A 119,144-nucleotide genomic window follows, 5' to 3' on the forward strand; every position below is an offset into this window, starting at 1 on the left:
CTCTCTGTTTCCTGTTTGTCAACCAATTCTCAATCCATGTGCTTTAATTTTGCACACTAACCTCTTGTGTGGAACCTTATCAAAAGCCTTCTGAAAATCCAAATACATCACATCCACTGGTTCTCCCCCATCTATTCTATTAGTTACATCGTCCAAAAACTCCAGTAGATTTGTTAAGCATGATTTCCCTTTCATAAACGCATGTTGACTTTGTCCAATCCCGTTAATGCCCTCCAAGTGTTCTGTTATCACATCTTTTATAATAGACTCTAGCATTTCCCCCACTACTGATGTTAGGCTAACTGGTCTGTAATTCCCTGTTTTTTCTCTCCCTCCTTTTTTAAATAGTGGGGTTACATTTGCCACCCTCTAATCTGTAGGAACTGTTACAGAGTCTGTAGAATTTTGGAAGATGATCACCAATGCATCCACTATTTCCAGGGCCACTTCCTTTAGTACTCTGGGATGTAGATTATCAGACCCTGGGGATTTGTCAGCCTTTAGCCCCATTAATTTCCCTAGCACTATTTTTTTTACTAACACTGGTTTCCTTCAGTTCCTCCCTCTCACTAGACCCTTGGTTCCCTAACATTTCTGGGAGGTTATTTGTGTCCTCCTTTGTGAAGACAGAACCAAAGTATGTGTTTAATTGTTCTGCCATTTCTTTGTTCCCCATTATAATTTCCCCCATTTCTGACTGTAAGGGACCCACATTTGTCTTCACTAATCATTTTCTCTTGACATATTTATAGAAGTTTTTATGTTCCCTGCTAGTTTACTCTCATACTCTAATTTTCCCCTCTTAATCAGTCTCTTTGTCCTCCTTTGCTGAATTCTGAACTGTTCCCAATCCTCAGGCTTGCCGCTTTTTCTGGCAATTTTATTTGCCTCCTCTTTGGATCTAATACTATCCCTAATTTCTTTTGTAAGCCACGGTTGAGCCACCTTTCCTGTTTTATGTTTGCGTCAGACAGGAATGAATAATTGTTGTTATTCCTGCAAACGTTCTTTAAATATTAGCCATTGCCTATCCACCGTCATCCCTTTTAGTAAAGTTCCCCAATCTATCATAGCCAACTCGCACCTCATACTTTCATAATTTCCTTTATTTAGATTCAGAACCCAACTTTCGGATTCAACGACTTCAGTGTCCATCTTAATGAGGAATTATATCATGTTATGGTCGCTCTTCCCTGAGGGACCCCGCACAACAAGATTGTTAATTAATCCTTTCTCATTGCCAAGACCCAGTTTAGGATCACCTGTTCTCTAGTTGGTTCCTCAACGTATTGATCTAGAAAACCATCACATACACACTCCAGGAATTCCTCCCCCACATTATTATTGCTAATTTGGTTTGACCAATCTATATGTAGATTAAAGTCACCCATGATTATAGTTGTACCCTTCTTGCATGCATCTCTAATTTCCTGTTTAATGCCCTCCCCTACATCTCCACTACTGTTTGGGGGCATTTTGACAACCCCCACCAATGTTTTCTGCCCCTTGGTGTTTCTTAGCTCCACCCATACAGATTCCACATCGTGATTTTCCGAGCCAATGTCCTTCCCCACTATTGTATTGATTTCTTCCTTTACTAACAACACTACCCCACCTCCTTTCCCTTTTTGCCTGTCCTTCCTAAATATTGAATACCCCTGGATGTTCAGTTCCCATCCTTGGTCACCCTGTAGCCATGTCTCCGTAATCACAACTATATCATAACTGTTAATGTCTATCTGCGCTGTTAATTCATCTAGCTTATTGCGAATGCTCCACACATTAAGACACACTGCCTTTATACTTGTCTTTTTAAGATTGCTAGTCATCTTAGTTTTATTTTGCACTATGGCCCTATTTGTTTTTCGCCCTTGTTTTCTCTGTCTTCCACTATTGCTTCTTCCCTTTCTGACTTTTGTTTCTCTCCTTGTTTCCCTCTCCTCTGTCTTCCTGCTCAGGTTCCCCCTGCCATTCTAGTTTAAACCCTCCCCAACAGCACTAGCAAACACCCCCGCGAGGTCCCGGTCCTGCTCGGGTGTAACCCCTCCCGCTTGTACAGGTCCCACCTTCCCCAGAACCGGTCCACCCCTGCAGCCACGCATTCATCTGGTCTATTCTCCTTTTCCTATACTCACTAGCACGTGCCACTGGTAGTAATCCTGAGATCACTACTTTTGAGGTCCTTTTTAATTTATCTCCTAACACCTTAAATTCACCTTGCAGGACCTCATCCCTCGTTTTACCTATGTCGTTGGTACCGATATGGACCACGACTACTGGCTGTTCACCCTCCCCCTCCAGAATGCCCTGCAGCTGCTCTGTGACATCCTTGACCCTAGCACCTGGAGTCACGTTTGCGGCCGCAGAAATGCCTATCTGTTCCCCTTACAATTGAATCCCCTATCAATATAGCCCTAACATTCTTATTCTTATTCCTCACCTCCTGTGCACCAGAGCCACCCATGGTGCCACGAACTTGGTTCTTGCTGCTTTCTCCTGATAAGCCATCTCCCCCAACAGTATCCAAAGCGATATATCTGTTTGAGAGGGAGATGGTCCCATGGGACTCCTGGTCTACCTGCCTAGTCCTTTTACTCTGCCTGGCGGTCACCCATTTCCTTTCTGCCTGCGTAATCTTAACCTGCGGTGTGACCACCTCACTGAACGTGCTATCCACGATAATCTCAGCATCACGGATGCTCCACAGTGAATCCACCCGCAGCTCCAGCTCCGAAAGACGGTTAGCCAGTAGCTGCAGCTGGACACAGTTCCTGCACACATGGTCGCCAGGGACACCGGTGGTGTCCATGACTTCCCACATAGTGCAGGAGGAGCATATCACAGGTGCGAGCTCTGCTGCCATGACTTGCCTTAGATATACACTGCGTTCACCTCTCAGACTCTCTTCCCACTCTCTAGACTCTCCTTTTACACGGCACTCACCTCTCGGAACTCTGCTTTTACACTGCGCTCACCTCTCGGATTCTCCTCCCGCTCTCGGACTCTCCTTTTACACTGCACTCACCTTTTGGACTCTCCTCCCGCTCTCGGACTCTCCTTTTATACTGCGCTCACCTCTCGGAATCCGTGCATTGCTTTTGTGTAACGTCTAATAAATAATCAATTTTCTGCGCATCAAATGGATTTAATGGTTAAACTAATCTGAATTTGGCCAATAGATTGTATATCCTCAAGTTTAGAGGCTGGATTTTATAAAAGAAATTGCTTGATCAGTGTTGTAGGGTTGAAATTGCACTGATATTAGTAAGCAACATATTAAAGCCTTATTACATTTCTTTATCCAGTACTGTAAGAATGTCATTAACTAGTTTTTAAAAAATGGATTAATGCCCTTGTTAAAATGGCAGAGGATTGAATTAATTAGTTAATACACTAGGAGTATAGTTTAGTATCATATGAAATGTATTATTAAGTGCACAATGTGTAGTTACATTGGAATCCATTCAGTGTTATTATAATGAAACAATAAGACCAATTCTTCTATAGTGCTACATTGTCATGATGTCTAGTAATATAAATATATTCATCAATACAACTCAGGTGCTATTTTCATGCGATATTAAAAATTTTGTATCTGGCTTCCTTCTTATCCCCTGCAGACCATGAGGTGCCAACCTCTGACGCTCCTAATGTGTTCAGTTTAATCTCAGACTATGAGTTGCCGGTCTCTGACACTCCATATGTGTTTAGTCCAATCCTAGAATCTGAACTTGCTAACATGGGAGATAAAGAAGTTACAGGTACTTCCGACAATAAGTGTGCTTTGTGTCAGAACTCAGGAATGATGTAAATAATTCTAAATTCATGCTGAGGTTAGTGCTAAAGTGACAGAAGTTAGGACACATGCTGTAGATGCTATGCTGCACATATACAGTTAAATGGTTGTTTGGTTTACTGGTATGTAAAGTGTATTTGATAGTCAATACACTGTCTTGCATGGAACCCATTCATTGTTGTTGCACAAAGTGTATGAAGTGAGCAATCCACTACATCATTGCATATCTCATGGGATTTAAGCATTTTGCCTATCTCTGTTGGATTATTTGGTAAACGCACTTATTTCATGAAGTTTGGGCACCCCAATTAGGAAGGATGTCACGGCCTTGAAGAGGGTGCGGAGGAGATTTACTAGAATGGTACCAGGGATGAGGGACTTCAGTTATGTGGTGAGACTTAAGAAGCTGGGATTGTTCTCCTTAGAGCAGAGAAGGTTAAGTGGAGATTTAATAAAGGTGTTCAAAATTATGAGGGGTTTTGATGGAGTAAACCGGGAGAAACTGTTTCCGCTGGCAGGAGGTTCGGTAACCAGAGGACACAGATTTAAGGTAATTGGCAAAAGAACCAAAGGGGAGTTGAGGAGAATTTTATTTTGCGCTATGAGTTGTTATGATCTGGAATGCACTGCTTGAAAAGGTGGTGGAAACAGATTCAATAGTAACTTTCAAATAGGAATTGGATAAATAATTGAAAGGAAAAAATTGTAGGGCTATGCGGAAAGAGCAGGGAAGTCGGACAAATTGGATAGCTTTTCAAAGAGCCGGGACAGGCATGATGGGCCGAATGGTCTCTTTCTATGCTATATGATTCTATGATATATCGACTGTGCTTGGCTGTAATGTATTTGTCCACCTACCATGGCTACATTATTGTGAAGTTGATTGGACGATAAATGCCTTTTACGTAGTTAAAACAATGTTTCTGCATGGGGTGTCTGTTGTCATATCACTCTTGTTTGATTCTTTTTAAATAATATTGAATTAATCAGTCAATACACTATCTTATGTATAGTATAGTATAGTATTGTATGAGATGTATTATTAGGTGCACAATTTGTGGTTGCATTGGAATCCATTAAAAATTATTACTATGAAAGAATATGGTCAATTGTGCAATGGTGCCACATCGTCATGATGTCCAGATGTATCAGTATATTCATCAATACAATTCAGGTGTTATTTTCATGAAATATTAAGAAATTTGTATCTGGCTTCCTTCTTATCCCCTGCAGACAATAAGGTGCCAACTTCTGACGCTCCTAATGTGTTCAGTTTAATCTCAGACTATGTGTTGCCGGTCTCTGACACTCCATATATGTTCAGTCCAATCCCAGAATCTGAACTTGCTATCCCAGGAGAGAAAGAAGTTACAGGTACTTCCGACAATATTTGTGACCTGGGTGTGAACTCAGGAATGAAGTAAATAATTGTAAGTGCATGTTGAGGTTTGCGTAGTGACAGAAAGTTAGGACACATGCTATAGATGCTATGCCACACTTTTACAGTTAAATGAGTGTTCGGTTTACTTGTGTATGAAGTGTATTTGATAGTCAATACACTGCCTTGCATGCAACCCATTCATTGTTGTTGCACAAAGTATATGGAATGAGCAAACCATTGCATTTCTCATGGAATTTATGCATTCTGCTTATGTTTGTTAGATTATTTGGTCAACGTGCTTATTTCACAAAGGTTAGAGTCTGTACTTGGCTATAAAGTGTATGTCAACCTGTCATGGCTGTATTGGTTGATAAATATCTTTTACGTAGTTAAAGCAATGTTGCTGCATGGAGTGTCTGTCGTCATATCACTCTTGTACAATTCTTTTTGAATAATACTGAAATAATAATTCAATGCACTATATTATGTATAGTATAGTATACTATAGTGTTGTATGAAATGTATTATTAGGTGCAAAATCCGTGGTTACATTGGAATCCATTTAATGTTATTATAATGAAAGAATAAGGGCTGTTGTGCATCGGTGCTACATTGTCATGACATCCAGTAATTTAAATATGTTCATCAGTACAACTCAAGTGTTACTTTCATGAAATATTAAGAAATTTGTATCTGGCTTCCTTCTTATCCCCTGCAGGCCATAAGGTGCCAACGTCTGACACTCCTAATGTGTTCAGTTTAACCTCAGACTATGAGTTGCCGGTTTCTGACATTCCATATGTGTTCAGAACAATCCCAGAATCTGAACTTGCTAACTCAGGAGAGAAAGAAGTTACAGGTACTTCCGATAATATTTCTGCCTTGGATGTGAAGTCAGGAATGGTGTAAATAATTCTAAGTGCATGTTGAGGTTTGTGCTAAAGTAACAGATAGAAAGGACACATGCTGTAAATGCTATGCAACACTTTTACAGTTAAATGAGTATTCAGTTTACTTGTTTGTAAAGTGTATTTGATAGTCAATATACTGCCTGGCACGCAACCCATTCATTGTTGTTGCACAAGGTATATGAAATGAGCAATCCACTGCATATCTCATGGAATTAAACATTTTGCCTATCTCTGTTGGATTATTTAGTCAGCGTGATTATTTCATAATGTTTGGGCACCAGACTTTAGGAAGGATGTCAAGACCTTAAAGAGGCTTCAGAGGAGATTTACTAGAATGGTACCAGGGATGAGGGACTTCAGTTATGTGGAGAGACTGTAAAAGCTGGGATTTCTCTCCTTAGAGCAGAGAAGTTTAAGTGGAGATTTAATTGTGGTGTTCGAAATTATGAGGAGTTTGACGGAGTAAATAATGAGAAATTGTTCCCACTGGCAGCAGGGTTGGTAACCGGAGGACTCAGATTTTAGCTAATTGACAAAAGAACCAGAGGGGAGTTGAGGAGAATTTTATTTTGCGATATGAGTTGTGATGATCTGGAAGGCACTGCCTGAAAGGGTGGTGGAAGCAGATTCAATAGTAACTTTGAATTAGGAATTGGATAAACAATTGAAAGGAAAAAATTGTAGGGTTATAGTGAAAGACCAGGGAAGTGGGACTAATTGGATAACTCTTATAAAGAGCCAGCACAGTCACGATAGGCTGAGTGGTCTCTTTCTATGCTGTATGATTCTATGATTTACCGACTGTGCTTGGCTGTAATGTATTTGTCCAACTACCATGGCTATATTGTTGTGAAGTTGATTGGATGATAAATGCCATAGTAGTTAAAACAATGGGCTCGATATTAGGAGGGCGGTGGGTTCGCAGCGGGGGGTCGACTGGGCGCGTGGGTAACGCGCCCAGTGAAATTGGGGTGCTCCACATGAGATTGCAGCTTGATTAGAGCCACTTACCTGTGCTTCCGGGTTTCCCGCTGGTAAGCTGCGCAGCGGGCGGACTGCGCATGCGCAGCATAGGCTGTCAGCTGGAGGAGCCCTATTTAAAGGGGCAGTCCTCCACTGACTGATGCTGCAGAAAATAGGCAAAATTACAGCATTGAGCAGCCCAGGGGGAAGGCTGCTCCCAGGTTTAACGATGCCTCACTCCAGGTCTTATTGGATGGGGTGAGGAGGAGGGCGAGGACAGAGATCTTCCCCCCGGCGGGCGGGAGGAAGCGGCCTGCCTCTGCCACCAAGAAGGCCTGGCTTGAGGTGGTAGAGGAGGTCACCTGCACCACCAACATATCGCGCACCTGCATACAGTGCAGGAGGCGCTTCAATCACCTAAGTAGGTCAGCCAAAGTGAGTACACTTATCCTTTCCCCTACACTCCGTCTGCCACATCACCGCCCCCACCCCACACCTCCTTCTGCACTGCCAACACTACTCTATCACATCACTCCTCACACCCACTCAAAGCTCACCCTCATCTTACCTGCACTTACTCACCTCGCCAGTACTCATCCCGCCACTACCACTCAACCCAATCCTCATACAATCTCATGGCTCTCTCTCACACTCACCCTCTCATGCATCTCTTTCACGGTCAGCCTCACTCAACCTGCCACTACCTGTGCTGCAGCCACAGGGCATGCATCACATATGTGCAGTAGGAAGCGTAAGGCAAACGTGTCGAGAGCATGAAGGGGATGCACAAGGGTGTTTGAGGGTTTGTCATGGTGTTTACCTATATTTAATTTCTGATCAACTCACATTACATATTATATTGTCACCACTACTGCCACGTCTTTGTGAATCTTGTCTGGTTTGTGCAATAATGCCCTTTCCTGAGGATCACTATGAAGACCCACAACTGATGCCACCCATTGTGTCACTGCAGAGTGGGTGTAGGTGTATTTGCAGGGCTCTTTTGTGCAGACGACTGAGAGACGTCAGCAATGTCCCCGGTGGCACCCTGGAAGGATGCAGAGGAGAAGTTGTTGAGGGCATTGGTGACTTTGACAGCGAAAGGTAAGAAGATGGTGCTCGGGCCAGCCGGGAGCAGCTCGGCATGAAGGAGGCTGCAGATGTCCACGACTATATATTGAGTGACTCTGAGCCTCCATGTGCATTGCTGCTCAGAGAGGTTCAGGAAGCTGACCCTCGGTCTGTAGGCCCTGTGCCGAGGGTAGTGCGTTCTGCGAGGCATCTCTCTCTGCCGTTGCCCTCCCTCCTGCTGTGCAGGTGAATGTGTCACAGCACCGTGTTGTGGAGCTCCACGTGTCAGAGGTGGACGGCATGGCTGGCGAGGCTGGTGATGCTGTTCGCCCTCCGAGGAGGTCATGACTGCAGCTACAGCGGCCCCCATCCGGAAAATGTACATCTGAGGGGATCCGCAAGGTAGGTAAATGTGTCTGGACACCGGGTTAACTGTGCAAGTTTGTGAATTTTCTTGTCAGGAGGATGGTGGTGGAGGCCAAACTTTGTCCAAAGTGACAGAGTGGCCTCCTGCAATGAGTGAGGGTCTCCCCCCACCTGTCAATTGGACCTTTGCAGCTGCCAAAGGCTGATGGCTGCAACATGTCCATTTGAACTGGGAGTGTTCCCCCAGTACAGGAAACAGCCCTCCTAAAATCAGGTCAGTAAACAACCTGAAGTACCTGTTTAATTACTTGAAGTGGCACCCCGCCAGCTTTAATTGCCGGCGGGAGTCCCACATGCAGGGCCTGCGCGCGCATGTCAGCGCGTCACTGGAGAACCCGGAAGTGGGCGGGTTGGAGCCGGGCTCCGGACCCGCCCCGGGAATTCCCGATTTTCGCAGCCCCTCCCCGCCACGAACGCACATGATCGGGGGTGCGAAAATCGAGCCCAATGTTTCTGCATGGAGTGTCTGTTGTCATATCACTCTTGTATGATTCTTTTTGAATAATATTGAATTAATCAGTCACTACACTATTTAATGTATAGTATAATATTGTATGAAATGTATTATTAGGTGCCAATTCGTGGTTACATCGGAATCCATTTAAAGTTATTATAATGAAAGAATACGGCCAATTGTGCAATGGTGCCACATTGTAATGATGTCCAGTAATATAAATATATTCATCAATACAACTCAGGTGTTATTTTAATGAAATATTAAGAAATTTGTATCTGGTTTCCTTCTTATCCCCTGCAGACAATAAGGTGCCAACCTCTGACGCTCCTAATGTGTTCACTTTAACCTCAGACTATGAGTTGCCGGTCTCTGACACTTCATATGTGTTCACTCTAATCCCAGAATCTAAACTTGCTAACATAGGAGATAAAGAAGTTACAGGTACCTCCAAAATATTAATGTCTGTGGTGTGAACTCAGGAATGGAGTAAATGATTTTAAGTGCATGTCGAGTTTTGCTTAGTGACAGAAAGTTAGAACACATGCTATAAATGCTATGCCACACTTTTACAGTTAAATGAGTGTTCGGTTTACTTGTGTATGAAGTGTATTTGATAGTCAATACACTGCCTTGCATGCAACCCATTCATTGTTGTTGCACAAAGTATATGGAATGAGCAAACCATTGCATTTCTCATGGAATTTATGCATTCTGCTTATCTTTGTTAGATTATTTGGTCAACGTGCTTATTTCATGAAGGTTAGAGTCTGTACTTGGCTATAAAGTGTCTGTCAACCTATCATGGCTATATTGTTGTAAAGCTTATTGGATGATAAATATCTTTAATGTAGTTAAAGCAATGTTGCTGCATGGAGTGTCTGTTGTCATATCACTCTTATATGATCCTTTTTGAATAATATTGAATTAATCAGTCAATATACTATATTATGTACAGTATAACATTGTATGAAATATATTATTAGGTGCACAATTCGTAACTACATTGGAATCCATTTAATGTTATTATAATGAAAGAATAAGGGCAGTTGTGCAATGGTATTACATTGACATGATGTCCAGTAATTTAAATATATTCATCAATACAACTCAGGTGTTCTTTTCATGAAATATTAAGAAATTTGTATCTGGCTTCCTTCTTATCCCCTGCAGACAATAAGGTGCCAACTTCTGACGCTCCTAATGTGTTCAGTTTAATCTCAGACTATGTGTTGCCGGTCTCTGACACTCCATATATGTTCAGTCCAATCCCAGAATCTGAACTTGCTATCCCAGGAGAGAAAGAAGTTACAGGTACTTCCGACAATATTTGTGACCTGGGTGTGAACTCAGGAATGGTATAAATATAAGTGCATGTTGAGGTTTTTGCTAAATTGACAGGTAGAAAGGACACATGCTGCAAATGATATGCCACACTTTTACAGTTAAATGAGTGTTTGGTTTACTTGTTTGTAAAGTGTATTTGATAGTCAATACACTGTCTTGCACGGAACCCATTCATTGTTGCTGCACAAAGTATATGAAATGAGCAATCCACTGCATAATCTCATGTAAATTAAGCATTTTACCAATTTCTGTTGGATTATTTGGTCAGCATGCTTGTTTCATGCAGTTTGGACACTACACTTTAGGAAGGATGCCAAGGCCTTGAAGAGGGTGCAGAGGAGATTTACTAGAATGGTACTGGGGTGAGACACTTCAATTATGTGGAGAGACTGTAGAAGCTGGGATTGCTTTCCTTAAAGCAGAGAATGTTAAGTCGAGATTTAATAGAGGTTTTCAAAATTATGAGGGGTTTTGATGCAGTAAATAATGAGAAACTGTTTCCACTGGCAGGAGGTTCGGTAAGCAGAGGACACAGATTTAAGGTAATTGGCAAAAGAACCAGAAGGGAGATTAGGTGAATTTGTTTTATGCTGTGAGTTGTTATGATCTGGAATGCACTGCCTGAAAGGATGGTGGAAGCAGATTCAATAGTAACTTTCAAATAGGAATTTGATAAATAATTGAAAGGAAAAAATTGTAGGGATATCGGAATAGAGCAGGAGAGTGGAACTAATTGGACATCTCTTTCAAAGAGCCAGCACAGGTGCGATGGGCTGAAAGTTCTCTTTCTATGCTGTATGATTCTATGATTTATCAACTGTGCTTGGCTGTAATGTATTTGTCCACCTACCATGGCTATATTGTTGTGAAGTTGATTGGATGATAAAGGCCATTTACGTAGTTAAAACAATGTTGCTGCATGGAGTGTCTGTTGTCATATCACTCTTGTATGATTCTTTTTGAATAATATTGAATTAATCAGTCAATAAACTATATCATGTACAGTATAGTATTGTATGAAATGTATTGGAATCCATTTAAAATTATTACTATGAAAGAATATGGTCAATTGTGCAATGGTGCCACATTGTCATGATGTCCAGATGTATCAGTATATTCATCAATACAATTCAGGTGTTATTTTCATGAAATATTAAGAAATTTGTATCTGGCTTCCTTCTTATCCCCTGCAGACCATGAGGTGCCAACCTCTGACGCTCCTAATGTGTTCACTTTAATCTCAGACTATGAGCTACCGGTCTCTGACACTCCATATGTGTTCACTCTAATCCCAGAATCTGAATTTGCTAACATAGGAGATAAAGATGTTACAGGTACCTCCAACAATATTGACATCTTGGGTATGAACTCAGGAATGGACTATAAATTTCTAAGTGCATGTTGAGGTTTGAGTAGTGACAGAAAGTTAGGAAACATGCTGTAAATGCCAAGCCACATTTTTACAGTTAAATGTGTGTTTAGTTTACTTGTGTGTGAAGTGTATTTGATAGTCAATACACTGTCTTGCATGCAACCCATTCATTGTTGTTGCACAAAGTATATGGAATGAGCAAACCATTGCCTTCTGCTTGTCTTTGTTAGATTATTTGGTCAACGTGCTTATTTCATGAAGGTTAAAGACTGTACTTGGCTATAAAGTGTCTGTCAACCTATCATTGCTGTATTGCTGTGAAGTTGGTTGGATGATAAATGCCTTTCCTGTAGTTAAGACAATGTTGCAGCATGGAGTATCTGTTGTCATATCAATCTTGTATGATTCTTTTTGAATAATATTGAATAAATCAGTCAATACACAATATTATTTATAGTATAGTATAGTATGAAATGTGTTATTAGGTGCACAATTTGTGGTTACATTGGAATCCATTTAATGTTATTATAATGAAAAAATAAGGCCAATTGTGCAACGGTGTTACATTGTCACCATATCCAGTAATATAAATATATTCATCAATACAGCTCAGGTGTCATTTTCATGAAATATTAAGAAATTTGTGTCTGGCTTCCTTCTTATCCCCTGCAGACCATGAGGTGCCAACCTCTGACGCTCCTGATGTGTTCAGTTTAACCTCAGACTATGAGTTGCCTGTCCCTGACACTTCATATGTGTTCAGTCCAATGCCAGGATCTGAGTTTGCTAACATTGGAGATAAAGATGTTACAGGTACTTCCGACAATATGTGTGCCTTGAGTGTAAACTCAGGAATAGTGTAAATAATTATAAGGGCATGTTGAGGTTTGTGCTAAAGTAACAGATAGAAAGGTCACGTGCTGTAGATGCTATGCCACACTTTTACAGTTAAATCAGTACTTGTTTGTAAAGTGTATTTGATAGTCAATACACTGTCTTACATGGAAGCCATTCATTGTTGTTGCACAAGGTATATGTAATGAGCAATCCACTGCATATCTCATGGAATTTTACCATTTTGCCTATCTGTGTTGGATTATTTAGTCATTGTGTTTATTTCATGAAGTTTGGGCACCAGACTTGAGGAAGGATGTCAAGGCCTTAAAGAGTTCAGAGGAAATTTATTAGAATGGTACCAGGGATGAGGGACTTCAGTTATGTGGAGAGACTGGAGCAACTGGGATTGTTCTCCTTAGAGCAGAGAAGGTTAATGGGAGATTTAATAGAGTTGTTCAAAATTATGAGGATTTTGATGGAGTAAGTAATGAGAAACTATTTCCACTGACAGAGGGTCGGTAACCAGAACACACAGCTTTAATATATTTGGCAAAAGAGCCAGAGGCGAGATGAGGAGAATTTTTTTTATGCTATGAGTTGTTATGATTTGGAATGCACTGCCTGAAAGGGTGTGGAAGCAGATAAATAGTAACTTTCAAATAGGAATTGAATAAATAATTGAAAGTGAAAAATTGTAGGGGTATCAGAATAGAGCAGGGGAATGGGACTAATTGGACAGATCTTTCAAAGAGCCAGCACAGGCGCGATGGGCCGAATAGTCTCTTTCTATGCTGTATGATTCTATGATTTCTCGACTGCGCATGGCTGTAATGTATTTGTCCAACTACACATGGCTGTATTGTTGTGGAGTTGATTAGATGATAAATGCCTTTTTCGTAGTTAGAACAATGTTGCTGCATGGATTATCTGTTGTCATTTCACTCTTGTATGATTCTTTTTGAATAATATTGAATTAATCAGTCAATAAACTGTATCATGTACAGTATAGTATTGTATGAAATGTATTATTCGGTGCACAATTTGTGGTTATATTGGAATCCATTTAATGTTATTTTAATGAAAAAATTAGGGCAATTGTACAACAGTGCTACATTGTCATGATGTCCAGTAGTATAAATATATTCACCAATACAACTCAGGTGTTATTTTCATGAAATATTAAGAAATTTGCATCTGGCTTCCTTCTTATCCCCTGCAGACCATGAGGTGCCAACCTCTGAAGCTCCTAATATGTTCAATTTAATCTCAGACTATGAGTTGCCGGCCTCTGACACACCATATGTGTTCAGTCCAATCCCAGAATCTGAACTTGCTAACAGAGGAGAGAAAGAAGTTACAGGTACTTCCGATAATATTTCTGCCTTGGATGTGAACTCAGGAATGGTGTAAATAATTCTAAGTGCATGTTGAGGTTTGTGCTAAAGTAACAGATAGAAAGGACACATGCTGTAAATGCTATGCAACACTTTTACAGTTAAATGAGTATTTAGTTTACTTGTTTGTAAAGTGTATTTGATAGTCAATATACTGCCTGGCACGCAACCCATTCATTGTTGTTGCACAAGGTATATGAAATGAGCAATCCACTGCATATCTCATGGAATTTAAGCATTTTGCCTATCTCTGTTGGATTATTTGCTTATTTCATGAAGTTTGGGCACCCCACTTTAGGAAGGATGTCAAGGCCTTGAAGAGGGTGCAGAGGAGATTTACTAGAATGGTACCAGGGATGAGGGACTTCAGTTATGTGGAGAGACTGTAAAAGCTGGGATTGCTCCCTTTAGTGCAGAGAAGGTTAAGGGGAGATTTAATAGAGGTGTTCAAAATTATGAGGGGTTTTGATGGAGTAAATAGGGAGAAACTTTTTCCACTGGCAGGAGGTTCAGTAAACTGAGGACACAGATTTAAGGTAATTGGCAAAAGAACCAGAGGGGAGTTGAGGAGAATTTTTTTGCGCTATAAGTTGTTATGATCTGGAATGCTCTGCCTGAAAGGGGGGGTGGAAGCAGATTTAACAGTAACTTTCAATTAGGAATTGGATAAATAATTGAAAGGAAAAGATTGTAGGGCTATGCGGAAAGAGCAGGGGAGTGGGACAAATTGGATAGCTCTTTCAAAGAGCCGGCACAGGCACAATGGGCCGAATGGTCTCTTTCTATGCTGCTTAATTCCGTGATTTACCGACTGTGCTTGGCTGTAATGTATTTGTCCGCCTACCATGCCTATATTATTGTGAAGTTGATTGGATGATAAATGGCATTTACGTAGTTAAAACAATGTTGCTGCATGGAGTGTCTGTTGTCATATCAACCTTGTATGATTCTTTTTGAATTATATTGAATTAATCAGTCACTGCACTGTATGATGTATAGTATAATAACGTATGAAAAGTATTATTTGGTACACAATTCGTGGTTACGTTGGAAAGCATTTGATGTTAATGAAGAATGAGGGCAATGGTGCTAAATTGTCATGACATCCCTTATTATAAATATATTCATCAGTACAACTCAGGTGTTATTTTCATGAAATATTAAGAAATTTGTGTCTGGCTTCCTTCTTACCCCTGCAGACCATGAGGTTCCAAACACTGACGCACCTAAAGTGTTCACTTTAATCTCAGACTATGAGCTGCCAGTCTCTGACACTCCATATGTGTTCAGTCCAATCCCAGAATCTGAACTTGCTAACATAGGAGATAAAGAAGTTACAGGTACCTCCAACAATATTGATGTCTTGGGTGTGAAATCAGGAATGGAGTAAATAATTGTAAGTGCATGTTGAGGTTTGTGCTAAAGTGACAGACCGTTGGCACCCATGCTGTACATGCTATGCCACACTTTTACAGTTAAATGCGTGTTTAGTTTACTTTTGTGTGAAGTGTAATTGATAGTCAATACACTGCCTTGCATGGAATCCATTCATTGTTGTTGCACAAAGTATATGGAATGAGCAAACCATTGCATTTCTCATGGAATTGATGCATTCTGCTTATCTTTGTTAGATTATTTGGTCAACGTGCTTATTTCATGAAGGTTAGAGTCTGTACTTGGCTATAAAGTGTCTGTCAACCTATCATTGCTGTATTGCTGTGAAGTTGGTTGGATAATAAATGTCTTTTACATAGTTAAAACAATGTTGCTGCATGGAGTGTCTCATGTCACTCTTGTATGATTCTTTTTGAATAATATTGAAATAATCAGTCAATACACTATCTTATGTGTATTATAGTATTGTATGAAATATAGTATTAGGTGCACAATTCATGGTTACATTGGAATCCATTTAATGCTATTATAATGAAAAAATAAGGGCAATTGTACAACAGTGCTACATTGTCATGATGTCCAGTAATATAAATATATTCATCAATACAACTCAGGTGTTATTTTCATGAAATATTAAGAAATTTGTATCTGGCTTCCTTCTTATCCCCTGCAGACCATGAGGTGCCAACCTCTGACGCTCCTAATGTGTTCAGTTTAATCTCAGACTATGAGCTACCGGTCTCTGACACTCCATATGTGTTCAGTCCAATCCCAGAATCTGAACTTGCTAACATAAGAGATAAAGAAGTTACAGGTACCTCCAACAATATTGATGTCTTGGGTGTGAACTTAGGAATGGAGTAAATAATTCTAAGTGCATGTTGAGGTTTGCGTAGTGACAGTAAGTTAGGACACGTGCTATAGATGCTATGCCACACTTTTACAGTTAAATGAGTGTTCGGTTTATTTGTGTTTGAAGTGTATTTGATAGTCAATACAGTGTCTTGCATGCAACCCATTCATTGTTGTTGCACAAAGTATATGGAATGAGCAAACCATTGCATTTCTCATGGAATTGATGCATTCTGCTTATCTTTGTTAGATTATTTGGTCAACGTGCTTATTTCATGAAGGTTAGAGTCTGTCAACCTATCATGGCTATATTGATGTGAAGATTGTTGGCTGATAAATATCTTTTACATAGTTAAAACAATATTGCTGCATGGAATGTCTGTTGTCATATAACTCTTGTACGATCCTTTATGAATAATATTGAATTAATCAGTTAATACACTATTCTCTGTATGGTATAGTGTTGCATGAAGTGTATTATTAGGTGAACAATTCATGGATACATTGGAATCCATTTAATTTTATTATAATCATAGAATCATAGAAAGGTTTTATCACAGATGGGGGCCTTTCGGCCCATCGAGCCCTGCCAGCTTTTGTAAGAGCAATCCAGGTATTCCCATTCCCCTGCTCTTTCCCTGTAGCCCTGCAAAGTTTTCCTTTCAAGTATTTATCCAATTCCTTTTTATCTGCTTCCACCAACCGTTCAGGCAGCGCATTCCAGATCGTAACTACTCGCTGCGTAAAAAGTTTCTCCTCATGTCGCCTTTGGTTCTTTTGCCAATCACCTTAAACCTGTGGCCTCTGGTTCTCGACCCTTCTGCCAAAGAGAACAGTTTACCTTTATTTACTTTAGCTAAGCCCTTCATGATGTTGAACATTTCTATCAAATCTCCTCTCAACCTTCTCTGCTCCAAGGAGAACAACCCAGCTTCTCCAGTCTATCCATGTAACTGAAGCCCCTCATCCCTGGAACGATTCTAGTAAATCTTTTCTGTACCCTCTCTAAGGCCTTCACATCCTTCCTAAAGTGCAGTGCCCTGAATTGCACACAATACACCAGCAGTGGCCGAACCAGTGTTTTATAAAGTGTTTCAACATAACTTCCTTGCTTTTGTACTCTGTGCCTCTATTTATAAATCCCAGGATCCTGTATGCTTTTTTAAACGCTTTCTCAACCTGTCCTGTCACCTTCAAACATTTGTGCACATTTACCCCCAGGTGTCTCTGTTCCTGCACCCCCTTTAGAATTGTACCATTTAGTTTATATTGTTTCTCCTTGTTCTTCCTGCCAAAATGTATCACTTCGCATTTCTCTGCATTAAATTTCATCTGCCATGTGTCCGCCCATTCCACCAATCTATCTATATCCTCTTGAAGTTTATCACTATCCTCCTCACTGTTTACTACACTTCCAAGTTTTGTTTCATCTGCAAATTTTGAAATTGTGCCCTGTACACCCAAGTCCAAGTCATTAATACGTATCAAAAAAAGCAGTGGTCTTAGTACCGACCCCTGGGGAACACCACTGCATACCTCCCTCCAGTCCAAAAAACAACTGTTCACCACTACGCTTTGTTTCCTGTAACTTCGCCAATTTTGTATCCATGCTGCCACTGCCCCATTTGTTCCATGGGCTTCAATTTTGTTGACAAGCCTATTATGTGGCACTTTATCAAACGCCTTTTGAAAGTCCATATACATAACATGAATGGTATTGCCCTCTTCAACCTGTTCTGTTACTGCATGAAAAAACTCAATCAAGTTAGTTAAACACGATTTGCTTTTAACAAATTTATGCTGGCTTTCCTTTATTAATCCACATTTGTCCAAGTAACTAATAATTTTGTCCCGGAATATCATTTCTAAAAGCTTTCCCACCACCGAGGTTAAACTGACTGGCCTGTAGTTACTATGTTTATCCTTACACCCTTTCTGTTCAATGGTGTAACATTTGCAATTCTCCAGTACTCTGGTACCACCCCCATATCTAAGGAGGATTGGAAGATTATGACCAGCACCTCGGCATTTTGCACCCTTATTCCCTCAGCAACCTAGGATGCATCCCATCCGGACCGGATGACTTATCTACTTTAAGTACAGCCAACCTTTATCAATTTTTAGCCCATCCAGTATCTCAGCTACCTCTTTTACTGTGACTTTGGCAGCATCTTCTTCCTTGGTAAAGACAGATGCAAAGTACTCATTTAGTACCTCAGCCATGCCCTCTGCCTCCATGTGTAGACCTCCTTTTGGTCCCTAATCAGCCCCAACCCTCCTCTTACTACCCATTTACTATTTATATACCTATAGAAGACTTTTGGATTCCCCTTTATGTTAGCCACCTGCCTATTCTCATACTCTCTCTTTGACTCTCTTATTTCCCTTTTCACTTCTACTCTGTACTTTCTATATTCAGCCTGGTTCTCACTTGTATTATCAACCTGATATCTGTCATACACACCCTTTTTATGCTTCATCTTACTCTCTATCTCTTTCATCATACAGCGAGCTCTGGCTTTGGTTGCCCTACAATACTAGACTATACATAATGAAAGAATAAAGGCAATTGTGCAATGGTGCTCCATTGTCGTAACGTCCAGTAATATAAATATATTCATCAATACAATTCAGGTGTTATTTTCATGAAATATTAAGAAATTTGCATCTGGCTTGCTTCTTATCCCCTGCAGACCATGAGATGCCAACCTCTGAAGCTCCTAATATGTTCAATTTAATCTCAGACTATGAGTTGCCGGCCTCTGACACACCATATGTGTTCAGTCCAATCCCAGAATCTGAACTTGCTAACAGAGGAGATAAAGAAGTTACAGGTACTTCCGATAATATTTCTGCCTTGGATGTGAACTCAGGAATGCTGTAAATAATTCTAAGTGCATGTTGAGGTTTGTGCTAAAGTAACAGATAGAAAGGACACATGCTGTAAATGCTATGCAACACTTTTACAGTTAAATGAGTATTCAGTTTACTTGTTTGTAAAGTGTATTTGATAGTCAATATACTGCCTGGCACGCAACCCATTCATTGTTGTTGCACAAGGTATATAAAATGAGCAATCCACTGCATATCTCATGGAATTTAAGCATTTTGCCTATCTCTGTTGGATTATTTGCTTATTTCATGAAGTTTGGGCACCCCACTTTAGGAAGGATGTCAAGGCCATGAAGAGGGTGCAGAGGAGATTTACTAGAATGGTACCAGGGATGAGGGACTTCAGTTATGTGGAGAGACTGTAAAAGCTGGGATTGCTCCCTTTAGTGCAGAGAAGGTTAAGGGGAGATTTAATAGAGGTGTTCAAAATTATGAGGGGTTTTGATGGAGTAAATAGGGAGAAACTTTTTCCACTGGCAGGAGGTTCAGTAAACTGAGGACACAGATTTAAGGTAATTGGCAAAAGAACCAGAGGGGAGTTGAGGAGAATTTTTTTGCGCTATGAGTTGTTATGATCTGGAATGCTCTGCCTGAAAGGGGGGGTGGAAGCAGATTTAACAGTAACTTTCAATTAGGAATTGGATAAATAATTGAAAGGAAAAGATTGTAGGGCTATGCGGAAAGAGCAGGGGAGTGGGACAAATTGGATAGCTCTTTCAAAGAGCCGGCACAGGCACGATGGGCCGAATGGTCTCTTTCTATGCTGCTTGATTCCATGATTTACCGACTGTGCTTGGCTGTAATGTATTTGTCCGCCTACCATGCCTATATTGTTGTGAAGTTGATTGGATGATAAATGGCATTTACGTAGTTAAAACAATGTTGCTGCATGGAGTGTCTGTTGTCATATCAACCTTGTATGATTCTTTTTGAATTATATTGAATTAATCAGTCACTGCACTATACAATGTATAGTATAATAACGTATGAAAAGTATTATTTGGTACACAATTTGTGGTGACATTGGAATCCATTTAATGTTACGTTAATGAAGAATGAGGGCAATGGTGCTAAATTGTCATGACATCCCTCATTATAAATATATTCATCAGTACAACTCAGGTGTTATTTTCATGAAATATTAAGAAATTTGTGTCTGGCTTCCTTCTTACCCCTGCAGACCATGAGGTTCCAAACTCTGACGCTCCTAAAGTGTTCACTTTAATCTCAGACTATGAGCTGCCAGTCTCTGACACTCCATATGTGTTCAGTCCAATCCCAGAATCTGAACTTGCTAACATAGGAGATAAAGAAGTTACAGGTACCTCCAACAATATTGATGTCTTGGGTGTGAAATCAGGAATGGAGTAAATAATTGTAAGTGCATGTTGAGGTTTGTGCTAAAGTGACAGACCGTTGGCACCCATGCTGTACATGCTATGCCACACTTTTACAGTTAAATGCGTGTTTAGTTTACTTTTGTGTGAAGTGTAATTGATAGTCAATACACTGCCTTGCATGGAATCCATTCATTGTTGTTGCACAAAGTATATGGAATGAGCAAACCATTGCATTTCTCATGGAATTGATGCATTCTGCTTATCTTTGTTAGATTATTTGGTCAACGTGCTTATTTCATGAAGGTTAGAGTCTGTACTTGGCTATAAAGTGTCTGTCAACCTATCATTGCTGTATTGCTGTGAAGTTGGTTGGATAATAAATGTCTTTTACATAGTTAAAACAATGTTGCTGCATGGAGTGTCTCATGTCACTCTTGTATGATTCTTTTTGAATAATATTGAATTAATCAATCAATACACTATCTTATGTGTAGTATAGTATTGTATGAAATATAGTACTAGGTGCACAATTCATGGTTACATTGGAATCCATTTAATGCTATTATAATGAAAAAATAAGGGCAATTGTACAACAGTGCTACATTGTCATGATGTCCAGTAATATAAATATATTCATCAATACAACTCAGGTGTTATTTTCATGAAATATTAAGAAATTTGTATCTGGCTTCCTTCTTATCCCCTGCAGACCATGAGGTGCCAACCTCTGACGCTCCTAATGGGTTCAGTTTAATCTCAGACTATGAGCTACCGGTCTCTGACACTCCATATGTGTTCAGTCCAATCCCAGAATCTGAACTTGCTAACATAAGAGATAAAGAAGTTACAGGTACCTCCAACAATATTGATGTCTTGGGTGTGAACTTAGGAATGGAGTAAATAATTCTAAGTGCATGTTGAGGTTTGCGTAGTGACAGTAAGTTAGGACACGTGCTATAGATGCTATGCCACACTTTTACAGTTAAATGAGTGTTCGGTTTATTTGTGTTTGAAGTGTATTTGATAGTCAATACAGTGTCTTGCATGCAACCCATTCATTGTTGTTGCACAAAGTATATGGAATGAGCAAACCATTGCATTTCTCATGGAATTGATGCATTCTGCTTATCTTTGTTAGATTATTTGGTCAACGTGCTTATTTCATGAAGGTTAGAGTCTGTACTTGGCTATAAATGTCTGTCAACCTATCATGGCTATATTGATGTGAAGATTGTTGGCTGATAAATATCTTTTACATAGTTAAAACAATATTGCTGCATGGAATGTCTGTTGTCATATAACTCTTGTACGATCCTTTATGAATAATATTGAATTAATCAGTTAATACACTATTCTCTGTATGGTATAGTGTTGCATGAAGTGTATTATTAGGTGAACAATTCATGGATACATTGGAATCCATTTAATTTTATTATAATCATAGAATCATAGAAAGGTTTTATCACAGATGGGGGCCTTTCAGCCCATCGAGCCCTGCCAGCTTTTGTAAGAGCAATCCAGGTATTCCCATTCCCCTGCTCTTTCCCTGTAGCCCTGCAAAGTTTTCCTTTCAAGTATTTATCCAATTCCTTTTTATCTGCTTCCACCAACCGTTCAGGCAGCGCATTCCAGATCGTAACTACTCGCTGCGTAAAAAGTTTCTCCTCATGTCGCCTTTGGTTCTTTTGCCAATCACCTTAAACCTGTGGCCTCTGGTTCTCGACCCTTCTGCCAAAGAGAACAGTTTACCTTTATTTACTTTAGCTAAGCCCTTCATGATGTTGAACATTTCTATCAAATCTCCTCTCAACCTTCTCTGCTCTAAGGAGGACAACCCAACTTCTCCAGTCTATCCACGTAACTGAAGCCCCTCATCCCTGGAATGATTCTAGTAAATCTTTTCTGTACCCTCTCTAAGGCCTTCACATCCTTCCTAAAGTGCAGTGCCCTGAATTGCACACAATACACCAGCAGTGGCCGAACCAGTGTTTTATAAAGCATTTCAACATAACTTCATTGCTTTTGTACTCTGTGCCTCTATTTATAAAGCCCAGGATCCTGTGTCCATTTTTAAACGCTTTCTCAACCTGTCCTGTCACCTTCAAACATTTGTGCACATATACCCCCAGGTGTCTCTGTTCCTGCACCCCCTTTACAATTGCACCTTTTGTTTTATATTGTGTCTCCTTGTTCTTCCTGCCAAAATGTATCACTTCGCACTTCTCTACGTTAAATTTCATCTGCCATGTGTCCGCCCATTCCACCAATCTGTCTATACCCTCTTGAAGTCTATCACTATCCTCCTCACTGTTTACTACACTTCCAAGTTTTGTTTCATCTGCAAATTTTGAAATTGTGCCCTTTACATCCAAGTCATTAATACATATCAAAAAAAGCAGTGGTCTTAGTACCGACCCCTGGGGAACACTACTGCATACCTTCCTCCAGTCCAAAAAACAACTGTTCACCACTACGCTCTGTTTCCTGTCACTTAGCCAATTTTGTATCCATGCAGCCACTGCCCCATTTTTTTCCATGGGCTTCAATTTTGCTGACAAGCCTATTATGTGGCACTTTATCAAACGCCTTTTGAAAGTCCATATACACAACATGAATGGTATTGCCCTCTTCAACCTGTTCTGTTACCGCATGAAAAAACTCAATCAAGTTAGTTAAACACGATTTGCTTTTAACAAATTTATGCTGGCTTTCCTTTATTAATCCACACTTGTCCAAGTGACTATTAATTTTGTCCCGGATTATCATTTCTAAAAGCTTCCCCACCACCGAGGTTAAACTGACTGGCCTGTAGTTACTATGTTTATCCTTACACCCTTTCTGTTCAATGGTGTAACATTTGCAGTTCTCCAGTCCTCTGGTACCACCCCCATATCTAAGGAGGATTGGAAGATTATGACCAGCACCTCGGCATTTTGCACCCTTATTCCCTCAGCAACCTAGGATGCATCCCATCCGGACCGGATGACTTATCTACTTTAAGTACAGCCAACCTTTATCAATTTTTAGCCCATCCAGTATCTCAGCTACCTCTTTTACTGTGACTTTGGCAGCATCTTCTTCCTTGGTAAAGACAGATGCAAAGTACTCATTTAGTACCTCAGCCATGCCCTCTGCCTCCATGTGTAGACCTCCTTTTTGGTCCCTAATCAGCCCCAACCCTCCTCTTACTACCCGTTTACTATTTATATGCCTATAGAAGACTTTTGGATTCCCCTTTATGTTAGCCACCTGCCTATACTCCCTCTTTGAATCTCTTATTTCCTTTTTCACTTCTCCTCTGTACTTTCTATATTCAGCCAGGTTCTCACTTGTATTATCAACCTGATATCTGTCATACACACCCTTTTTATGCTTCATCTTACTCTCTATCTCTTTCATCATACAGCGAGCTCTGGCTTTGGTTGCCCTACAATACTAGACTATACATAATGAAAGAATAAGGGCAATTGTGAAATGGTGCTACATTGTCGTAATGTCCAGTAATATAAATATATTCATCAATACAATTCAGGTGTTATTTTCATGAAATATTAAGAAATTTGCATCTGGCTTGCTTCTTATCCCCTGCAGACCATGAGATGCCAACCTCTGAATCTCTTAATATGTTCAATTTCATCTCAGACTATGAGTTGCTGGTCTCTGACACATGAGGTTCCAAACTCTGATGCTCCTAAAGTGTTCACTATAATCTCAGACTATGAGCTGCCAGTCTCTGACACTCCATATGTGTTCAGCCCAATCCCAGAATCTGAACTTGCTAACATAGGAGATAAAGAAGTTACAGGTACCTCCAACAATATTGATGTCTTGGGTGTGAAATCAGGAATGGAGTAAATAATTGTAAGTGCATGTTGAGGTTTGTGCTAAAGTGACAGACCGTTGGCACCCATGCTGTAGATGCTATGCCACATTTTTACAGTTAAATGCGTGTTTAGTTTACTTTTGTATGAAGTGTATTTGATTGTCAAGACACTGCCTTGTATGGAATCCATTCATTGTTGTTGCACAAAGTATATGGAATGAGCAAACCACTGCATTTCTCATGGAATTGATGCATTCTGCTTATCTTTGTTAGATTATTTGGTCAACGTGCTTATTTTATGAAGGCTAGAGTCTGTACTTGGCTATAAAGTGTCTGTCAACCTATCATTGCTGTATTGCTGTGAAGTTGGTTGGATAATAAATGTCTTTTACATAGTTAAAACAATGTTGCTGCATGGAGTGTCTCATGTCACTCTTGTATGATTCTTTTTGAATAATATTGAATTAATCAATCAATACACTATCTTATGTGTAGTATAGTATTGTATGAAATATAGTATTAGGTGCACAATTCATGGTTACATTGGAATCCATTTAATGCTATTATAATGAAAAAATAAGGGCAATTGTACAACAGTGCTACATTGTCATGATGTCCAGTAATATAAATATATTCATCAATACAACTCAGGTGTTATTTTCATGAAATATTAAGAAATTTGTATCTGGTTTCCTTCTTGTCCCCTGCAGACCATGAGGTGCCAACCTCTGACGCTCCTAATGTGTTTAGTTTAATCTCAGACTATGAGCTACCGGTCTCTGACACTCCATATGTGTTCAGTCCAATCCCAGAATCTGAACTTGCTAACATAAGAGATAAAGAAGTTACAGGTACCTCCAACAATATTGATGTCTTGGGTGTGAACTTAGGAATGGAGTAAATAATTCTAAGTGCATGTTGAGGTTTGCGTAGTGACAGAAAGTTAGGACACATGCTATAGATGCTATGCCACACTTTTACAGTTAAATGAGTGTTCGGTTTACTTGTGTATGAAGTGTATTTGATAGTCAATACACTGCCTTGCATGCAACCCATTCATTGTTGTTGCACAAAGTATATGGAATGAGCAAACCATTGCATTTCTCATGGAATTTATGCATTCTGCTTATCTTTGTTAGATTATTTGGTTAACGTGCTAATTTCCTGAAGGTTAAAGACTGTACTTGGCTATGAAGTGCCTGTCAACCTATCATGGCTATATTGTTGTGAAGATTGTTGGCTGATAAATATCTTTTACGTAGTTAAAACAATGTTGCTGCATGGAGTATCTGTTGTCATATAACTCTTCTACGATTCTTTTTGAATAATATTGCATTAATCAGTCAATACACTATATTATGCACAGTATAGTATAGTATGAAATGTATTATTGAGTGCACAATTCGTGGTTACATTGGAATCCATTTAATGTTTCTATAATGGAAGAATAAGGGCAATGGTGCCACATTGTCATGACGTCGAATAATATAAATATATTCATCAATACAACTTAGGTGTTATTTTCATGAAATATTAAGAAATTTGTATCTGGCTTCCTTCTTACCCCTGCAGACCATGAGGTTCCAAACTCTGACGCTCCTAATGTGTTCACTTTAATCTCAAACTATGAGCTGCCGGCCTCTGACACTCCATATTTGTTCAGTCCAACCCCAGAATCTGAACTTGCTAACATAGGAGATAAAGAAGGTACAGGTACCTCCAACAATATTGATGTCTTGGGTGTGAATTCAGGAATGGAGTAATTAATTCTAAGTGCATGTTGCGGTTTGTGCTAAAGTGACAGACCATTGGCACCCATGCAGTAGATGCTATGCCACACTTTCACAGTTAATTGCGTGTTTGGTTTACTTTTGTGTGAAGTGTATTTGATAGTCAATACACTGTCTTGCATGGAATCCATTCATTGTTATTGCACATGGTATATGAAACGAACAATCCACTTCATATCTCGTGGAATTTAAGCATTTTGCCTATCTCTGTTGGATTATTTGGTGAATGCGCTTATTTCATGAAGGTTCGAGACTGTGCTTGGCTGTAAAGTGTCTGTCAACCTATCATGGCTATACTGTTGTGAAGTTTATTGAATGTCAAAAATCTTTTATTTAGTTAAAACAATGTTGCTGCATGAAGTGTTTATTGTCATATCACTCTTGTATTATTCGATTTGAATAGTATTGAATTAATCAGTCAATGCACTATGTTATGTGTTACTTAGTATTGTATGAAATGTATTAATAGGTGCACAATTTGTGGTTACATTGGAATCCATTTAATGTTATTATAATGAAAGAATAAGACCAATTCTTCAACAGTGCTACAATGATGTCTGGTAATATAAAGATATTTCTGTTTCTGTTACATGTCCCACTGCTATCAGCTGCTGATGGCCCTCATTTTAAAATCTAAATCAAAAGACATTGATGTTATCCAGTAACTAACTTGGACAGCACTTGCTTACACAACCTTCCTCTTATTGCAAAAACGGTATTACTTGGTTAATACATTATCTCTTTCATTGCCTAGAATAGAATTAAATCAGTGGCCTTACATAATGAAAGAGTGAGAGGCTAGTTATACCAGGTGCATTATTCTCTTGGGATAGCCACTAACATTTAGAAGTAATGTATACATCACCACTAGTATTGATTTTGAAAAAGATCACAGAGATTTCACTTGGTTTATTTGTTATCTGTTACAGATTATGAGCTCTCACCATCTGACACTCCAATAATATCTAATCCAACCCCTATATATGACTCAGGAGAGAAAGAATTAACAGGTATTCCCTAAACTACCTGTGGCACGGCTGTAAATAATATCACATGTCTGTGCAGAAAATTTTATAAGCTTCCATGGCTTACATTATTCATCATTCTGCATGAATTTTCTTCTCTCCATAGTCTGTCTGACATTTTAAGAAATACATTTATTCCATATCTGTAGTATTTATGGAATTACCTCTACTGTTTGTTCAGTGTTTGTTTTTGTACTATCTATCCATATTAAACTAAACTGATGACTGCCACAACAGAATGTTTCACACATATATCTGGAAAAAAGCTGACGTGCATGAGATAATGCGGAATCATTAACATTTACCCGCAAGAACAAAAAATGTATGGAACATGAAAGGCCCGTTTGACGTAATGAGCTTCTTTGAAAACTAGTGTAAGAAATCAGTTGCAATAACCATCCAAATTAGTAAGTACTGAAAAGTGCAAAGTACTAAGAATATCACCTAGACTTTCTCAATTTTAAGGCATAAGCCAAAATGATATCAACTGGTGACATAAATTAAAAGTACATTCTATGATTGATATGCCGCATTCTTTCAGTTTCATTTAGTGAACTGTGTTTTGCACTGGTATGAAGTGTATTGGTTAGTCACTACACTATTGGGGCGATTTCACCCCTACCCACCTGAAGGAAACTGGGCAGGGAGTAGTTAGCCATGAATGTTCCGTTCATGCTGTCTTCTATTTTAACCTGCTGTTCTGAGCAGGAAGTAAGGATGCCCGTCTAAAGCTGCCGGGTCCTTCTTTAAATATGCTGATCAGACTTTAACTGGTGACCTGAGCAGGGAACCCATTGTGGATTTTCTGCCAGATGAAACTAGCAGAAAGAGATGCCAGGACCAGAAGGGCCCAAACAGATACAGCGTTTAACTTTTTAAAAACTTATTTTCTGGGGCCAGGAGTAGCAGGAGTGCTCCTCCGAACACCACAAGGAAAGTTGAGGTCTCCTCTGCCCCGGGCTCCCTCCCAAAACCCCTTCCCCGTGATTTACCCAAATGCCGACTAACTTGCCATCTACTACTTCCTGCCAGTTTCAGGCAGGCAACTGGCCGGGGGGAGTGCTGCTGATGCTTGAGAGTTACATTTGCCTAGCCTCACTCTGCCAAAGTCAGCGGGGGTTTGGCACTCACCTCGGCCATCTCCCACCTAATTCCCACTCTGGGTTAAAATTGGGCCTTATGTCTTGCTTAGAATCTTGTTGTTGCTCTTCTGTGAAATTTATTTGATGCGCAATCCATAGTGTATCTCAGAAATATTAAGGGCAGTGCTTGTCTGAATTACGTTGGATGCCCAATAATTTATCTATTTGTGGAGTTATATAAAATGTATTGCCTGGTGAATATCCTTGTTTTTTGTGGAGCTTAAGTATTGTCTATCATCTTATCATGGCTATGCTTGTGTGTAGTTTGTTGGATGGTCAATAAGCCTTGCATGATTCATTGGACTTTCTTTGCATAAAATGCTTTGCCTGGTCAATCCATTGTATGTTGGAGTTAAAGTATTGTTGTTTCTTATCAAGTCATTTGTTATATTTATATAAAGCACATTGAACTAACTAATAAAGATATAAACATAGATGTCCCCTAAGATAAAAAGAAGGCAGGTTATTGACACTAGTGTTGTTCTGATGAAAAACACAAAGGTTTGTATTTGGTTTCTTTGTTGCTCCTTACAGACCAAAAGCTGCCAACCTCTGACACTTCACATGTGTTCAGTCCAACCTCTGAACTTGACCACATAGAGGACAAGGGATTCACAGGTACTTGTGGTAACCTATAGTGTGGACAGTAATGCTATCGTGTAACATTATGCAGAAGCTATTTATATGATAGCAGCTTATTTTTATTCTGCACTTAAGTTATTTCAAGGAATTACAGTTTAATGTTACTGCTTTATCTTTAATGCTGTATGTTCATTTTGAGGAGTGCCAGAATGCAGCATTTCACTTAGAAATGAGTAAAAGCTGATGCAGTGATGTTATTTGGCTTTGTGAATATTTAGCATAGAGGATGTTGCTAGATCGGTGATCATCTATGCTAATCAACCATTTTGAGACGGTGTGAAATTACTTATATGTGCATTTTTAATGCATGGTTGAAGTGATACCAATCTGTAACATAAACATTGGACTCCTGTGTCATAAATGTTACACAATGCTAAAAGAACCTCTGGTTTAATTTTGTGAAAAAGTGTATTGGGTAGTCTTTTGATTGCTGTTCTGTGAAATATATTTGTTGAGCAACATCGTACATCTTATAATTTGTAAGGGCTGTGCTTGCCTGAATTACTTAAGATAACCAATCAACTATGTACAACATGGTGTTTAGACACTGTGCTTATATAAATGTATTGGCTGGCAAATATTGTGTATTTCACAATGCTTAAACATTGTTGTTACATCCAGTGTCTGTATCATCGCTATGCTTATGTGAGGTATGTTGGATGGTTAATGTGCTGTGCCTTTCAGGAAGTTTTGTGAATTTTGTTTTGATAAAACATATCAGCTGGTCAATATATTATAGAGCTGATGTAGCAGTTCCAGTGCTAAAGTGGCAGTTTTCAATGACCTTTGCACTTGTTGACATCATGTGGGCCACATTTGTAGGATTTCCTGCAGTTCAAATCATTAAATATGCACTGTGACCTCCCAGCCCAGATTGGACCTGCCTGCAGGAGCTCCTGTCGTTAGGGATAGGTTGGAAATAGATATAGCTGAGGCTCTTAAAGGCTGCATCTACTATTTAAAGAGACTGCTTTATTGTTGCTGAGCAGAAAACTAGCTGGCCAATGAGGCTGAATGCCTCTTGCCTGTTTGGGACCTCTGGGGACCCACTGCACAGCGGAAGCATAAAATCTGCTTAGCAGGAGGCAGCAGAAAAAGGATTTTCCTTGAACTTTCCACATTTTTTTTGGCAATAATGGGGCAGGTAGAAAATGGGCCATGGGTCAGTTATATCAGAAGTGACGGCGCGCTCCCACTTAGGGTAAATGTATTAATGATGGGGTGATACCATGGGCTCGATTTTACCGGCGGGTTTCCTGTGCGTTTCCAGCAGGGGGGGGGCCCGAAAATCCCGATATCCAGGCACGTGACCGGATCGCGCCACGATCCCGCCCACTTCCGGGTTCCCCGATGACGTGCGGGGGTGCGTGCGTAGCCCCCGCTGGTGGGAATCCCGCAGGCAATTAAAGCCAGCGGGATGCCACTTGAGTGTATTTATTTCGCTTGTTCAGGTCATTAACTGACCTGATTAAGGGACTGTGTGTGATTTTGGAGAAACATGGGACTGTTTCACACACTGGGGGAAACAGTCCTAGTTGAACTGGACGTGTTGCAGCCGTCAGCCTGTGGCAGCTGCAAAGTTCCATTTGACAGGTTGGGGAGTGGGGGGGAGATCCTCACCCATTGCAGGAGGCCGCTCTGTCACTTGGGACAAAGTGTGGCCTCCACCACCCCCCTCCTGACGGTCAAAGTCACCAACCTGCACACTCACCCTGGGGTCCGGAGACATGTGCCTACCTTGCGGACCCCCTCAGATGTACATATTGCGGATGGGGGCCGTCGTAGCTGCAGTCATGACCCCCTCGGAGGGCGAAGAGCATCACCAGCCTCGCCATCCACGCCGTCCACCTCTGACACGTGGAGCTCCACAACAGAGTGCTGTGACACATCCACCTGTACAGCAGGAGGGAGGGCTACCGCAGAGAGAGACGCGTCGCAGAGGGCACTACCCTCGTCACAGGGTCCACAGACCGAGGCGCAGCTCCCCGGACCTCTCTGAGCAGCAGTGCACACGGAGGCGCAGATTCACTCGACATGTAGTCGTGGAATTCTGCAGCCTCTTTCATGCCGAGCTGCTCCTGGCTGGCCCCAGCACCATCTGCTTACCTGTCGCTGCCAAAGTCACCACTGCCCTCCACAGCTTCTCCTCCGCATCCTTCCAGGGTGCAGCCGGGTACACCGCCGATGTCTCTCAGTCGTCTGCGCGGAAGAGCCCTGCAAATACACCTGCACCTACTCTGCAGTAACACAATGGGTGGCATCAGTGGTGGGTCCTCATAGTGATACCCAGGAGCGGGCATTATTGCACAAAACAGACAGGATTCGCGGAGACATGGAAGTGGTGGTGCCAATATAATGTGTGATGTGAGTTGTTCTGAAATTCAATATAGGTAACACCCATGACAAACCCTCAAACACCCTTGTGCATCCCCTTCGTGCTCACGACACGTTTGCCTTACGCTGCCTACTGCACATATGTGATACATGCCCTGTGGCTGCAGCACAGGTGGTGGCAGGTTGAGTGAGGCTGGCCATGAGGGAGATGCACGAGAGGGTGCGTATGGGATAGAGCCATGAGATTATATGAGGATTGGGTTGTGTGTTAGTGGCGGGGTGAGTACTCGCGAGGTGAGTAGGTGCAGGTAAGATGAGGATGGGGTTTGAGTGGGTATGAGGGGTGATGTGACAGAGTGGTGTTGGCGGTGCCGAAGGAGATGTGGGGTTGTGGCAGACGGAGTGTAGGGGAAAGACTACGTGTTCTCACTGTGGCTGACCTACTGCGGTCATTGGAGCGCCTCCTGCACTGTATGCAGGTGGGCGATATGTTGGTGGTGCAGGTGACCTCCTCTGCCACCTCGAGCCAGGCCTTCTTGGTGGCAGAGGCAGGCCGCTTCCTCCCGCCCGCTGGGTGGAAGATCTCTGTCCTCCCCCTCCTCCTCACCCCATCTGGTGATACCTGGGGTGAGGCATCATTAAACTGGGAGCAGCCTTCCCTCTGGGCTGCTCCATGCTGTAATGTGTTCTATTGGTTGCAGCATCTGTCAGTGGAGGACTGCCCCTTTAACTAGAGAGCCTCCAGCTGACAGATCGTAATGCGCATGCGCAGCCCGCCCGACGCGCAGACCAGCAGCGCGGAGCCCGGAGGAGCAGGTAATTGGATCCCATTAGTGTGTTGCCTGCTACGATCGCGCGGGCAACCCACTAATTTCACCGAGCGTGTTGACCACGCTCCCGAAACCCAACCCGCCGGAAACCCGCAGGCCTGGTAAAATCGGGCCCCGTATGTCAAATTTTCGATCATTTTTGGCCTAGCAATGCTGAATGCTAGGAATAGCATTACTTCACAGGTGTCTAGCATTGCTAGGCTAAGTGAAACATGTAGAAAAATTTGCTATCATATTCGTCAAGTGGCAAGCTCCCAAGCACAGGAATCTCACCAGGAGCCAAACAAAGAAAATCCACATAAACTGACCCCTGTACCTTCGTCAGGGTCAGCAGCTAGTCAGTTGGGTGAATGCAAAGCCTGCCTGCCCACCACACTTATGCAGTTGAGGAAAATCCCGGCCACTAAATACTGACTCCCCCACCTCTGCCATGTGTAAGTCAGGTGGTGCGCAGCTAAAATGAAACCAAGTGGGATAAACCTGAATGCAACTGTATTTGCAGGTTTGGGTAATTTTCGTGTTGTGGGCGTGCACTGGGTACACCTTGTATTGGCCGCTTACCCAATAGTAAAAAAGAACTTGTGTAGAAATTGCTGGCTGGGACATTGACTGCATTATTCAGCTGAAGAGATGTCTGGCAGCAGTCTGGGGAGAAGAAGGGCTTCCAGCTTTGATGACGAGGTGATAGAAATCTTGCTCTGGCAAGTACAACTCAGGAGAAACTTCCTCTTTCTGTACAATGGACATCTGGTCATCAATGTAGTAGCAGCAGTGTTGCAAAAAATTCATCGATCTCACCAGAAGGGGAAAGTTAGAAGCCCGCAACATCAACTAATACTTATGCATGGATGAAACTAATACCATTGTGAACTGTCCATTTGCACCCATGCATTCCTTCACTTTGCCTCCATGGATGCTCATGAAGCTGCACTGTGTACTTTCCAACTACTCCCCTGCCCACCACCACCACTTTTGATAGAAGGCTGCATAGGACAATCATTTTCCAACGCCTGCATGTTGCACGTTTCTGTCTTCACAATACCAAGGACAGTACTGAGACACATGGGCAAAGGGAGATTTCATGCCACCCATGGTATCTAAGCGTGCTTTGTTTGGAGACGAAGGCAACAAGTAACAAGAGGGATAGGGTGGCCACCAGATGAGGGCAGCCACCTTGCATCCTTTGACCCCTTTTTGAGTAGCAGGTTCTCCAAATCCAGGGATGGGGATTGGATGAGGTAGCCGGAGATGAAAAAACAATAGGCATGGCCCATTTCAGGATTTGTACAACACTTATCCTTCTTTCACACACTTTTCTGTTCCATAACTGACACAGAAGCTCCCTGCCAGCTCTTCAACGAAAGCTGCTTGACTACAAGCTTTTATGAGGACATCTTGTTTTCCTCTTTCTCTGTCTGCACATATGGCAAAAGATGCTATCCCAGGCAGTCAGAAATGAACTCACCTAGCACCTCACTTTGCAAAGCAGCATCACTGATCCATTTCACCCAGGATATTTAGATTTCAATTTTGAGATCAGCACATTGGATAATGCACATAAGCACAAATGAACAGAAGCAGGTGGAAGAGCAGAAAATGCTTGGCTTGACAGTGAGACCACCTTCATCCACAACGGCCTCAACCGGGATCTTGGGTTCATGTCACACTACACGTAACCCCACCAGCGAACAAATGTTACCTGTTTTTAATATAACGGGTCATTGACTGTCTTCCTTCTCTTTCTCTCTTTTTTTTGGGGGGTTTGTATATTCGGTGGCCTTTTAGGTGACACCTTTCTGTCTGCTCACTGTGATTGCCTTGGCAACGGGCAGTAATCACCAGGCATTGTTCTGTGATTTTCAAATGCGAAGGATTCGAAAATTTCATTTCCACACCACCTGAGGAAGGAGGAAGCCTCCGAAAGCTTGTGGAATTTAAAATAAATTTGTTGGACTATAACTTGGTGTTGTAAAATTGTTTACAATTCATCCACAACTGAAGAGAGCAAGTATCTTGATCTCTGGGGCTCATCATTTGAAAGAATTATGCTTTTGGAGCATGAGAGATTATTAGGGTCACTGGTGGACATGCCAAGGAGCATTCAACACATGATGGCTCGTATGGAGAATTTTATACTTCACATGTGTGAGGTTTTCATCCTTGAAAAATATGCAGCCAGTCTCCAGGATTATCTTCAGCACAGCCCCTCACAGCAGAAGCCATTATATCTCTGGCCCCCTCCTATTTCTCATCTACACGATGCCCCTTGGTGACATCATCCAAAAACACAACATGACGACACCCAGCTCTACCTCACCACCACCTCCCTCAACCCCTCCACTGTCTCTGATTTGTCACGCTGCTTGACCGACATCCAGTACTGGATGAGCAAATATTTCCTCCAACTAAATATTGGGAAGACCGAAGCCATTGTCTTCGGTCCCCGCCACAAACTCCGTTCCCTAGCCACCAAATCCATCCCTCTCCCTGGCCACTGCCTGAGGCTGAACCAAACCGTTCACAACCTCTTCATCCTATTTGATCCTGAGATGAGCTTCCGACCACATATCTGCTCCATCACCAAGGCCGCCTACTTCCATTTCTGTAACATCGCCCGTCTCTGCCCCTGCCTCAGCTCATCTGCTGCTGAAACCCTCATTAATTTCTTTGTTAGCTCCAGACTGCACTATTTCAATGCTGTCCTGGCCGGCCTCCCATCTTCCATCCTCCTTCAACTTATCCTAACTCGAACCAAGTCGCGTTCACCCATCACCCCTGCGCTCACTGACCTACGTTGGCTCCCGGTCCAGCCACATGTCGATTTTCAAATCCCTTCATGGCCTCTCCCCTCCCTATCTCTGTAACCTCCTCCAGCCCTACAACCCTCCAAGATCTCTGCGCTCCTCTAATTCTTGCCTCTTGCACATCCCCGATTTTAATCACTCCGCCGTTGGCGGCCGTGCCTTCAGCTGCCTAAGCCCTAAGCTCTAGAATTCCTTCCCTAAACCTCTCCGCCTCGCTACCTCTCTCTCCTCCTTTAAGACGCTCTTTAATAGCTACCTCTTTGACCAAGCTTTTGGTCACCTGTCCTAATATCTCTTTATGTGGCTCGGTGTCAAATTTTGTTTGATAATCGATCCTATGAAGCGCCTTGGCACATTTTACTACATTAAAGGCGCTATATGAATGCAAGTTGTTGTTGTTGTTATATCAGTCTTTTCCTCTGTCTTGAATACTCAGACTACTAATGTACAGGACTTCAGTTGCAATTAATTCATAGGTGCTTCAGCGATTTCATTGTTGAAATGAGGACCCCTCACACATAAAGATCAGTTGACACAGTGAATGGAAACCATAAACAGGAGCTGGCTGGACCTGGCAATGGATGATGTTGTTGACTCTTCCAATAACAATCCACAGCAGTCGGTCACCACCCCCCACCAACAACTTCAGAATTGCCAGAAAGCAAATAGTCAGGCTGCCATGCAGCTGAAGAAGTGCAGGAGCCTGCAGCAGGACCATTTTTATATTTTGCCCAAATAAGCTGCTGCCCTTTAGACAGTGAGTTTCTCAGCTCAGAACATGTCTGACTCTGGTCACCCGTTTTCACAGACAATCTGAGCGCACAGTACATTCCTTGCAAGAAAATCAGGGAATCATCTGCTCATTTCAATATTAATAGCATTCATTTTCATATTTAAATGAAACTCTTGCCCATTTTGGACAAGAGCATTTTCAACTGGCAAAGGAGGTCAGCCAGAAGCTGGCTCCTCCTAGCTCCACAGCATTACTGTGGGCCTTCGGCGGCCCGTGTTTGACCCCGCTCCCATTCTCCTCCCCCCTTCCTCCCAGGACTTACCTGAGGACTACTCAGTCGAGGCAAGCGGCCCAAATTGGATCGGGCCACAGGGCGAGCTGCCTCTGGTGGAATGAGAGATGCCGGCAGCTTCCTCGGTGAGGCCCAAGGACCAATTTAGGGCGGTTTGTGGGCCTCCCGGATCGAGCGTGCGCTGGAAGCATGTCCAAAAGTGGGCCAAAATGAATTCAGCCCCCATTTATTCCACATACCAGTTAATGTACTGATAGCTTTAGTGTTGCATGTCCAATTTGAAGTAACTTGATGAGTGCTAGAGCACAGCATTCCACTTAGATATAAGTAGACGGTGATGCAAAAGCTGTTGCTTGGCCTTGTGAATATTTGCCATAAAGCTGTTGCTACCAGAGATCACCTGCAATCATCAACCAAACTAAGACTAAAGAAATTATTTAAATATTCAATTTTAAGGCGTAGCTAAAGTGATAGCAACCTGTGTTATAGTTGTACACTTCTTTCTTGTGTCAGAAATATTGCTTAGCACTTAGTAACTCTGCTGCATATTTGTGTAAAGTATATTTGGTAATCAGTACACTGTGTTTTGCATGGAATATTCATCTCTGTGAAATTTTAATGATAGGCAACACATCATGCATCTTCATAGCTTTTAAGGGCTTTGCTTGTTTGAATCATGTTGGATGGCCAATAAACTGTGTACCTCTCAGATTTTAGAGATTTAAGTGTGTCATGTGGCGAATATACAGAGAAGGCAAATTATTGGTACTAGTATAATTTTGGTGAAAAACACAACATGTTTGTATTTGGTTTCTTTGTTGTCCCTTACAGACCATAAGCTGACAAATTCTGACACTTCCTATGTATTCAGTCCAACCCCCATATCTGAACATGGTAACATAGAAGACAAAGAATTCACAGGTATTTGCACTAAACTATGAAGTAGGTGCCGATGCTGTCACTTGACATTATACAGAAAATATCAAAACATGTAGTGCCTTATATTTATTCCATATTTAAGTAAGACTGTTTTATCTTTAGTGCTGCCTGCCTATTTTGAAGTAAGCTGAATAGAAGGTCATACACAAAGATGTTATTTGCTTTTATGAACATTTGCTTTGGATAATATTGCTATCAGAGATTATCTGTAAATGTCAACCGAACTCAGACCGGAGAAAATATTTACATATGCAACTTTAAGGCACAGCTTAAGCAATATTGTCCTATGACATACATGTGTACCTTCTGTGTGGTAAGTATTATGCCACATTTAGTAAACTCTGGTTTACTTTTGTGCAAATTGTATTGAATGGTCAGTAAACTGGCTTGGAAATTCTTGGGTCCCTGATGTGGCGACATAAGTGCGATGGAGTAGGACCTTTGCCCGCCGAAATTGGAGGAGGCTACGCCCGTCAGAAATCCCAGGATCAGCTAATTTGAATAATCCTAGTCAGACAAAGGCAATAGTCCCACCAGCAGAGCACCGGTAATGCTCGGGGTGGGGGTGGAGTGGAGCAAGAGCGCAACTTGTTTATTTAGAGGGCTGCATGCAGTTAAAGGACTGCTCAGGCTCTTGGAAGAGGAACTTAAATGGCGGGTGCAACAGAAGAGAAAAGGCAAAGCAACTTCTCGGAGCAACTTCTCTCTGTGCCAAGTTAGAGAAAGAAGGGACGCAGTAGTTGGGATACCAAGGAAGAACCCATCACATGCAGTAGCATGAGGCCATGTAGGAGCAGGTAGCTGTGGCTGCAAATGGGACCTCCAATACTAGAAGTACCCCTTGCAGTGTCGAAAGAAGTTTAATGACCTCACCATGTCAAAAAATGTAAGACTGTTTTCAGATGAATAACTGGGCAGATAACTAAATCAGAAAGAAGCAAACGGGCATTTCTTGGCACAATAGTCAAGCAATGTGCTTAGAGGTACGGGCACCATTTTCCTTGTCACTTGGCACCACTTGTTACGTTGCACATTCCGTAATAACGTGCTAGCACATTGAAGTCTCACATCCTAGGTCCTTGGTCCCTTACACCTATTATTAATACCATCCATTCCACAAATCCTGCTGATTGTGATTGCAGGATCTGGAGTCTGCAGCAACCAATTAATACTATGCCTTCTGAAGGAGAAGACCGCACACAATGCCAGAGAAGGCCACTGGAGAGGACGTGCCAACATCCAGCATTTAACAGCAGTAGAGAAAGAAAATGAGGAAGCAGTGGCAATAATTAGCTTCAAGTGTGGCCTGGCAGTTAGGAGTGGAGATGTGGGTGTGTCTACGCCAGCTGAGAAGATTGCTGGAGCAAGACCTTGCCATCCTCTCGACATCTGGCAACATTGGCAACCACACACCCACCCCGTCATTCACTCTTGTACTCAGCAGTCTACTTGACTGGCTAAAGATAGTGTAGATGAGGAATTGACACATGATGAGACACATAGCACAAGGAAGCCTGACAATGCAGATGTGGAATTGGAGTCTGATATAATTGTGCAAAGGCATGACATATTAGCCGCTGGCTGAAGAGTAAGTGCATAATAATCACAGGTCCTGTCATGAAGAGAAGGATGCTAGCAGAGCATGAGGCACAAATGGAGTTTCTGCATGGCCTCTTCCAAGATGTGCATCAAGTTGATGGGATGGTGGTGGAGTCCACCACTGTACTGTGCACCAACATCTGAGAGGATTTCAAACCAATGCAGGGTGGCCTGGATCAAGTGACAGCTGCAAGAGTATCTGCAAACCTTCCTCTGTTTCATGAGAGATTCAGGCTAATCAGTCAACTCGATGTGGGGCCTTGAATGAAGGAATGCGGATCTTGGGGGACTGTCTGCAGAAGTCAATGTTAACTGGTTTGCAAAGTACCAGGAAAACATCTTCGATGGACTGAAGGATATTCATTTGACTCTGAGATTTAAGGAACTCTCTGATTTTGTGATGTCCATTCTCCCATTGATCATGTTAATCAGATTTCTTTTCCCAATACCAATGGAGTAACTGGTTTGCATATCTCAGAGGCTGCTTCCCCTTATGACAATGGCACAGAGGAGCACTCCATCAGTGTCCTGCAGAAGCCTTCATCTTGCAGGATCAGGCTGCCAAGGAGCCTATGAGAAAGGGTCAGTCTGTCCCATGTCAATCCTGGGACAATACCCTGAGAGAACAGCCATCTTCATCCTAAGAGCCTCTTAATATTTTGCAGCAACCTTCTACATCTCAGACCCCAGTCCTTCAAGTGGCACATAGAAGAAGTATTAGAATAGAGCACAGACAAACTCACATGATCACAAGGGTGTGCATGGTAACAGAACCAAATGATGGTTTGGTAAATAATTGTACTAAGTCAGTGGACTATTTGGTGTAAGGACTGTTTGGTGTTTGGTTCTCTTGTTTGACAATAAGGAATAGGTAAATTGCTGATGTTGATGCTTGGGATTAGGATGTGATGGCTAGCTGTGAGGAGAAAGAATTTTACTTGGGCCAGAGAGAGGTTGATAAGAGGAGACAGGTTTTTAATGGGCTCTAAACAATAGAGCTCTATTTATCTGTGATAGCGTGCTGAATGAGTCCATCTCTCAGCTGTGTAGCAGCATAAGCCACAGCACCTGCTTCCTGTTCTTCATGGACTGAATCTTCTTCATCAGAGTGCTGTCATCAGGCTCCCTGGCATTCTTTGGAACATCTACCATCAATCCTTTCCCGATTGCAAAGTTGTGAAGCACACAATTCATAAGACAGTGCTGGGCACATAATTTGTTACAGGTCAGTCATCAGGCCATTTGTTTTTATGCTTATACGAAGCACATTGAATTGACCAATAGAAAAACAGACATAAATGACCCTTACAATACAGAGAGGGCAAGTTATCGACACTAGTGTCATTTTGGTGAAAGATACAAAGGTTTCTATTTGGTTTCTTTCCAGCCCATAAGCCGCCAAACTCTGACACTCCACGCATGTTCAGTTCAACTCCAATATCTGAACCCGAGAACAAAGAAGACAAGGAGTTCACAGGTAACTGCGGTAATGCTTGTAGTACGAGAGCCATTGCTGTCATGTAACATTGAGAAAAAACTATTTACATGTGCAATGTCTTGTATACTTAAGTTATTGTAAGGAATACAGTTTAATATACTGCTTTATCTTTCATGCTGCCTTCCAATTTTGATCAGTGCTGGACCACAGCATTTCACTTAGATCCAAAAAGATGAACAAAGATTTTGGTTTCTGAATATTTGCCATAGAGGATGTTACTAGACCAGAGATTATCTGCAATAGTCAACCAAATTGAGGCTGGAGAAAATAGTTATTTGTGCAATTTTAACGCACAGTGAAAGTGTTACCATCCTGTGACTTAAGATATTTACCTCCTGTGTTGTAAACTTTATCTCGCATATAGTATACTCTGGTGCAGTTGTGTCTTTGCGTGGAGTCTTTTCATTGCTATTTTGTGAAATTTACTTAATTTGCAATACATTGCAAATCTCATGAGTTTTAATGGCTGTGCTTGGTTGATTTATGTTGGATGGCTAATAAAGTGTATACGTCATGGACTTTAGAGATTTTGTATATGTCCGGCAAATATTATGTCTTTCACACAGCAAAAACATTACTTTTACATCCAGTATTTAGCATCATATCATGGCTATGCTTGTGTGAAGCATTTAGACAGTCAATATATTGTGTCTTGTATGGTGTTTGTTGGACTTAATTTTGATGAAATGTATTAACTAATTAATACATCTTCAAGATTTTCCTCTCCAGTGGCAATGCTGCCAAAAGTGTCGGGGTGGTATTTTGGACCTCCCAACTGCCCTGATACTAACTCTGGGTAATTTCCCAGGGTTAGCCTCATTTAAATATTTTTGGCAGGCTTCTGGGGCAAGAGCTGCTGCAGGATTCCAATACCTGCAGCAACTTAAAAGACCAGCCAGCCTCCCCAGCTGTCTCAATCATAGAATCTTACAGCACAGAAGGAAGCCATTCAGCCCTTCGTGCCTGTGCTGGCTCTTTGAAAGGGCTATCCAATTAGTCCCACTCCCCTGCTTTTTCCTGATAGCCTTGCAATTTTTTCCTTTTCAAGTATTTATCCAATTCCCCTTTGAAAGTTACTATTGAATCTGTGCCCTCCACCCTTTCAGGCAGTGCATTCCAGATCATAACTTGCTGCATCAAAACATTTCTCCTCATCTTCCCTCTGGTTCTTTTGCCAATTATCTTAAATCTGTGTCCTCTGGTTACTGACCCTCCTACCAGTGGAAACAGTTTCTCCTTATTTACTCTATCAAAACCCCTCATAAGTTTGAACAGCTCTATTAAGTCTCCACTTAACCTTCTCTGTGTTGAACAATCCTAGATTCTCTAGTCTCTCCACATTAACTGAGGTCCCACATCCTTGGTATCATTCTAGTAAATCTCCATTAAATCTCATCTGCCATGTGTCTGTCCATTTCACCAGTCTGTCTATGTTCTCCTGAAGTCTGCTACTATCCTCCTCACTGTTTCCTACATTTCCAAGTTTTGTGTCATCTGCAAACTTTGAAATTGTGCCCCCTATACCCAAGTGCAGGTCATTAATATATATCAAAAAGAGGAATGGTCCTAATACCCTGGGGGCCACTACTGTATGCTTCCCTCCAGTCTGGAAATAGCACTGATAAGGTTCATTGCTGGAATGTCCCTCTCTTCAAAAAGTTCCTGCTGGAGCCTTTTAACTTTTCTTCCCCTTATCCTGTCGCCTAGTAATGGCGAATGATTATTGAATGCTGGCGTGACTTGTGTCTTTCAACATTACTGAGATCATAATGACAGAAAATGTGACTTATAATATCACTCAGTCTTTGTCACCTCCTTTAAATATTGACACCCAGATTTGGGCAGGAGCTTTCGGTTTATGGTTGAGACAACATAAAAAAATACTTTAGGAGCAAAAATGGCAAAACTTCCTATCCCAATACAGCTGCTAAACAGGCTGAAATGGCAGAGGAAAATCCTGTCTGTTGTCTCTTGTGGAGTTAAAAAAATGCTCTTTTGTTAAAGAGGCAGCAGTCATCAAGTCACTTGTTTATATGTTTGTATGAAGCACATAGAATTGACTAAAAAGTATCCTTCCTTAAGTTACAGAGAGGCCAGGCTATCAACATTAGTGTTGATTTAGTGAAAGACACAAAGGTGTGTATTTCGTTTCTTTGTTCTCCCTTACAGACCATAAACTGCCAACCTCTGGCACTCCATATGTGTTCATTCAAAGCCAAGAATCTGAACTTGATAGCACAGAGGACAAGGATTTGACAGGTAATTGCAGTAATATCCCTGTTATGGGTCCCGATGTTGTCATGTAACGTTGCGTGAAACAATGTCAGCTGCTTTGTATAACACATATATTCAGTAATTAAGTGATTTTAAAGAACTACATTTTCATCTTTAAGCTATTATCTTTAGAGCTGCTTGTACTTTTTGAAGGAAATATGTGAGAACGAGAACATTAAGCATAAATAAAGATAGAAGGTGATACAGTAATAATGCAGCTTCCCTTTGTGAATATTTAGCATCAAAGATGTTGCCAAGCCAGAGATGAACTGCAATAATTAACCAAATTGAGACCAGAGAACATATTTAGATGTGAAATTTTAAAGCATGGCTGAAGTGATTGCAACCTGTGCTGCTCTTATGTCGTGAACACTATGCTACGTTCTTTCACTTACTTCTGGTAAACTCTGGTTTATTCTAGTATTGGATACAAATACAAAATGTAGTGGGCAATCAGGACACTGTATCTTGCATGGAGTTCACTCATTGCTATTGTTTGAAATATATGAAGTGATCAATTTGCATTATGACTCATAGTTTTTAAGGGTTTTGCTTATTCCTAACGTGTTTGTTCAATGCACAGGGTACCTCATGAACTTTAGAGATAAAGGCATGTAAAATATATTGCCTGATCAATATTATGATGATTGAGGCATGTTGTTGAAATGAATCACTGTGACATCAATGAGTATGACGTATATCATAGATGCTATGACATATTCACTTGATTTATTACACTATATATTGCACTTATGTGCAGTGTATGGCGTTGTCCTTATGTAGTGTCTTGCATGGAGTCTTTTTGTTGCTATTGCATGGAACATGTTACATGATCAGTGCACCATGCATCTTGTAGATTTTAGTTATATTTGCCTGAGATATGCTAGTTGTTTAATAAGTTATTCATATGACTAAGCTCAGTGATTGTGCTTATTGTGAAATCTATCACTTGGTCAATATTGTGCCTTTCATGAGGTTTAAATATTGCTTTTGCCTGAATATCTCTCATCAAATCACTATTAACCTTGAGTGAGGGATATTGATTGGTACTGAATTGGCTATTCAGCACATCATCTCCCACAAATGTTATAATTCTATGAAGTGAATCATATGGTTAATACACTGTTACTGGAATGGAATTTGGACAGTGTTTTCATCAGAGGGAACAGTAAAACAAATTCCAACATGGCCAACACATTGCCATGATATACAACAAAATACATAGATAACACTTTCAGTATTGTTTGTGTTTTGATGAGAGATGATAGAAGCTTGCATTTGTTTTGTTTTTATCCTTTACAGACTATGAGCTTCCATTCTCTGACACGCCACATGTGTTCAGACCAACCCCTGTATCCCAACTTGGTAGCACTGGGAAAAAGGATCTCACAGGTATTTCCAAAAATACCAGCATGAGTTTGATTGTTGCCATGTAACATTAAGCAGAACACTTTATAACCATCCATTACTCAGCCATTGTTCTTTTGTTGTTCAACTGTCGACATTCATGTCCCTTCATGTTTCGTGCAGCGCTTATATAATACATTTATTCTTTACCTCTACATTATTTTTAAAAACTACAGCTATTCATTGTTGAGATAAAATGGAAAAAAACTGCAATTGCAGAACATCTGAAATAAAGATAGAGGATGTTGGAAGAGTAGTTTTACAATTTTGGTTGTAAATTCTTCATCAGAACTGGCTTTGTTGTTCAGTTTTTTTGCACTACATTTCACTTTGATATAGAGACGAGATATTATGCAAAATAGTTTGACTTATAGTTGAGCTCGGTTCTATCTGTAAAAGATATCAATCTACAAAAGATCATCACTGAGGCTTTGTAGTTTTTAAACATTAGCTGAAGTGATGCCAGCCTATTCCACAGATATAAATACTTTACTGCTGTGCCATTCATAATTACATGTAGCGCAGTGCATTGCTTTGCATTTGTGTAAAATGTGTCGAGTCATCAATGCACTTTGTTTTGCTTGGAATCCACTTCTTGCTGTTGCTCGGAGTGTATCAAATAGTCAATACAGTGTGTATCTCATGTTGTAAGCACTTTGCCAGTCTAAATTATTTGTATGGACAATATTTTGCATGTTTCATGGAATTTAAACATTGCTGTTTCATCAAGTCTGTGTCCCTAATGAAGTTCAAATCAATGCTTATATAAATTGCATTGCTTGGTCAATGCATTGTATCTTGCCTTAAGTACAATCAGAAAGCTTGTATGAACTTTTTGTCAATAAGTGTCTTGCAGTGTCTTAAAGCTTTGTTGTTGCATGAACGACTTGTGGCAGTGTATACAAATAAGGTGTTTACAATTTTCCTAAATGCCAAACTCACTTTTTGTCCCATCTTTTATACCATGACAAATTTAGATGCTCTCATGAAATACATTTTTAACTGGCATATTTTTGTTTTTGTTTGTTATCTTTTACAGAATCTGATCCTCCATCAGATACCTTCTCCATCATCACTTCAGATCCAGTGCATAAACCTGATGCTACACAGGAGTTTAGAGGTATTAGTGAATAATGTTACTAACAGTGGGGTTTTTGTAATACAGGATTACAACTTAATTATAATTGTTCATCTCTTTTCCCATGTCTTTAAGATTATGAAAGTGTTTGATAGGGTAGACGTAGAGAAGATGTTTCCACTTGCTGGGGAGACCCAGAACACAGGGCCAAAAATATAAGATAGTCCCTAATAAATCCAGTATGGAATTCAGGAGAACCTTCTTTACCCAGAGAGTGGTTGGAATGTGGAACTCGCTATCACAAGCAGTAGTTGAGGCAACTAGCGTAGATGCATTTAAGGGGAAGCTGGATAAACACATGAGGGAGAAAGGAATAGAAGGATATGTTGATGGGCTTAGATGAAGAAGGGTGGGAGGAGGCTCTTGTGGAGCATAAACACTGGCATGGACCTGTTGGGCTGAATGGTCTATTTCTGTGCTGTAGATCCTATGTAATTCTATGTAATACCAATGTTCTATTTGGCTGATAAATGATCAGACTAAAGACGCCTCCAAAATATTCAACATTGTTACTTGTTTATGTTGATGGGGATTATTTTTACTGTTTTTAAAACATTTCAGCTATAGCTATCTGGATGAAAGGTGATAAAATGCATTATCTGTAAATGGTAAATTTGAATGCCAACTATGGTCATTGGGAATCAAATTTGCAACCACAGTAGCACAAATTAAACATCTTAATCAGAAATCTTCAGGAAACTTTCCACAACTTTTTTCATATTTTTATTTTGCTTACAATTTCCCTGCGATCTCTTGTCGAAGTATGGTTCCACAGGTATTGACTGTGTCCAACTGGCAACTCTTTATATGTGAGCAAGGGTCATGAATGTCAGGAGACTTTTCAAGCATGGGGCCATTACAGCAGAACTTGATCAAGTCATGCATGAACTGACATGCGTCCAGCAGGGTTCACTGAATAGCAACTAGTGGTGAGAAACCGGACTGATATTTTCCCCCCATATGATTATAACATTGTGATTGATGTTACATAAGTACAATGCTCTGTCTCAATGTTAACATACTTTTATACCTGGTCATTACACTATATCCTTGATGCTGGGATAAATGTATCCATACCATATGCTCAATGCACTGTTTCAATTATGGCAATTTGTAGTGTACTTGGATGATTGGACTGGGGTAGAATTTAATTCTACTCGCCCAACGGAAATCAGGCAGGTGGGGAGTTAGAAACAGGCAGCTTACTTACTTGTTTGGAACTCAATTCTTTCCCACCATTTGCTATTTTAATCTGCAGGGTTTCTATTACATTAATAGGACCTCGATTGCATTTTAACTAGAGCCATGGTGGGGAAGCCACCTCAGATTTCCCGCCAGGCTGAGACTGAAACAGGTCGGCAGCTGGTGGGAAGGACGAAGAGGTAAATGTCAAACTCTCCTTTGCGGGGCCAGGAGTAGCAGCAGTGCTCATCTAGGTCCCACAAGGAAAGTTGCCGCCCCTCCCTCCGGTGAGACACCCCCACCACCACCCCGCCAAACCCTTTTCCATCTACAAGCTGGCAGGCAAACAAGGGCCGCCCAATCTTTCATTGCCGATAGCTGCTCTGCAGTGGACCAGCAACACTGGGAGATAAAGTAACCTGGCCCTGAAACTTAAGCCAGAGAGTGCGTATTGCACTTGCCTCGGCCCCTGTCTGCTCAAAGCCCGCTCGGGGTTGGTTTGATGGTGCCTTTTCCCATAACGTTAATCAGTAGGGGGAATTTTACCTCCCCTTGGTTGGCAGGAATGGAGCGGTCAATCAGTTAAAATGGAGTGGCTCCATTTCCCACTCTGTTGCTGCCGTTCTCTGATTTTAACATTGCTGAATTTGGTGGCGGATGTGATGCTGGACTTGGTGAGAGCCTAATATATAAATGCTAATCAGGGTCCTATGCCCCCAATAAAACCACAGTTGCCTTTTAAATGGGACCTGAGCAGGGAAGCTACCGCAGCTTTCCAGCCAGGCTAAAGTAGGTCAGAAACTGGTGGGAAGGGCGAAAAGGCCCTTCAAAGTAAGTGTAAAACTTTCCTTTGTGGGGCTAGGAGGAGCAGGATGCTCTTCCAGGCCCCACAGCGAAAATCGCAGCCTTTTATGCCCCGGACTAATCCCCACTTTTCTCCCTCAAGATCCTCCCGAAACCCCCTACTTGCCACTAGCTTGCAAGCTTGCTGCAGACAATGGCCGCCCAATCGTTCTCTGCCAACAGCCGCTCTGCGGGCAGGAAATGGAATAATGACATTTAATTGAGGCCCAGGAGTTAAAATACCCGGGGCCTGAAACTTAGGCCAGTGAGCGTGCTTCGTATTCCCCCTGTCCCCACCTGAAACCTGCTTGGGGTTAAAATCAACCTCCATGTGTGTTTATGGTCTGTTGCCCAGTATGTGCTCTGTCTCTTAAGTACAGTTTAATCAGTACACTTGGAAAAAGCATATTGCTTGCCCAATATACAGTCTCCAGAGTTTTGTCTGCTTTTCTGTATAGTTTTTACTTATGTGGATTGCATTAAATTTTCCAGTTTGGACCATTCCAAACTCCTGGCTGAAGCAAGGAACTTGGTAGCAATGGGGTCCAGAAAAGAACCATATGTATAAATACAACATTAACTAGGGATGAACATTTGAATATATTCTGAGGTTGAAAGCTCAGATCCTTCAAATCTAAAGCTTAAACACCAAAATCAATATGCAAATAGGGAGTCTATTTTCACGAGACAGCAAGGCACTTGAACTCATATTGCCCTTCCTATGGCCCAGTCACACCATCTTTTATTTCTCTCCGCTCATGTACTTTGACCATACCAATCACTACCCTATAGACCACTATCCCCCTGCCTTCCAACTGTCCTGCCAATGTCCCAGGCTTGAATCTCCCTTCAATAACCCCACAGCTATTCTCTGGACACCCCTTGGCATTCTCCATAGAACCCCTCGCTCCCTCCTTATGAGCATGGGAACATCGGGACAGGAGTAGGCTGTTGATGCTCAGTCATTGAATATATTCAAAACTGAGATCGATAGATTTTTGGACACTAAGGGAATCAAGGGATATGCGGATAGAGTGGGAAAGGAGTTGAGGTAGAAGATCAGCCATGATCTTATTGAATGGCAGAGGAGGTTCGAGGAGCCATAAGGCCTACTCGTGCTCCTATTTATTATGTTCTTATGTTCTTGTGCATGCAACCTCGTCAACTCCATATCCTCTCCATCACAAAGACTGCATTCTTTCACCTTTCTAACACCGCCTGCTCCCGCCTCTGCCTCAGCCCATTTGCTATTAAAGCCTGCTTATAGCCGGCGCGACAGCATAATTTGTGGTGCTATGGGTTATCTTCTACTTTTAAGAAACCTAGGAGTCAGCAGGAAGACCATTGTGAGGGTAATATCATTAAACAAGCAATTACCTACGAAGTGAGACTTTTAGTGGTGTGACTGCAGGTAAGGCTGTACGTGAAGGAATGCTTGCAAGTGAAAGCTGAGGCTGCAAAGGTGCCTGCAATAACTCCAGGACAATAATGGTAAGAACTTCAATACATAAAGAGGATTTGTTTGTAAGTGGCGGATATACTTAGTTCTATGCATTTTTGGAAGTTGCGACTGCCTGCTTTTGCTTTGCGTGACCTGGTAAGGTCATTAAACTTTTTATGCCATCCATGGGATCATGGCATTGGCACTGAGTGCACTGGCCACCTCCTACCACTGTACCTAGACACTATCTTTTGAAGGTTTTCTCCAATCACTCCCAAATGGAACCTTCCTTCTCTGCCTTATTTCGGCCAGCAGTACCTACTCTGCCATCCCTGATAACATGGGGCCTCTATGCCCTGCAGCTGATCACTGAGATATTCTACAAAGATCTACAATCCTATTTCCAAAAGAAACATCTGTGATGATGCCTTTAAGATCCTTTAAGAGACATTGACAAAACCAGGAGCTTACCCAGAATATTCAAATTATGCTGACACCAGAAAATACGGTCAGGTCAGCAGTGGGTTAGTTGAGTGGGCAGAAGTCCTGCCTTTGGCAGTTGTGGCAATATGCTGGCAATTGTGCCAAAAATACAGGTTAGAGTATTAAAAAATGGAGAATTAAAGTATTAGAATCATGAATTGATGTCTGTTAGCTCAAGGGGGTATCTATTTCTGAGCATTGCTTCTGAGTTTATATGGTCAGTCTCATTTGTGAAAATAAAAATTCAAGTAACACAAACATATATTTAGCATCCCTGCTGTTCTGAGCCTGACATTCATCATCTGAAATGGGCAGTTATGGATTTCCAAATCTTATTGTTGGCAACAAATCACAGAAACAAGTAAGGAAGAATAACTTTTCTCATCATTCTTTCTTGTTACTTATTCGATGACATTTCAACTTTACATTTTTGGTCTGAATGTATGTGTTACTGCATTAAGAGTAAAGTTGAAGGCATCTGGGCAGACTGTTAACTGCAGAGTGCATACCAAAAATCCCATTCTCCTTGAATAATAATCAGTGATGTAATTTCTTGGCCTCTACGTTATCCTAATTGCTTTGGCAATCAAGCTTTTGGATAAAGTGCAGATTATGGGACAAGGGGTAAACTAACCACATTTGTTAAATTCTGTAGTTCAGTATATGTGAATTTTAATGCTAACTGGTTGAAGATTACTTACTTGTGGTTGTTTAAGTCTTCTACTGCTTTTTGTGGGATAGAAAAAGCTTTTGCTGCGTGTTAGGTAATGCCTGCAGTTTTGGAGAACTCTTGGGGTAGAAATTCATCTGAGCCCGTATTCGGATCCAGAATCAGTGCTGTTTAGCACCTTATTCTGTTGTGCTGGTGACGAAATTGTTAGTTCAAAGCAGTCAAACCTGACAATGTATTTAGCTATGTTTTTATGAAATACACAATTTTCCACAGAGGAACCTATTAATCAAATGTTAAACTCAGCTTGAAAAGGACAGAGTGTTTTTTATTTGTCAAAATATATCCTCTTCCACTCAATCGTGAGTCAGAAAACAAAATGAGCTCAATCTGGTTGCGGAATTGTTTTCTAACCTTTCAAGGCTGGGATGATTCCACCTATTTCTCAATGAACACTCAAGCCTGCTGCTTGCTGTAAGGTGAAGGGTTCCCTCAGAGACTGATGACCTTTACATGCCTTCTAGAAAAGACACTACCTCTATTAAACCAGTATGTTTTGCACATAAACCGAAGTGCCCAATAGAGAATTAGAAGTCAGAGGTGAAGAGAAAGGGCAAGACATCTGTTTTCAGTTTTTGCTCCCCAATGACTTAGAGCAAACTATGCTTAGGAGCGGATGTGTGAAAATCTGGTCGTACAGTTAGCTAGTTCATAGTTGCATATCCAATTTAATGTTTTGGATGAAACATCCTGCTATTTAGATAGTGTAAATCTAAAAGTAGGTTTTCTGCTAAGGGTATAAAAAATGAAATATCTTGAAAAGAGCTTTTTCCAACAATGCAATTGTTTTATTCAGGAGCTCTTTTATTTTGTATGTACTTACAAATCAAAAATGATCTGATAATTCAGTATTTAACAAACAATCATTGGATAATTTTTTGTGGGAATTATTGAATTAATATAAACAAAACGTTAGCTGTTTTAAGCTATGCTGTGAATCAGTTTTGATTGAAATTGCCAAGCACTACAGCTGCAGTCTTAAAATCCAACTGTAGCAATAACTTTTTAAAGTTTTTATAGAATCTCAAGGAAGATTATAAATATGGCTAAACTGTCATGAAGACCCTAACCTTATTTATAAAATACTATATTTAAATCTATTGGAAAGATGGGCCCTTGCTTCCTTAACTATTTCTGCTATTTTTAAAAAATTAATTTGTGGGATGTGGGTTTTGCTGGCAAGGCCAGCATCTATTACCAATGCCTAGTTGCCCTTGAAAGGTTGGTGGGCCTTCTACTTGTCCATGTGGTGAAGGTGCCTGCGTTAAGTAGGGAGTGACAGGATTTTGATGGTGGAACGATAAAGGAATGGTGATATATGTCTAAGTCAGGATGGTGTGTGACTTTGAGGGGACCGGGGAGGTAATGGTGTTCCCAGGCATCTGCTGCCCTTGTCCTTCTAGGTGGTGGAGGTCGCGAGTTTGGGAGGTGCTGCCGAAGAAGCCTTGTCGAGTTGCTGCAGTTCATTCCTGTAGATAATACACACTGCAGTACGCCAGTGGTGAATGTTTAGGCTGTTGGGTGACGTGCCGATCAAGTAGACTGCTTTGTCCTAGATAGTGTCACGCTTCTCGAGTGTTGTTGCAGCTGGACCCATCCAGGCAAGTGGAGAGTATGCCATCACACTCTTGATATGCCTTATATGTAGTGCAGAGGCTTTGGGGAGTCAGGAGGTGAGCCACTCACCACAGCATACCCAGCCTCTGACCTACTCTAGTAGCCATGGAATTTATGTGGCCAGTTGAGTTTCTGGTCAACGGTGACCCCCAGGATGTTGATGGTAGGGGACTCAATGATGGTAATGCCATTAAATGTCAAGGGGAGACCATTAGGCTCTTTCTTGTTGGAGATGGTCATTGCCTGGCACTTGCGTGGCGCATATGTTACTTGTCACTTATCAGCCCAAACCTGGAATCTGTCTAGGTCTTGCTACATGCCGGAATAGACTGCTTCATTACCTGAGGAATTGTGAATAGAGCTGAACACTGTGCAATCATCAACAAACAGCCCCATTTCTGATATTATGATGGAGGGAAGGTCGTTGATGAAGCAGCTGATGATAGTTGGGCCTAGGACACTGCCCTGAGGAACTCCGGGATCAGTGTTCTGGGCCTGAGATGATTGGCCTCCAACAACCATTACCATCTTCTTTTGTGACGTTCCTTGGGAACCAACATACCTTTTGAGACTCTGGGTCATGTATACAAAAGAAGATATCTAACCCCCTGGCTCTGGAATCCCCCACAATACTCAAGAGCTCAATACTGCAGAAAGCCTAGAGGAGTATAGAAAGTACAGGGGTGAAATTAAAAAGGAAATTAGGAAAGCAAAGAGAGGGCATGAAAAAATACTGGCAAGTAAAATTAAGGAAAACCCAAAAATGTTTTATAAATACATAAAGAGCAAGAGGATAACTAAGGAAAGAATAGGGCCTATTAGAGACCAAAAAGGTAACCTATGTGTGGAGGCGGAAGATGTGGGTATGGTTCTTTATGAATACTTTGCGTCTGTCTTCAGAAAAGAGAGGGACGATGCAGAGATTGTAGTTAAGGAGGAGGAGTGTGAAATTTAGGATGGGATAAACACAGTGAGAGAGGAAGTTTAAGGGATTTAGCATCTTTGAAAGTAGATAAATCACCAGGCCTGGATGAACTGTATCCCAGGCTGCTAAGAGAAGCAAAGGAGGAAATAGCGGAGGCTCTGGCCATCATTTTCCAATCCTCCCTGGCTACAGGTTAGGTGCCGGAGGATTGGAGGACTGCTAACGTTGTACTGTTGTTTAAAAAGGGAGAAAGAGATAGACCAAGTAATTATAGGCCAATTAGTCAAACCTCAGTGGTGGGCAAATTATTGGAATCGATTCTGAGGGACAGTATAAATCGTCATTTAGAAAGGCACGGGTTAATCAAGGACAGTCAGCATGGATTTGTTAAGGGAAGGTCGTGTCTGACTAACTTGATTGATTTTTTGAGCAGGCAACAAGGAGGGTCGATGTCGGTAACGCGTTTGATGCAGTGTACATGGATTTTAGCAAGGCTTTTGACAAGGTTCCACATGGCAGACTTGTCAAAAAAGTAAAAGTCCATGGGATCCAAAATTGGATCCAAATTGAATCCAAAATTGGCTCAGTGGCAGGTAGCAAAGGGTAATGGTTGATGGGTGTTTTTGCGACTGGAAGGCTGTTTCCAGTGGGGTTCTGCAAGGCTCAGTACTAGGTCCCTTGCTTTTTGTGGTATATATTAATGATTTGGACTTGAATGTGGGGGGCTTGATCAAGAAGTTTGCAGATGATACAAAAATTGGCCGTCTGGTTGACAGTGAGGAGGAAAGCTGTAGACTGCAGGAAGATATCAATGGACTGGTCAGGCGGGCAGAAAAGTGGCAAATGGAATTCAATCCAGAGAAGTGTGAGGTAATGCATTCGGGAGGGCAAACAAGGCAAGGGAGCACACAATAATTAGGAGGATACTGAGAGGTGCATAGGAACAAATGGACCTTGGAGTGCATGTCCACAGATCCCTGAAGGTACCAGGACAGGTAGATAAGGTGGTTAAAAAGGCATATGTGATACTTTCCTTTATTAGCCGAGGCATAGAATATAAGAGCAGGAAGGTTATGCTAGAACTGTATAAAACATTGGTTAGGCCTCGGCATTGAGTACTGTGTACAGTTCTGGTCACCAAATTACAGGAAAGATGTGATTGCACTAGAGAGGGCACAGAGGAGATTTATAAGGATGTTGCTAGGGCTGGAGAATTTTAGCTGTGAGAAAAGATTGGATAGGCTGGGGTTGTTTTCTTTGGAACAAAGGAGACTTAGGGGAGATTTAAGGGGAGAGGTATATAAAATTATGACAGGACTAGATAGAATGGGTGGGGAGGACCTATTTCCCTTAGCAGAGGGGCCAGTGACCAGGGGGCATAGATTTAAAGTAATTGGTGGAAGGATTAGAGGGGAGCTGAAGAGAAATTTTTTCACCCAGAGGGTGGTGAGGGTCTGGAACTCACTGCCTGAAAGGGTGGTAGAGGCAGAAACCCTCAACTCATTTAATATGTATTTGGATGTGCACTTGAAGTCCCGTAACCCATAGGACTACGGACCAAGTGCTGGAAAGTGGGATTAAGCTGGATAGCCCTTTTTCGGCCAGCACAGACACGATGGGCTGAATGGCCTCCTTCTGTGCCGTAACTTTCTATGAATCTATGGTTCTACAATCACCACTCACCTATTCTTACTATCTGTTTCTCCCATGGGTAACCACTTGTTCCTTCAGTGCCCTGTAGTTATTCATCATTACCCTCCCCCGTGTCACCCTTTTTGTCCACAACACTGTTACCTAAACAGGTGGAGCTGGATATTAGACAAATCCAGCTCCACAGATGAGTCCCTTTCTACCCTAACCTGATGCTTCCTATCCTGTCTGCTGATGGCCACCCAGTCTTCTGGCAGCCATCCTCTGGCACATCTGCTCCAGCAAACTTTCTCCCTCCCGAATGTTGCGTGGTGTGTCCACATGGCTGTTGAGCCTGTGCAACTTTCTGTTGGTGGAGTGCAACCTTCGTACATTTTATGCCTATGTATTCACCCTGGATGGTCCATGAATCCAGGCAGGTGCATATTAGCATAGCACACACTCACTCTGGACTCTAATCCTGTCATACCCATTTATATATTTAACCCAACAGAGAATCTTTTAAAGTTATTGTTTATTGAATTATTACTCACACTGATTTATTATTATCTCTCCCCTGAAGCTATTCTGTAGTAAAAACCATAAATTAGAGTTTAGCTAAATAATTATTTAAATAGTATTAGTGTTTTGTGGCTGCCACCAGACCCCGTTTGCCGCTGTTGCAGATTTCTCGTACTCCCCCGGGAGAGACGGCCCTGGTCCCTCTGTCTGTCTCTCCCGGGCTCCGATCTGTTGGTCTCTCTTGATTGGACCCCAGTTTTCAAGCGAGTTCTCAATTTGCACCTAGCTGATGTTTTGAGGGTGTGCCAAAAAAAACTTCATCACATTGGGCTTTTCCTCGCAAGTCACGCCTGAAGCTTGCATCCAAAAATGGGCTGCGCTGTCACTTGATGGGGTTGGCTGATCAGCTTTGAGCAGCTTCTCTCTGGCTCGCTCTCATTGTTTTTCATGAATTCTATGCCAACCCAAGTCCATTCCTGCACGGACATTAAAATAAGCACGAGTAAGATCATTGCTGGGTCTAGAGCTAAGGTGATTGAGGGGCTAGGCAAGGATAGATGCTTAGAGAAAGGGGAGGCGACAGTGGGGGGAAACTGCACAGATGGCCTCAAAGACAGAAAAATCCACAAGTATCACCTTCTAGAATATTCCCTGCACTGTGAACAAGACCCTCACTGTCCACAACCTCATCTTTGATGAGTGTATTGACATCCAAATGGATGGTGACTACTTGCCCCTCAAGCTGTGTCAGCCTGTTTCTATTAGGCATGGGTCGACTGCACAAAGCAATCCATAATTTGGCAAAAAACCTCTTACTTAGAGAGGCCATAAGATTGACTGGTATGAGAAATAGAAAATGGACACTTTCACTATAGTGGGTTGTTCTTCTAAGTTAAGGCAATGCAGAGGGAACTTTATACTGCATCTACTCCTCAATCTGGCAAACTTGGCCTGGGAGTACCTAATACAGACTCTGTTGCTAAAAGTGGCAGAGTTTCATTGCTGAAGTAAGAACAAGAAGAACAAAAATCACCCAAAATAGGAAAACATTTTTAACAATAATAATAAATGAAAATACGTTATAAGTGTTCTGTTTTTTGTTCAAATTATACTGAGTTATTAAGAATGATTACTTTTGTATGTGTGCCCATTTATTTTATCAACACGTCTGTGCGTAAACAAACCTATTTAAATTAAGACAGGAAAAATATTTTTAGACTTGATGTTGCCCTTTACTTTAATATATTGAACCCTGCATAAACGTTTGAAATAATAACAAAGTAATTTTACTTTTGCTGTTACTCACTGCAGTTTAGTTGGTTTAAATGATATACAGCCAAATAAATCAGGTCACTAACATAGAGTCACTTAGCTATTTCCTAGCAATTTCCATTACTCTCTGAAAACCTGCCACTCCCTCCATTACTTCATCAAACCTAAAGCCAAGCCACACAAGTTTCTATGACTTGCAATTAGGTTATAGTAGGACTGAGTTCTGACTGCTGCATAAGTTTTGGGTTTCCAATAATTTATGTAGATACAAAGTCAAACTTATACAAATTAAATTCTATCAAAATAATCGTCCTGCCAACATTGAATTGTTAGTGTTAGAATTACTGAAGGTATGTAATGCAGAAATGAATATCTGAAAGGTCCAGACTGTAGTCACTTCCCTTGTGTCTCTATTCCTGTCCTTTTCCCAGTCTCACTTTTACCAACCTCTATGGTCCTCAATTACTCACACACGCAAACATTCCCCAGAGTATAGTTTCTGATCTCGTTTGCCCAATGAAGGGTCATAAAATGGGCAAACCCAATCAAAAAATAAATCTGCAATGTCTAATCTCTGCCCACTTTGCGGATCACACGCATTTTCATTATTAAAATAATGGGGCAGAAGGCCTCTGCCTGAAGGAGGTGGGAACTTCACTGCAATATTTAAATGACGGTTGGGTGACATCCAATTTCCGGACATTCCAGAGCAATTAATGACCTGGCTTACCGCCTCATTCCTGCCGACAAGACTACACCTGGAGCTAGTCATAATTATGATAATAAGCTGACCACAGAAAATTGGGTACAATCATTGCATTACACTTCAGGTGAACTTTGCACTAATTTCTAGCCATTTGTGACTAATCTGCAGCCATATCAGAAACCCTAAGCTCTCAGCTCTTACATAGAATCATAGAATCAGCACAGCACAGAAAGAGACCATTCAGCTCATCGTGTTTGTGCCGGCTCTTTGAAAGAGCTATCTAAAGAGTCCCACACCCATGTTCTTTATTCATAGCCTTGCAAATTTCTGCTTTTCAAACAAATACCCAATTCCTTTTTGACAGTTACTATTGAATCTGCTTCCACCACCCTTTCAGGTAGTGCATTCTAGATCGTAACAACTCGCTGCGTAAAAAATTCTCCTCATTACCCCCCCCTGGATTTTTTGCCAATGATCTTAAATCTGTCTCCTGCCAGTGGAAAGAGTTTCTCCCTATCTACTCTATCAAATCCCCTCATAATTTTGAACACCTCTATTAAATCTTCCCTTAACCTTCTCTGCTCTAAGGAGAACAATCCCAGCTTCTCTACTCTCTCCACATAACTGAAGCCCCTCATCCCTGGTACCATTCTAGTAAATCTCCTCTGCACCCTCTCCAATATACACAGGTAAACAGCTACTCTTTACAAATTCTGTTAAAAATATTCACAAATCATTTGAGATAACTACATACCAACAGTCACTGCACTTCAAAAGTAACACAATGTGTGAATGGGTTTGAGACAGTCCAGTATGATAAAGCACTATATAAAAGCAAGTATTATTATAATTTTTCTCAAGGTAAATGTGAAGTAAAATAACCCTAGAAATTACAGTTAACTTGTTAATATTCCTTTGTCACCAATTTACCAGAGGCATTAATCCATTTAAAATAAACAAGTTAACATCTCCATTAAAATAACAGGCATAAGAATATCACACAAATGCATTAAGCGTCCATATGCTAATATTGTTAATAGTAATTTCTATATTTTGCTCAGAGGTAAATAATTCCTGTGTTATTCAAGGTTCCCAGTTGGTGCCTGTATACCTGGGCTGGTAGTGGGGGAAAACATCAGTCAGGTTTCCTGTTCTCCTTCATTATTTGTGAGTCCTGCTATGTTGAGGGCAAGATCAGGCCCAACTGTAATGGTCTCCATGGTGAAATCTTCACTGCCCAGGATCACACTTGGTGCTGAAGTGCTGTGAGCACCCATGCAACTGTATCCTGCATGACTCTGTACTTTCAGAAGTGGTGGGGAGTAAAGAACAGTAAGTAAAGGATGGAAAGGAAGGGAAAAGAAAATACAAAAACATTTGGTTAAAAGTGCAGGTTCAGGGCAATAATGCTGAAGAGGTGGAAATAGGTGACCTATGTGATAGATACTAGTTTATTTTTTATTCGTTCATGGGATGTGGGCATCGCTGGCGAGGCCAGCATTTATTGCCCATCCCTAATTGCCCTCGAGAAGGTGGTGGTGAGCCGCCTTCTAGAACCACTGCAGTCCGTGTGGTGAAGGTTCTCCCATAGTGCTGTTAGGTAGGGAGTTCCAAGATTTTGACCCAGCGACGATGAAGGAACGGTGATATATTTCCAAGTCGGGATGGTGTGTGACTTGGAGGGGAACATGTAGGTGGTGTTGTTCCCATGTGCCCGCTGTCCTTGTCCTTCTAGGTGGTAGAGGTCGTGGGTTTAAGAAGTGCTTGGGAGTTCAAGAATAATGTGAGAATAAAGATTTCTTTCTCATGAGCTCATCGAGGTAAGGGATGATATGCCTGGATAATTTTTAAGGATTACTGTTATTGCAGTCGAGTGATTCTAGAGCAACAATGTATGTGCCTTTCAAAGTTCCCTTTATATTACTCTGCCCTGTAACATTTCAAGTCCAATAAAAATTAGTTTACATCAGTGAAAATATCACTTAATTGGTTCTGTGTTCTGGAACCATATTATATCCCAGCTAAGTAAAGTCAGTCGAATTTTCCTGCCAATGGAATGTTTCAATTGTACTTGTGAAAAAGTCCATCACACCTCATTATTGCCTGTAACTTTCATAAGCTACACTAGATGCTGTCAGCAGCAGTCTGTTGTAAAGCACTATAACATCAAAATTCAATGCACCCTTCCAAACATTTATAATTTTTAATCTTTGTAAATGACTGAAGTTATATGTACACATGAACATATGAAAAGAAGGATAAAGAAAAATCACCAGGCCCACCAGTGCTCATTAGACTGATACAACCTCATGCATTGCCTCCCCCAACTGGACGTAATGCTAACTACTGGGAGACAGACAACATGTGGTCAGTTACAGGAAAACGCATGTTCTCAAACATGGTGAATCAGTCAGATATCTAATGGTATTCCACTTCATGGAACATCATATCCATTAGCTCCAGTGGAAGAGATGTAAATGCGTCTAATGTGCCCTTTTGAAATCTAGAAGCTTGGCAAAAGCACTAGATGGTGTGGTGTCAAAGGAATCCCAAGAGCATTGGGATGATTTACTCAGTTTTCTCTTTGGAGATACTGGGTAGTCATTAGAAATGTTAAAGAAATTAGGCCTGAGAGATGCAGCCTACAGGATTTCTGCATAAGATTAACCATGAAAATATCCAAGCAAAAACATGACTCCATTGACATTCTCCACTTTGACATGTAGGTATATATTGGGTATGTGGGGAGGTGGGTGAGGTGACACCACAGAACCCACGTTTTTTAATCCAGTGCTCCTGACAAGAATGCAACTGTCATAAATTCCTGTTTCCTCCCCTGTCTTTTACATTAACTGAAGTTCAGTTGTCTCCTGATTCAGATCTTGTCCCTGACCAACAGTCTGTTGGTAACGGTTAATCTACTGGAAAGTATTTTGCTAATTCTAAACTTAAAATGATAACTGGGAGATGCTTTCAGGATAAAAGAAAACAACAAAGTACTTTCCTGCAATAATTAATAGTAACTTAATTTTCAAACATTATATACTCTGAATATCAAAGTGGGTCAAAAAATGTCTTATTTGATGTGATGGAAATTTCTACTTACCAACCACTCTTTGTCTTTATAAAATGTTTCTCTTAAGCAGAGTGTGGCATACTATGTTTCAGTATTGAATCAAGTCAGTCACAATAACCTACACACAAATTTTGGATAATTTTTCATTAGCTGTCTTACAGATACTTTTAACAAAGATACAATTACTCATCATATATTAATTCTTAAATAGGGATAATGGGCCGAATCTTGCTGGAAAAATAACAGCGTGTTAATGACGCATACTGATATTAATGTGCAAATCAGCCAGCAAGTTCAGGGGATTGAGAGATACGCTGTGAGTTACGAATCTTCAGAACTTGCTGGTCGATTTACGCTGCTCTGCCGTTTGCTTTGCACAAACGGCATCTTGCCCTTAGCCTTCCCATTATTTTTAAGAGCTTGCTGGATTTGCACATTAATTGCTCATTAAACTTGCCGCAGAAAAATGAGCTGGTGATTAAGAGCTCAAGTACCCTTTTAACGATGTGACAATTGTTAATGCAATGCCAATCAACTTCATTAGCCTAGAAAGGCAACAGTTAAACTGTTCAAATTCATTCCTGCATGTAGTAAATTCTTCATTGAGATTTTTTTCTTACTTTTCCCTTTTCTCTCTTAATCCAATCTTTCTTTCCCTCTCTTTATTTCTCTTTCTGTACCTGAGAGTTAGAATTCACCCACTCTAATTCACTCTCCTCCTCCATCGTTCCTTTGTTTCTTTCTCAATCCCTAAATCTCATTGGTTAAGGAGATACACTGTTGGTCCCGCCGTTCACTAAGGTCCCAGATGCCCTGTTGCCCTCGCTGTGCCATTATGAGCTCGCACTTCCAGCAATTTACGGCACAAAAAATTTTAGAGCTGAAGGATGCAGGAAAAAGTCTTAACTAAGGGCGCATGCCGTGAGATGCCCTGCTCCAGCAAAATTTGGCATATTTTTTAAGGTCTCGGTTGAATTCCACCAGTTGACAGTGGTCTGTTGAGCATAGCAGGGGATGGCACTACCCTTTATATCTCTTCAAGGCAGTTAAATCTTGAAATGAATATTTTTGCTGAAAACAAAAGCTTTATTGAAAAAACATTGCCTTCTGTTAAGACTCAACAAAGAAGAATGTTTGTGTTTTGTGATTCAAGATTTGAATGAATTGACTGTCATTTTCAAATCCTCATTTTTTGCATTTAAGACATTTTTTTTGAATAGTTCAAACTTTGTGTAGAAATGGATTTAACATTTTATTTTTACGAAATGTATTCTATGCTGTTTTTGTTTATTTTGCTGCAGTCTTTAAACTAAAACTAGTGTCACTGTTGGGGCTCTCTTTCATTTTTCTAATATGTATTCTATATGTGAATACATTGTTGTACCCCGCCTTAAATTCTCATAAATGGAACAAATTTGTGTTGGTATGTGAGGGATCCATAGATCCACCATAAACAGTCCAGAAATTGAGCATCCTAGACACACTGGATAATCATGAAAGTTAGTTGGCATTGTACTCTCTAGACTTGAAGGAAAGTCAACTGCAATAAACCAAAAGGCCTACTGGAAGGTGAAAGAAATTGGACACCTTGGAGAGATGGACTTTGAATCTGATTCATTCATAGTGCACCATCTTTTTGATTTGCCAAATCAGCTCAATTCTGATCGACTTAGTTTCAAGAAATGCTTTGGAACTTATCCTTAGTGTTGGCGTTCTGCAATTTTTGTAATGCCTTAAGTTGAGCAAAGCGATGTGAAATTTTGTGATGCATTATAAAACTTGATCAGTGCGCATTGTCAACAATTTGAGCTTTCTGGAGGTTAGAATGCACAATCACAAATATGCAACAGTGAACATTCAAATAGAAGTAAGGGTATCAATTCTTTTGTTTTAAAAAAAATCTGTTACTGTACTGCCACTAATAAAACTTTATGATCTTTGGTTTTCTCTTGCTGTCCTCTACAGAACCTGAGATACAGTCAACTGATGGTCAGTTATTCCCCACTATTTCTGGCGGTGCTAATGGTATGTAATGATTCAGGAATATGTGTAACAGAATTTTTACAAATGTAGCTGTTTGCCTGCAAGACCTTGAAAGAAATACAGGAGGAAACAACAAATGAGTTTTGAAACTATGAGCTCATCAAGGTAAGTGGTGTCAGGTCTGAGCAATTCAGCATTTTTCTATGTTGCATCAATCAACATTTCCAGATGAAGTATAATATGGGATACATGCAATCCAAAGTTCCCAGTAGCTACATTATTGATGTATATCATGTCCAATCTCTGAAGACCACATTTCTCACTTTTTTAAAACTCTAACATGGCAAGATTGACAAATGTCTGCTGAATTCATAGATCATGTGCTGAGGATTCATGTCCACATGGATCTATACTGAGACTGACTAAACTCATAACTATGATCATTTAATAATTACAGAAAAATAAAAATAAGATAACACATGTAAAAAATATTACCTAACAGTTCTCAAAAATGTCAATAGAATTCAATATTGCATTGCATTGAGATTATCTTTTGTTCAAGGGAAAGACTGCTATAACTAACTTTTGCGAAGCTCACAACTACTACCAATTCTTATTTAGGAACCATTAACAACCATAAAGCCTTTTTATACTGATTGAGCTATGCAATGTGTGAATTGTATTGCCTGGTAAATACAATGATCTCAATTTAACACTTACTTCCCACTTGACAGAGCAGTAAGATTATTTTTCTGCTCTGACATAGTATCAGTATTTAATCTGGCTTTCAGGTGTACATTTGACAAAAAAAATGCCACTAATTTAACCTAAATGGCAATTAAGTCAAAAGTAAAATCACAACACAGCAGGCAAGTGGGACACTAACTATCTTCACAACTGCCAATTCTGTTCAGTTTTCAGCTGATAGAAGACATGCATGGTGAGCTATGTGGAGAAAACGGGTTTTCTCCAATCACTAACACAGATCTTTGACATCCTAAGGCATTCAGAAAACATAATATGGCTGAAAATTTGTGAAAATGATGACTCCGTTTTTTGAAATCCATGCCTGCAGTTGTTTGGAGTCTGCATCTTATTGCATGTATTTTAACCCAAAGGGCCTGGTGTATGATCACTTTTAAATATATTTCTCTTCTGTCGTTTGTGTGAATGAAGAAGTCAATGTGAGTATAGAATAGTCTAGAATGGTTTTCCTCTTCAACACTTACACTGAGTTTTTCATTTGAATTGGTAACTAGGGGAACATACACACAATTGTGTGTGCAAGTGCAAGAGTGGATCAATTGTAAACTATCAGTTATGATATCAGGAAACAGATGCTTAATGTCAGCGCTAGTTATGCGTCCTGTACACACTTAAAGTAAGAAAATGTGCTGGATGAAAAAGAGGAAAATATCTACACGTATGCTGTTGGCCATATCAATTCAGATTGTTACATAAAATGCAGTTAACATCTGAAAAAGAGAGAGAAGTTGTGGTGTTCTTTTGGGTATGACCGGCACCTACAGTAACTTTATGCAATGCCTCAGAGAGGACAGAGTCTGTCAGAGATGTAAATTAAAAATGAATAGTAATTTTGGCAAGCTCATTGGCAGCATGGATAAAAGTACTTTTGTGCTCTGGTAGTAGTCAGATACATGAATGTCAAACTTAATGCCAAAATGCTGTGCTAGTGTTAAAGGATGGGACAATCAGAGCCAATGTGTTGAATAACATATTGAGTTTAATTAGAATGGCTGGATGGTTTGTCTTATTCAATTAAAAGTATCTGATTTGGAGCTTATGCAGCATGAGCTTATGTAAAGTGTTATTGCATTGTCAATAAACTGCATTTTGCCCAAAGTTTAATCAAAGTTTTTGCCTTTCATTTGCATCATCATTTTGGTTTCCTTTTAATAAATACCTATCGTCTGTATTAGTTTTGAACAACGTAATCCACGATAAGTAATGTTGGTACTAACACTGCAGAATAACCCCCAGTTTTTCTGGATATAGTCCCATGACTCAAGATAATGGCAGGGATGATAGTGATCATACTGGCATGCATTGTTAATGCTGCAGGATACAGTATTAGACTGTATTCATTTCTAAGTTCTGAAATCTTCAGCTGTCTGTGACAGAATCCAGTGCGTTACAACACTGTTATGAGATTATGGAGGTACCTCAAATGTTTTTGGGTGGGAACCCAATTCAGCCAACTGGATTTATAATTAAATTCAATGCAATTGAATCCTAAATTTTTGATTGCTCTCATTCATTGAGACCAAGTTGTCAATGAAAAGAAAAAAAAACTGCAAATGCTGGAAATCTGAAATAAAAAACAGAAAATGCTGGAAATGTGCAGCAGGTCAATCATCATTTATAAAGAAAAAAGAGAAGTTACATTTTCAGTTGTATACGCTTCATCAGAGCTAAAATTGCTTAATGTGAGATGATGTAAACAATCAAGTCAGTAAGGCAATGGAAAGATATATTGAGATTATCATGGTATGGTACAGCGCAGAAGGAGGCCATTTGGTCCATTGTGCCTGTGCCAGCTCTTTGAAAGAGCTATCCAATTAGTCCCACTCCTTTGCTCTTTTGCCGTAGCCCTGTAAATTTTTTCCCTTCAAGTATTTATCCAATTCCCTTTTGAAAGCTTTAATTAAATCTGCTTCCATCGCCCTTTCAGGCAGTGCATTCCAGATCATAGCAACTTGCTGCGTAAAAAAATGTTTCCTCATGTCGCTTCTGGCTCTTTTGCTGCTCACCTTAAATCTGTATCCTCTGGTTACTGACCCTTCTACCACTGGAAACAGTTTCTCCTTATTTACTCTATCAAAACTGTTCATGATCTTGAACACCTCTACCTTCTCTGCTCTAAGGAGAACAACCCCAGCTTCTCCAGTCTAGCTACATAACTGAAGTCCCTCATCCCTGGAACCATTCTAGTAGATCTCTTCTGGACCCTCTCCAAGGCCTTGACATCCTTTCTAAAGTGTGGTGCCCAGAATTGAACACAATGCTCCAGCTGAGGCCTAACCAGTGTTTTATAAAGGTTTAGCATAACTTCCTTGCTTTTGTACTCTATGCCTCTATTAATAAAGCCCAGGATCCCATATGTTTTTTTAACAGCCTTCTCAACTTGTCCTACCACCTTCAAAGATTTGTATACATACACTCCAGGTCTCTCTGTTCCTGCACTCCCTTTAAAATTGTACCATTTAGTTTATATTGCCTCTCCTCATTCTTCCTACCAAAATATATCACTTCACATTTCTCTTCATTAAATTTCATCTGCCATGTGTCTGCCCATTTCACCAATCTGCCTATGTCCTCCTAAAGTCTGTTACTATCCTCCACATTGTTTACTACATTTCCGAGTTGCATGTCATCTGCAAACTTTGAAATTATACCCTGTCTACCCAAGTCCAGGTCATTAATATGTATCAAAAAGAGCAGTGGTCCTAATATAGACCACTGGGGGACAACACTGTACACTTCCCTCCAGACTGAAAAACAACTGTTCACCACTACTCTCTGCTTTTTGTCCCTTAGCCAATTTTGTATCCATGCTGCCACTATCCCTTTAAACTCATGGGCTTTAATTTTGCTAACAAGTCTATTATGTAGTACTTTATCAAATGCCTTTTGAAAGTCCATATACACAACATCAACCACAAAAACCTCATCAACCCTCTCTGTTACTTCATCAAAGAACTCAATCAAGTTAGTCAAACATGAATTTCCTTTAACAAATCTGTGCTGACTTTCATTTATTAGTCCATACTTTTCCAAGTGATATCTTTTATATCATCTAACATTTTTTTATTAAGCAGTTTGCTGGTCATTCAACCCATTAATTTCCTTTTTGTGACTGGAGTATCTGTTGTTTTCCTCTCCCTTTTTCTCTTTCTTTCTTTCTTCCCTCTTTACTAAATACTTGGTTGCCTTTTAGTTTTCAGTCCTAATGAAGCGTATGCACCTGAAATGTTGACTTGTTTTTTTCTCTTACCAGATTTTGACTGACCTGCTGTATATTGCCAGCAGTTTCTATTCTTATGCCATAGTTTCAATGTTTCTTTTCAGGTACTAGGTGCACAAAACCAGAAAGTCACTTCCAGACTTTTAAAATTGCTTTCTTTTAAATTTATTACAGAAAATTCGTCTGCCTTCAGATCAACCCCAGTATCTAATATTGATGGCCAGGGGCAAGAAAGATTTAGAGGTACAGTATTCCTGTCCGTTTGTGTCAGCTTGGCTCAGTTGGTAGCACCCTTGCCTCTGAGTCAGAAGGTTGTGGGTTCAAGCCCCACCCCAGGACTTGAGAACATAATCTAGGCTGATACTTTAGTGCAGTACTGAGGGAGTGCTGCATTGTCGGAGATGCTGTCCTTCAGATTCAACATTAAATTGAGGCCCCGCCTGCTGCTTAAGGTGGTTCTGGTAGATACTAAAAGTGGCATGGTACTATTCAAGAAGAGCAGGGAGTTCTCCTGGTGTCCTAACCAACATTTCTCCCTCAATCAACACCACCATACTGACTGGCTGGTCATTCATAGCATTGCTGTTTGTGGGACCTTGTGTGCAAAATGTCTGCTTTGTCTGCCTGCATAAGCCTATGTAACAACAATGATTTTAAGTTGTTGTATATGAAGTGCTTTAGGATGTTTGAGAGATGTGATAAGGTGTTATATAAATGTAAGTTCTATCATCAGTTTCATAGTGGAAAAAAGTGTGAATAAGTATACGCCAAAGTAGGATTTGATGTATGTTTTTCAGAGAAGCTATTTAAATTGAATAAGTACTTGGACAGGGTGGAGCAGTGGGAAGTACTGTTGTTTCTGCTCCGGTCTCTGGCTTTCAATCCAGTGCAAGTTAATGGAATGAAACTCTCCTCTCTCTACCACCTTGTTGAGATCTAGTGAGCTGCAGGAATACAGCTTAATACTGCCCACAATTCTGTCCAATCTTACTTACTAAGAGAGATCATTAGGATGGTTGGTGTGTAAAACAGAAAAATTCACATTGGTACAGTAGTAGGGGTACACTCATTTGTTCGGGATTTAGGCGCATTCTTTTGGGGAGAAGTAGGAGACGTTTTATTTAGCATTGGTTGTGCTATGTTTGACCTCGGATCGTTTTGATGTTGTCAATGAGGCCTAAATTCTCTGGGTGTGCACCAGCTGTGAGGCACTCAGAAGATTTATCCCTCCATCGCAGCATGGAAATGTGTTCCATTCCTTGTAATTAAGAACCCTCACCGTGATGAGCAGTAAAATAAAATCACCAAAAAAATTAAAAGATAAACAATTATTAGAAAACTAATCACTTCTTTCAATCATCTACATCATCATTTTGTGTAAGCAAAGTGATAATCGATTGAAACTGTTAATGAAAAGTGACATTAATAAAAAATGAATGTAGACCTACTGAAAATAATCATTTTAGAAAAAAAGTGAGAATATCCAAGAAATGGCGTTAAAAGTGATTTGGATGACCAAAAGTCATCTTATTTTCAAATAGTGAATGTAGAATAAATTGGGTTATAACTTTCCTAACAAGATTTGAATCCTTAATATCAATTCGTATAATCATAAATATTATACCCAGAAAGAGACCATGTGGGCCATTGTATCTGTGCCAGTACTCGCTCTTCGACTGGAGCTGTTTACTGCATTCCCATTTCCCTGCTCTTCCTCGATATCCCTTCATAACCTTTAAAATGATGTAGTCTTTGCCTCAATGGTTCACTTCTGGTAATGTATTCCTTGTTCTAATAAAATGTTCTATTCCCCCCTTCATTCTTCTAGTGATAATCATCAATCTATGCCCTTTGTTACTGATTCTGCAACCAGCAGTCACAATCTGTCACTGTTCATCCTCTCAAACTCTTTCAGAATTTTGAAAATCTCTGAGATCTCCTCTTAAATGTCTCCTTTCAAGTAAAAAGGCTTCAAATTTTCAAACCTCTTCATAATTATAACCTATCATTCCTGGCATCATTCAATTTATCTATATCCACTTTGAATTCTTCAAAAATAATTTAAATTAAAATCAAGCAGGACCTGCCATTTACAAATCTATACAGACTGTCCCTGATTAACTCACAACTCTCTAAGTGTTCACTAATTTCATCTTGTATTATGAACTCTAGATGTTTACCCACAAGCAAGGTAAGACTAACTACTCCAACCCAAAAGCAAAATACTGCGGATGCTGGAAATCTGAAATAAAAACAGAAAATGCTGGAAATACTCAGCAAGTCAGGCAGCATCTGTGAAGAAAGAAAGAGTTAACATTTCAGGTCGATGACCTTTCATCAGAACTGGAAGAAGTTAAAGTTTCAACAGTTTTTAAGCAAGTAATGAGCCAAGCAAAAGTGAGGGAGGAAGTGGGGAGGGATAGGAAAGAACAAAAAGGAAGATCTTTGATAGGATGGAGGGCAGGAGTGATTAAAAGACAAAAGGGATGATGGTGCAAGGCAAGGAGGGTGGTAATGGGACAAGTAAAGAAATAAAAGATTGGTCTAGAGGAGCTGTAAATGGCAACAGCAGAACCATTACCAGTACCTGCTGTCCGAAAAAAATGGGAGCAGTGGTTATGGTCTGAAGTTATTGAAATCAATGTTGACCCTGGAAAGTTGTAAAGTGCCTAAATGAAAGATGAGGTGCTGTTCCTCGAGCTTCTGTTGAGCTTCATGCTCCTCTAGACCCATCTTTTATTTCTTTACTTATCCCATTACCACCCTCCTTGCCTTGCACCATCATCCCTTTTGTCATTTAATCACTCCTGCCCTCCATCCTATCATAGACCTTCCCTTTTGTTCTTTCCTCCCCTTCTCTTCCTCCAGCCCACCCCCAACCTTTTGCCTGGCTCAGGACTTGCTTAAAAACTGTTAAATCTTTAACTTCTTCCAGTTCTGACAAAAGATCATCGACCTGAAACTCTGTTTCTTTCTCCACAGATGCTGCCTGACTTGCTGAGTATTTCCAGCATTTTCTGTTTTTAAGACTAACTACTCTTATCATTTCCTGGCTTATCACGGTCTTGTTTCTTAAATAGACTGACATTTGCCACCCTACATGGCATAATTCCTCTTTCCACGGTTTTTTGGGGAAAATTGTGACTAATGCCTTCGTCACTTCTGTCCTCGCCTCCTTCAGTATTCTGGTCTGCATAGCATCCAAACCTGGTGATGAATTGGTGTACAAAGTCTCTAATTGTTTACTTTTATGTTATATTCTTTGAACTAGAAAGAGAGATTTTATTCATCCTTCAGTACCCCATTGTTGTACAATAATTCCCAATGTATAAAGTGGAAGCTAAGGAATCTGTTTATCAAATTTTTCAAAGAATTTTATGAAGAAATCAAGTTCTCATAAAGGAGTCCAATTTCCAGGATTTGTGGTTTATGTACTGATGTCTCTGACTTCTGCTCTTTAGTCCCTGCCAATCAGAGCACTGGAATCCATGAGCATTCATCCATTAATATCACCACCAGTAATTTTGAGGCAAAAAAAATATTGGCAGTGATATAAAGCTAAGTTGAGGAAATCCAAAATGAGTCTTATAAGTAAGAGCAGAGTAGAAAACCAGATTGTAGACAGAAGCAAGAGGGATCCAAGGAATTCATTTTAGCTATGTAAGAAGTAGAGTATAAAAGGCCAGGTAGCTCCTCTGAGAGATAAGTTGGGTAGAAGTATTATAGAGAATCAGGAAATGGCAGATGTTAAATGAATTCTTCACATCAATCTTTAGAAATGAAGACTGTGGACAAAATCCAGATCCACTTATTTGGCTTGGAATCTATAACATATGTAAAGATCAATGAAATATATGTTACAAAGAAACTCAATGAATTAACTGTCTGAAGGGCACCTGCATTGAATGAGACTCTTCAAGAAATGAGCCAGGAAATAGTCGAGACTCTGGTTAATATTACTAGGAACTGCATGAATTTAGGGACTGTACCTGAAGACTGAAGGATAAAAAATGTTATCCTGATGGAGTGTTCAAAACAGGGGTACGGTAAACTTGCTTAAAAGCAAGTTATAGAATGTCAATAGTATTCGTCTAAAGAGCAGTGACATCAGTTTGGTTATGACTCACAAATCTGCTGGCATTCTGCAAAAATCTATTACATTGAAGTAAATTAAGGCTCATGGAATTAATTAGCTTGCTGGATTAAAAATTAGCATGGCAACAGAATCCACAGGACCTGGTTTTGGATTTCCTGTACATTATATTGTTCATAAACAATATGGAGGAAGGTGCTTCTAGTCTGTTATATAACCTAGATTGATATGAGTTTCAGGCACATCTGTGGCACGCATTCAAATTTCTTTGTCTCACTTAGGAAAGAATGTAGAAAGGGAATCATCATCCATAATATCTCATTTACCTGAGGGCCCAAAAGCATGGATTTTCTTCTTTTTCTGTGGTTCACATCATGGGTTTGGTGGATTTTAGATCAACTGAAATGGAAGTGTGCTGTTTGTGTCCCAATTTTCTCAGGACAGATCATTAACATGGATACACATGCAGATTCTGACTGATACAAGGAGAACAGTAGTGGATGGGAGTGGAAGATTGTTTAAAGGAATGGAGAAATTAAATGGTAGTGTCACTGTAAGGGGAGAACCTCAAAAGACAATCAAACGGCCTTTGTCAAAGATGAAGGGTTAAGGGACTAAGAAGAAACAGGTAAAAATGAAGGGAAAGGAAATCCAAGGTGCAGGCATGAATCTCCAGGCAAGACACTAAACAAACCTATATCTAACCCCTATTTGTTGGTTGCTGATGTGGAGAGGATGCTGCATTTAAGGTACTGGCAAAGAAGATTTGTCCTCTGTGCCACTCCATAGTACCACCCTCACAAGCCAGTATTGCATTATGCCTGCAAGGAGGTAGAGCCAGTTTACAAGCCACAGCTGACCATTACTGTCCCTTTGCAGCATGGTAGCTGCAAGTGTCCTCGCAGCAGATGAAACTTCACTGCATTTGTCTATGCTGGCCCAGATCCTGAAATGACAGTTCCCAATTGTCGCTGCCAACAATATATTATAGGGCCTACAGAAATGATTACTGGCATCTTGGCAGGTGCGACCAACTAGACAAAGCTGGTTCTTGATCACCCTGCCATGCCTCCTGTCATGCAGTTCCACGTAGATCATGATGCAACATGATTGGGATGCTGCCAAAGCAAGAAAGAACTTGCATTTATAAAACATTTCACGCCCTCAGTACGCCCGACACGCTTTGCAGCCAAAGTATCCAAGATCACGGTTAGTCAGGCATTCCTTTAGGAAGAGGGGTCTCCACTTTCACTAATCATCTGTCAAAATGAGGCATGTTCACTTCTGACTGCAGAGGCAGATGTGCACAGAGCAACTCGTGCAGCCTGACCTGCCCTGCATCCCTCCATAAAACCTCCTGTTCTTCCAAACATTGGAAAACCCATTGGTGCCAGTGATGGTGCTGGATGGAACAAAAATAAATCATTCACAACAATTGGCACAAAGGCCATGAGAACCTAGATGCCAGCAGAGAGGAAAACAATAAAAATATAAAGAAAAACAGTTACCAAATGGCTAAAATATACTTACCTTTATATTACTGTGTTCCTTTCATGACCACCAGGATATTTACCATGACTTTGGAACCATGGATACCTATTTCTAATGGATGTTCTTTATGTTTGATATCCTGTGCACCAGCTTGGCAAGAAATAGCTTGCAAGAATGGACAAACCCCCCAATACATATTAAGTGCTTGCCTATTTATCATGTGATTAAACATAAGTAACAGCGGTAATAATATCAAATGTGCTAATGTTACCAAGTAATAGTGGCAGGTAATTAGTGTAAAGGAAATTGGGAACACTTGAGAGGGATTCAGAGAAATTCAGCTGATGAGCTAAAATGGCAGATGATTTTTGATGTGGATAACTGTATAAAGTATAATGTGTATTAAAATGGGAAACAAAAATGATTGGGTCCTATTTTATGGTAGGCCACTCGTTTGGGAAAAACCCACCCCCAAAGGGATACATATTCAGGGCCTCTCTTTGCAAGGAGGACACTGCTAAAAATTCAGGGAGGGGGTTGGCTAAGGCAAACTGACAATTTCAAACAAAAAAATAACAAAAGAAAATGAAAATAAATCAAAACAACGAGGTTAAGGGAAATGAAACAAAGCATGCTATGCATTGCCGACTTGTCATGGAAGACACCAAATGGCCTGGCAGAACACAAGAGCCTGTCATTTTCTGCATTGGCGCCGAACGACATAAGTCAGACTGATGAGCTCACTGACCCTCCAGTGGCGAGTCCACGACACAATTTGCTGCAAAAATAATGAGATTGTGCCACAGCGAGCATAGTGGCATTGCAATGGTCATGTTTATCAGCCTTTAGTACTTGCCTGTTACAGAACATGGAAGGGTCGGATGTGTGATCACTGAATGAAACATAAAGATATTCACAGTCTTGCGTGTCTGTTCGGATTTTTTACATTATTCCTCCAGCTGTAAATGAACCTTGCTGTTGTGCCTGAAATGCTTGACTGTAAAACCTTTCACAGCTGTAGCCAAATGTAGTATACAGGCAGAGTTAGAAATGGCTATGACCTAATCTTACCGGTTTTATGTCTGAGTGTAGGAAAACTTATTAAAGTAAGTTGCGGTTTGACTGAAGTTGCTTCCGTGATGTAAACTAAGCGGATGCCCTGTGGGAGCTGTGAGTAGGCTCATCTCTCCATTACAGTGAAGAACTTTGCTCCGGTGATCCCATGGTAATGAAGATCCCGGCAGTGATTCTGTCCAAATGTTCAGCTCGCTTGCAGGACCCGGGATTAGAGATGGGACGAGGTCGGCACAGCAAATAGCCAAAGAAGCGATCAGGTCAGCAGCATTTTTAAAACTCACCCTGATCCTACCAAGAAACAAATCGCTTCAATCATTATCCCCTAATGTAAATAAGCCATGCCTTTCACTAATTTTTTATTGCCTTGTAAACCGTTGAAGTTGCACCCTTATAAAGTTTCCTTGCATTCCAATGAGTCAGTTTCCAAAGTCTTCAGGAATCTGAGGATGTGTGTGTCTGTAATTATTTTTAACATGATATTGAAAATGTCAAATTGAACTGCCGATGCATCCTTCACACTGCTGCCAGGTCACCAGTGCCATTCTGGTTTCGTCTAACTGGCAGTGGTGATCAAATCAGCTTTAATCCAGCAAATTGGACTTCGCCAATGATGAGATAGGACAGCGGAGCTATGAAAATTGAATTCTCACTGTTTTGGCAAGGTTCATGGTGGAACAGTGCAGAGGTTCCCAGGAAATGTTGGCGTGGCATAAGTAATGGCCTGAGTCACTCAAACCATAATTTCCTGGAAATAATAATGACCTGCGCCATTACTATGGCTCAAGTTTTCAGCAAATTCTGGCTCCATGCATAATCAAAGCCTAACTCCACCCGATTACAAGGGTTTATGATCATAAGGGCAGCACTATTAAAATTTCAGTGTGGAGAGGCCCAACTATAAGTGTTTTTTTTAACAAAACAGACTAATAAAAGTCACTAGAATAACACAATCAAAATAAGCAGTAAAACTGGTTGAAATCAGAACAAAAACATCATATGGTACCACTAGTCACGAAAGGCATCCAGTAAGCTGATAGAAACCACATGCTGGTGTTCGGGAGTTGTCTGGGCACAAAATGGCTGAAAATGTAGGCAAGAGTCGGAGGAATTCTGCTTGGTGATCTTGGACACCCTGGACCAGTGGATAGCAGACGTGGCCATGCCCAAGAGCAGACTCTCCACAAAGTCTTCCAAAGGATTTGTCCTGCACACCATGTGACCAAAAATAAACAAGGTCAGAGACACATTTAGAATATTTCTTGCATCTTTTTGGCAATCTTCAATGCCTAAGAAAATCGGGCGCGGTGTAATGGGCTGCCGATTTGCTATCACCCGTTTTGCACTTTCGCCTAAGACCAATCTCACCACCATAAGAATCTAGAAAAACTTAGGAAAAGTAAACTTGTTCCGTTGAAGCAAAAAAATGGCTAAGAAGGAATATGCTCCAGGTCTTAAAATGCTGGAAGTGGTGGATAAAACAGACATTAAGCAGGCCATTTAACTTACATTGTGATTACCGATCTAGAGATCTCAAGTGACACTAGGGATGAGAAGAAGTTTTCCTCACAGAACAGTAAGTATTGTGTTGTAGGCTCCAAGCAAAAATGGTTGATTCTTTGATGAACTCCTTTTAGTAATGTAGGTTATAATATTAGATTGATATTGTGGTTTTGTTCAATTACCTTTGGACATTAGGAAAAAATTTCAGTGAGCTTTATCTTCTCACAAGTTGTACATTTGTTCAAACACCTCCCTCAGACGGATGGGTTGAGTCCAAGGTGAGAAAATTGTACACTGTCCTTGGGAAAAATACACTCGATGCTGAACTTTTCATGTTACATATTTTGTTTTCTTAAATTCAAGGGATTATTTTGCACACAGGAATATGTAAAAAATAGGCAGCACCTGAATTGTACTTAATCTTAGACTCTGAATAATGTAGTTAAGAGGGATAGTGAAGTTTTATTCTTATGCATGGGGTGAGGAATCAAGAGGACAATGTGTGTTATTTAGAGTGCGTTATATTTCCTAAACAATTGTTTAACCAACAAGAGGAACCATGTTTCAATAATATAGTGCACAGATATAGTCATTAAATTGCCGAGAACATTCTATTTGATAGAGATTATTAACTAGTTATTATCCTGCTGCTCTTTTCCTTTTTAAGGTACTTACGTGAAATATATGACGAAGTCAGACATGCCCTGCTCCGTTACTGAATCATTGAAACATTTTCCTGAAGAAAACAATACAAATGTAAAAGCCATATCTGCTCCTCGATATGCACCTTCAAACCTGACCCTTGTGACTGTTGAAGGCTGTCCTACCTTTCTCATAGTAGACTGGAAGAAGAATGAAAATGACACTGCTAGTGGTAATAGTTTCACTTCTGATATTCTCTCCACTCCGGCTTCTTTCTATCCCAAATATACCTTTACTGGTTTGACCGGTTATAATTCCTGCAGTACTGATGCAGTAATATTTTCTGTTTGTTATTTTATGAGCTTTGTCAAGTGATCAGTGTAGGGAAATTTTTCAAGTATAAGCTGGTGGCAGGAAACCTTTCCCACCACCATTGCAGATCAGAAAATTACCCCTTATTTCTCTTAAATGTCTCAGATGTAAAAGGAAGGAGCTGATTATTAGGATTTTCCTGGACCTCTTCTGCCCTAGCACTGGACAGGAGCAGTACACCTGAAGTCTGTTGCTCGTTTCCAGGCCCAGGAGTGCACAATTTCCTATCCTGAACCATTAAAATTGCCTTGTATAACCCACAGTGCAGGCCCCACCCTTTGCAGGCTAACACTGGCAGAAGGGGAAAGAAATTTGCATACCAAAACTGAGATCGGGGCCTTCTTGCTCCCTCTGGAACCCCTGTAAACTGTCCAATCATTGGTGGTCATGGAGCTGGCCATAGCACCAGGTTTCATAGAACGGAGTCCTAGGAAAATGGGGCAGAAGGCCAGTAACATGCCTCCCACCACATTTGATTGCTTGTGATTGGCCTTTGCCTATTGCAGGTACTTGCCTAGTGCTGCACCACCTTCCACAGCCCCCCCTTCCCCCCCATCCCCTGGAAGACTTGTAAATCCTGGTGAAATGGGTCTCTGCCTCTTTTTTCTGACCTTTACATGTGAGGAAGTGGCATTATTCAGGGGCAAATGTCCGAAAAATAAGCCCCTTTTATCCAGTATCAGTGCTCACTTTAATATTGGATGGTCGTAGGTTTGGTCATTAGTTTACTTCTTTTCAAACATATTAACCAGGTGGAGCATTTTACAGAAAAACTGCCTCCTGCCTGAAAGAACGACTAACAGTGTCCAGGTTAGTCCTCCATCATAGGTTAGATTCATACAAGAAAGACCATTTAGACAATCCTAGCTCCTCCATCCAAAAAGAACTTAAATTCCCCTTCCCCAGCAGAGCACCTGTTTCTTAAATGATTCCAGAGCTTTGAGGCCCAAAATTCTAATTAGCCTGCTCTGCTGGCAGAAGTACGCCATTAATCCGTTGGTGTCAGAGAACCCATATTGCAGAAACGGGGTCATTTGCATAGTCAGGGCAGGTGGCCCGCTCCTGTAAGGGTGCATCAGAGGCAGATCAATGACCCTTGTGCAAGGTCTGGGGCCTCTATGGAAATCATGCCAACTCTCAGCTGGCAGAAGTTCCATTGAGGGCAAACTGGGGGGAATTCCCAGGAATTCCTCCAAACACACCCTTTATGTGGGAGGTAGGTGGAAGATTCGCCCTCTCCCTTCCCCACCCGCTGGAATTTCTCTGAACTGAGTAAATGGGGTAGAATCCCAGGGGAATCGGATTTTGCCCCAAATTCTGGACCCATCACACAATTCTACCTGGTTGTGCTGATTGGAGTTTCAGGCCCTTTGTCTCCAATACAACACCCAGGAATCCATTTGCTGTGTTAATCATTCTTTGTGTGAAGAACTCATTGGAACCATGGACAAGTCTTTGATGCAGTCAAGATAATCTCTCAGCCTGAATGATTTTAGCCTCCCAACTAAAAGAAGCTTTCAGGGGAGAAAATATACAACAGGAAATAGTAAAATGTGCTTTTACATTTACAACGGTTTTGATAATCTACTTGTAACCTTTTTTTTAGTCTTACTCATAGCATAAAATATTCATATTGTTTCCCATTGTGTATCATATCTTCTATTGAGAAGCCTTTACATTTTTGTCTTCCAGAGTATGAAGTTTTATCAAAAATGACAGGACCAGGCAACAAAACAAAAGAACATGTTACTTTTACCAATCAAACACATGCTGCAGTGGAAAACCTCAAACCAAACACAAGGTGAAAAAGTGTATGCTATTCCTCGCAATTATAAGTAATTTATTATTTTCTGTTTCATCTTGTAGAATTTTAAGAACAAAACTAATACCTTACATAGCTGCTCATTTGTATTAAAGAATTCTCAGTATACTACATCCTAGAATATAAAACCCAGTTGGAGAAATATTGCATTTCATTTTTAATGACTGCAAAATTTTGATATATATTAATGACTGGACTTGGGTATAGACGGTATAATTTTGAAGTTTGCAGAAGACACGAAACTCGAAAACGTAGTAAACAATGTGGAGGATAGTAACAGACTTCAGGGGGACGGAGATAGACTGGTGAAATGGGCAGACACATGGCAGATGAAATTTAATACAGAGAAGTGTGAAGTGATACATTTTGGTAGGAAGAATGAGGAGAGGCAATATGAACTAAATATGTACAAAATCTTTGAAGGTGGCAGGACAAGTTGAGAAGGATGTCAAGGCCTTAGAGAGGGTGCAGAAGAGATTCACTAGAGTGGTACCAGGGATGAGGGACATTTTTTTTATTCGTTCAATGGGATGTGGGCGTCGCTGGCGAGGCTGGCATTTACTGACCCTTCTACCAATGGAAACAGTTTCTCCTTATTTACTCTATCAAAACCGTTCATGATTTTGAACACCTCTATCAAATCTCCTCTTAACCTTCTCTGCTCTAAGGAGAACAATCCCAGCTTCTCCAGTCTCTCCACATAACTGAAGTCTGGTAAGCAGGACTCTGAGCCAGGCATGGAGTCTTATAAAATTTACATATGTATCATTGATAGAGGGTACTTATTGAGGATTTTGTACATGCACCCCCCCGGTCCCTCTGTTCCTGCACCGCCTTTAAAATTGTACCATTCTTGAGGATTGATTGATAAGGACTAAAGGGTAAATTCAGAAGTTTTCAGAGGTGAGCCGCATTCAAAGGGAGCTCAGACAGGAGAGAGAGCGACAACTCCCTTCAAGTGTGGCTCCCTGCAGGAGGCACAGGATTGGTGAACTTATCCTCATTAAAAACAAAGGGAACCCCAACTCACAAACGATGAGTTACAGAAGTCTTTCATACGAGTGTAATATAACCTGGAGGACAATAATGGTCATGAAATGTTCTGTAAACTACATTTAAAATGCAAGATTATTGCTGTGTTTCATTGGTTTGTTTTAACTGTTAAGTTATTTGCAGTGGCTGGGTAGCCTGTGTTATTGATAATAAAAGAATATAGGATTTTTTTCTTTGTTGTATAAACACTGACTATACCCTGCCTGAACAACCTATTGATCTATAGCCTTGTAGATTCACCGTCCATGATCCATTCTTCTATAATCTAATTTTCCTGTTGCAGATAAATCAGCTCAGACAATCCATCCTGGTAACTGCTTGCCTGATGACTTACAATAAATATATATTCCTGTTTTTTTTTAAATCAAGAATCAAGTGTTAAACCTAATGGGCTGGATTCTGCTCCGAATTGTTGTTTCTGGGGCAGATTTCACGAGTAAATTGACTTCTAAAGGCTATCGCCTCAAAATCACCGCAAAAAAAAATTGCACCGAAACTATCCTCCCAAAAGATCACAAGGGCCACTGGGTGTCCAATCCGCCGCATGTAAATAGGGTCACGGGTGTGTCGCTAACCCTTCCAACCCATCTTCACCACCTTTGGCCTCAAATCTGCCCTAAATCATTTCTACCACTTCATAAATGGCAGTAGGAGTTGCAGGATGGCATCCCTAAGATGGATACCACATTGGGGAGGCCATTTTGTGCACTGCTACTGAAGGTTGATATTGCTTTGACTGCATAATGATCTCTAGTATTTTGGAGGTCCAGTAAGGACTTTTGCTGCTAATGTTACTCACTTTTGTTCAAATTACTGCTTTGCTTTGGAGGTGGATTTCCCAATGAGAATCCCTCTATTATGAAAAGGAGGAGAATAAGGACATGGAAGTTGCTAGATTGGAGGCTTTTATTCAGAGGTGTCACAGAAGGCGTCCTTTACCGATGCACACATGCCCACTCAACAAGGTTTACAGACTAGGAATGTCTTAGCTAGAATTTTATGACTGTTGATGTCTCATAAGGCTGCACTTCTTCACGGAGGCTATTGAGGAGATATGTCAACTGCTGACTGCAGACCTATAGCCCACTTACACCAGGAGAACAGTATTTTATGTACCAGTCATGTCACTACTGCCTTGAATTTCTTTCTGGCTGGATCCTTCCAAGCAGCATCTGGTGACCTTTGCCACGTTAGTAAGGTAGCAGCTCACCCACTGCATCAGGAAGGTCACTGATGCTCTATTCAAGAGTGCTGCGCAATTCATATCCTTCCCAATGGGAGAGAGAAACAAAGAGAGAGAGAGAGAGTTCTACAGACAGGCTGGGCTCCCACAGGTGCAAGGAGCAATTGTCGGAACACATGTTGCACTCGAAGATCCATATGACAATCCCCTCAAATTTATAGGAACATAGGAACAGGAGTAGGCCATTCAGCCCCTCGTGCCTGCTCTGCCATTTGATAAGATCATGGCTGATCTGTGATCTAACTCCATATACCTGCCTATGGCCCATATCCCTTAATACCTTTGGTTGCCAAAAAGCTATCTATCTCAGATTTAAAATTAGCAATTGAGCTAGTATCAATTGCCGTTTGCAGAAGAGAGTTCCAAACTTCTGCCACCCTTTGTGTGTAGAAATGTTTTTTAATCTCGCTCCTGAAAGGTCTGGCTCTAATTTTTAGACTGTGCCCCCTACTCCTAAAATCCCCAACCAGCGGAAATAGTTTCTCTCTATCCACCCTATCTGTTCCCCTTAATATCTTATAAACTTCGATCAGATCACCCCTTAACCTTCAAAACTCTAGAGAATACAATCCCAATTTGTATAATCTTTCCTCGTAACTTAACCCTTGAAGTCCGGGTATAAGAACATAAGAAATAGGAGCAGGAGTAGGCCAATCGGCCCTTCGAGCCTGCTCCGCCATTTAATAAGATCATGGCTGATCTGATCCTAACCTCAAATCTAAATTCATGTCCAATTTCCTGCCCGCTGCCCGTAACCCCTATCATTCTAGTAAACCTACGCTGCACTCCCTCCAAGGCCAATATGTCCTTCCGAAGGTGCGGTGCCCAGAACTGCTCACAGTACTCCAGGTGCGGTCTATCCAGGGTTTTGTATAGCTGCAGCATAACCTCTGCCCCCTTGTACTCAAGTCCTCTAGATATAAAGGCCAGCATTCCATTAGCCTTATTGATTATTTTCTGCACTTGTTCATGACACTTCAATGATCTATGTACTTGTACCCCTAAGTCCCTTTGGACATCCACTGTTTTTAACTTTTTACCATTTAGAAAGTATCCTGTTCTATCCTTTTTTGATCCAAAGTGGATGACCTCACATTTGTCTACATTGAATTCCATTTGCCACAGTTTTGCCCATTCACCTAATCTATCAATATTGCTTTGTAATTTTATGTTTTCATCTACACTGCTTTCAATGCCACCAATCTTTGTGTCATCGGCAAACTTAAATATGAGACTTTCTATGCCTTCATCTAAGTCGTTAATAAATATTGTGAATAATTGAGGCCCCAAGACAGATCCCTGCGGGACTCCACTAGTCATATCCTGCCAATGTGAGTACCTACCCATAATCCCTACTCTCTGTCGCCTTTCACTCAGCCAACTTCCTAACCAAGTCCGTACTTTTCCCTCGATTCCATGGGCTTCCATCTTAGCTAACAGTCTCTTATGTGGGACCTTATCAAATGCCTTCTGGAAGTCCATATAAATAACATCCATTGACATTCCCCTGTCCACTACTTTAGTCACCTCTTCAAAAATTTCAATCAGGTTTGTCAGGCACGACCTACCTTTCACAAATCCATGCTGGCTCTCTCTGATTAACTGAAAATTCTCGAGGTGTTCAGTCACCCTATCCTTAATTACAGACTCCAGCAATTTCCCCACAACAGATGTTAGGCTAACTGGTCTATAATTCCCTGGTTTCCCTCTCTCCTTTCTTAAAAAGCGGAGTGAAATGTGCAATTTTCCAATCTAGAGGGACAGTTCCTGAATCTAGAGAACTTTGTGCTCACCTACTTCCTTTAAAATCTGGTCCTGGGGATTTGTCACTCTTTAGTGCTATTATTTTCTTCATTACTGTTGTTTTACTTATGTTAATTTTATCGAACCCCGTCCCCGATTCAGTATTAGTTTTCTTTGGATTTCCGGCATGCTATCCTCTTTTTCTACTGTAAATACTGACAAAAAATAATTGTTCAACATGTCCGCCATTTCCCCATCGTCAATGACAATATCCCCACTTTCAGTTTTTAAGGGGCCAACACTGTTCCTGACCACCCTCTTTTTCCTAATGTAACTATAAAAGTTCTTCGTATTGGTTTTGATATCCCTTGCAAGTTTCTTTTCATACTCTCTTTTTGTAACTCTTACTATCTGTTTTGTGACTCTTTGTTGATCTTTGTATCTTTCCCATTCGCCAGGATCTGTGCCATTTTTTGCCTTTTTGTATGCCCTTTCCTTATGTCTTATACTGTCCCTTACCTCTTTAGTTGTCCATGGCTGTTTTTTTGGCAAGTAGAGTTCTTGCCCCTCAGGGTTATAAACCGATTCTGTATCACGTTAAATGTTTCTTTAAACATTTCCCACTGATCATCAGTCGTTTCACCCAATATCAGATTTGCCCAGTTGGACAGTCTCTGTCTCATCCCATATGAACAGGAAAGTCTTTCATTCTATTAATGCGCGGCTAATTTGTGATGCCAATCACCCTATCCTACATGTGAATGCCAGAATACCCAGGGAACTGCCATGACACTGTTATCATATGATAACTCATCATACCAGCCCTCATGACTCGGAGGCGTATATCAAGATGGTTGATTGATAATCAGGGCTATTCCCTGCAGTCATAGCAAAGTGTTCCCAGACACAGTAGGACAACAGATATAATGAGGCCCACGGCACTACAAGAAGTGTCTCAGAGCAGACTACAGAAATTCTCCAATCCCATTTTAGGCGCCTGGATAAATCTGGTACAACTTTGTAATATAGCCCAGCAAGAGTCTCAAGGATTATTGTAGCTTGCTCTGCACTACATAATATCTTAATAAAGTAAAGCTTGTTGCTTCCAGAAGGTGAATACAATGATGAAAAAGAGGGAGTGGGAGGATTTCCCTCCCCACCACATTAGGAGGATGTGCAGGAAGAATAGAACTTGGGACAGGACAGCAGCACCGAGAGAAAGAAGGGCACAACTGATAGCCCAGGCCTTACTGTCACAGATTCATATTCTGTGACCATTTTACCCATGAAAACAACTTTGACATAAGAAATTTTATTTGGCCATAATTTGCTGCAGCGGGTCATCTAACAGCGTTTGCCATTAGTTAGACTTGCCCTTGCAGGTTTAGGTTTTTAAATTTTTTCCGTGGCAAGTTGCTGAAAGTGCGAGCTGATAACATTGCAGCAAGAGAAACCTGGGACCTCAGTGAACAGGGCAAGCAAATGGGGTTGTTCTCCTTGGAATAGAGAAGATTGAGAGGAGATTTAATAGAGGTATTTAAAATCATGAAGGGTCTAGACAGAATAGATAGAGAGAAACTGTTCCCATTGGCGTAAGGGTCAAGAACCAGAGGACACAGATTTAAGGTGATTGGCAAAAGAACCAAAGGTGAAATGAGGAGAAACTTTTTTTACGCAGCGAGTGGTTAGGATCTAGAATGCACTGCCTGAGGGGGTGGTGGAGGCAGATTCAATTGTGGCTTTCAAAAGGGAACTGGATAAGTACTTGGAAGGAAAAAATTTGCAGGGCTACAGGGATAGGGCAGGAGAGTGGGACTAGCTGGATTGCTCTTGCATAGAGCTAGTACAGACTCGATGGGCCGAATGGTCTCCTTCCGTGCTGTAACCTTTCTATGATTCTAACTACATATCTCCTTAACCAATCAGATTGAAGGATTGTGAAATAAACAGCACAAGTACTGAGAAGAAAGTGGAAATTAGAGTGAGTGAATTCTCCAACAATTAAAACCGAAAGGAATGACACTCCACACTAGTAATAGTTAATTTTTAGTGCCAGAGAGGTTGTCTGGCAGTAATTAACACTAAGCACGTCATGAAAGAGTACTTAGATTGAAACGGACAAGACTTAACCTTCTGTGGCGAGTTTAGTTTGTGTCTACTGTGCAAATACAGCAATTTTACACCATTCAATGCATTTCAATGGTGAGGCAGACAGCGAGATGCCATTTTCGCAAAGCTAACGGTGGAGCGGTGCAACTCGGACAGCAACGTTTGGATATCCGCATTTAACCGCACATCTGCCCTTTGCCTGAAGTTGGTGTGCCATTTGCGCATAAATAATGACAAGCGCCATTAGCCTCACTGTTATTTTGACAGGAAATTCTGGCCCAATATGAATTTTGCACAGAAGCTTGTGTGAAAGGGAAACAGCCTCATGCTGGGTTGGCCATCCATAGGCAGTAGAATAAAAGTTGAATGGATTGTGCCAAGTGACTTTCATCATACTCCGTGTTCTGTATGTTTTACCTACTGTGGACTAAAGTAGCTTACAAGCCAAACCAAACAATCCCTCACCTAGTGTTAGCTCAATCCACATGCGGAGAGATTAAAGGAGTACACATGCTTAAGCCACAGAGATAGGTCCAGATCATAAGGGCGTTTCATTGTTAACACACTTGGGTCCCACTACTGTGCTAACAGATATGTCAACCTTCGTAAAAAAAAAATGCAGGCAATCAGACAGCTTAAGGAAGCGACTGACACCATCAAATCTGAGTAGACACCTGTGGCAGACCCGAATTTATAACATTGATTCATTATAAAAAGTCACTTCACACCTGCCTCTTCATTCCCTATCAAAGTTAGTGTGGCCTTTAATTTGTATGTGTTGGGTTTCTTCCAGGCCAGCAGTGGAAACATGTAAAGTACTAGTCTGTTTTCTGTCGATGTATCAAGGTCACTGGTGCATTATTCAGAAGGGGTGTGTGTGCTTGCTGGCTTTGGGATTTTACTGACAGCCTGCTGGGATTTTGGTTCTCTATACTTCCTTGGCCTGTGCATTGCGTGGGTCTGCATGTGATTCACCTGCATCTGAGAGTATGGTGGCTGCCTAATGCTGCTCGGCCTTCTGCCATGCCTGGTGCATCAAGTGCTTTTGCCATGCCTGGTGCATCAAGTGCTTTTGGTCAGGGGAATGGGTACATGGCAGCTATCTGTACCATAAAATGTGTTTCTCCTCTCTTTGACTTCTTACAGCAGGGATTCGAGAACCTGGTCTTTAACCCTGCTACCCCATAATGCCCGATTCTACTGCAATTTTCCTCAATAAAAATCTATACTTGCTTTCCCACTCCAAATTCAGCTGATTAAGTGCCTCCTAATTTCACAGCTAATTAAAGGACAAGTGCTTCCCTCTTTTCATTGGCTGGCTCACTATATAGTAAATATAAGGGCCAGTTCACCAATTGGGTGGTCCTTAAGCAGAATAGTATCCGCAGGGAGTAAATCATTGGCTCACAACCCTTGCTTTTCTCTTCGTTAGTTTAAATGGACAAAAAAATCAGGCTGTGGGCCCTCGATGTCCCAGCCAGCGTTCCCATGTGGGTGCCACTGTGCGCTGGGAGCTGCTGATCAGGAAATCAGCCTTAAAGACCACATTTTAACTCACAGACTGAAAACAGGAAAATCATGTATAAACCAGCAGGCTTTGATATTCCCCAAAACTTATAGTAACCCAGATTTAACCACTGAACAATTTAATTTCTAAGCTTGTAATTTTTATTGGACCTGCAATACTGGGGGAAATTTTACAGATAAATTAAAATTAATGAATGGAAAAATATTACAGGGCATGAATCAGACATGTTGACCTCTGCTCCTGAATTCCTAATATTCGTTCCTGATGTGCCAACTCAGAAAAGTTGGCCTCATTATCTTCATAAATCAGTTTGTGAAATTTTATGGTAAATCTTTAATTTGTAATAGGAGACGTTTCATCACATCAGTTCTCTGATGCACTAAAATAATACTGCATGTAATGAATAAGCCATTTATCACCATCAACCAAACAGATTATCATGTCCCAAAGTTCAGCACTTTGCCTGAATATTTCTCTTTGCCTCCCTGAGCATAGTTTGAAATGCTCCCACTCCAACACCATGCTTCAATATTCTCCACAATACAGTCTGCTAATATAGAAACATAGAAAATAGGAGCAGGAGTAGGCCATTTGGCCCTTCGAGCCTGCTCCGCCATTCAATATGATCATAGCTGATCCTCTATCTCAACACCATATTCCTGCTTTCTCCCCATACCCCTTGATGCCTTCTGTGTCTGGAAATCTACCTATCTCCTTCTTAAATATATTCAGTAACTTGGCCTCCACAGCCTTCTGTGGTAGAGAATTCCACAGGTTCACCACCCTCTGAGTGAAGAAATTTCTCCTCATCTCAGTCCTAAATGTCCAACCCCGTATCCTGAGACTGTGACCCCTCATTCTGGACCCCCCCACCCCAGCCAGGGGAAACATCCTCCCTGCATCCAGTCTGTCTAGCCCTGTCTATACTATTACTTCACAGTATACTTTAATATTCCTCTTTGATTTACTTTGCACAGTTGGGAACGATTCCTCTTACACACTGTGCTCAGACTATCAAGTAGCTTTCCTGAAACAAATGGTCCCATTGTGGCTCCTTTGAAACTGAAATGTTACCAAATTTTTCCATTTGAAGTTACAAGTGCCACTTGACCTGTTTTTTCCCCAAATCTTCCTTGTATGCCAGATCATTTATATTCCATAAACAGAGTGTGGAGCTGACCTGCTTCCACCACTGTCGCATTGAGCTGGCCACTGAGGAGCATGAAAGCAGTAGGTAAATGATTCTGTTGCACTGAGCACTTCCTCAGCAACACTGGAAACTGGAGCCAGGTTCCCTTACTGCCTTAGTGTGATGGTGCCCACTGTGCTGCACCACAACCTTTTCAATTTTCTGTACGGTCCCAGAGATTATCCAAAGAAATTCTTGCATTCCCAAGGAGCATAATGACCATAAGAACATAAGAAATAGGAGCAGGAGTAGGCCATATGGCCCCTCGAGTCTGCTCTGTCATTCAATAAGATCATGGCTGACCTTTGATCTCAACTCTACTTTCCCGCTCGATCCCCATATTCCTTGATTCCCTTAGAATCCAAAAATCTATCTGTCTCAGTCTTGAATATACTCAACTACTGAGCATCCACAGCCCTCGGGCATAGAGAATTCCAAATACCCGACCCCTAGTTCTAGACTCTCCAGCCAAGGGAAACATCCTCTCAGCATCTACGCTGTCAAGCCCTCTTAGCATCTTACATGTTTCAATGAGATCACCTCTCATTCTTCTAAACTCCAGAGAATATAGGCCCATTCTACTCAATCTTTCCTCAAAGGACAACCCTCTCATCCCAGGAATCTATCTAGTGAACCTTCGTTGCACCACCTCTAAGGCAAGTATATCCTTCCTTAGGTAAAGAGATCAAAACTGCACACAGTGCTCCAGGTGAGGTCTCACCAAAGTTCTGTACAATTGCAGCAAGACCTCCTTACTCTTGTACCCCAACCCCCTTGCAATAAAGGCCAACATACCATTTGCCTTCCTAATTGCTTGCTGTACCTGCATGTTAACTTTCTGTGTTTTGTGTACAAGAACCACAAATCCCTGTGAACATCAACATTTAATAGTTTCTCACCATTTAAAAAATATTCTGTTTTTCTATTTTTTCTACCAAAGTGAATAACCTCACATTACCCCACATTATACTCCATCTGCCACCTTCTTGCCCACTCACTTAACCTGTCTATATTGCTTTGCAGACTCTTTGTGTCCTCCTCACAGCTTACTTTCCCACCTAGCTTTGTATCGTTAGCAAACTTGGATACATTTTACTTGGTCCCTTCATTTAAGTCATTAATATAGATTGTAAATAGCTGAGGCCCAAGCACAGATCCCTGCGGCACCCCTCTAGTTACAACCTGCCAACCTGAAAATGACCCGTTTATTCCTACCAGGAAGAATTCCAACCAGGACAATCATCCCATTTACCTCCTACCAGTTCTTCCACTTTTTTTTTAATAAAAAAAAGAGCTTTGAAATAGTTCACATTTCATTATTCTACTGGCTGATTGCCATTAAAACAGAGTCTGCTGAGGGATTGATTGCTTTCTGAAGGCAACACGACAGTGGGCTGCTCAGACAGTATTAAACTCCAATATTTGACAATTATGAATCTCTTCAGTTTCCGTGTTAACTCCAGTGCCAGTCTACAGAAAGCTATTCTAACTGTGATTTGGGAAAATATTAGTTTGCAAGATTTCAAAATAATAGTACACTGGACTTCACTGTTGCATATAGTTAATGTACATTACTGATCATGCCCTTAGTACTTAAGCAGGAAACAGAACTAAAGCAGCCAAATAAATCTTACAGTCTGTACTGATATATTTCAGCATTCTACTGAACTTCACCTACTTGGTCTCTGTAGCACACTCATATGTGATATTGATTTAATTTGAAAAATCTGGTGGTGCTGTATGATCGACAAGAGATACAGAAATATTTTTAATGCTACAGGGAAATATAAAATAGAAGAATATGTTGAAAAATGAAAACAATGTAGGGAACAGATGTAAAGATAAATAAAATAAATGTGTGTTATCTGAGGGATGGATCCATCATGGAAAGATGAGTACACGGAGCCATAGACGGGTAGATCTCTGGTTCAAATCTGTGATTCCCCACATGGTGGTGGGGGGGGGGGGGGGGGCGGGAGAATTGCTGTGGTCACTATGAGACTGGTTATACTACCGATCATGCCCTTAGTACTTAAACAGGAAACAGAACTAAAGCAGCCAAATAAATCTTACAGCGTGCACTGATATATTTCAGTGTTCTGCTGAACACTGACCGTCCTGTTATAGTGGTAGTGGGACAGCTGTACTTTCTGCATGTAGCACCCAAGTAGTGTGGTTGGCCTGACTTTGCCTAAGTTTACAAGATCAGGTCATTTAAATCATTTGAATATGCTCCACGCACACATTGGTCCAGGCGCAGGGAAAATGATTGAAATGTGGGCAGTATTGTCAGCAAGATGGAGGCTTCTGGGAACATTTGAGAACCCAGGGCTCAATATCCTCTGTGTTTACCTTTAAGGGGTATTTTTGTGAAGCAAGACTCCTGCGATGGTGCATGAGATTGGCCTTCTCTCTGACCCGCAATCCCTTCTCAGAAGGCTTCCTGCTGGAAGTGGATTTACCCCTATATCGTCACGCAAGATAAGGGCTCATGGGATTGGGGTATTATATTACCATGGATAGAGGATTGGTTAACGAACAGAAAACAGAGAGTCGGGATAAATGGTTTATTTTCAGGTTGGCAGGCTGTAACTAGTGGGGTGCCACAAGGATCAGTGCTTGGGCCTCAGCTATTTACAATCTATATTAATGACTTAGATGAAGGGACCAATTGTAATGTATCCAAGTTTGTTGACGATGCAAAGCTAGGTGGGAAAGTAAGCTGTGAGGAGGACACAAAAAGTCTTCAAAGGGATATAGACAGGTTAAGTGAGTGGGCAAGAAGGTGGCAGATGGAGTATAATGTGGGGAAATGTGAGATTATTCACTTTGGTATGAAGAATAGAAAAACAGAATATTTTTTAAATGGTGAGAAACTATTAAATGTTAGTGTTCAGAGAGATCTGGATGTGTTCGTACAAGAAACACAGAAAGTTAACATGCAGGTACAGCAAGCTATTAGGACGGCAAATGGCATGTTGGCCTTTATTGCAAAGGGGTTTGGAGTACAAGAGTAAGGAAGTCTTGCTGCAATTGTACAGGGCTTTGGTGAGACCACACCTGGAGTACTGTATACAGTTTTGATCACCTTATCTAAGGAAGGATATACTTGCCTTAGAGGCGGTGCAACAAAGGTTCACTAGATTGATTCCTGGGATGAGAGGGTTGTCCTATGATGAGAGATTGAGTAAAATGGGCCTAAACTCTGGAGTTTAGAAGAATGAGAGGTGATCTCATTGAAACATACAAGATTCTGAGGGGGCTTGACAGGGTAGATGCTGAGAGGTGGTTTCCCCTGGCTGGAGAGTCTAAAACTAGGGGGGCATAGTCTCAGGATAAGGGGTCGGCCATTTAAGACTGAGATGAGGAGGAATTTCTTCACTCAGAGGGTTGTGAATCTTTGGAATTCTCTACCCTAAAGGGCTGTGGATACTGAGTCGTTGAATATATTCCAGGCTGAGATTGATAGATTTTTGGACTCTAGGGGAATCAAGGGATATGGGGATTGGGTGGGAAAGTGGAGTTGAGGTCGAAGATCAGCCATGATCTGACTGAATGGTGGAATAGGCGCGAGAGGCCATATGGTCTACTCCTACTCCTATTTTTTAAGTTCTTATTTTCAGCCACAAAACATCTGTAAGTAACTTAAGTGATTGTCTACAAATATGCTATAATTTAAAAATGATTCAGAGGTATATATGGTAATAATGTTCAGGCGGCTAGCCCAGTCAGCATTAACTCCCTTTAGATTTTCATATTTGTAGAACAGAATTTAAATATTAAATATTAAAATGGTAACGCATACATTCTTATAAGGACCTCACGCTGTGGAAGGTTGAACTCTCTGGTAATGGATATAGTGTGCTCAAAAAGGGACCAGACTATCTTCTTTGGTTATGTCAACTTTCTGTCCCTGGTTGCAGCACAAATCCCTATGTACCATAGCTAAAATAAATGATTAACAGATTCACATCGTTCCACGAGAACAGACTATATAATTACAAGTACTAATATCTAGATTTATGATTTACAACCCTCCCTGATTGTCCTGGAGTCTCCAGGAATTAAAGATTAATCTCCCGGGCACTGCTGCAAGTATCTCGGGAGAATAATCATAGGGAATTGGGCATCTCCCACTCACGATCTCTTGCACGAAGTGTTCGGTCAGACTCGAGGGCTCTGCAGGATGCACCCTGGCAAAGTTCTCAATGTCACTCATACAAGGCCTGAAAGGAGGGTTTATGATTTTCTAGGCATCCCTCACACAAGGGCAGCACTGCGTGAGGGCACAGCAATGGGAGGTACGTCATGTGATTAAACCTCCTGGAATACGTCCAACGAGAATTCGGCAAACCCTACCTAAATCGGTTCATGAGCAGCAAATTCAGATATACTGGCTGTGTATTTTTGTTATGTTTAAATTTCTGACTAAGAAAATTAAAGCAAAGTATTGATGCAAACATACAAAAATGACAGACAGGAGAAGACCAGCTACTCCATCAAGTTTGTCACTCAGGATGACTAAAAAGGCCATGGTTCGGATACTCTAGTCTGGACCAAAATGCAGCCAGATCCTTACCCTAAGATTGTTGTGGGATTTAATTTAGCATTACGAATTATGCAAGTTGACAAGAAATTGAAAGCAGGACCAGAGAAGAATAGATTCAGATTTCTGGCTCCATTTTATGCTCCTGCTACCTATTCATTTTGTCTGCACAGGATGTGGAAATGTAACAACTGATGTGTTCACTCCTGTGTGCTATTAGTAAGATTTCATATATTCACTTTTCCACCTGGTTGAAACGAGGTGCTTTCCAACAGAGTGGGAAGAGAAAAAAAAATCAAAGAATTGCTTCATACACTTCCTAGTAATCAGCTAAAGCATAATTTAGGCAGGGGCCCGAGAAAGAAGCTGTCAATTGGGAGGCAGAACACGAGAGCGAGAGAAAAGTAACTAATACTTCACATGTACCACTACCAGTCATAAAACGTAAAAACATCTGACACTGTTCAAATAGCTTGAGTGTTCTTTTGTAGTAATGAAAGACCTCAATATCATCAGCGAACTATTCTTTTTATTCTGTGTGCAGGTGCTTCCTCGAGGATTCTTAGTATATGTCATTAAATTAGCTGTGGGTGTTGTGCCTGATCTCTGAAGATTATGAACTATCATTTGATGATTTTCACTCATGTTTGAGTTACTAATCTTTGGGATAGTATAATCAGCAGCCTGAGACAGTGATATCCACAGCCATTCCATAGAGTATTATATTCAATGTAAATTTAATGCAGACAATCCCAGTCACGCATGGTGTGTTGTTTCCCAGTAATATGCTGACTCCTGTTATCAGGATCATTCTCATATATAATCTCCATTATCTTTTTCTGTTGTGCAGAAACTAACACTATGGGGTCAATTTTCAGACGTCCGAGCGGGTGCGTTCGTGGTGGGGGGGCTCCAAAAATTGGGGATTCCCGGGGCGGGTCTGGAGCCCGGCTCCAACCTGCCCACTTCTGGTTTCCCCAGTGACGCGCTTAGATGCGCGCGCAGCCCCCGCATGTGGGACTCCTGCCTAATTGCCGGCGGGATCCCACTTATATCAATTAATTTGATACTTCAGGTCATTAGGAGACCTGATTTGGAGGATATTTTAGGAGGGGTGGGATTTTCATCTCAACTGAGAGTGTTTCGCGTACTGGGGGAAACACTCCCAGTTGAAATGGACGTGTTGCAGCTGTCAGCCTGTGGCAGCTGCAAAGGTTCATTTGACAGGTGAGGGAGGAGACCCTCACTCATTGCAGGAGGCCACTCTGTCACTTTGGACAAAGTTTGGCCTCCACCACCCTCCTCCTGACAAGAAAATTCACCAACTTGCAACCTCAACCCCAGTGTGTGGACACATTTACCTACCTTGCGGACCCCCTCAAACGTACATCTTGCGGATGGGGGCCGCCGTAGCTGCAGTCATGACCTCCTCGGAGGGTGAACAGTATCGCCAGCCACGCCGTCCACCTCTGACACGTGGAGCACCACAACACAGTGCTGTGACACATCCACCTGCACAGCAGGAGGGAGGGCAACGGCAGAGAGAGATGCGTCACTGAAGGCACTACCCTCGCCACAGGGTCCACAGACAGAGGCTCAGCATCCTGGACCTCTGAGCAGCCGTGCACATGGAGGCTCAGAGTCACTCGACATGTAGTCGTGGACATCTGCAGCCTCCTTCATGCCGAGCTGCTCCCGGCTGGCCCGAGCACTACCTGTCACTGTCTAAGTCACCACTGCCCTCAACGGCTTCTCCTTCGCATCCTTCCAGGGTGCCACCGGGGACATCGTCGGCGTCTCTCAGTCGTCTGCACAAAAGAGCCCTGCAAATACACCTACACCCACTCTGCAGTGATACAATGGGTGGCATCAGTTGTGGGTCTTAATGGTGATCCTCAGGAAAGGGCATTATTGCACAAACCAGACAAGATTTGCAAAGACGTGGTGACAATATAATATGTAATGTGAGTTGATCAGAAATCAAATAAAAGTAAAAACCATGGCAAACCCTCAAACACCCTTGTGCATCCCCTTCATGTTCACGACACGTTTGCCTTACACTTCCTACTGCACATATGTGATGCATGCCCTGTGGCTACAGCACAGGTAGTGCCAGGTTGGGTGAGGCTGACCGTGAAAGAGATGCATGAGAGGGTGAGTATGAGATAGAGCCATGAGATTGTATGAGGATTGGGTTGAGTGGTAGTGGCGGGATGAGTACTGGCGAGGTGAGTAAGTGCAGGTAAGATGAGGATGCGCTTTGATTGGGTGTGAGGAGTAATGTGATAGAGTAGTGTTAGCAGTGCAGAAGGAGATGTGGGGTGGGTGCGGTGATGTGGCAGACGGAATGTAGGTACTCACTTCGGCTGACCTAGTTAGGTCATTGAAGCGCCTCCTGCACTGTATGCAGGTGCGTGATATGTTGGTGGTGCTGGTAACCTCCTCTGCCACCTCGAGCTAGGCCTTCATGGTGGCAGAGGCTGGCCACTTCCTCCCGTCTGCCGGGGAGAAGATCCCTGTCCTCCCCCCTCCTCCTCACCACATCCAGACCTGGAGTGAGGCATCATTAAACCTGGGAGCAGCCTTCCCCCTGGGCTGCTCCATGCTGTAATTTTGGCTCCTCCAGCTGACAGGCTATGATGCATGTGCGCAGTCCGCCCGCTGCGCAGCTTTCCAGCGCGAAACCCGGAAGCCAAGGTAAGTGCCTTCAATTAGGCTGCGATCGCATACGGAGCACCCCGAATTCACTGGGCGCGTTACCCACGTGCCCAGTCAACCTCCCCGCTGCCAACCCACCTCCCTCCTAATATCGAGCCCTATTCGTCTATGTAGGCACTGGCTACTGATAAAAAGAGACAGTGTTAAAGAATTCCAATTTCCATCACCAAAATAGTCATTCAGATGAATACAATATAAAACAAAAGATGTTTTGGATTGTACACAACTCTTATTGTGTTATGGGCTTCTAAAATACTCCCAAGCATCTTCTATTCTATATTGCTGAAATATTGAGTACCAATCAAAGATTGAATTTTAGTTTTAGTGTCCTTAAGCACTTTGATTCCAGTATCACTTGCTAAAGCAATATTCTAGCTCACTGTACACAGTTAAATATTCATCTGCTTCTTGCAAGTTGACACAAATTTTGTATTAAAAAAACTGTCTTCTTAAGCCAATATTCCATTTCAATAAATGTGTTGTTAATATCTTAGTCCAGCACAAGGGAATCCCAAAATATGGATGGAGTTGAAAACAACTGACTGTTTGGTATAAACACAGAGTTCTTATGGAAAAAAAAAAGGCATATAATGCCAGTCATAAATCAAAGTCTAGTTGAAAAAATGTGGTTTCTTAGTGGCTTTAACGGGTTGCCTGAGCAGAGTTGGCTCAGAAATCTGCAGAAGAAGCATGTCTCAACTATTTGGCAGAACCATCTATCCTGCTCAGAAACATCAGCCTTTTAGTAGCATATTTGCAGCATTCTGGACTAGTGTGTTACTGGCCTAGCAAGTTAACCTTACAACCAATCACTGCCACTGCAATTTGTGCTCGAGGCTTTCAGCTCTGAGGCCACTCCCTCAGTGAGGTGCCTCAAGGTAGCAATTCAGTTCATCCTTTGGGCTCTGGGCTGATGACATACATCCTTTTCAAATTACACTAATTTTATCCTGGCAATATGTTGGAAAAATTAAATAGAACCTTTGTGATCAGACTTGATGTTAAAACATTTATGTGATCAAAATTTCCATTGAAACAGTTGCTAGGTTTGATTTTCCTTTGGGTCATGATTAGGAGCAGTCTTACCACATGTGCCATCTGATGAAAGCAGTCAAAAATAAGCTAACCACCATGTGGATCTAGTTAATGTGACGGAGTTTAAGCTAGCTTCTATCTAGCATTTTGTGACGAAAACAGGAAAATCAGCTGGCGGGATCGCTATTGCTGTTAACTTGCCTGCTTTGCAGGATAACTGTCAAGGCCGTAGACTGACCATTCCTTACCTATGGTTTGGCAACCTGGCAACAGAGGCCTGTCATCATGCAGTTTGCCTATTATTTTAGAACATTGCAATATTGTGACCTTGCTGTTTACCACCTTTACGATCAAGACTTAAAAGATTACTGTGTCCTGACCCACTCATCACTGCATGCAGTGCATTAGTTCCATCTCACCTAATGGCTGGGACTCAATCTCCCCTATCTCTTTCCGTCCCCCAAGCAGAATCATTGAATATCCAAGTTTGTTGCAGCCAGGCCACCCATTGTAATCTGGCAGGGGTTGGTAAAAATGGTTGCCACTATACAAAATGCCTGTTGAGAAAATGTTCGGATATGAAAAATGTTCTATATAGGGAAAGTACTTAAATTGGTAGTGGGTCTACTGCTGCCACTCACCAATGGGAGAATTTAGTCTAAAGGTTTCACTGGCTTTTGAAATGCCATTTTACTCAGGCAATATTCTTACAATGTGAACACAATTAACCCACTCATCTTCACATTACATATCAAATAAAACATGGTGGCAATTTATTGTGAAGCTGCAAAACACTCTCAATATTCTGATGATGTTTGTTCCCATGACTCATAAGTTCATCAGTGTGTGTTACAAGCTATTATACTGTAAAATGTTTCATGTAACATAGAAAGAAAGAACTTGCATTTACAGTATATAGTGTTTTCACGGCCTCAGAATGTCCTGAAGCACTTCACAGCCAATTAATTACTTTTAAAAGTGTAGTTTTTGTTATGTAGAAAAACACTTGACCTTTTTATTTTACCACACCTTGTCCAAATGTAAGAGTCTTCTACTGCCAATCAGGCAACCAATACCTGTCTATTAGAGCATATCACATGACTGGAGGTAGTAGTAATTTACAGAATTATGACAAAATTGCTATTGCCAATGATCACATCAAAGGAGAGGGGCTTTTGCTGGTAACCAATGTACTACAAGTTAATAGGACTTTCCATATGAAATGCTGTAAATATTACCTTCAGGAGTTATTTTCTTGCTGTGCCTCACACCGTATTCTGGCTAGAGAAGGTGAGCAGCTGATCTTTTTCCTAGGACTTTATGCAACTAAGCCACCGTAATCTACACAAGCAATGTCTTGGAGGAATTGCCCTTTAATTATTCTCCCCATTCTTCAAGGAAGCATCATATCTCTTTATGCTTTGTAGTGAGTTTACAATTTCATTACACATATTGCAAAGAGAAAATCTTCTCGCCCTGACCTCTACTTAGCACCTCTCCAAACACATGACTGAAATTGGTAAATCACTAGGTGAGAACTGAACGACATGAATCTATGTTTTACCATTCTGTGGTACAGCACATTTGAGTTCCAACATGCTGTACCACTTTGTGCCCCTATACATTACCATACGCTTCTAATTACTAAGTAAGTCAACACCTCAGTAAAATTGATCACTTGTTGTCTATTATTCTCAGTTAGTCTCTTTTTAATTAGCCATTTCTCCCTTTATGTCCTGAGTTAAACTCTGGCTTGAGCCCTGGGATCTTGGTAAAAGTGATACAATGTGAACTGGATTATATTGTGTCTCACTTTGTAACAATCTTATTTACAATCCCCTGAGTATGGTGCAGTGTCACTATTAACCTGAAGAAGTTGGCAGTTCGTTTTCTCTCTTCTCAGGTAAAAGAGGCTCCACAGCAAGATCTGTTTCGGGAAGAATCAAAAGAGTGCCTGATGGATATTAATTCTCAGTTCAGTTTAAAGGAGTGTTTGTTAAATTATTAAGAGGTAGAATTGAGTTTACCTAGCACAGTGAGTGAAAACTTTACAGAAGCATTGAGAAAAGTTAAATGAACAGATTCTTGGTTCAACAGGAAATAGACACGACTGAAGAAATTAGTGTGTCGCTCCCGAAATTGATCTAGACAACCAGGCTGGCCAGGAGAGCATGGCTCATATTAGTACTAGCTAATCGTCAACAATAATATCATCACAGACTACCACAAATTTACCAATCTGAATCAGACACCATCGTAATGCACAGTATAAAAATTAAAAAATGAGACTTTAGTTGAAATCTGTCACTCAAAAGTAAGGTATGCTAGTGTTATGAAGAAGTTCAAAGCAGTAATTGTGTACATGTCCGTTAGTAAATACACAATATAGATTTATGGTGCTGGGACAAACTGTTGACACACCTCATTCCAAGAATACCACAGGAGCAGGTGTTTCCTTAGAACTTTTCTGTATCGACAAACTATAACATGAATTAATACTTACAGCAGACTTTGGCTCTTACATATGTATTTCATGGATCCCTTATCAATAGAAAAAAAACACCCTCTCTATAATCTACATTTCAGAACAAGGTGCCTTTTGTGTAACTTGCAAAAACAGCGGGGGATAATTGCCTCTGTTTGATATTTGTAGAAAAATCATAAACACGAGTATAAAAAGCACATTTACGATTTCATCCTAAATAGGAAACAGAAGGCAACCTCCCCTATTTCACAGTGACCAAGTATACTCAAACTTTTCACTGCTTTTAACTAGAATTTCCACCTTAGGTTTCGTACAAACCGAATATAAATGAACATGGGAATATTGAGCTTAAAACAGGCAGATAAGTGGATTTACACTTATTACAGTACCGTGTGAACAGGGTTTCATTGTTTCTGTTTGCTTGCTGCACACTTGGCAGAAGGTGACCATACAAACTAGTTTGGATTGAGAAATTCAATAAGCTTCAAGAGAAAGCTCTGCAAATCAGCTACAAGAATTTTTAATTAACCTCGATATTCTTTTATTTGCTCTTGGTTATTTCATATTTTATTTAAAGACTGAGTGTTGTAAATGAATTGTTTTATTTGGGGGGAAAAAATAAACAGCAAATATATTATCAGTAGATCTGGCTTGGAAGATCTGTTACGTTGGACAGTGCGAAGGAGCTGAATTAATATGCATAGATGAGAGGACAAGATCTTTGAAGCAGCTTGGATTTTGACTATATCTACCGACGATAATCCAGCTCTTTCACACAGTCAGGTACTGCAATGCCTACAAGCCAGTTCTCCTGATGATGTCACTAGTATCCACCAATTAAAGAGCCTTTGGCTTAGTGGTAGCATTCCAGCCTGAGTCAGTAGATGCAGGGTTTGACAGTCCCGGCAAGTGGAGGTCAGAGTTCCAGCTTTGGATTCTGGGTTGACATCCAGCGGGATATTCATGTCTGGTGGATGTATTTGCTTTCCCCCCCACACACTCATCATATGGGTTGTGGGAGTCCTTAAAGCCCCTCCGCCATATTGTATTGGACTAACCACCCTATTGTCTGATATAAAGATGGTTACAGCCATGGAAGGAGCGTTTATGTCATGGCCTGTTAGACTGTTAATCAGTCTGCAAATCCTTCCACTATTTCACACTATTCTCCAAGGGAAAGAGTGTGAAAATACGAAAACAATACCATAGATAGCAATAGAGAAAATGGAATAAAACAAAAGGGTACTAACGACCTCTCTTGAGGGAAAATATGTAATTAAGTATTATTCAATTAACTTCTTGAGACTCTGAGATGGGATATCTCAATCCCAATGCGGCATTTCTCATTTGCACATAGACTGGGAGACAGCATAACTTTGTCATTCATGAAAAAAATGGAAGTGATAGATGGAGTGGCATCACATGAATAGAGTAATTGTCTGTCCATGATGTGCTGTCCAGTGTTACAGATGATGAATGACTTTGAGTTGTTGGAAACTAGTTCACATTCCATTTTGAAAAGCTCATTTCCTACGAAACTTGTCCTATGGTTGATTGACATGTACATTTTTGAGAAAGGGAGAATTGTTTTCTTTTTAAAAAAATAAATAATTGCACAGTAAAAAAAAAATGAACATGATTAGCACATTCACATTACCCTAGTCTGGGCCATCCTACGCATTTATCTGATGGCTATTGCTGATATGTGTGCTGGAGTGAAACCTATGGTGCAGAGTCTGAGGACTGCACTCAGCACTTGGACTCTATTATTGTAAATATTAGTCATTTTTGGTCCTGCAGGCCAGAGAATTGTGTTTATAATACTTGAATCATATCAGTACGCTGTGGAGTCTAATGTCTAAACTTGGATGGCTGATCTGAGATCGGATTGGATTTTTGAGATATAGAAGTAAACTTTCTGTCAGAATTCCCCACAAAATACAATTTGAAAAAGTGCCCAAGTATGCATGCATTTTCACTGTTTCAAAGGGTTGTTCTAAAATAAGAATACATTTTGAAACAAAATAATTATTTTTTTTATTGATTAATAAATTTGCTAACCTTGTGTATTTAACAGTTACACGTTCTCAGTGACATCCAAAAATGAAATCGGCAGAGGTCCATCCACTGACCCAGTTTCTTTTGTTACAGAATCAGGTAAGTGTGCATTCCTCTGTTTTTTTTCAAAAAGGGCAATGTGTGAACACTTCAGTATAGTCGATTACAAGAGCTTACCAAATGATTCTAAATAGCATATAGTTACACTGTGTGTGTCTGCGGAGGCAGTGGGAGGGGGTGTGGTGAAAGAGGAAGGGGGAAAATCTCTTGAGCTGGGTTAAAGTGCAGCCAAACTAAAACCATCTGTAACACTGTTACTTTTTCCTTCCACAATAAAAGTATTCAACTATAAGTATTTCTTTCCCAGCAGTGGAATTTATGTTAATGTTAATAATTAAACAATGGAACACTGGCAGCAAATAAAAAAGGAATATCCTTGAGTCAGCTTTCCTGCTCCAGCGTTTATATCTTCATTTCGCTGCTAGAATTATAAAGTAACAAAACAGATGACATTTCAATCTGAACTGCAAGTGCTATTTATTTTCAATTCTCTCCCCACCACTCCGGAAGGCACTAATTGTTGCTGGTTCTATGGCTGCTGGCAGCTCTTCAGTATTTCATCCAAGTGAGCCCTGACAAAGATCAACAACGACAACAAAATTTGCATTCATATAGTGCCTTTAACATAGTAAAATGTCCCAAGGCACTTCACAGGAGAGTAATCAGACAAAAATTGACACCAAGCCAAAGAAGGAGATATTGGGCAGGTAACCAAATGCTTGGTCAAAGAGGTAAGTTTTAAGCAGCGTCTTAAATGAGGAGAGAGATGCGGAGAGGCAAAGAGCTTTGGGAAGGGAATTCCAGAACTTAGGGCCTAGGCAGATGAAGGCACGACCGCCAGTGGTGGAGCGAAGGAAGTGGGGGATGCACAAAAGGCCCGAGTTGGAGGAACGCAGATTTCTCAGAGGGCTGCAGAGCTAGATGAGGTTACAAAGATTGGGAGGGGTGAGGCTATGGAGGGATTTATCAGCAGGCTATTTGACTTTGGGGGCATCACAGCAAAGTCTGATCTTGTTCTCATTGACTTGCACATACATGCATGTTCCAGCATGAGTCACATGATAACAATAGGAGTGGAAACCTATGGCTATTTTTTTTAAAATTGCTTTCAGGTAGAGGGCAACACTGACAAGGCCACAATTGCCCATCCCTAGTTGCTATAGCAGTTCACTGTATAACTGAGCAGTTTGTTAGGCCACTTTAGAGGGAATGAAGAGTGAACCATGTAGAGTAGGACTGGAGTCACGTGTAGGCCAGACCAGGTAGGGGTGGCAAATTCTCTTCCCTGACATTCGTAAACCAGCTGGGTTTTTACAAAAATCAAGCAGCTTTCATGGCCATTTTTTGTGCTAGCCACAAATGACCAGATTTATTGAATTTGATTTCCATGATGAGATTCGAACTCACTATTGCTGTGTTACTCTTCCAGTACCATTATCACGATACCATTTTTTACTCTCCACAGCCCAGGAAACAAAAAAAAATTGAAATTACTTACTGTTCTGGGCCTCCTCTGGCTTGGAACTACTTGCCACCAAATTGAGCTTACGAGGAAGCTATGCTGACTTCCCCGTGCAGGCCTGGGGTTAAGATTGCAGTTGGGCCGCGATGATGTCACTGGAGCCCAATCTGCATATTTAAAGCAGGACCCCCCCTGTCTTCCCGGCTGGTGTCCCACACACCTGCTAAAAACAACAGGATATAATTACATCCCGTGGGAAGGCAGCGGTATCGGAGGGGGTACGTTTCTGCCCCAATTTTAACCGCGGGCTCACTTCATTTCCGCCAGTTGAACAAGGTTAAAATTGGGCCTCAGAAGTAGACTGGAAATTTTGCAATCACCCCAGGTTTTAAAGTACATCATTGGAATTTTTAGCTTAAAAGCAAGAAGTTCCTGTATACAAAAACAGTTAGTAGGGGACTATTCAAAATCCTAGAGGAAGTGTGAGCCGGTTAAGAGTTTTTAAAAATAATGATTTTGGATAGCTTCAAAGATATAGGGGGGAAAATTGGATAGGGCCTGTTTTTGGGCGGGAGTAGCACAATCTGCAATTACCCCGCGCCCAATGGTCCCTGCGCAGGCAGGACCAGACTTTCGTCAGGCCTGTGGACATACCTGCAATCTGCATTGGGAATCAGCGTTGAATGAGGATTCCATGCAATTCGCACTTTCCACGAGCAGGGGGCACTCCAATCTCTGAAAAGCTGGCTGTCTGTTAGAAATCTCTTAAAGGTAGCTGGTACCTGATATTTGCTGAATATAACAGCCTGCTGTCTGCACGGAGTCTGAAGGGAGATCAGATATCGTGCACGTAAAGCACAGATGCAGGTTCCATCCCTATGTTTACACACTGATGAGTTATGTTAAAATATTGAATAAAGGTTGCACACCACTAAATCCCACAGCCTCCATTCTGCATGCCAGACCTCACCAATCTGCTGATCTGAGTTTGTACCGGGCCTGCGAGGGTCCATGCACCAAGGTTCTCTCTGATGCACCAGAGGCCTTGGGTGTAAGAGGTGGACAGAAGGAGGGACATCCTATATCCGGAGGGTAGGGTATGGGGGGGGGGAAGTCAAGAGGCCCTCCAGACATATACCCAAAAGGCAGTAGGGGATGAAGTCAATGCCAGGCGCACAGCATTATGAACATGGATGCAGTGCAGGAAGAGGTTCAGTGCTTTGACATGAGTGGTCAAGATTAGTGAGGTCAACTGTCAAGTGGCATCTCCTACCAACTGCACCACTAGCCACATCCACTGCTCCACACACTACACCCCTCATCATCCACCTACCAACAAACCCTTCCCATCAGTACTCAACTCTTCCAATCAGATGCTTCCTCTCACCCTCGCACATTACCACTGTTGCAAGCTGCCCACCCAGAACTCACAGGCCACACACACTGGCAGCTATTCAACCATGACAGACACAGGGGGCATATTAAGAAATTTGCAGATGACACAAAGAAAGGCCGTGTGGTTGATAGTGAGGAGGAAAGCTGTAGACTGCAGGAAGACATCAATGGATTGGTCAGATGGGCAGAAAAGTGGCAAATGGAGTTCAATCCAGAGAAGTGTGAGGTGATGCATTTGGGGAGGACAAACAAGGCAAGGGAATACACAATAAATGGAAGGATACTGAGAGGTGTAGAGGAAGTGAGGGACCTTGGAGTGCATGTCCACAGATCCCTGGAAGGTAGCAGGACAGGTAGATAAGTTGGTTAAGAAGTCATATGGAATGCTTTCCTTTATTAGCTGAGGCATAGAATATAAAAGCAGGGATGTTATGCTAGAACTGTATAAAACACTGGTTAGACCACGGCTTGAGGACTGTGCACAGTTCTGGTCACCACATTACAGGAAGGTTGTAATTGCACCAGAGAGGGTGCAGAGGAGATTTACGAGAATGTTGTCAGAACTGGAGAATTTTAGCTATGATGACAGATTGGATAGGCTGGGATTGTTTTTCTTGGAATAGAGGAGGCTGAGGGGTGATTTAATTGAGGTGTACAAAATTATGAGGGACCTAAATAGAGTGGATAGGAAGGATCTATTTCTCTTAGCGGAGGGGTCAATAACCAGGGGGCATAGATTTAAAGTGATTGGTAGAAGGATTAGAGCAGCAATTAGGAAGAATGCTTTCACCCAGAGGGTGGTGGGGGTCTGGAACTCACTGCCTGAGAGGGTGGGAAAGGGGCAGAAACCCTCAACTCATTTAAAAAATACCTGGATGTGCACCTGAAGAGCCGTGACCTGCAGGGCTACAGACCAAATGCGGGAAAGTGGGATTCGGCTGGGTGGCTCGTTTCTCAGCCGGCGGGGACACGATGAGCCGAATGGCCTCCTTCTGTACCATAAATTTTCTATGATTCTATTGATCACCCAGACAGATGTCCCGCTTTCTTGCAGGAGAAGGTGGCGCATATCAGGAGGCAGCAAGTGGCAGTGGCATTTTGCCCCTCGAGCCTGTTCCACCATTCAATGAGATCATGGTGGACATCTACCCACCTTAGCTCCATATCCCTTAATACACTTGGTTCACAGAAATCTATCAATCTCAGATTTAACTTTCACAAGTGAGCTAGCATCAACTGCCTTCTGCAAAAGAGCATTCCAAACGTCTCTTATCCTTTGCGTGTAGAAGCATTTTCTAAGTTCACCCCTGCAGGTCGTGGCTCTAAATGTTAGGCTATGTCCCCGCATCCTAGTAGTTAAGTCTAGGAGACCTCCAAAAACAGTTACAAATGTCTCGGCAGCCAGAAGCAATAATCCAGCCACTAACCTGTAAATCCTGCATGGTCCCTTTAAATAGCGCAGGTGGGGGGTCCTCCAGGCACTCTAAGACATGTTCAGATGGTTGGGGTTAAGACTATGCGTTGAGTTGAGCGTTAAGTCCCAAAATGGGGTCTATCACTTTAAGTTAGCGTTGGACGCTGATTGAAGCCATTTTCTCCCTACTTTACATGATTTCAGCGTGTGTTATCTGCACCTGCGCTAACTCCTATACCAAGATGGCGTCTGGCACACGTCACACCGGAAATGTGCGTGCGCATCCAAGATGCTATCTTGGATGTCGGAGAGGCCGTGTAGCGCCAAAACAACGGGCGCAATTTAGCACCCATAGTTCTTACAGATGATAAAATATGTGTTTTCTTCCTGCAATGCCTACATAGGGAGGATGCATGGCCCCATTTTGTTCCTTCTTTGCATTGCACATTTATATATTTACTGTTGGATCATCGCCAAGAGAGTGCTGTACCGATGCCAAGGCTGCTGCGTAAAGCCAACCTAATGAATATTATTGGAAGTGATATCCAAATCTGTCTACATCCAGGAAATATTAGGAGTTAGATTTATGATCAAAAAGAATGAGACAATTGCTAACTGATTTGAAAATGTGCAGTTGTGCTTATTTTAAAAGTGGCATATATCAAATTGGTCAGATTTTTAAATCAAAATGACTGATTGTAATTTCTTTTGGGTGTCATTTGGGAGTTCTGGATATTCTTAAATCCAACAAAAGAAATCAAACTAGTCATTCCAGACAGATTCTAACAAACTCTGCCTTATCTTCATGGTTGAGAAGACCAAAGCAATAGCCCGATGAGAAATCATGCTGCCCTTTTCTTCAGTGTTAATCATCGACATTTGATGCGGAGAGTTGCATTTGCAAATGAAAATCAGTATCATTCTTAGGCACCTTGTTTAGCTCAGTTCCAGATCTCCGAACTCCTGTAGTTAACTGCTTTGATTTTTTTCTGAATGCTACTGCACACGGTGTTGGGAATATTCACAAGATCAGGACATCCCGCCAAAGTGTGCAGTGGCGTTGAAAATCGGACCAGCAACGATAGGAGATAGGAGGGCTGGAGCAGCACTGAGGCGGGAGCCTAAGAGTGGCATTTAAGGTGGGAGGGGAGGGAAGAAGCCCAAAGAGAGGTTTAGTGGGAGGGGAAAGAAATGAAAATCAGCCAATTTTTATTACAGGCGGCTGATTCACGACGCCAGTTTTGCACCCAGGTGGCAATTTGAATGTTTATCCCGATATTTCTGTGAACAAGGGGGATTGTTGGAGGGGTGAATGTGTGTCTGAGAACTGGGGGAGTGTTGGAAGGGAGCCTGTCTCTGTAAACTGGGGGGGTGGAGAGGATTACAGGAAGAGATCTTCTGTAATGGGGTGTAGCTGGACAGAAAAGGTATCTCTGAATGGGGGAAGAGTTGGAGGGGAGAGTACCTTTGTGAAGGAGGCGAGCAATTTACATCTGTAAAATGGGCACAATGAGGACCAATTTCTATTCCTTGAAGTCATGAGTATTTATGAAGTTCTGAGTGGTGATAGTAACTGGGCAATCCGTAATATCCCATTGTTTATTGTGCCTTTATAATGGGATGATAGATCAAGGTCTCATTTACATATCCTGATAAACAATAAAGTAGCAATAATGGTAAAGACTGGGCTTTAAAGTCAGTGCTGTGGGGAATATTCTTCAAATAAAGCCCTCCCAATTAACCCTGCTTGTCAGTACATTCCAGTGCAAATAAGCTGTAAACTCTCAATACTGGCAAAGTATTGCAGAATAAACACAAATTAGCAGAAAAGTAGTGAGTGTTTGTTAATTTATTCTTTTGCAATATTTCTACTTTTTTAGATTGGTTTTTAATTTTTCATTGTAAAAAGCTTCATTTTCTAATGTTCCTTCTTTATTTTCCATTTTTAATTTCCTTCCCCCCTGTAGCGGACCTCAGCGTAAGTGAATATGTACCAGGTGAGTGCTACAAACTCAAGTCAGAACATATTTCTCTGATGAAAGAATGGAAGATGAATATTAATAACATTAAAACCTGCCACAGTTGGGTTCAGCTAAATGGTGGAGCCAAGCATACAATGAAATATACTGCACGCATGATTTTAGTTCAGTATGATGTGGTTAGCTCAGACTGAACATTAAAGCCCAAGAGCCCACTAGGAAAGGTTTGTGGTATGTATTACAGGTTCTTTTTATAATCCAATATTTATACATCACACTCAATACAGTGATGGTTTGTACAGAATCAGTCACTCATGCCTCTTCCACTCAGCTATTGGCTAGCAGTCAACCTAAACATATTAATAATACTGTCACCGTCTTTGACATTATTTAGACAAATTTGGGATTTTAGGGTACTGGGGAACAGAATTGTACTGTTTAAAGGGATATTGTCTTCATGAAAATGTGATCTACAATCCTTTTTTGTTTGGTTTGTCCAAGAGACTCTAAACAGTATGGTTCTTTATTTTTCTCAGCATTTCATTGTGATGATGTCAGGCACAATGACACAATGAAAATAGGATCACTGGTTTACAATAACTGACTAAATCAAATACTTTTTTTTAATTACACAGTTCCTATAATTTTTAATTTGTGTTTAATTTCCACAATCCTGTTTTTTTTTTCCATGGAAACAGAAAACCAGATGGTACTCCCTATAATCAAGGCCATGGCAATGATTGTTTTTAATGCACGATTCTATGGAGTTATCAGTTTTTTTGGGAGTAGCCTCTCTATACTTGTACTCCCTGGCAACCAATCATGCAGTAGCATTAATAGTGGCTGTAGAAATGTCTATTAGCAAGTCTACAGTTGAAGGATATTGTTTAGGGACAATTAGTAACAATGCAGGAGAAAACATGGAAACATATAACTTGTTTTCTGTAAAAATGGAAAATTGGTGGCCTTGCACACAACATTTCCTCACCAAACAACAAAAGCTTTCTTTGTGAAGATGGTGCCCCTTTAAGGTTTTTCATTGGTTTTTAAAATACTACTTACATGAATTTGTCCATTAACAACAGGGTGTTCAATACGTGGTTCACCACCAGGAAGGGGTTGAAGTCTCAGGCCCGCCTATCACTCGAATCTAATTACTTCAGCGAAATGAGTTTTGCCAGTTCTCAGCTGGATGACCAGATTTGGCTTTGCGGGCTAACAACTTTCTATTGTAATGTTGGGGGTGGGGTGGGGGGGGAAGAGAGACAGAAAATGGGACCAAGAGAGAACAGTGGACACAATGTGATTAACATTTCTCTATACTTGTACTCCCTGGCAACCAATCATGCAGTAGCATTAATAGTGACTGTAGAAATGTCTGTTAGCAAGGCTACAGTTGAAGGATATTATTTATGGACAATTAGTAACTATGCAGGAGAAAACATATAACTGATATGTTTATTGTTGAAGACATCAGATGGCAGTATTCATAGAAAGTAGTTGTGCGAAGGAACCAAAGGCTGTATATAGCAAGTGTCTGTCTTAATGGCCATGTTATGAATGAGTTCATTGTAACTTTTACTGTTTTACTCCTTTTTTAATAGGGAAAGATGCTATCTGGACTCAGTACTCCTTCAAATATGATTCGTACTCAGAGTGTCAAGGCAAGCGGTTTGTCAAACGAACCCGGTACAGGAAATTTGTTGGTATCATTCTGTGTAACTCTCTGCGATACAAGATTTACCTCAGTAATTCCCTCTCAGGTATGATCCATTTTTTAAACATGTTATTTTAACTGCAAAGGGTAAAAGGACAGTGGTGCTAAATTAAGGAGATTTGGGGCACACTCAGTTATGCTGAATTTGCAGCTCCAGATGGGATTGACATCTGGTGATAGAATCATGTCACCAACTGTATTATTGCGTCCTCCTTTGTATATCAAGACTGTTTAAAGGGGCAATGTTGTCAAGGTAATGAACAATCGCAGAAAAGCCAAGGTGCAATTTTCTTTCAATAAAGATTCCCTGTAGTGCCTTCTCTGCTATGAAGTCGAAAATGAACATTTAAAATCTTTTATTTGACAGATCTGTATGTTTGACTAAAATCTAAAGTACTGATCTGCTGGTCAGAAGCTAATTCTGATTTGAGGATATATTCAGTGCGGAAGAAATAGAAAATAAATACTTTAAATAACCATAAGAGCAGAACAAAACCAAGTGACATTTAGAGAATAAGATCCACATTCCTAAAAGTAGAATTTTTCATTTAAAAAACAAACTAACTCATGGGGCTCGATTTTAAAAGGGCAGTCGGGGGGGGGGGTTAATGGGCGCGCGGCAAACCTGAATAATAAAAACTTACCGTTCCCCACGTGGTTGCGACTTAATTGGTGCACCTTAACCTTGTTTCTGGGTTTGCCGTCCTAAAGCTGCACAGTGGGCGGACTGTGCACCCACATCACAGGCTATCAACAGGAGCGTCTAGATTTAAAGGGACATTGTTCCAATAGATTTTGCTGGAGCAAAGAGTCAGAAGACCCAATGGAGCAGCACAGGGGCAAGGCTGCTCCAAGATTCAGCGATGCTTCACTTCAGGTGCTACTGACCGGGGTGAGGAGGAGGAGGGAACTATTTTACCCGGCCGACAGGAGGAAGCGCCCCGCCTCTGCCACAAAGAAGGCCTGGCTCGAAGTGGCAGAGGAGGTCACCAGCAGCAGAAATATCTCCCGCACTTGGGTCCAGTGCAGGAAGAGTTTCAATGACCTAACTAGGTCAGCAAAAGTGAGTACACTTTACTGATTCTCCTGCATTCAATGTTGCACAACATGCCCCTCCCCCACCCCAACTCATTCTGCACTGCCAAGACTACTCCATCACAGCACTCCTCACACCCACTTATGGCTCATCCTCAACTTACCTTCACTTTCTGAGCACTTCTTTACCTCCCCATTTGTGACCCCACCACTACCACTCACCCCAATCCTGATCCAATGTGATGTCTGTTTATACTCACCCTCTGATGCATCTCTTTCATGGTCAGCCTCACCCAAAGCAATGCATTCATTGGTTGGCCACTCCACCATCACTCACTCACACGTCTGTACTTTCTCCCCTTCTAGAAGAGAGCGCAAAATGCACACGAGAGGGCGAGGACTGGAGGGGGGCCTCCGCAAATAGTGGTCCTCACAGAGGCGGAGGAGGAGACCCTGCAGATCGGCCACGTTCTCGAGTGCCTGTCTGTCAGGGACGCCGAGACTGGCACCCCACAAACATCTGGTGACACAACTTTAACATTCATCTCACACAACATGAATTGATATTAACAATGATTAGCATGCATAACACCTCAGTATGCTCATCGCAACATGACACATCTGTGATGATGATTAATATTGCCTCTGTTCTCTTCCAGGCCCTTCAACGACTGCAGCGACGGCAGAGGGCAATTCCTCAGTGGAGCTCCGGGCCTCTGAGGGCGCACCGTCACGTCTTTGCGAGCCATCCACCAGCGCAGATACTCACACCTCGGTAGTCAGTTAGTTGGGTTGGCTCCTGGTGAGTCAGCACACACAATAGGGCACGAGCAGACACTGGTGTCAGGGGCAGCTGCGGAGAGTCCGCGGCGGTGGGCGCACTCCTCTCCAGGCTCTGCTCAGCTGGACGCAGATGCTGAACCCCGGGACCATCCTTTAAAAGGAGAATGATCGAGGGACAGCAGCACATTTGCGAGGTACTGGAACAGGTGCCGCGCACACTCTCCACAATAGCACAGAGGATGGAGGAGTCCAACTCCTGCATTAGTGGAATGGTGGCACAGGTACGTGAGGGAATCTCTGAGATAGTGTCACAGGGACATGAGGAACTGTCTGAGATAGTGTCATATGTAACTGCTGAAATGTCTGAGATAGTGTCGCAGGTAAGTGCAGGAATGTCTGCGATGGAGAGAAGGTTAGCTTCCATTCTGCTTCAAACATGGCTCACAAATGAGTCCATTCAGGCCCTGACAACGGTCGTTCAGACTCATGGTGAACAACATTCTGCCGCCTTAAACAGGCGGCCAGAAACTTTACAACTGGGCTTCCAAGACATCACACATGTCCTCCAAACTGTTGTCCAGCAGGGTGGTAGGAGTAATGTGGGCCTGGTCCAGGAAAGAGATGATGGCGAAAGGGGACATGGAAGTGGGGACGCCACTCAAAGCGCTTCCACATCTCACCCGTTGCCCCCCTCTCAATCAGTACCCGCAATGCTGCCTCCTCTCCACGTGGCCGAGTCTGCCCCTGCACAGGTGCAGGTGGAGCATTCTTTGGAGGGGCTCTCACAGGCTCCAAAACCCAGAAGGCGTAGCCCCAAAGCATCTAAGCAGTCCGGCCATGGACATGAGCGACCTGCCACCACCTCAGCTGCAGCTACAGGGGATGCACCTCATAGAAGTGGTAGGAAGAGAAAGGCGAAGGATCACGAAGGGTCTGCACAAGGGTGTCTGACAGACTGTCATGTTTTTCATTTATATTTGGTTTGGGTAAAAGTCACTGAACTCTTCGTATTTTCTGATCTTATGAGATATGGTATCTTATATGAACCGTTCATATATGAGTGACCTCACAAGCAGCCAGGTGAGCTGCTGCTCTGCCCATGGGTTCGTCCTCCTCCTCCTGCTCCTCCTCAATGTTCATTGCAGATGTGGATGCTGTTTGAGGTCATGGGACCTCATCAACCGGTACCCCTCTCTTTTGCCATGTTGTGCGGGACACAACACACTACTATAATACGACCCATTCTCGCTGGTGCGTATTGAAGCGCTCCCTCGGAATGATCGAGGCACCGAAATCGCACCTTCAGCAGTCCTTTCAATTACAGACCTGGTGGTGATGTGGCTGTCGTTGTATCGACGCTGCTGCTTGCTGATGGGGTTCCTCAGAGGTGTCATCAGCCATGTGTGCAGGGGATATCTCCCTTGTCCCCGAGGAGCCAGCCCTTAAGGCTGTTCGGTGAGTGGAAGAGGCCCGGGATGTTGGATTCCCTCAGAATGAACGAATCGTGACAGCTGCTAGGGAATCTCACACACACGTGAAGAAATCTTATCCGGTGGTCACAAACGAGCTGAGCGTTGATGGAATGATAACCCTTTCCATTGATGAACAGTCCTGGCTCATGTGGAGGTGCTCCGATTGCTATATGCGTGCAATTGATTGTGCCCGCCACACGTGGGAAGCCAACCATAGAGTGGAATCTCACTGCCCTCTCCGTCTGGCTGAGGTTGTCCATGGGGAAGTTGACGTACTGTGAGGTCCTGCAAAACAAACCATCGGTGACCTGCCTTATGCACTTGCGTGCAGATGACTGAGACACCCTGGTGATGTCATCGGTGGCACATTGGAATGATCCGGAGGAGAAGAAGTTGAGGGCAGTGATCACTTTAACTGCAACAGGTAATGAGATGCTGCCAGGCCCAGCCGGGAGCAGCTCGGTATGAAGGAAGCTGCAGATGTCTGCGACCACCTGGCGACTCGCTCTCAGCCTCTGTATCCACTGCTCCTCAGAGAGGTCCAGGAAGTTGAGCCTTGGTTTGTAGACCCTCTGACGAGGGTAGTGCCTCCTGGGACGTCGCTCCCTCTGTTGTTCCCCTCTTTGCTCTTGTGCAGGTGCCTGTGGCGCAGCACTGTGTTGTAGAGCTGGTGGACGTGCACGCCATGCCAGGCGAGGATGGTAATGTTCCTCGTCCTCAGATTTACTGATGAATGCAGCCATCACGCCCCCCCATCCTGATTGTGTCAGTTTGAGGGGGGTCCGAAAAGTTAGTAAATATGTGTAAACAGAACAATTCTGTGTAGAAACCAAGAATTTTCAGTCCAAACACAAAGATCTCCCAGCCAAAGGTTTGTCTGAGAGAACTAAGTGCCCTGCTGCACTAACTCACCTTTTATCCCCATCTGTCAAACAGGGATTTAAATGTCCAAATGGCTGCCGGCTGAAACATGACTCGTTTCCCATGGCGTGTTTCACACAGCACGGGAAACACGTTGAGGCAGTGTTGAAATCATTTGCCTTCATATCTAATTGCATTTTTGGATTTTTTAAAACTGGTTTAAATACTTCAATTACTGCTTTAAAGCCAGCGGGCTGATATTTAATGTTGATTAAATGTTATGTTAGTTGTATAATCAACATTGACAGAAGGGGAAGCACAATCTGTTGTTTATTAGCAGATATGGGAACAAAAAAGATACTTGTTTCAGTTGACATGTACCAGGGACACAATAGGTCCCCTATTACCATACAATTCGGCCGTAATGGTAGTAAACAAAAAATTAAGCCTGAAAACAATACAGACATGTGTGAATTTTGAAGAGTAAAACATCAGAAAAATGGAAATTCTTTTAACATTACTGCAGGGGATATAGAAAGGAAGTTTATCCCCATGAGAAAAGGAAGAGATATAGCAAAACTAAGACCACGGTTGAATTAATTCCTCTCATCAGTGTTTAGATTCCAGATGCATTAAAACTGGCTCAGGAATCTACAACACATGTAGAGGTCAGAAAAGAATGTGTTTTAAGAATCTGAAAGCATTAAATATCTACAGGGTGCCTGAACGAGATGGAATCCATCACAAAATCCCAAATCAACTATGGAAGGAAAAAGACAAAGCTCCGTTTAAGATTTTAGGAATTCCACCAATGCAGGACTATACCTGAGAGTTTGAAGATAACTAAGCTGAAATTCAAAAAATAGACTGGAAGCATGATTCAAGCAATTGTTGATCTCGTCATTTAATACAATATCAGTAGTAGTTAAAACATTCAAGAACCTCTTAGAGAATACTGTCAATGCTCTTCTAAAGAGCATAGAGGCCATAGCAGCATAATGTTAGAAGAAAGAGTTAGGAGGAGGCTCCGTGAACATCCCATCCTCAACCATGGCGGAGCCTAATGCATCAGTGCAAAAGACAAAAGTGCTCAGTAGATGATCCCCACCATCACAAATGCCAGTCTTCAGCCAATTCAATTCACTCCATGTGACATCAAGAAACAGTTGAGTGCACTGGCCACAGCAAAGACTATGAGGCCCGACAATATCCCGGCTGTAGTGCTAAAGATCGGTGCTCCAGAACTAACCACACCCCAACTAAGTTGTCCCAATACAGCTACAACACTGGTATCTAACAATGTGGAAAATTGTTTATGTCTGTCCTGTCTACAAGAATGCAGGATAAATCCAACCCAACCAATTACCATATCAGCCTACTCCCAATCATCAGTAAATTGATAGATGGAGTCATTAACAGTGCTAGCAAGCGACACTTACTTGCCAATAACCTGCTCACCGATGCTCACCGATGCTCAATTTGGTTTCTGTCAGGGCCACTCGGCTCCAGACCTCATTACAGCCCTTGATCCAAACATGGACACAAGACCTGAATTTCAGTGGTGAGGTGTGAGTGACTGCCCTTGACATCAAGGCAGAATTCGACTGTGTGTGTGACACCAAGGAGCCCTAGTTAAACTGAAGTCAATGGGGATCGGAGCGAAAACTCTCCAGTGGCTGGCAAGATGCCAAAGGAGTAGGGGGAATGACCAAGATGTGATTTGGTGATGAGAGTCACATTGTTACTGCGGCAGTTTTGGAAGGCCAGGTGGGGAGGCTTCAGTAAGGGGCAATCAAATCCATGAAGTCAGTAAGGTAGTGGGTGGCAAAGGACTTGTTCATGAGTGAACAGACATTCTGGAGGGAAATGTGGAAAGGGCAGTGATTGTTGATCTGACGGCAGAGCCTGAGGGAACAGTGATGGGTAGGGTGAGCAGGATGTTGGTGAGATTAGCTCCTAGTGGGTGCACTGAGCGGGTAGGTCAGCAAACTAGGATTAGGGTTGCTGCTTGTAAGCATTCTTCAACGGCCACTTTGGAGCATTATTTTAAAAATTTATTCTCGGGCTGTGGATGTCGATGGCATGGCTGGCATTTCTTGCCCATCCCTAGTTGCCTTGAGAAGATGGTGGTGGGCTGCCTTCTTGGCGTATAGGTTTGATACAACTGAGTGGCTTGTTCGGCCACTTCAGAGGGCAGTTAAGAGTCAAGTACGTTGGTGTGGCACTGGAGTCACATAGGAGCCTGACCGGGTAAGGACAGCAGATTTCCTTCCCTAAAGGACATTAGTGAACCAGTTGGGTTTTTACGACAATCCGACAGCTTCATGGTCACTTTTACTGATATCAGCTTTTTAAAAAATGGAGTTCACATTCTCAAACTATTGGTGGGATTTGAACTCTCATTCGCTGGATTATTTGTCCAGTGACATAACCACTACCCTACCAAGAGAGGCACAGAGGGTAGCAGGTGAGTTTATCAAAGGGGCATCCAAGCCTGGAACGGCAGCAGAAAAGTAGGTAGGCAGAAGATTAGTGATGGATTTAGGTAGGCATTTGGAGGTGGAGGAAGTACCCAAAAGAAATGAAAGGTGGCATTACTGGGTGCCAGGAAGGGGAGGAGACAGGAGAGAAAGGCCCGAGAGGGGCCAAGAGGAAAAGAAAAAGAAATGAAAACAGAGCAGCAGCCAAAATGCACATGTGAATGGACAGAGAGAGAGAGAGAGAGAGAGAGAGAGAGGTTTATGGTCCTGTTGCTGTAGGTTCAGAAATAAATGGGTTTGCCACAATTTAAAGTGCCACTGAAAAAGCTAGTGCAGAAAAACATAATTAATATGGACAGAGATCTGTTCTGAGACTTTGGAAGCCTCCAGTTCTTGTCTAAGTGGAATTTAGTCAGATCATCTTTGTTGATACTTGTAAAATTAATGTAATTTTATCCCTGGACTAAGAGTGCCTGGTATATGTCATCAATATAGAAGCTATGCATTAACTGAACATAAATGCAAATACTTCATAAAAAAAGAAACTCCTCGTTATAGTCACTTAAATCTGCTACTCCTGGCACAACTTGCTGGGTTGGCAATTCTGAATCCATACAAATCAGTCAGCACTTTTCTGACTCTGGAGAAGAAATAAATCAATTGGCCAAATGGTACATTGATCAAATGACAATTGAGAGTAATATATTTCTGTATCTAAGACCATCATAAGAATGATGAACCATATTCAAGCATCTGAGGTGGAAAAATTTGATGACCTGCTTCTGGGACAATGTATCTTGCTGTCAATCCATAGGGGTGGGTGTGAGAGTGTGTGTGTGAGTGATCGAGTGAGTGATCGAGTGAGCGAGTGAGCGGGTGAGCGAGCGATCGTAGTCCCACTCCCCTGCTCTTTCCCATTGGCCCTGCAGGGATATTGAATACTTGGTGTTAAGATAGTGGGATTTGAATGTTCTAAATGGTATAGTGTTGCCACCATCTTCGGTGATTTCAATACTCGCAGTGCTATGTAGCAGAAAGATGGGAGGTTATGTTGAGGTACACAAATTACTGGTAAAATACACATCTGATATTACTGGCCAGACTAGCTAGTGTCTTTACACAAATGCTGTCACTGCTAGCAAATTTATGCAAGCAGTCAAACCAGTGGTCCGTTGGTTACACTTGGTAAGTCATTTATAGGATGGGAACCAAGCAACTATTTTTACATTGTGTTGTCAGAATGCTTTTCATGGCAGGTGGAGGCACTCAAACAAGTAGTAAAAACTATCATATGGCATCAGCTTTAAATTATGTTTCTCTCAAGACTGTTGCATGTAAAATCTTCATCACCCTTTACCATCCATCATCAAATTGACATGCTGAGCAGTGTAACAAGATCCCAAGTTGATGTTAGCACCACTAGATAGTAGTGGCTGGACACTCATACTACCAATAGACATGGTATTGTTCACAAATAGAGGGTAATGTGGGAAAATTCACCTGCACTTTAAGAGTAATATGGGAATGGATGGATAGGCACATTGGCCAAGTAGCTAGATGCTAAATGCAATGCTATAAACTCAGGGTTACTAACAATAGCAATGAAATTCTTCCTGCTGATAATTTCAGCATAACTACGTGGAAACCGAAAATCTGGCACACTCACTCTGTTTCTATTAAACTTATTGGCAGGTTAATTTCAGTCAATTCCCCCACCCCCAAATGTAATCAGCTCAGGAATTATTCTAGTTCCATCAACTAGCTGAGAAATTGCACATAATGACCCCACGGGAGGTATTCTGTGGGTCCATAGCAACAGGAAGATTAGAGTTAATGCAGTATACCTCCCCTCTCCACCTCACAAATACTGATCAAATCGTTGAATTGTTTCAATTCGGGTCGAAGGCTATAAACATGAATAAACATCAAACCTCACATTTTGCCCTAATAACAATTAAGTTACATAATTTCTGACTGTTGCAGCCATAAGAGTATAATATTTAAATAAATGTTAACTAAGAACGTTTAAAATGTAAATTTATCTTCTATGCTTCAATGGAATTCATAGCTATTTGATTTTCCAGTAACCACCTTGTAAATTATGAACCCAATGTCCAATTTCTGTCAGCATGTAGGTGGCTGCCTAGAATTTTTTTTAATAAGGAATTTGCATGCAATTCAAATCCTTGACTAACATACAGATTCACTGTACAACTTTATGTGTAATTCACTGATGCAAAAACCAGCTGCTATTTATGAGAATCAGGGCATGGGAAAATCAGATAATTAGATAAGATTTAGCATTGTTACTAAACCAGACACTTTTTTTTTCCTTAAAAAACTTAGGAGTTTTCTACAACATAGGAGATTTATCAGGGCATGGGGAGGATCACTGTCAGTTTGTGGACTCATTCCTGGATGGCAGGACAGGAGAGCATCTCCTGCCTGAACAGCTGCCAATAAGACAAGGTGAGCTAAATCTCAATAATTATGGTCCTCTGATGTTGTTCTTGGTTAGTCCTACATTGTGCAGTATATAAATGGATGATTATCTAGCAGAAATGAAAGCATTGCAGCGCTCTTGGCTTGGTTATATCAGTCAAATTGAAACATAATGCACTCTTCCTTAAAGCTAGATTTGTTTTAGACTCAGTTAAGAGATGCTACAGGTTCTACTCAGAGCTAGAGTTGGACTCAAACCTATATTCACCTTGCTGAGCAGCACCAAGCATTACCATTTTTAAAATTAAAATTGTACTGTGTACAAATGCTATTGTTTGTTATCTTAGGAAAGTTCCAGTTTTAGCACTGTTTTGAATAATGTTCACAAGGAGGAATTGTAATCTTTGACATGACTCTTAATTTTTGGTAGTTTACAAGGAGAATCCTTCCACAAGTGACATATTTTTGAACATTTTAGATTTTTTTTTTTGGCTTCCCAATTTTCACTATTCCCTTTGTTCATTCTGTAAATGCTATTTACAGGATATCTGGAAATTTAGTTACCTGATTCCAGGATTAGAATAGGTTTACAATCTGGAAACTGGACAGATATGCAACAATGGTATCTGTTGACACAATGGTTCAGACACTTCAATGTACAAGGGATTTCTGACAGCCAGAAAAAAAATTGTGTTTCTCGTCATGCGGAAACCTTCATTTAATGCAATCTAGACAAAAAGGAAACGTCTAGGCTGCAATCAACGTATTTCATGTTTGTCGTTACTGTGGTTTCCGTGTCGGCCAGCCAAATAATCTTGGGCAAATTGAACTCCTTGATATTTGTAGTGGAGCTATTACCAATTATTGACATCACCCTGGGTGGCCCAGTAGGGAGGGAAACCCTACTTGAAGATCTCAAGGTAAAATACTAAATTTGACAATTAAAAACATTTGATAAGCACATTTCTCGAACAAGAAGTAGTCCACACTGTACATTTTTTCCCTTTTAACAGACTCATTCAAAAAGCATGTATTGCTGCAATACTATTTATATATAACTGACTACATAAATCCCTAGTTGCCCCATAGCCAAGGAGAAAACCAGTGATAATGTTTAATACCATTTAGATGCTTTAATACTTTCAGGTTACTTTAAGTAAAGCTGTTGTCTTGTGACTTTTAGGTTTTTACCGAAGTGTTCGCCAGGAACCGGTTATGTTTGGTACAATAGGTGGACAAACACACATCCATTACGTCCATTGGTACGAGTGCGGTATAGCCATACCTGGGCAATGGTGAAGTGAACAACTACCGTAGAATACGACAAGAAGCAGCAGCAAAGCCCAAATGAACTGATTATATTCTATCGATATTGTTCCTTATATTCAATGTAAGATTCAAATAGACCATGTAATGTACAGAATGTTATTTTTTAAGAAGCCATATAGAAATCTTTATATAGTGTGGTACAGGGTGAATTGTACCCGTTCTAAGGCGCATAATTGTAATTATTCCACAACCTAAATGGCTTTAGAACAATGTGACCACCAATCTGGGCAGTAAATAGTGACATTAACAGGTGTTCTAGCAATTTTCTGACCAGCTCTCACTTATTTTTGTCATCTGTGCAGCTTCCAGAAGTAGCAGTAGCGGCCATTAGAAAGTTGATGTAAACATCTAAATATATAAAAATAAATTAATGCTCACTACTCATCAAGTGTGCTGTAAATAAATGATAGCACTGTCCAGGATTTTGTAATCTTGAACACGTCCTATACAGTTTGTCGTCCTAAATTTTTTTTGAAAACACAGGCTTTGATATTGGGAAGCTGGCTCCCTATGCCCTCAGTTCTGAATATAATTGTTTAAATGTTATTTATCAGGAATGTATTTAAAAACACAGAACATAAATTGTAACTTCTATTCACAAAGTATAGGAGAAGGGATTTTTAAAATTTAGATTTGCAGTAACAAATGAACTTCAGCGGCAGAATGGAGAAACTTCTCTCATCGGATACCCTTAGCAGCCAATGGTTCCTGTAGGAAGATTACCAATTGTAACGAAAATGATACTGTGTAGTGTAACTATTAAATATGCCTTGTTTTGTCCAAAGGTGTACTGAAGGCAGAGAGGTACCTATGGACAGAAGCCTCTTGGTTCTGCTTGTTAAGCTGATTATACATTATTTTATTCAGTACTGAACAAAACTAAATATTTACAGCCAAGATATTTTTACACACAATCAAAATTTTGTAAAATGTCAATTTTTTTTGGTTAGTGCATGTATATATCCATGTTATGGTGAGCATACCAGACCATACATCTACAAATACCCTCACAGAAACACCTAACTACAATAGTGCCCACATAGAGATGGTCAGCTAACAAACACCCACACATGTTCACTTAAGGATGCTTCCCTTTGTTGCTCTTGCAGTTTATTCAGTATTTGTGGACATTTTTATGGCCCCATATTCTTACCACAAATGGATATTATAAGTTAAGCAATACTAATATATACAATTTCCCCTCAAGTGGCATTGCTAATATGAATTTAGTTCTGAAAACATGGCTGCAATTAGTCAGCTTGTCAGCAGCTTTGCTGCAGCAGTTTTTGATAAATTTCGCATGATTCCATTACCTGCACATGCTCACAGAGACACTCAGCCACCAAAAATATGCACATGCCCAGACAGAACACTAATCCCCATACTCCTAAATAGAGATATTAACTCACCAGTGTGAGCACATGCAGAGATGCTTATCTGTACACGCCTGAATTCAAATGCTCAGCCACTAATGTTCTGTACACTTCCTTACAGAGATGTTCAGCTCCATGTCCACACATACCACCAAAATATTTCATTACCAAATGTTTGTATATAGATGCTCATCTAACAAATGTCTTAACAGAGCATGATAGAAATGCCAGACTACACACAATCTCTCACGGCCATAGAAAAATGCATAACTAACATATCTGTTCATAGTGGCAGAGAGACAAGCAAGCATCAAACTCCTGCTTGTGTCAGTATACACGTTGCCAAACATTGGCCACGTACAGAAGCTGGGCTAACAGATATTTAACCAAGCTTATATAGAAACACTCAGTTATCAAGCATTTGTCCGGGTCCATACAGAAATCCCATTACAGCAACTCAGCTAACAATTATCCAGATATAGAAATGCTCAACTATCATGTCACATCGTCAGATAGATACACTCAAGTAACATTCGTACGTGCTCAGATAGAAGTGTTCGGTTGCCAATCTCTGCTCATCCCACAAAGAAATGCTGCAAACACCCAGATTGAAATGCGCAATCAAACATCCATCCACACAAGAGATGCTCAGCTGCCAAACATTAACAAACACGTGCAGACATTTAGCTTTGTTGACCTTGCAACTTATTCAGTATTTGTGGAGGTTATTGCCTCATATTCTTACCAAAAATGGATATTATAGGTTAAGTAATGCATACTAATATATACAATTTTTTCTCCCATGTGACATTGCTAGTAACATGAGTTTAGTTCTGAAAACATGGCTGCAGTTAGTATTTAGATTATCAGCAGCTTTACTTGAGCAGAGTTTTTGATAAATTTTGCAAGGCTGCCTGCAGCAGTCATTTATGCTGTCATACTCTTGAGAATAATTAAAAATACAAATTTAATCCGATGCCTTTATTACCTGTTCTGTGACTGTCAACACAATCACAATTCATTCGCTGTACATTATTGGTGCTGAACCACTGGACACTTTTTGGAAATTATATAAAAATGTAAGGGGGTATATATATCACCACACACATATCCATATATGTATAATATACAACACGTATAAATACATACTATAATGGAAAGTCAAAGAATAGGTGCATCTATTCTGTGGATGTTGCCATTTGTCTCCTCTTCTGCTTCTCTTTTTCTTCTTTTCTTTTGTGGGAGATGGTTGGTGATATTGACTGTTGAGCAAGAGTGCTGTTAAGGCTGCTGAATGCATTTTGTAATGGTAGGTGCAAATAAATTTGTGGGCTGCAGTGCTCAGTACTTTGCTTCATGTCCAGTTCCCCCAACCCTGTCTCTGTTGCTTCTTCACAGCACTTCACTCCAATTGCCTACCCTACCCATTTCCTTCCTATTAAACCCTACCTCCTCCATTTCCAACCATCCTCTTGGTCTCATTGCCTGCCACACCCTTTGCTGTTAGCAATACCCATTTCTTTCTAGTTGCTGAATTTCTTCC

General features: G+C 41.3%; 1 protein-coding gene across 1 annotated transcript; it reads left to right on the plus strand.

The window, feature by feature from the left end:
* Positions 1-26,190: 26,190 nt before the first annotated feature.
* On the plus strand, positions 26,191-118,577 carry LOC137326844 (target of Nesh-SH3). Its single transcript, XM_067992224.1, has 17 exons — positions 26,191-26,299; positions 26,974-27,054; positions 28,746-28,829; positions 36,678-36,767; positions 39,772-39,861; positions 42,052-42,141; positions 43,459-43,548; positions 44,603-44,683; positions 61,093-61,152; positions 65,270-65,338; positions 73,924-74,130; positions 75,963-76,071; positions 97,819-97,898; positions 104,098-104,127; positions 105,714-105,872; positions 114,804-114,926; positions 116,083-118,577. Exons 1-17 carry the CDS (start codon positions 26,191-26,193, stop codon positions 116,196-116,198), a joined length of 1,668 nt encoding a protein of 555 aa, XP_067848325.1. The 3' UTR covers positions 116,199-118,577.
* The last annotated feature ends 567 nt before the right edge of the window (positions 118,578-119,144 follow it).

This window comes from Heptranchias perlo, chromosome 11 (assembly GCF_035084215.1).
Source record: "Heptranchias perlo isolate sHepPer1 chromosome 11, sHepPer1.hap1, whole genome shotgun sequence".
NCBI classification, from domain to species: Eukaryota; Metazoa; Chordata; class Chondrichthyes; order Hexanchiformes; family Hexanchidae; genus Heptranchias; species Heptranchias perlo.

Bases quoted from the DNA above. Each gene is read 5' to 3' on its own strand.
- LOC137326844 (XM_067992224.1), top strand. From the start codon at position 26,191: ATGGTATATGAAACGAACAATCCACTTCATATCTCGTGGAATTTAAGC. The intron at 43,549-44,602 runs GTATTTCCAAAA...TATCTTTTACAG, and splicing joins TGGGAAAAAGGATCTCACAG to AATCTGATCCTCCATCAGAT. The intron at 44,684-61,092 runs GTATTAGTGAAT...TGTCCTCTACAG, and splicing joins TGCTACACAGGAGTTTAGAG to AACCTGAGATACAGTCAACT.